The following is a 141,821-nucleotide window of genomic DNA, read 5'->3' on the forward strand; positions in this document are numbered from 1 at the left end:
CATCCCTGTGCTTTGCCCGTCACTGCTGTCATTCTGTGTAAGCTGCAGTGCAGTGTACGCAGTAACTTTATACCTGACAAAGGTACGATTAACAGAAACCCTCCCGTGCTCCATGCAAGCTGCACAGCTGGGCTCGGTGGGGGGTGGGGGAAGCTGTTTTTTGTTTTCTTTTTGCTAAATTGGGCTGTAAGAGTAATTGCTGAGTTATCTCAGGAACATGAAATTACAAGGTCTTTCTTTGGTACAATGTGCAATTACCATGGCAGTAAAGGGCAGATTGCATGGTATCAGCATTATATAATGTTATCAGATAGCTAATAGTCAGATTCGACTGTGGATGGTGCTTTTCAAGTTGGGAGAGCTAGGGAAATCAGTGTGGAACTGAGCACAGCACTGTCTCACCATCCGAAGTTTTATTATGAAATGCTTAGAGCTGCCACTGACTCTCTCACTTCCTGTTTTTCGAGAGATCCATGCTGCATTACTGCAGTCGAGACCAGCAGAGGTGTTTGAGCCGGCAGCTTTTGTGAGGGGTTCTAGTTTGGAACTCTCCCTCCACCCACAAGTCCACCAGGGCCCAGTTTTGTTACCCTTCCAAACACATTGTGAAGCCTATCTTTCCCCTTTTGGTTAAGGCTGTTGAGGAGGGTGGGTTGACGTGGCTAAATGTATGGGCACTCCTTGTTAAAGTTGTAATTTTGAAGTTGTGGGCTTGGTGCCCAGACCACTGGATGGCACCTATAGATGGATTTAATAATTTTAATAAATAAATACTCCTCTGAGCAGGGAATGGAGGAGATGAGTTCATGTCAGTAGCCTGCTTCCCTGGCATCGCCATTCTCACTCATGGCCTCACTGCACCTTCCTTGGGCTTCATGCAGACCTGATGTCATGTTTATTCCGCCCTTTAGTTCTTTTTCTAGGTGCTGACTTGCAGGGCAGCTATGAGCTGGCCCCATTTTCAGAACTGTGCCCATGGTTCAGATAGTTTTCCTGTTTCAGGATAAAACTGCAAAGAGCAAAAAGCTGCTCAGTGGGAGGGGCATTGTGTGTGGACTGTTTGACTTGTGCTGATGTGGAGATGGGTGAGCTGTGTCCCACGGGATGTACCAGTCCTGCAAGGTGAAATGCTCCTCTAGTGTTGCCCTGTGGACCTGGTACAGCCCTGCTTAGACAGTGATGTTCCACGGGCACAGGGTAAATCTGAGTCACTTAATTCTGTTGCTCTTCCTTTTACTTCTCTGACTTCCTGCCTCTCCTTTTGTTCTAGCGTGGTCCCCATGGGAACAGCAGCGAAGGAGGAGATGGCTCAATTTTGCGATAAAAACACCCAGTCAAACCGTCCCATGTCCCCTCATATCACCATCTACAAGTAAGAACTCCAGAGGCGTCTGCATCTCTGGGGGTTACATCCCAGAGTCTGGCAAAGAGCTTAACCCTCATCATCCTCCCCTTCATTGGAAAGAACTCTGTATGTTCCCTTTAGTCATCAGGGAACACTTGCCTTGTGGTTAAGGCAGAGAAGTGGGAGACCTGGATGTATTTCTAGCTCAGTCATAGACATTCTGAGACCTTGAGCAGCGGAGTGTTACTTTCCCACCTGTGACAGTTTCTTCATCTCTGCAATGGTAATAATGAAACTGCCCCACCTCAAGGGGTTGTGAGCCCTAGTTAATGTCTTCAGAACCCTCTGACGTCCTCGATGGAAGGCGCTAGACTGGGTCAAAGGATTATTCCCCCAAAAACCTTGAGTCCAAAGGGTGTTAGGGTGACCTGAGGCACAGGAAGGGGATCATGTGAGGCCACCAGAGCACACCTCCTCAGTGATCTGATTCTCTTGTGGTGAATTTCCTGTTGTGTTGGGATTTTTCTCACTTCTGTATATGTGTCTGGGAGCCTGAATCCTGGCCTGTCCCTCTGAATTGACGGCAGCCTTGCACTCTCCCCCCCCCCCCCCCCCCCCCCCCCCCCCATCCTCCCTCCCAGCAAACATGGGCTTTCTCCCTCCCAGGATTCCTGCCAGTGGGGTTTGTCATTCCTGAGCCACCCCTGCAAATTCCCCGCCCATTTTCCTTTCCTTCTGGCTAGATTCCTTGAATAATTCTGACTGCAGAAATACACAGCCAGCAGCACAGAGCTGTCTGGGAACAGATCGGTCATGCCTCTGCCTCTGCGCCCCTTCTCAACAGGTTTATGTGAGTTCCCAGTGCCCAGCCTGTCCTTCATCCTCACATTACCTCAAGCCTCTCTCTAGACAACCTCACCTCTAGCATGCTTCAGACACCCCAGATGTGCTGTTTGCATATCACCCACACTCGAGGAGTGGCTCATCTTTCTGACGAGGTCTATTGTTTTGCAGGTGGTCTCTGCCCATGTTGATGTCCATCGCCCACCGTGGCACTGGTGTTGCAATGAGTGCAGGTGTGTGATTCTCTGCCTCAGGTACCTTTGGGAGTAGACGGGCTGTGGTCAGCATCAGTATAGAGAGCTTTAATTCGCAGTCGCTAATTCTGATACAACTTGACTTTTATTCTGTTGATTACCTTCTCTCTCCTTGTCCTCAAGGCAAGGAGTTGGAGTGTCTCGGCTGTAGTTGCCATAGCTGGGATCTGTAATGGGCTGTACTGACTGCACAAATAAATACCCATTGCTCCTAATTTCATTCTTTTCCTTCTGCAAGCTTTGTCTTGCCACATACACTGGTAGAGCCCTGCGCGGATACACAATTTATATCCGCGGATATCTGCGGAGTTGCAGGGCTCTAGTGACGATGAGCGAGACCAGCAGGGCCTTGGCCAGGGACTGGGCCAGGAACCGCAGCGGCGAAAGCAGCAGCATGTTGAGCCACTGCTCCCAGAAGCCAGTATCCAGCCCGGGCAGATCCTCTGGTGTGGCTGTACCGCCCCCAGCCCTGATCATTAGGGTAAGCACAAGGCTCACCGGCAGCTGTCCCTGGTCATGCTAGTGTGTGCAAGTGGCTTGCACGCTCCTGTCCCTTCCACCAGCAGTGCGGGTCTCCTGTCTGGGAGCATGCGAGCCGCTTGCACACACTAGTGAGACGAGGGATAGCTGCCGGTGGGACCAGGGATAGCTGCTGGTGAGCCTGGTGCCTGCCCCAGTGGGCAGGGCTGGGGTGGTACAGCCTCCACCTCAGAGCTGCCCTGGCTTGTCGCTGGCTCCTGCAAGTAGCAGCCCGACATGCTGCTGCTTTCACCGCTGCAGTTCAGGGCCTGGTCACTGGCCATGGTCCTGCTGGTCTCGCTCGTTGTCGCTAGAGCCCTGCAGCTCCGCGGATATCCACTTTGTATCTGCGGATATAAATTGTGTATCCGTGCAGGGCCCTATACACCAGTGTCCAGACTCCTGTACGTTGTCAGACCCGGTGCCCTGCACATGTGTGCCATATGTAAGTAGAACCCTTCCTGGGAAAGTCAAGGAGGCAGCATTTTCTTTTGGTTAGAGCATGGGGGACTGGGAGTTGGAAAACCTGCATTCTGGTCTGAAATCTGCCACTCCCTTGCCTGAAAATCGCAGAGCAAGTGACTTACCCTCCCAGGGCCTCACTTTTTGTCTGTGGGGACTGACTCACTCTTGTGGCTCTCACATGGGGTGCAGTAGTTTAAATGCAAAGTGGTGTTCGCTTTCGCTTTGCCATGGCTTCCTGTTAAAGGGCCGCTGCCCCAAGCAAGAACCCCTGTCTGAGGAAGCCACTCATCAGGTATGAATTGAAAGAGCAAGTTCAGATTCAAATGGGTTTTCTAAGCTTTCTGCAGGTATTTATTATTTGTATTACTGTAGTGCCTTGGAGCCTTAGTCATGGATCAAGATCCCATTGGTGTAGATCCTATATAGACATAGCAGCTGCCTCCCAGTTAGGGCCCCCTACAGAAACCCTGATAATGCACACTGGGTGGGGGAATAGGTGGCACCAGGATTGGGGCCACTAAACGATGTCCAGACAGATAATTTGATCTTGTGCCATTTAACCAAAACACTAATGTTGAAACCTTAACCGTCTTTCTGACCCTCATTCTCCTAAGGCCTTTCCCTCTTTTTTTGTGACTCAGTACCAAATTTAACTCTGGTCTTTGTGGTGTGCTGCTGTGGGAGCAAAATGATCAGGAAGGAAAGGGAGAAAGTGAGGGGCTGATAAGGATAACTTCACTAGCCCTCCCCCTCTAACTTCTAAAGCTGGCCCTGGAACGTGGGGAATGTCTTTGGGGAGGCGCAACACCCCCACCCCCCCACCCCACACACACTTGATTTCCACAAGGTGGGTGGAATCTGAAATGAAATCCACAGCAAAGCTTGTGTCACAGGACCAGAAAACTCTGTTTTTGCCAGTGGGGGAGTTTAACTAAAGCTTATATAAAAATGGCACTAGAAACCTTGGTGCTGCTTCCAGATGGACTCATTAGACAGAGTTGCTTGTTTGAAGGGGGTCTAGTGTAAGTTGGGCCTCAAGGCTTGAACTGACCATATGTTCCCTGCCTCCCTCTTGGCTTTCACTGAGTTAAACCCCAGAATTGCTAATCTGTGCAGCTAGGCATTATTGTCTCACAGTAGAAAAGCTGAAGGTCCAGCCAGGTGCCAGATGTCAGCAGCATGAGCCGCAGAGTCTGAATTCAGTTACTGAAATGAGTTACAATGAGCACAGCAGTGTTTAATCTGATGTGAGTGCTTGCTGCAGATCACTCTGTTATATCAGCGCAATTTATCTCCTTGCTGGATCTTGTAAGCCCAGCGGGTTTATTCCCTAGTGCCCTTTGAGTTAGCCCATGTGCCCTTCTCTGTAATACTATACCAGGAGGAGTGACACCCACTGTGCCAGGCAGAGAGGTGGTTTGTCAACATGGCCCAAGCCTTGCGGTCCTGTTGGTCATCTTCCCCAGCCCAAAGCTACTGACTTCCCAGAGGGCTGGGAAATGCCTGCCCTTCTGTGTGGGGTGCTTGGCCAGCAGCCAGTGTGCTATCGGACCTGCTAGTTGTTGTTCAAGCTCTCAGAGTTGCCATTGCCTGTAAAAGAGGATTTATTACTCACTTGCAAAACGAGCCCTCCATTGACCTCTGCCATGGGAACAGCAAGAGGCCTTCTCCCCAGGCCTTTAGAATCCAAAGGGTAACCCCACACTGGCTGCACTGTCTCACCAGACAGATGTGCAGCCAACAAAATGGAACGGAGCAGGGAGCTCTGCTTTCACTGGCCAGGCCAGTAATTACATGAGCACTTGATTCCTGCACTTTCTCAAGGCAAACACAGAGGCCATTGAAACCACGAATGGCTGAGCTGGGAAGCAGCTAGTTGGCTTAGAGGCACTGGCACTGCTGCTGATAGAGCTGCTTAAGCCCGCGTACCAGAGGAGAGCAATCGGGCTCCACTGAATCACGGCTTGGCTAGCTCTTCTCTCTTTCATCACTCCCGTTCTTTTGGCAGCACCATCTGTAAAAAGCCTCTTGGCCTAGAAATGACAGAAGCTGCCACCACTTCTCCAGCTAGGATGCTCACTTACGTCAAGCCGTCTCTTTGTGTGCCAGCCTCTTCACTGATGTCTGCACATGCCATTGGGCAGCTGGGCCTGGCTCCTGCTAAACTGTCTGTTTGGTTAGTGATTGGCGAGTGCATATTTTTGTCCTATTTTGGACTCTAGAGGACTTTCTGGTGGAGCTCCTCTCTTACAGTTCAGACCTTGAGGGGATCCTCTGAAACTTGCATTCCCAGATAGTTTGGCTTATGCGCTAAGGCCCCGATTCTGCAAATGCTTGAGTGTGTCACTGTGCTCTGAGGAATAGTCACTGGGGGCCACTTGCATGAGTCTGGTTACTCCCATACTTCAGTGTTGGCAGGACTGGGGCCAACAGTAAGGTTCTTAATAGCCTTGTTGACTTCAGGGGGTAATACTGTGGTAACAAAGTGACCTCACACCTTGTATTCTGTTACTATTTATTTAGCAAAGCTGAGACTGTGACTGGAATTGTTCTTAAAGGCGTAAGTGTGTCAGAGCAAAAAGTGACCTCTCCTGCAATAATCACCTAAAAGTAACTCTCCTTCCATCTCCTCACTATGACATGCAGAATTGAAGGCCGCTCCCTGTGGGAGCTGTGCTGTACTGATACAGAGGAACCAGGAGAGTGGGAGAAGAAGCTGGCTCATTTTGTGGAGAGTTAGCACTGGCTTTTCAGGCCTCAGGAATAGAAGTCCCTGGCTCTCAGCTGGGGAGTGCTGATTCTCTTGCAGGGCTTTCTGTTTCCTGGCTTTCTCTTTCCTAACACTGGCAGCTGGTTTGACTTGTGGGTTCTTTCTTTTCCAGGGGTGTCTCTCTTTGGCCTGGCTGCCTTGATTCTCCCGGAACAGTTCCCCTATTACTTGGCATTTGTGAAGTCACTCAGTCTGGGGCCTGCTCTTATCTACTCTGCTAAGTTTGCCTTGGCTTTCCCCCTCACCTACCACACGTGGAACGGAATCCGACACCTTGTGAGTAGCCTTGATGGAGCTGCATGTATGTGTCTGTCTAAGGTGCAGGGGTTTGGGTGGGCATCTGGGGTAATACTTTCAGAAGTGCCTAAGTCCCATTTCCCAATGTGACTTAAGTCACTTTGGCACTCCTGAAAGTGTAACCTTTTGTTTAATATCCCCAGCTTGTAATGTCATTGTCCTGTGATGATGTGAGATCTTCCAAAATGACTGTTTTTCAGTGTCAATATCAGCTCACAATAGCCATGTTCTATTATATATTAATATTATATTACATCTGTCTGTGATCTATTTTAGTCCCTTTATAGAAACCAGCCCTTAATATTTGCCCTGGGCTGAAACTTGGAAAACTGTCTCAGTGAAGGAGAACTTTGCAGATTTAAAAAAACAGCTGAAGAGAATATTGGCTCCGCAATGTAGGAACAAGATGTGCTGCAGATAACGATTGTCTTGTGTTTCTGTAACTTCAAATATGTTTAGTTTTACAAAATCAAAATTGCAGAGGCAGCTGGCTCATAGTGTGACCTGATCCCTTCTGCTTTAGGGGAAGTGTGGCTCAGGGAGTGCTGCACTTCAAACATGGATTTGTGCTGCGCACGTTGGGTGCCCACTGTATTCTCATCTTGGTGGCATAAGTATTGATTCCCAGAGTTTGTATCTTGCTTCTGGTATTACCAGATGCTTATGATGAAAGAAACCCATCATGCACCAGGCAGAGCTGTCCCTGTAGTGATCAGTGGCACCCTGAGGAGTGAGGTGAGGGGGCTTTGTAAATCCCGCAGCTGGAGAGACTGGTTGACCCTGGTATGGCTGACACTGCTGCAAACATTGTTCATTTTGCAGCCTGCCAAGAATTCCAGATCAGATCTGCGAACATGAGGCCTGGCCCAGGGCTCCAGCATTGATCCAGCTGGCTGAGCCCCATTTGCTCATGGACTTGCTGTCAACCAAATAGAACAAGCCTTAACAATCATCTCATTAGGGCCTTTGAGTCAAATGTGGGTTGAAAGACTGTAACTGTGTATTTACATAAAAAAGGCAATGAAACTGCCTCCAAATCCATGTTAAAATAACCAGCAGTGCTGACAGCTGGCCAGGCTGATGGCTACATTGCACAAATGTGGGTCAGGGAACGGTTAATGCTTACATTGTTAGGTGTTGCATTTCCTTGAATAAACTGCAGTGCTGTGGGGGTGTGTGTGTGTGTGTGTGCGTGTGCATGCACTCCGGTCGCTCCACTGCTGGAGAGCTGGTTATTGTTGTACCTGGGCCTACATTCAGACCTGTTATCACAGCACTAGCAACATAAACCAAAAACGCTGCCAGCTTAGGGTGAAATTCCCAGCTCTCTCCACCCTTAACTTAGACTTTTAGTGCATTGGTACATATTCTGATCACCTGATAGCACCTGTATGTGATACGGAGCAGTCCTACATTGGCCAGGGCTAGCAGCAGACTGAATGACCAACTAGGTCCATGTCTGACACTGTGGTGATTGACTCAGACCCCATATACAGAGGCACAATCAGAGAGATATTAAGACAATGAGGAAAATGACTCCTGAATGCTGCGTTCCCTGTCTTTGCGGGGATGGGGCTGACTGCATGGGTGGCTGGGTTAGGTGCAGTGCTGCTCTCTGGTAAAATTCCCCACTGGAGAAGGGAGATGCCTCCTGTGACTGATTTTGGCTCTCCTGTGGAGCTCCTTGGCGTAATACTGAGTGGGGTCAGGAAGTTCCCATGTACAGAGGGACAGTTGAGGCACAGAGCGACTATTACATCCAGTGTTTTCTGGAGTGTGGACTAACTGTGGTTGCCCACTCTGAGACATCTGGGGCCTGATTTTTCCAGTGGTGTCTCCATTAGATTTTCGTTTAGAGCTGAGGCTACCTCACACCTTTGAAAACCAGGACATTCTTGGGTTGATCACCCAGCATCCGTGGATGCTTAGAAAGTTTATGCCTAAGTAACTAGCACAAAGTCATACAGGTAGTCAGTGGCAGAACTGGGAACAGACAAGATGGTCTGCCTTGTCTGTTGCTGCCTGCCACCTCAGTGCATTACTGATGGGTAAGGCTAAGTTTTAGTCAGGGGTATTTTAAAGTCATGGGCAGTAAACAAAAATTCACAGCCAGTGACTTTTACTAAAAATACCCGCGACTAAAATTTGGATGCGGAGGGGGCTTCCCAGCAGCCTAATGAGTGCTGGGGTAGTGCGGGTGGCGGTGCCCTGCATGCTGCCTCTGCTGCCCCTGCAGCTCCCATTGGCCGCGGTTCCCCACCAATGGGAACTCCGAAGCCAGTGCTCTGGGCAGAGGCCTCGCACAGAACTGCCTGGCCATACCTCTGCCTAGCAGCTGAGCGTGGGGCATGTCGCAGCTTCCGGGGAGCCCCCCAGGTAAGCGCCACCCAGAGCCTGTCACATGCCCCAACCCCCTGCCCCGTCCCACACCCAAACTCTTCTGGTGCTGCAGGGGTCAGTGGCCTGAGACTGCCCCAGCAGTGGCTGGTGCGGCTGGCGCAGGGGCTGTCTGAGCTGCCCCTGAGCCAGGTGCACCAGCCGCTGCAGAAGTCACAAAGGTCACGGAAAGTCACAGAATCCGTGACCTCTGTGACAAACTCGCAGACTTACTGATCACCAGTCAGAAACCAGCTGGAACCAGCTTCGCTGGGACAGGGTTTGTCATTTGTGTGATGAACAAGTCACTGTAGCTAACTCCACAGGGCATTATCAAAGGTTGCTCATTTCTGTTGGGTCATCTAGGCCATTCCCAGGATGATCCTGGGCAGCGGCATCTCTAGTGCTCTGTCCAGTCTAAGTGCCGGGGCTCGCACTGCCCCTGTGCGCAGCCTGCACCCTTCACCCTAGAGACTCCTACAGATCTTGTGATAGGCTCAACTGCCCCTTCCTCACTTGGGCAGTTCTGAGCACCCGACTGCAAATGGGAGGGAGTGCAGAGAACACACTACTCCAAGTGGGATCTCCACAGCTCCCTAGCCAGAGGGGCTGTTCCCTTCTCTGGCTTGTTCTTTGCATATTTTCTGCAATGCACTGATGGCCCTGGCTTTGGGGTTCGGTTGCAGACTGTATGAGTGCCCCCGTGTGATGCCCTGATTCTTTGCTGAGTGTGTCTCTGTTCTCTTTGTCTCTAGATGTGGGACATGGGAAAAGGATTTAAGATTCCCCAAATCTACCAGTCTGGAGTCCTGGTCCTGGTCTTGACCCTGCTTTCCTCTGCTGGACTCGCAGCCATGTGAAGGCGCCTCCCTCCTGAAGGCCCTCCCTTCTCCTACAAGGATTTGATTCATCTGGTGATCTGGTCCAGACAGAGCTCAGTGTGTATATGGGGGGAGGGCAGGAGGGACTAGAGACTCCTAGATAACTAAATTGTTGAGGCAAGATGGTGCTTTCCCTCTTTGTAAAGCATGTGAATGATCAGAGTTTGCTTATTACTAGCCCTGAGTGATGTGCTGTCTCCAGCTATCCTAGCCCAGCGAGATCTCAGAACACCCGTCCAGAATGCCCCCAGCAGGAGTCCCAGTCTAGGATGTTCAAGACTCTAGGTAGCCACAAGCAGCTGGTAACTGGCAGCTGATTCGCAGTTGATTCTTATCCACCTAGAGCATGCTCAGAGCTGCCTTTCTTAATTAATTGCTGTTCTTTCAAACTAACTCTGGTTCACTTGCTTTCTGCTCTGCCCTGAAGCTTGAGACAATACTGGCACTGTGTGCCCCCTCACTGGGCCTGAGGGGGGTTGGGGGAGGAGACGCGAGTGCCTCTAGCTTAGTGTATGTGTGTAGGCTCACATAGAAGACAACTCTCCCTATTGATGCTGGCGCTGGGTCTAGGGCAAGCACAGACTGAGCCGCCGACGCCAGCGCCCATGATGCTAGCAAGGGGAATAAGGAATTTGACGCTGTCCTGGGTAAAATGCCTAACTGCTGGAATCTGGCTTTCTGCTGCAGTCAGCATCCTGTGGGCTTTACAGTGGGGAGAGGGGTAGCCTGTAGTGGGCCCAGTGCTTGGGGGTTGGGCGTGTTGAGTTCAAAGCGCTCTCTGCAGCAGCTCACAACTCTTCCAGCAGATGAAGGATAAGCACCCGTATATTTTTGGAGTCTTCAATCAAATGTTTTTTTTTTTTTTCCTCTGAAAATAAATCTGTTCTTTGAACCTTTTGGATGACTGCCAGTGCCATGGTCTCCCCCTCACTGTGCACTGTCACTCCGGCACGTGTGTTTGTAACAGACCCACCCTTCCCGGTAAAGCAGGCTTGCTCTTTCACACCGCACGCTGGCAGCTGAGTTGTTGTTACAGATTTTCAAATGAGCTGCCACTTCGGCTTTTCAATAGACTCTCTAATGAAACATCTGAAATCTGAACAGACATATGGAGTATTTACCCTGAGAAGATGGAGAATGTTGTGTTCTCTTCAGAGAAGCAGCGCAGAGGTGTGTGATGTGACTTGGGAGTCAGGGCCCTTTAATTTCACGTTATGGAGCTCATAGTGACTGGCTGCCCCTTGGGTATGTAGTTGAGGAACCTGATACTGTGGGCCTGCACCCCATGGTCATTTACACTGATGTGAAATGCTCCTGGCTCAGTATGGTAGCATTTCAAACACAGTCCGTGCTCGCTTTGTGCTAGGGTAATGGCTGCCCCAGATGCAGGCTGCTGGAGAGTCCGCCCAGGGGGCTAGAGATTGCTGTTAAAACCCAACGTGCTCCAGTAGTTGTTTTTACACTGTTCTGCTCTTCCAAGTGACTGTAAAAACTTCCTATTCAGGGGCTCTGCCTCCTCTATGGAGCAGTTGGAGCTGTTGACTCTACTGTCTGTAGGAGAGGTTTTCCTCCCCCTCCTGTCGATGTGGTGGAGCCAGCATGGACTATCCTGAAACATGAATTCCTCTGTCTCCAGAGTGGCTCCAGGACCAGCAATAGCAGCACAAGGTTCCTCTCACACTGCCCCACACAATGCTTCAGCTCTGGGTGCTTTGGTGTCTAATGCCGAGTGAGGATTTGGCCTCGGAGAGTAACAGTGAGGTTATAACTCCCCTGACAGCTCTAGGCCCTAGTGTGGGTTGCCATTGGGTTAAGATGCATGTGGCTATAACCACTCTAGTCAGTGCTGGTGGCAGAGCAGTGTGGGGGGAGTGCCCTAAAACTGTCAGTGAAGGTGCAGACCCAGAGAGGCAGTGGTGCATGGGCACCTCTCCCGGAGGAGGCAGAGAGATGATCCCTCTTCCCGTCCAATGTCATGGAGCCAGCAAACAGCACTGCCTTTTGGTGGGTACCAGCTTTAGTCTTTCACTGGTAATTCCCCACCCCAAGTGAGCCAGGCGAGTAGTGACCAAGCAGAAGCATGGGCTGATCTGGAGGCCCCAGTGGTAAGGTCAGGGCCTGGTGCAAGTGGTGACTGGATAGAGGAGTGTCTGCTTAAAGTGCCCTGAAAAGCATTTATACAAGATGGGGTGTGGGCACCATGTCTGTGCTGGATCAGGGGGCCTAGCAGGGGATGAAAGGGTTTTTTTGCTTTTAGAAATATTAGCAGCCTCCAGTCTGCTTGTCCTGGTTTTTCTGGGGGATGTCTGTCCAGGAGTCTCAGGATGTCTATGAAGGAGCACTAAAAGCCCTAGTTAAAAGGGAAGGGGTGGAGTCTTGCAAAGGCTTCCTTTATCCAAAGGGTTAGTCACTCATGTTAGATTCATAAATTCCAAGGCCAGAAGGGACCACTGTGATCATCTTGTCTGACCCCTTGCATAACACAGGAGAGAAACGCCTCAAAATAAGTCGAAGAGCAGAGCTTTTAGAAAAACGTCCAAACTTGATCTAAAAATTGTCCGTGAGGGAGAATCCACCCTGACCCTTGGTAAATTGTTCCAATGGTTAATTACTCTCACCGTTAAAAATTGATACTTCTTTTCAGTCTGAACTTTTCTAGCTTCAACTTCCATCCACTGGATCGTGTTATACTTTTCTCTGATAGACTGAAGAGCTCATTATTAAATATTTGTTCCCCATTTAGATATTTAGAGACTTTGATCAAATCACCCCTTAACCATCTTTTTGTTAAGCTAAGTAGATTGGCCTCCTTGAATCTGTCACTGTAAGGCAGAAGTGGGCAAACTATGGCCCGCGGGCCCCTCCTGCCCAGCCCCTGAGCTCCTGGTCGGGGGAGGCTAGCCCCTGGCCCCCCTCCTGCTGCCGCCCCCCCCCCCGCAGCCTCAGCTCACTCTGCCGCCGGCGCAATGCTCTCGGCGGTGGGGCTGTGAGCTCCTGGGGCAGCACAGCTGCCGAGCCCGGCCAGACCTGGTGCTCTGTGCTGCGTGGTGGCGGCGTGGCACAGCTGTAGTGCCACCAGCCACCGGTGCTCCAGGCAGCGCAGTAAGGGGGCAGGGGGCAGGAGAGTTCGGGGTTGTGATCAGAGGGCAGGGGTGTGGATGGGGGTCGGGGCAGGAACAGGGGTTGAATGGGGGCAAGGGTCCTGGGGGGCAGTCAGGAAGGAGGAGGGGTTGGATGTGGTGGCAGGGGCAGTCAGGGGACAGGGAGGAGGGGTGGTTGGATGGGCCAGGGTCCTGGGGGGGGGATGTGTGTGGTGCGGATAGGATGTGGGGGCTGGGGCACAACCCCCTCTCCTAACCGGCCCTTCATACAATTTCTGAAACCCGATGCGGCCCTCATGCCAAAAAGTTTGCCTGCCCCTGCTTAAGGCATGTTTTCTAATCCTTTAATTGTTCTCATGGCTTTCTAAACGCTCCCCAATTTATCAACATCCTTCTTGAATTCTGGACTTCAGAACTGGACACAGTATTCCAGCAGTCCAGTGCAGAGGTAAAAAACGCCTCTACTTCTACTTGAGATTCCCGTTTATGCATCCAGAGATTCAGCTGATTATCCACCATGATCCTCCAATCTTTTCCAGTCAGTGCTTCCCAGGAGAGAGTCCCCTGTTGCGTAAGCATGACTGACATTCATTGTTCTTAGATGTATATATTTACATTTAGCCATGTTAAAATGCATATTATTTGCTTGCACCCAGTTTACCAGGTGACCTGTCCTCTTCATTACTTACCACTCCCCCGATTTTTGTATCATCTGCAAACTTTATCAGTGATGATTTTATGTTTTCTTCATGTTTATTGAAACAAATGTTAAATAGCATAGGGCGGAGAACCAGTCCCGGTGGGATCCTACTAGAAACACCTGCGTGATGATTCCCAGTTTACAATTACAAAATTGCAAAACATAAAACAGCAAAAGCAAACACAGGAGTGTAACAGTCTGAACAAACCCTTCCTCCTGCCAGGTGTTCAGCTTTCACTTCTGGCTCCTGCGATGTCAGCCTCACTGGTTCCTCATTCACCACAGAGGTCTCCAAGCCCAGAGAAGACCTGAATCTCCAAATTCAAAAATCAAATATCTTTTTTTTAAAAAAAAAAGAGCTCTAGCCCTCCCCTCCCCATCAGAAAGCGTGTGTGTGGGGACGATGGACACAAACTCAATCCCACGTCCTTTGTAGCTGTATTCTGCAGCCATCCACTGATGGCAGCTCAGCAGGAGTTACCTTCTCTCAGAGTGAAAATTGTATTTCAGCCCTTAAACCAATTTCATGTTGCAGTTGCTGAAATGACTTTTAATTGGAGTCCTCTTGATTTGAAATCAAGAGATTTGGCATATGCCAACTGTTATGTTTGGACTTTGCCATGCCTAATTACCTCTCACAAACGCTCCTGGTACCAAGTTGGCTTCAATGCAGACAGGGAGCTGAGAAGACATGCTCCGAGTTCTGGGGAATCAGGGCAGCCCAGGACCCTGGTAACTCTGGGGGAGAAGCAGCAGAGGCAGGCACTGGTTTTACAGTTGCAGAAATTGGGGCAGCCATGCTTTCATCATGCCCTTTCTGGTGCGTTGCCTACAATTTTTCTATCCATTTGAAACCTGCCTTGTAAAATCTGACCCTGGGCTTGCGTCCCACCCTAAGAGAGTGGGGTGGATGTCACTGGCCGACTGGTTAAATTCCTGGCGATTGTTCTGGGCTCGCTAGGAGGCACTGGGCAGGAGTGGGGTGTGGCTTTTATTTGATGGGAGGCATGCCAGGGTGGGTTTGGGAGGATCCAGTCCTGTGCGCCCTTGCCCACTCATGCTCCTCAGCTGCTGCTGATCAAACTGTTCTTCAGGCTGGGACTAGCAAAGGGAGGTGAGTCGGAGCGCGAGGGCAGATGGCAGGATGAGTATGGAGGAGCCTAATGCTGGACCCTGGTGGTGGCATTGTCTAGCTGAGAGGCTGGGAGTGTGAGTGCCATAGCCTAGCTCTAGGTGGTGGCCAGTCAGGATCGGGTGCACTGAAGGCCTTGGCCAGGTGATGCATTTTACAGCTGAGGCATGTTGTCCTCCAGCCTGATTCTTCTTAAATTATTTTTCTGTAATGAAAATTGATGCTAATAAAGGTGCTGCAGGGCCAGCTTCCCTTGGCCACAGGTCTTGCCCTGGAGAGCTCCACCCAGCCTCCATCTCCGTTCAAGCTGTGGCCTCTCTGGGGCTGCTGTTAGGGAGCTCGATGATGCCCGTTAGGAAGAGCAGAATGCCCCCTGCTCCCACAATCTGATAGCTGTTCTGTGCATTGCATCCCCTCTCACGCCAATCCTGGGCTGGGTTCAGACCAGCTGCTGAAAGGTGTTGGGTTTCCTAGCCCCTGTTAGCCCCCCCACCCCAGCCTGCCACTCATCACTGCATTTTAGACAAGCACAGGGGCCCTACAGTGCAGTGAAAGCACCCCCCGCAGGCTTCACAAAGGATGATTCTTCTGCCAGCGCTGAGTGCGTTAGGCCTGGCTCCCCCTCCCCCATGCTAGGCAGAGAAGAGCCAGGCTGAAAAGGTGAGGCTACAGGTGGTGCAATACTGAGGGACTGCAGCCTCTATTCCCTTGGGACAGAGTCAGAACATCACTGAGCCCCCCTGGGGACTGGCTTTGCGTTTTTTTTCCATGACTCTAGACTGCCCCACATTGGATGTTGTTCCAGGGGTGAGTGAAGCTCTTAGCTGTGCTAGTAGAAGAGCCAGCCCTGCAGGAAAGCACTCAACACCTCACACTTGGTGAGGCCGCTTGTGGCTGAAGGCTGCAAGGGCATCTCACCAGGAGCCCCAGGGCTGCACCTAATCAGCCTGAAATGGAGAAGATTGCAGCCCCCCCTGCAATTAGAACAAAGATGGGACCTGTGGAGAGCAAGAGGCCCAGCATACCGTGTTCTAGCATGGTCTGATGGTGCAGCATTGAGCATGCTGTCAGGAGCCATAGTGGATGGGTGGCAGTGGAGGGTGAGTGGCCCTGGGTGCTAACGTTTGGGGCAGTGGAGGCTGTGCGCCGGCCCGTGGCCCTGGGTGCTAATGCTTGTGGGAGTGGACGGTGAGTGCTAGCCCATGGCCCGCCACTGATGCTAATGCTGGTAAATGAAAACTGAGGGGAGAATTTTTTTAGTTTTTTTAGTTTTATTTTTGTGTTGATTACAATGAACACACACGCTGGCCACATGGTACTGTCGAATCATCAGCATCACTTGGGCTCCTTCAGAACCAATCACCCTCTTGCCAACCTGGGCATCAGCCCTGGCTGGTTTTGTTCCCACGCTCAGGTTGAAAAGCGATTTGTGCATATGGGTGAATGTCCTTGTGAGGCAGCGTCTTGGTCTGAGAGCCCCAACCTTGGGGCTCAACAGGCTGGGAAGTCGATTGTGTCACTGCTGGGTCAGTTGGGCTCACTCTTAGCTGGGGGGAAGCTCCTACTCGCAAAGAAACTAGCTCACAAACAAGATTAAAAGTTGAGATTTACAGCTAGATGGAGGGAAAGGAAACACCACCAGCCTGGGGATGGAGGTGACTAGAACTGAAGAAAGTAAAGGGCCAGAAGGCTTGAAATGCTGAGCAAGATGTTTGTCCTTGGTCTCATTAGCGTTCGTGTCTCGGACATAGAATTTGCTTTGACCTTCAGTTGAATGTTTGCTCAAATCTTTCTTCAGGGCAGGACTGGGGTCTCGCTGACCCTTCCATCTTGGGCGACAGGCTCCCGTTCCCCTCCGCTACCCTCCTTGACATCCTCTTCTGGGTCTCAGCTGCTTCGCTAGCCTTTGAACCAGGGCGGCCTGATGCCAAGGCCTCAGGTGAGATGGCTCCCCTGGGATTGGCCTCCATTGACCCAGAACAACATGAAGCCACAAGCTCAGGCGAGCTGACTCCTTTGGCTTTAGCCTCCATTGACCCAGGTCGACTTCCAGCTGGGACTTCGGCAGAGATGGCTCGCCTGGGATTAGCCTCCCTTGAAGGAGGTCGGTTGGAAGCTGGGACTTTGGGTGAAGAGATCTCTTTGATTCGAACATCCATGCAGCCAGGCTGGCGTGACAATGGGACTTCAGCTGACACACTTCCTCTATGCCAAGCCTCCTTTGAGCCTGGCTGGTGTGAACTTGAGATCTCTTGGGAGGTAGTTCCTTTGATTCGAACGTCCATGCAGCCAGGCTGGCGTGACAGTGGGACCTTGGGGGTGGTGGATCCTTTGCGATAAGCCTCCTCTTCAGGGGGCATTTTGGCTGAGGACCTGGGGCCCTGGGAGCCTCTGCCAGATGTCCGGCTGTTCTTATTGGAAAGCTCCTTTGTGGTCTGTGTGTGTGATTCAGGCTTTCGGGGCTGTTTGGGGAGGAAGAGGCACAATGGTGGTTTGAACCCTGCTGGGGTACTGCACAGAGGCCATCAGTGCCAGGGAAGAGCATGCGAAGCCAGAGGGGGAGAGGGATGTGAAGAGCAGAGCTGGCACTATAGGCAAGCTCTTTACTGCCAGTTGGGCTCTGCACCTGGGCCCCCATGCAGAGAGAGGGTTTGCTGCAGTTCTTTCCCTGCCTGGGTCTCCACGTTCCTAGTAGGTCCCTCCCCAGGCTGGGTGTAACTCCTTCCCTTCCGCAGTGCTGCTGCAGCGGGCTGTTTCCACTGACACCTGAGGATGAGCTGGTGCCGCTCAAGCACCGGCCAGGGACCATCTGCTCTCATCATTGACCCCAGCGGCATTGGAGACCTTACTGTCAGTGCTGCAAAGTTAACCCTTTAGAGATGGGCACTGGCCAGAATCCCATGAGTTCAAGAAGGGCTTCTGGCTGCTGGGAGAACTGGTCAGGTCTGACCTGCCTACCTCCTACCAGGATCCCCTTCTTCCTGCCCTGGGCAGCATGTCCAACATGACCTACCTTCACCCATAGGTCTATGGTTCCCAGCCCCTCCCTTGGGAGGGCAATGTGGACAGAGGTCCCCACCTGCTTGGGGCATGGGCTTCTGTGCAAGAGTGAGTTTGTCAGGTAAGCAAAGAGATACCACTCAGCACTACCAGGAGCAGCTGGGGCAGGGGCATTTCTGCATTCTGGGCAGCTGTGGTTTGTGAGCACCCCCTGCTGGCACAGCTGCAGGACTGCATGGGCACACGCCCCAAGCTGCCACGGCAGGGTGCACAACCAATGCTATACTGAACCCAGCAGCCCCGTCACACCGGCCGATGCAGCCCTAAAAGCCAGCGGAGAAAACCCCCTAGCACCTACCCAACGGGAAAGGGACCAATCCGGCGGGAGGAGAAGGTTCCGCTCCCCAAATACGAGGGGCTGTCAGTTTCCAGAGCCCATGGCCATCATGAGATGAGACCAGACCCTCAGCATTAGCCTCTGCTGTGCTAAGTACAGAGATTAGGGTTTTATTTGTGCGTGTGGGTTGCAGATTTGGGGGTGGCAGCCCTTCGAGGTGCCTTCGCCATGCAGCTGAGTCAGCCCCTCCCCAGCACGGCACAGGCTGCCACGTTCAGGAGATTAAATACGCTCTGAAACGATGGAGAAGAGGCTAGGAGAGTGTCCTTGAAATCTGCCCTCGGGACACACCCACCTGGCTTCATAAACCCCGGCCTTGGTATTTTGGGGCACAGCTACTATTTGATGACTCGCCCAGCCCAGAGACCCAGACACCCTCATGTCAGTCAGGGCAGGCACAGATTAATATCAACAGTTATATACACTTGCAATTTCCTAGTGCCCATTGAGGCCCACAAGCCGGCTCCCCCGCCGCCACAATTCTGCTCTGCAAGAGTTCAACCCAAACCTCAGCAAACAGGTGCCTGGTGCCGCCTGCTCCCTGTAGGAAGGTGCGGCCCCTGCACCCAGGACTCCCTACCTTGCCAGTGATCTGCGGGCGGAGGCCGTTGCAGGCGCTGGTCAGTGCGGTGGACTTGTGGATCCAGTTGGTGAGGCGCGAGGCTGCGGCAGCCGAGCGGGAGGTCAGGTTCAGTTTGGCTGGGGGAATCTTCAGTGGCATCTCCCAGGTTCCCATAAATGTTCCCCAGGGGGAAGCCTGCAAGGCAGGGGGGAGATGGCTTTGGTCTTGGGCAGCAGAGCCCTGGGAACTTCTTTGTGAGACAGAGCAGCCCTGTCTGCACTGGCATCAAAGGACTGCTACAGTCATGTTTGAAGGGGGCTGAACCCAGCCAGCTGGCAGTGAGACCCCATTACCCAAAGCTTCCTGCCCCCAGAGGAAAACCGAGCCAGCAACAAACAGGTTCACGCACAATTGTAGCTTCCCTAGCTCTGGTTCTGAGGGGGGCAGGAACAACCCAGGAATCCAGCTGCTGCCTCCAGCTCCTCCGCACCAGTTTCCTAGGGTGACTAAATACTGGCACTGGCTAGCTGCACCCTCTCTCAGGGAGGCACAGCCTGAGCTTTCACCTTACTAGGCAGAGCTAGTGCTCCCAGGAGAGGGCTCTGCACAGTGGGTTGGATGCCCCGGGAAAGATGGGCTCTGTATAAAGCCAGCTGGTTTCCCAGCTCATGATTAGAAAATACCTTCCCCACACAGAACTCCCTCAAACCGCGGCCAGGAAGGGCAAAATGCAGCAGCTTCTGCGGTGGGGGCTCATGGGCACATCCCCATCTGTTTGTGATCACACCTCTCCCTGGGCCAGCACCAGCACTGAGTGCTAATGGGCAGGGGCCTTCAGGGTTAACTACTCAATGTGATTCAACAACAGGACATGAAGAAGAGGAGTCGTCACCATCTGATCACCCAGGGCTTGAGCACTGCTGCTCAGTTTAGTTCCCTCTAGCCTTCACAGTGCAGGCCTGATGTACCTGGAAGGGCTTAGATACGATGGTGATGGGCACCAGAGACAAGGCAGATAGTTACTTGCCCACTCGCAGGGCTCCCAACTCCAAACCCTGAAAACTGCTTAGGAAACAGGAGCCAAACTAGCCCACTCACCTTTGAACGTGGCACTGCAGGGAGCAGGTGTCCTCGGTCATTGGCTACAAATTGGGTGTAGCCTTCCCGGGCAGAGGGGTGCTGAGGGCAGAAGGAAAACAACAGGGGTTAAAGTGTCCATGTATAGGTAGAACAGAAATGGACGGACACAGCCACTCTGGGGCTGGTCTATGAGGGAGTGCCTGGGAGGGCAGCGGGAGTCCATCAGCCTGGCTGTCAGCACTGGGCAAACAGGGTTTCCCAGCTGCATGTGATCCAAACGTATAGGTCCCCAAACTGGCTGCCTGGCCCACTCTAGTCTGATCCCAGCACAGAGGCAAGTGGGAGGCAGGGTCTGTCTCCAGATTACTCTGGCTCCATTGACACTATCTTATTGCCACACCACTCCATTGGGTTCCAATTCATGTTAGAGGAGCAGCCAGGAAGAACAGCAGAGGTGACCAGTGGGGCGCAGGCTCTGTTGTGAGATGGTGCAGCCACCCTTCCTGCACAGGTGAGGTACAGATGCAGCATAGCCAGGCCTGCAGAGAGCTCTGGAACCCGTCCCCAAGAAAGGGAAGCAGAGGCAATGCAGGGTGAGGGCAGAGGAGTCCTACCTCCTTGTAGAGCTTGGGCAGGGTCCAGTTTTGCAAATTTTGTGCAGTGAAGGCATCCTCATACTGCAAAAGAGAGAGGGGGCAGGCCATTAAACAGAGCCAGAGAGCTCCACTGCCCACTGCAGATACTCAGGGTATGCTTAAATAGCCTGGGATGGCTCATCCCCCAAACCTACCTCCTCCTCCCCTGCTAGAGGTCTCTCCAGCCCCTCCTGTTGCACTGACACCCTTGTGCTCTAAAGAGCAGGGGGCAGGTGGTGAGGAGGGCTCACAAAACCCTATTCCTGCTTGGGATGCATGTGAGCCACCCTTGGGCCCTGTGAAGCAACCCAGAAACACCAAGGTCGTGAGCTTCCAGTACAGCCCTGTGGCCAGGCAGCCTGGCCTGGGGGAAGGAGCCCCGGGTGGGAGCCAGTCACGCGTTAGCTCGGAGCCAGGGACCCTGGACACACCTGCACTGCGACCTTGGACAAGTTGCTTCCCACTGGGCCTCAGTTTCCTATGCTATAAAGGGGGTGAGCATGATTCCGAATTCCCGGCCATGGGTGGGTGGGGGGTAGGGCCAGGGAGAGCCCGCGAGGGGCCGGGGTCGGTGAGGACCCGCGGGGGGTGGGGGGGTGAGGTCGGGGTCGGGGGGGAGCCGGGGTCGGTGGCAGCCCGTGGGGGCTCGCAGGGGGAGTGGGGTCGGGGTCGGTGGGGACCCGCGGGGGGGTGGCGGGGTCGGTGGCGGCCCGCGGGGGCGGGGGGTGAGGTCGGGGTCGGTGGGGACCCGCGGGGGGAGCCGGGGTCGGTGGCGGCCCGCGGGGGGGGGGGGTGAGGTCGGGGTCGGTGGCGGCCCGCGGGGGCTCCCAGGGGGAGTGGGGTCGGAGTCGGTGGGGACCCGCGGGGGGGGGTGGGGCCGGGGTCGGTGGCGGCCCGCGGGGGGTTGGGGCAGGGGTCGGTGGGGACCCACGGGGGCTCGCAGGGGGGGCGGGGTCAGTGGGGGGTCCCAGGGGAGGTGCCCGCCCCCCGGCTCTCACCTGCCCCGCTTTGTAGTTCGTTGCCATGCCGCCTCCGGCAGCTTTCCGCTCTGTTTACACCTGTCTCCTAGCAACCACGCGGGGCAGACACCAACCAATGGGGAAACAGAGGCCTGGGCCCGCCCCCGAATCCCACTAAATCTCGCGTAACTATCTGAGAACTGAGCCGTCCCTGTCGCCCCGCCCCACGTGACCTGCTCCTCCCCCTCCCTCCCCCTCCTCGCTGGGCCCTCCCGCATTGGCTCCTCCTCCCAGCTCAGGGCCTCGCGACAAGCGCCCCACCCCCCCCGAGACCCCGCCCCCCGTCTGACGGGCTGACTCCGCCTCCCCGCGCTGACCTGTCACACGAGCTGTCTGGGCACCCGAAGCAGCAGCCGGCCCGGGGCTGAGTCTGCCCTGGCTCGGCCCTGCCGGGGAATTGCACAGCCGCTGCTGAGCCCTGCCGCCATCCCGCTGCCCAGGCTGGGTTGACAGCGAAGGTCCCTCTGGTCCTCTCCAGCATGACGCTGTGGCCCCCCAGGTGGGCAAAGCACAGGCTCAGGCCTGCCGGGTGGGGAATCTGCTGGGCTGTTACCAGGGGCGCACAGCACCGCCCCTGTGCTCGTTACACCAGGCTGCCACCTTGCCTGGCTGGTGTCATGGCCAGCTGGCAGTACCCATCGGAGAAGGGCTGGAATCCAGCCCTGCAACAGCTGGCCCCCAAGCCAGACAGCAGCAGGAGAGGGCAAGGGGCAGGACATACATCCAGTTGCTGCAGGAGAGCTGCATTTTCGGATGCAGAGCAACAGTGACGCCCTGTGGCTAATTGGGGCTAACCACAGCTGCGGGATTTCTGCCTCCCCGGCCCCAGCTGTCCAGTACTGCAGGGCATGTTCCAAAGGGCAGGGCTGGCTCCCAGGAGTTCTGATGTCTGAAGCTGAACTTCCCGATTATCACTTGGCTCAGTGCAGCCCATGTCCCTGCCGCTGCGTCATTACAGCTGGGCCCGGCCTCTGGCCTGCTGCCACATTCTCACAACAGGGCTCCAGGGATAGGGCCAACAAGCATACAGGTGCAGGTGTAAAACCAAGGACCTCTGGAGCTTAGTGCATGAGCCTCTACCTCATGAGCTAAAAGCCATCTGGCTGTTAGCTAAGGCTGTAGAGCAGACTCATTTTATATCTCTCTTTAAGTGGTCTCAGTGCCACTAGATGGGACAGAACACCACACACAGAAGGTGTGTGGGTTACATAGGTACTTCAGTTGTATGTATATGTTTGTTGCCCCATACGCCCTTGTAACGGTGCAAATCACTGCAGATCGTTTAGCAGGGAAACACCTACGCCGTATCCCTGCACAGCACTCCTTTCATCTGCTATTGGATCATTGCATTGTGGGTCTCAGCACAGCTTCCCAGAGCACAGACTCAAACACCCCATGAAGAGTTGGCAGATTCCTAAAGGTTCAACACTCCTACCATGAATGCTCCCAACGCACATTACTGGGTCCTCCAGCAAAACCAGGGAAGCTCGGATTTGAAATTCTGGGCTTTCCATGGTAAACACCAGACAGAGGCTGCCCTCTTCACCCCAACGGGTCTTCTTCAGGCACCAGAAAAAAGCAAAAAAGGGCACAAACCCACTTCTTTTTGCTTAGTTCAATAAGTAAAACAAACCCCAAACAGACAAGATTTGTGAGGAAATATTGCAAATACTGGTGGCATAGAATCTTTGCTATGGCCAAAATGCCGACAGGAGGATCTGGGCACCTGCCCCTGAATCCACTGGGGTATCCAGAGAAGTCCTGTTGGACTACGCAAAGGGATGGGATTTTCAGAAGTGCTCAGTGTTGGCTTTACTCTGCTCCAGTTGAAGTCAATGGAAGTTTTACTATTTCCATGGGAGCAGAGTTAGGTCAACCCTGAGGCCGAGATCTGTGAAGGTATTTAGGCTCCTAACTCCCATAGAAATATATGGGAGTTAGGTGCCTAAATGCCTTTGTGGATCTGGAGCTGAATGCTTTTGCAGATCTCATGCAAGGTGCCTACATGTATCTGGGAGGCAGGGAAGAATGAACCTCTGGGTAGGTGCTGAGCCCTGCTCAGGGATAGAGGAGAGATGGCCTGTGCTCTTGATGCTGCCAGGAGCCCATTTGGCCCCCAGCACAGATTAGAGCTGCACTACCAGATTTCCTAGCTTGTGACCTGGCTGCAAGAGCCCCCCTGGGATACCCTGACCACCACCTTCCTGCCCCCACCCTGGGGACACCAGTGGGGTGGGAGGGCTGCAGCGCTGCTATGTCAATTGCACTGGCTGAGGAAGCCCCCATTCTGCAGGTTTTCTTTGCATTTCCATCCACGCCAGCAGAAAGTGACCAGAGTGCACTGAGGAATCCCCTGCTAGCAGTGGGGACATGGCGGTCCTGGGCTGTTTGATAAATGCAGCCTCTGATACCTGTTCTCCTTCTCTTAAGGCTGCCAGTACGCTGGGTCTCTGAGAAGTCCTGAGTGCAATGAGTTTGTGGTTCTCAGTCCAGTCCCTAGTGGGCCCACTTGACCCAAACCACCCTGCGACTGGCTGCAGTTGGCTCCCTTGACTGGCAGTGTTAGCAGCCTGAAAGGATCAAAGAGGATGACCCTACTCGGGGGTGTAGCGTGTGTGTAGCGGGGCAGCTTGCCTTGTTGGTGCCCCTGCTGCCTCGTTCTGTGGCGAGAACTGTGTCGTTCAGGCTGTGGTGTCCAGGCGGTGTTGCTGTCCCCTCTATCCCACCATGGTCACAATGGGATCTTTCCAGTCCTAGTGGGTTGACTTTGTCCTTTCACCCTAAAGATGCGAACGCACTTAGAGGAGAGGAAAGTGATCAGGAACAGTCAGCATGGATTCACCAAGAGCAAGTCATGCCTGACCAACCTGATTGCCTTCTATGATGAGATAACTGGCTCTATGGATGAGGGGAATCATAGAATCATAGAATATCGGGGTGGGAAGGGACCTCAGGAGGTCATCTAGTCCAACCCCCTGCTCAAAGCAGGACCAATCCCCAACTAAATCATCCCAGCCAGGGCTTAGTCAAGCCTGACCTTAAAAACCTCTAAGGATGGAGATCCCACCACCTCCCTAGGTAATGCAGTGGATGTGTTATTCCTTGACTTTAGCAAAGCTTTTGATACAGTCTACCACAGTATTCTTGCCAGCAAGTTAAAGAAGTATGAGCTGGATGAATGGACTATAAGGTGGATAGAAAGCTGGCTAGATCATCGGGCTCAATGGGTAGTGATCAATGGCTCCATGTCTAGTTGGCAGCTGGTATCAAGGGGAGTGCCCGAAGGGTCGGTCCCGGGGCTGGTTTTGTTCAATATCTTCATTAATGATCTGGAGGATGGCATGGACTGCACCCTCAGCAAGTTTGCAGATGACACTAAACTGGGAGGATTGGTAGATACGCTAGTGGGTAGGGATAGGATACAGAGGGACCGAGACAAATCAGAGGATTGGGCCACAAGAAATCTGATGATGTTCAACAAAGACAGGTGCAGAGTCCTGCACTTAGGATGGAAGAATCCCATGCACCGCTACAGACTAGGGACTGAGTGGCTAGAGAGCAGTTCTGCAGAAAAGGACCTGGGGGTTACAGTGGATGAGAAGCTGGATATGAGTCCACAGTGTGCCCTTGTTGCCAAGAAGGCCAATGGCATTTTGGGATGTATAAGTAGGGGCATTGCCAGCAGATTGAGGGACGTGATCATTCCCCTCTATTCGGCATTGGTGAGGCCTCATCTGGAGTACTGTGTCCAGTTTTGGGCCCCACAATACAAGGATGTGGAAAAATTGGAAAGAGTCCAGCGGAGGGCAACGAAAATGATTAGGGGGCTGGAGCACATGACTTATGAGGAGAGGAGGGAACTGGGATTATTTAGTCTGCAGAAGAGAAGAGTGAGGGGGGAATTTGAGAGCGGCTTTCAACTACCTGAAAGGGGGTTCCAAAGAGGATGGATCTAGACTGTTCTCCGTGGTAGCAGATGACAGAACAAGGAGTAATGGTCTCAAGTTGCAGTGGGGGAGGTTTAGGTTGGATATTAGGAAAAACTCTTTCACTAGGAGGGTGGTGAAACACTGGAATGCGTTACCTAGGGAGGTGGTGGAATCTCCTTCCTTAGAGGTTTTTAAGGTCATGCTTGACAAAGCCCTGGCTGGGATGATTTAGTTGGGGATTGGTCCTGCTTTGAGCAGGGTGTTGGACTAGGTGACCTCCTGAGGCCCCTTCCAACCCTGATATTCTATGATTCTATGACATGACTGAGCCCAGTCTCCTCCAGCTCAGCTGGCAGCCATCCCCTTGCTTTAGGAGCCCTGTTTGACTTCACATAACTCAAATATCTGTGAGGGGGCATGAGTGTGTGTGTCTGTCTGCACAGAGGCGGGGTTTTCCTCCTCCAGGACTTCCTTCCTGGAGTCTGGCAACCCATACGGTGCAAGGCTGGGAGCATATGCTGCAGATGGTGCTGCCTCCCTGGAGCCTGCAAAGTAAGTGACAGGATTTCCTGGGGCCCTTCCCACCTCCCAGTCCAAGGGGGAGAGCTGGGATCAGATGAGGGGGGGCAGAATCTCCCCAAACTGCAGCTTTCTGAGTGTGAGGCGGAATAAAAATGAAAGTGAAAGTGAGGGGCTGGGCGGGAGGAGGCTCTGCAGGAGGGGCTGGGGATGGGGTGTCTGGCTTTTCCATTCCACCTGAGATCTTGGCAAGAGCTCAGCCGAGGAGCCTGTTCCCCAGAATGTGCCTGAGGGTTCTCCACAGGGGCCCAGACCTACAACCAGCCCCAGAACCCACTGGAGTCACCTGCTTGTGCCGGGGCAGACTTTGACCTCGTAACAGGAAGGCTGCAGTTTTTGCACAGCTGGTCCAATGACCCCTGTGAGTGATCAGCTCAGTTTTCACTGCCAGAGCCTGCTGCCTGTTGAGCCGGTTCATGTGCCCATGCGTGAAGCTGCTTTCTCGAAAGATAAGCCCTGCAGTTTGGGGCTGGTAGAGGCAGGGTCTCCTCTCTGCACACTGACCAAACCTCCCACCTGCTGTGCTCAGTGTCTCAGGTTTTGGCTGTGGTGCGGAGTTAATTCGAGCTATAACTCAAGTGCTGCCCCTAATCTGAGTCCAGTCCACACACACAAACCCTTCATTCAAGAGCAGTGGTGCTTTGAACTGGAGCTGGCTGGCCCGTCAGGTCATGGGGGGCCTGTGACCCGCCTGTTGGGGGAGGCTAGCCCTCGGCCCCTCCCCTTGTGCCCTCGGCCCCTCCCCTCCCTCTCCCTATCCCCTTCTGCCCCCCCTACCCTGCAGGAGCCTAGAGCACCCCGGTGTGCCAGGCAGCCAGCCCCGGAGCGCTGGGTGGCCGGGCGGCATGGCTGCAGCGGCCCCAGCCCTGAAGCGCCAGGCGGCCAGGCAGCAGGGTCTGAGCGTCAGGCAGGCAGCGCAGCCCCGTAGTGTTGCCAATTTAGCTACTTTGTCAGTAGATTTAGCGACTTTTTGGTTTCCCTAGCCAGAAAATAAGTGTCAAAGTGACCAGTGACAAATCTAGCGACTTTCGCAGCCAATTACAGTGACATTCAGAGAAAGAAGTCACCAATATGTATAGTTATAACATATTTCACAAGCAGCTTGATAGTGGTGATAAAATCCATTCCATGCTCTTCTTACTACATCTGCTGCACACCAAGTCAATGTCATTATGTCTCAATTGAGCATGTCCTCGGAAGGAATCGCATTCCAGGACTTCTTGGGCTGAGATCACTGTAATCTGCAGGCGAGGAAAAGAAGTTTGTGGAGGCTAACTGAATACTTTGCTAAAGCCAGGCGCACTTTGGAGAGAGCAGCACATTAGCCAGGGCTTGTTTTTACCCAAATGTTCTTTCTCGCTGCTCCGTAGTAGGTAGCACAGCCTGTGATGCAGGGAAAGATGGGTAATGAAGTGGGCTGGGCGGGCGAGGCAGGTTAGCCAGTGAGGAGAGCCGCATGGATGGAAGGTGGGGTGGGATGAGACAGGGCCCTGTGCCCAAGGGGATGGGGGTCACCGTGCCTCCAGGAACGAAGCCCTTATTACAGGATCAAAGGTGGAGCTAGCTTGATTTCAGTTCCCCTTTACTCCTTCCCCTGGCTTGGCCGGGGGTTAGCTGCCCAACTGTTTTCAGAAATGAAACCCTGGAAGTGGGCGGAAGGGGTCTGGCTAGTGGATTTTTGTTTTTAAATCTACTTTCTTGGCTCTCTGCAGTGCTGAGCTCAGGCTAGGCGAATGCCCTCTTCCTCCTGGCTCTGGGCTCTCCCTTTCACTAACCTGTTGGGTCAAATCCAGGGTGGCAAGAAAGAGTCGGCTGAAATTAAGCAACCCCAGCCAGCCTGGGCTGCAGTGTACAGAGAATCCTTCCCAATCAGCAGAGGGCTGCAGTTTCCTTCCCAATGAGCAGAGGGCGACCTCCTGATGGTGACAGTGTACTGGTGTAGTTGCTGCTGGTATGCAGCAGAATGTAGTAAGGAGAGCATGGAATGGATTTTATTAACACTACTGAGCTGCTTGTCAGTGATTTTAGAACATTGCAAGCTCTCCCAGGGGCTGGATCTCCAGCCCTGTCAGGCCACGCAGACTGCTAGTTTCATCGATATAAGAGATCTCAGGTTGCTGTGTTGACCTTTTGTTGATAGTCCTCCAGTTTGTCATGCACCTTCTGGTACAGCACAGAGCTGTGATTGTTTGTTTCTTAAAAAGAATTTTAATTGAAGAAAAAGTAAAAAGAATTACCTCTGTAAAATCAGGATGGTAAATACCTTACAGGGTAATCAGATTCAAAACAGAGAGAATCCCTCTAGGCAAAACCTAAAATTAGAAAAAGACACAAAAACAGGAATATCCATTCCATTCAGCACAGCTTATTTTATCAGCCATTTAAAGGAATCAGAATCAAACGCATCTCAAGCTAGATTACTGACTAAGTTCTCAGACTCCATTCCTGTTCTGTCCCCGGCAAAAGCATCCCACAGACCGAGAGAGAGAGGCTTTGTTTCTCCCTCCCCCCAGCTTTTGAAAGTATCATTGACCACATTGGTCATTGTGGTCAGGGGCCAGCGAGGTTACCCTAGCTTCTTAACCCTTTACAGGTGAAAAGGTTTTTCCTCTAGCAAGGAGGGATTTTAAAGGTGTTTACCCTTCCCTTTATATTTATGACACGCCCCCCCAAATCAGTTTGTTGTTGTCAAGGTTCCTTCCCCACTCTGAACTCTAGGGTACAGATGTGGGGACCTGCATGAAAGACCCCCAAGCTTATTCTTACCAGCTTAAGTTAAAAACTTCCTCAAGGTACAAACTTTCCCTTGTCCTTGAACAGTATGCTGCCACCACCAAATGTTTTAAACAAAGAACAGGGAAAGAGCCCACTTGGAGATGTCTTCCCCCAAAATATCCCCCCAAGCCCTACACCCCCTTTCCTGGGGAAGGCTTGATAATAATCCTCACCAATTGGTACAGGTGAACACAGACCCAAACCCTTGGATCTTAAGAACAATGAAAAATCAATCAGGTTCTTAAAAGAAGAATTTTAATTAAAGAAAAGGTAAAAGACTCACCTCTGTAAAATCAGGATGGTAAATACCTTACAGGGTAATCAGATTCAAAACATATAGAATCCCTCTAGGCAAAACCTTAAGTTACAAAAAGACTCAAAAACAGGAATATACATTCCCTCCAGCACAGCTTATTTTACCAGCTTAAAACAAAAGAAAATCTAACGCATTTTACTAGCTAGCTTACTTACTAACTCAACAGGAGTTGGAAGGCTTGCATTTCTGATCTGGTCCTGGCAAAAGCATCACACAGACAGAGAGAACCCTTTGTTCCCCACCCCCAAATTTGAAAGTATCTTGCCCCTCATTGGTCATTTTGGGTCAGGTGCCAGTGAAGTTACCTTAGCTTCTTAACCCTTTACAGGTGAAAGGGTTTTGCCTCTGACCAGGAGGGATTTTATAGCACTGTATACAAAAAGGTGGTTACCCTTCCCTTTATATTTATGACAGTCGTGTTCTCTCCCAAGGCCTGAAGCAGCTGGTCAATACCTGAGTACACAAGAAGGGAAGAATACTTTAGAAGAGCATGGAATGGTTTCTATTAACACTATTGAGCTGCTTGTGAATGATTTTGTGACTATACTCGCCTGGGGGTGTGTGTGTGTGTGTGTGTATATAACACTCTCTGTTGAATTCTCTGTAAACTTTGTTTGGTGACATTTTTTACTCCTTTTGAGTGCTTAAACAGCTACATCTAATGACTTTTCAGGGTTTGTTTGGTGACTTCCTGCTATGTGGAGTTGGCAACACTGACTTCCCCCCTTACCAAAACAAACCATTCCCGCAGCACGTTACACAAACACAATCCATCTAAATTCACATATGACGGAGAGGGTTCCCCAAGCTCCCCGCAGTTCTGAATGCCAGTCTCACAATTCCAACCATCACCAGCCCAGTCGGTGGAACACCTTCTTCCTCTCAGCATTTGTGAGGGCTCTGAGCTCAGAGACTCTATTTCTCCCTCTTGCTCACTGAGCATCAGGATCAGGAGACCTCTGGTCTCCTGGGTGGCCAGCTGCTATTTCTCCTGCAGCCAGTTGCTATTTCTCTTGGCAAGTCATCTGTAGTTCGCTTACTATGGCCTCCAGCCCCTCTGGGAGATCTCCAGTCCTCAGGATGGGAGCCATAAAACAGGCATCCCCTGTTTTATTCCCAAACTTCCCTTTAGCCTAGTAGTCACTAGAAGGGAAAGCAACTCACAGTTTCCCAGAGGGTTACACAACAGCGGTAGAACTCTCAGTCTAGGGACTCAGTCATAGATTCCAAGGCCAGAGGGGACCATTGTCATCTAGTCTGACCTCATGGATAACACAAGTCAGAGACCTGCCCCAAAATAATTCCTAGAGCTTTGAGAAAAACAGCCAATCTTGATTTAAAAATGGCCGGTGATGGAGAATCCACCACGACCTTGGGTAAATCGTTCCGGGGTTAATTACCCTCACTGTTAAAAATTTACACCTTATATCCAGTCTGAATTTGTCTAGCTTCAACTTCCAGCCATCAGATTGTGTTAGCCAGCGGGTCTCAAACTGTGGGTTAGGACCCCAAAGTGGGTCGCAATCCCATTTTAATGGGGTTGCCAGGGCTAGTGTTAGACTTGCTGGAACCTGCTGCCCGGGCCAAAGCCCGAGCCCTGCCACGTGGCACTGAGGCCTGAGACTGAAGGCTTCAGAAGGTGGCAGGACTCAGGTTACAGGTCCCCTGCCTGAGGCTGAAGCCCTTGGGCTTCGGCTTTGGCCCCTCTGCCTGGAGTAGTGGGGCTCAGGCTTTGGCTTTGGCCCACCTGCCCGGTGCAGCGTGGCTCGGGCAGGCTCAGGTTTAGGTCCCCCCATCCTGGGGTCATGTAGTAGTTTTTGTTGTCAGAAAGGGGTTGCAGTGCAATGAAGTTTGAGAACCCCTGTGTTAGACCTTTCTCTGCTAGACTGAAAAGTCCATTATTAAATATTTGTTCCCCATGTAGACACTTATCGACTGTGATCAAGTCTCCCGTAAACATTCTCTGTGTTATGCTAAATACAGTGAGCTCTTTGAGTCTATCACTGTAAGGCAGGTTTTCAAATCCTTTAATCATTCTTGTGACTTTTCTCTGAACCCTCTCCAATTTATCAACATCCTTCTTGAATTGTGGGCACCAGAACTGGATGATTTTGTGTTTTCTTTCAGGTCATTGATAAAAATATTAAATAGCCAAGTAGGGCCAAGAACTGATTCCTGCGGGACCCTACTGGAAACATACTGGCTCAATGACAATCCCCTATTTACTGTTACATTTTGAGACCTATCAGTTAGCCAGTTTTTAATCCATTTAATATGCCATGTTAATTTTATATTGTTCTAGTTTTTAATCAAAATGTTGTGCGATACCAAGTCAAACACCTTACAGAAGTCTATGTATATTACGTCAACATTATTACCATTATCAACCAAACTCATAATGTCATCAAAAAAAGATGTCAAGTTAGACAGTGTCAAGGCTGAATCCCAACTCTGTCACTCCGAGTGCAGAAGTGGGGCCCGCAAGGATTTTAAAAATTAATACTGGCCACTCCAGGCTTGTATTAAACTCCCAAGGTTACAGCTTTTCTCTGGCTTGGTAAATGCTGACACCACCCAAATGCAAAAAACCCAAACCCTTTGAACCCAGGAAGGAGGACTTGGGAATTTCTCCCTGTGGGGTACCCTCAAGTCCTTTCACCCCCCCTCCGGGGAAGAGCTGAGAAAGAAAACAAAGGAAATTAGCTGTGGCTATCAGCTAATCAAACAACATGCACAAACCTCTTGGGATACCAAAAATCCAATCCTGTTTTTAAAAAAGGTAAATTTTATTAAAAACAAAAAGAAAGAAAATACATTTGGAACATAGGCTTTTTTGGGGCTAGATTTTAAAAGAGCAATTCCAAAAATCAAGCACCCAAAATGGCTTTCTTGGGGGTTCAGCTTAAAGGTTACAAGCAAACAAAAGCATCTGGGGTTAGCACAGAGAAGTTCACAAGCCAATATGAAATAAAAGAAATAACCCTAATTGCGTCTAGCTAAACATTCTGATCTACTTACACATTTGGAGTTCAAATAAGTAGTTCTAGGCATGATCTGATGATTTATGATCATACCCGGCTTAAGCTGCTTATAGCATGGCTGCTCTTCCTCCAGCCCAGAGAACAACAGACAAAGGGAAAGTTTCTTTCCCAATTTTAAAAAGTTCTACCTTCCAATTGGCTCTTTTGGCCAGGTGCCCACTTTTTTTCTTTACCTGGGGGACTTTTTAACCCTTTTCAGGTAAAACAAGTAAAGAACAGCTACCAAGAGGGATTTTACAGCTAACTGGTTGGGTGGGTGTCCATCAAAGGGAGCTATCACCCGCTTTATTTATCACAGACAGAATCTACTTTCCATAAATCCATGTTGACTTGCATTAATTACATTAGCCTTTTAAAATTCTTTATTAATCGAGTCCCATATCACCTGCTCCATTATCTTGCTGTGGATTGATGTCATGCTGACAGGCCTATAATTACTAGGGCCATCCCATTTACCCTTTTTAAAAATTGGCACAACATTAGCTTTCTTCCAGTCTTCTGAAACTTCCCCAGTGCTCCAAGACTTATTGAAAATCAACATTAATGGTCCAGTAAGGACCTTAGCCAGCTGTTTTGAAACTCTTGGATGCAAGTTATCTGGACCTGCAGATTTAAAAATATCTAACTTTAGTATCTCTGTTTAACATCCTCCAGAGATACTAGTGGAATAGAAGGAGTGTTATCACCATGTGATGAGACTATATAATCTGTTTTTTCCCTAAGTACAGAACAGAAATATTTATTGAACACTTCTGCCTTTTCTGCATTATTATTGTTTCTAATATATTAAAAATACCATTGTCAGCATTCTTTTTGTTTCTAATATATTAAAAAAAATCCTTCTTATTGTCCTTAACTCTGCTGGCCAGAGATTTTTCTTTGAGTCCCTTATCACTTTTCTACAATTCCTAACTTCTGATTAATATTCATTACTGTCAACTTGCCTTTTTTCCCACTTGTTATATAGTATTTTTTTATTTTTATAGCTGCCTTCACTTCCCCTCTAAACCAAATCTTTGTTTAACCAGCCCAGCCTTCTTCCTCAGTTTTGGGATTGTGGCTTTTGGGGCAACTAGTAAGGTGTTCTTAAATAATTCCCAATGATCATTCACATTTTTCTGATTAAATTCTTCCTCCCAGCTGATCTTGTCCATAATTGTTTTCAGCGAAATTGGCCCTATTAAAGTATTTATATTACTGGTCTGGACTTCATTCTGCTTGCATATTACAAATGTGATCAAGTCATGATCACGAAGCTATCATTAATTTTAATTCTGAGATGGAAGTGTGGTTTAGTGGTTAAAGCAGGCAAAACTGGGGGTCAGGAAGCATAGGTTCTACTCCTTACGCTGAGAGGGGAGTATGACCCAGCAATCAGAACAACTGTGATAAACAGCATAGATCTGACAGATTCGTGCTAAGTGGATGAGGTTGGAATCCACCGTCTCAGAGACCAAGGTTCTATCCCCTGCTGTGCTAGGAATGACCTGGTCCAACCCCACGGTTTATTTGTAAAATGGGGCGGCTGACGCTTTTCTGCCTCTGCACCACTGTGATGAACATGGCGATGCTTGTTCTTGTTTGGGAGGGGTCAGGCAGGAAGGAGAAGATGGTCATTTAGAGCTGTCAGGGGACAAGGTCAGAACTATTGGAGCTCTGACGATGCTGGCTCGACCCCCTGCTGAGCCTACAGGATTGGCTTGGCCCGTGCCAAACTTGCCAACATTGCAGAAGCCTGGGGGAACCAGGTTGCGAATTCACTCAGATGTGGAAACTGGGGGGGTATCTGCGGAACATTGTTGGCCAAGTCACCGTGATGGCACAGTAGTACTTGGGGTAAGGCAGACATGCCTTCAGGTTGTCCATTTTAACATCCTTTTCTCTAATGCTTTGTCCCCTATGCTCAATACAAACACTTGGCTTTTAGGAGGCTGCTGGTCATTATCACTGGTCACAGGCTCCTGAAGGGAAGATCCACAGGTGCCCAGAATCCAATTTTGCCTGACGGGTGATAATGACTGGCACCTGGGGTAGCCTGACCTAGTCCTGGCCTAAGAGTGGAAGACTCCCGCAATTCCAACCTGTGATAGGCAAGTGGCCCAAGACCTGAGGTGAGTGCTCCCAGAGAGACCAGCAAGGGGACAGAGGTTGAGCTAGCCTTGTAGCCATGACAACCACTATTATGGTACAGTAGTAGAGGCTACGTACCATTTAGGTGTCTTAACTTTTTCATTTCCTTGTATTTGTGTCGGGACAGCATGTGTAGATTACACAGAACCAACAGAGTTTTCCCCAGGTTGTTGGATTAAGAAAAGCTCTCCAGCACAGCAACGGCTACTTCCAGGAAAAAGCAGATCTTTGTGAAAGCGCCCAGATGGCACCAGAGCTCCACATTCATCAGGGGCATTTCATGAAGATCTTATTCTTGTGGAAGTAGCCACTGTTCTTTCTAAGTCCTTCCTCTACAGTGCAACACAAATGTTAGTGGCCTAGAAAAATCCACTCCCGGGTTGGATGGAGGGCACACTGTCAAAGCTGGCTGTACCCATTTGTGACTCTCTACAGTCTGTAGTATTTAAGCTAGAGGAAATGAGATGATCAGGAGCTCAAACGTCTGAGGGTTTGTCTACATGGGGACATATACTTGCATAAGTTCGCCACTGTCGTTATACTGGTATAACTCCCATGTGGACACTCTTAGTCTGCGATAACTACAGAGGCCCTACTGCCTGTTTACATGCCTCTGGAAGCAAACTGTAATGTGTGCCCCATGTAAAGCCCTTTCACACAGCCAGAGTGATGTGCAGGGGCCTTAATGTGAAAGAAAACCAGCCTTATCTGCAAACTTTTAAAAAACTGAATAGAACTCAGAAACTAATTAACAGATTTCCTTGAAAGTCCTCAGACAATCCAAGCTTTATCCTGAGACTAGGGTCTGAAAAGCAGAAGTAGATACACATTTTCATACAAAACACAGAGGTAAAATTCCAGATGTAGATATGGCTGCTCCTCCCTCATGCTGAGCTATTAACCCGGAGATGGAAGTGACGTTCCTTGCCTCTGTGTGACGTACGTTTCCCTCTCCCTAGACTTCTCAGAGACATAAGAGCAGAAGTGAATAAAATGGCTTCCAACCAACGGGCTGCGGTGAGCGAAGGTGAGTGTGATCGATGGGCTCCTCTCATCATGAGCAAAGCAGCACTGCTCCTGCAGACAGTAAAACTCAGTGCCGTTCCTGACAGCGCCTCCTGGGAAAGGCTGGGACTAGAACAGTGCTGGCATTGTAACAGCCCTGCTCCTGAACCATTCCCTGCAGCGCCTCCTGCAGGGAGAGGCTGGCACTGCAGTTGCTGTGACCAGTGCTCCTATATGATTCCTTAAAATGCAACCTTCTGGTAGAGGCTGCATCTGGAGTAGCTGTGATGTCTCAGATAAGGGTGCTAGTTATCAGTGAGTGGATATGAGCCCACCCCAAGCTATAAGTGCCATACTGTCTAAGTGCTGGTCTTCTCCACAGATAATATTGTAGCCTTCAGAAATCACATGGATAATTATTCATCCGGGGAGCTGAAGAAGCTGAGCGACCACTTCCGCCCCGACTTGGTCTACGTCATTGAGAACGACATTCTCACTGTGCTGCAGGAACTCACCAGCAGAGGTGTCGTCACTGCTCAGCAGGCCCAGGTACGGCGCCGCTCACTGACCAGCAGGAAGCCAGGAAAGGCTCTAGGCATTCTAGGACCTTAGAGCTCTCCCCATGGAGACCTGGTCGCTTGTTGGTGACAGGAGAGAGGCTAATGCTGGTTATGAGGTCCAGGGAGATATAACAACAGATACCAGAAACTGTAAACCACAAGCAAAGGTAAATACAGTGTAGAAGTGAGCACCCAAGCTGAGTGACAGAGGTCTGCCCCCTAGTTCATCATTATTGTAATTCATGGTTAATTGTAATCACACACACACACACCCCCACACCCACTCCCTCATGCACAGACTTCACGTTTCCTTTTATGAGATCTCTTGTTCTGAACTGTTCCCTGGCTGGTGGGACACTGTGTTGTTCAGCCACTTTCCAGCTTTCAAATACCTCTAGGAGTGAGGGCTCTCAGCCTGTCCCTCCATTCTAAGCCCCTTGGCATCCACCCATCAGATGTCTCTACATCCAGGTGTGCAGAGAACAAAGATAACCCTTAATTACACTTCGAGCTGGCAAGGAGAAGGCATTGTAAGAATGATATTTGCCCCTGACCTCTTCTGGGAATGAAAATGCAGCGCAGCCCCCAATCTGCATTGATCTGAGGACTAAACGCAATGGGGAGTCAGAAATGAACCCAGATCTCTGCCACAACAACAAAACATCACCACTTTCACTTCCCCACCACTCTGCCCTGGCAGAGCCTTTCACTGCCCTTCTACCCAGGGGCCAGGTACTGTGTTGGTCACTTTTAAGAAGGAGCCCTTGGCCATGGGGCATTATGTCACGCTTCTGATTCCATTCTAGCTGCTACATTCCACCCTGCCATGGCAGGCAGCTTCTGACTCTTCCTCCTCTGGTGTCCCTCTGTGGTTTAGGATTACCATGACTGGGAGAGGAACCACGACTCAGCGAGCGCTGCAGAGAAGCTGGCAGATGACATTTTGGCTATGAACCAGGCCGCAGGGCTGGGTCTCTGGGAGTGTCTGTTTGCTCTGCAAAGCAGGTGGGCTCACCCCAATCTCCATGGGATGGTGGAGGAACTCATTCAGAATGGTAATGTACCCATTGCACAGAATGGGGGACACATGAAGTGGGGGGCATAGGCGGTGGGTATAATAGGCAGCTGGTACCGTGGTATGCTGGGTTGCAGGTTTTTGCTTATTATTATGCGCCATGCAGACTCTGGGGCGGCTGCGGAGGCAGTATCTGCTATTCAGCTTCCTGGGTTCATCAGTCATCTCCTTGGACTCCAGGAAGATGACTGATGAACGTGTGAAGCTGAGTAGCAGCTACCGCCTCCGCAGCCGCCCCAGAATCTGCATGGTGCACATAACAAGCTCAGCGTTCTTCCGCTGGGTGGCTGGGGGTCTCGGGACAGGAGGCACGCCGCATTTCTCATTCTCTGGCTGGCGCAGCTGGGGTGGTTGGGGATGGCCCAGGCCAGCTCAGGGCTGTTCAGGCTGGCTCAGGGCTGTGGCGGCTGGCCAGCATGACTTGGGCCAGCCCGGGCTGGCTTGGGGCGGCTGGGTTGGCCTGGGGCCAGGCCGGTGCTCGGGTCAGCCGGCCAGTGTGGCTTGGGTTACTCAGACTGGACCATCTGGGGCCGTCCCGGGGCTAGGGTGGCTGAGGCCAGGCTGGGGCTGGGGTGGCTGGGTCCAGCCCGGGGTTGGGCCAGTCGGCCGGCATGGCTGTGGCTGCTCGTGCTGGACCGGCTGGGGCTGGCCAGTGTCTCGGGTCAGACATCCGGTGCGGCTGGGGCTGGCCTGGGGCTTGGGTCGGCTGGCTGGTGTGGCTGGGGCTGGCCCAGGCTGGCCAGTGCTTCTCCGGTGGTGGGAAGGTGTGGGGCTTGGGGTTCCAGCCACTGGCGGGACCCTCGTATGGAAGGGGTGGGGCCGGGGGGGCTAGCCTCCCCGAAGGCTATGTGAGGGGGAATCCACAGGAATCATATGATCAAGTGACCAGAGAGCTGGGGAAAAGCGAGTGTGACCAGAGCTGGCCATAAGCAGAGAGAAAGAAGGATCTTTACAGAAGAGGGAACCCCTTTTGGATTGATAAGGAGCCTGTAGAGAGATTGCTGGGCAGAGAGCAGCTCCTACAGTGCAGTGATGAGCATGAAAAGAGAACAGCAAATAAATGGTCTGGAGACAGAGGACTGTGTCCTGATCTCAGACATGGCTTCATGTCTGCACAAGGGTGGGAGCTGGTTTTACCAGCCATGTGGAGATGAGCCCAGGGTACCTGCGGTCTCTCTCTCATAGTAGGGAAGAAACAAGATTCAGTTGTAATAAATATAAAAGGGACACTCGGTGTTGCATTGCTGATGTTAAATAAAGAGGTAAAACTAAGATCCCAGAACAGTGAAATGTGATGGTATTAAGGCCATATTTGTAACAGTAACCCATGTCGCACAACAGTGTAGTCTGCGCCTTCTCTCTCTCTCTCTCTCTCTTTCTAGGTCAAAATTTGTTACAGGAAAATCTCCTGAATGAAAATGGGCATGCTCTTGATGCCGAACTGAAAGGTACCGTGATGCAATTTCATCCCTGTTCATGCCAATAAAGGGCTCAGTCATGCCTTATAGGCACTGATCTGTACTGGGGTTGGGACAGAACTGCTCGACTCAGGGTCAGCTTCAGTGGGGCACAGCTCCACAGTGGTCCGAGGAAATACCCCTGTAGAGCATGCAGCTTACCCCCACTGTGAGCCCAGCCATCTCTGCTAGCCAGGGCACCCAGAACAGGGCCATGGCCCTGCCTCCTCCTCAGCCCCTGTAGGGGTCTCATGTGTCCCAGAAGGTGCTAGGAAGGTGCAGGCAGCAGGAGGAGGAAGCTGGATAATTGTGTCATTACAATTGTGTTCAGCTGCTGTAGAGGTAGGAAGGCTTCTTACACCCTTTCCCCCTTGTGAAAGCGCAGAGCAGCTGGGCTCAAATTGGCTTAGCATGGATTGGACTGCTGGGGCTTCTCTGCTCTCCTTCAGCTACACCTGCAGCAGCAGTTCCAGGGATCCTTATCTTACAGGCACACGGAACAAGCTGTGGTGAAAATTAGACCTATTGGAGTTGCTGGGTTTGCTGGCTTTGAATCACACAGGCTGGAATAGGAAACCTGATTCCATCCTGTTGGATCTCAGTGCAAGTTCCAGGGTAAACCAGAAAGTATCCACGATCTGACTCAGCAAAGGAAAGGGCAGAGGGAAGACAGAGATGTGAGATCAGAGCAGTTACTTATCTGTCGAGGCCTCAGCTTGGTATCTGATTAGAATATAAATTAGAAGAAAAGTGTCTCTATCAGGCCTCTGCTTGGTATCTCTCCAGGTGCACATGATCATGGGCAGTACGGGGGAGGTCCGAAATAGGAAAGACAGAGAGAAATATGACTGGGGAGTGTAAGAGAAAGGCTGTCTGGGTTTGTGCCATGTCTGTCTCAACACATTTCTTCATTCCAGTGTACCAAAAAAAGTACAAAGATAATCTCTGTGACCTGACATGGATGATGAAGGAAAACAGGAGCTCAGGGAAGTCATAGGGACCTCAGCCTCCCTCAATCTCTAGCCACTTCCATTTACTAACCCTCATAAAATAAACAGCTATGAGATGAGGGAGGGGGAAATAACTGTAATTCTCCTTTTCAGCTTGTCAAGTAGAGCACAAAGCCAAACTCTGTGATCTCACAGGGATGATGAAGGAAAACAAGATGCCAGGGCGATCTGAAGGGCAGATTTTCCCCATCTCTAACCGATACGTGGAGCTCAAGGTCATCTCAGACCGTCACTTCAAGAAGCAGACACACCAGGAGCACGAGGCCCTAGCAGCAGCTGGGGAGCTGAATGAATATCGCCTCCAGAGAAGAATAAAGAGTAAGCTGGAGCGCATCACCCCTGACCGACTCTTCCGCTGGTGCTTTCGAACCCACCATGTCCCCCTGTCTGTGATGGTGAGCGGAGTAGCTGGCGTAGGCAAGACAACCCTGGTGCAGAAATTCATCTTTGACTGGGCAACGGGGAAGCACTACCAGAAATTTGCCTTTGTTTTCTTCTTCAAGTTCCGGGACCTGAACACTATTACTGAGAAGAGAAGCCTAGAGTCTCTGATCTGTCAAACATATCCACACCTCCAGGACAAGCTCCCAAGAGTCCTGGAAGACCCTGAGAAGTTGCTCTTCATCTTTGATGGCTTGGATGAGAGCAAGACTGATTTGAAATTAAGCAGAGGTGGATCCCAGGAGCTGTGTATGAACCCGGGGGATGTGAAGCCAGTTACTGTGATTGTCGCCAGCCTGCTGAATCAGACTCTGCTGAAGGGATGTTCTGTGCTGCTGACCAGCCGCCCCAGCAAGTTGACCAGTTTGGAGGCTGGAATCTTCCATAGGGTGGCCAGTATCGTGGGCTTCCTCTCCAAGGAAAGGGAAAGATACTTTTCCATGTTCTTTGGAGATGAGCGAGTCTCCAGAGAGGCCTTTGCATATGTGAGGGACAGTCAGGTTCTGTACACACTGTGCTACAACCCGTCTTACTGCTGGATCACATGCATGGCCCTGAAACCCTGCTTCATTGCCAGGGCAGGGAGACCACAGCCTGCACCCAAAACAGTGACCCAGCTCTTTGTCAGCTACGTCACCCATATTATGGCCAATCACACCCAGGAGCGGCCGGAGCCTCAGAGGATGCGAGATACTTTGGTAAAGGTTGGGTGGTTGGCTGAATACGGCATCACAAACCACATTCTAGTCTTTGATCTGAAGTATTTACAGGATTTCAATGTGGAGTTTTCTCCCTTCCTCAGTGGCTTCTTGGTGGAGAACCCTCAAACTGATGACTCTGCCCAGGTGACCTACTCCTTCCTTCACCTCACCATCCAGGAGTTCTTTGCTGCCCTCGTGCATTACCTCGATTACAAGGAGGACAAGTTCAGAGACACAATGGATAAAGCCAGGTCCTGTAAGGAAGGTGATTATGAGATCTTCTCTCGCTTCCTGGCTGGGCTCTCCCATCCTGCAACCAAGATGCCCCTGGAGAAATATGTGGGGAAGTTCTCTGCAGAGGCAACTCGCAAGGTTATTGGGTGGCTCAGTGAGATGAACTATGAGGAGCTGCAAAGCCCAGAAGAGCCCAAGGGGAAGAGGAGGCTGATGAATGTATTAAATTTGTTTTTTGAATCCCAGAACAGCCAACTTGTGCATGATGTTGTGGGTAAAGCTGCCCATATGGACTTCTCCGACTTATACCTCATGCCGGTGGATTGCACGGTCCTTGCTTATGTGTTGAGTTGCTGTGAAGAAATACAGCGCCTAACCCTAGATTCCTGCTTCATCCAGAACGAGGGCCTGGAGCGACTCAGACCGGAGCTGCACAAAGTCAGAGAACTGAGGTAGGAAAAGAGGTCGTGTGTAAAGTTTAAAATATCAGGACTTGACGTGTCAGTGGCCTCAGCAGGGCTGTCAGGTAGATGGTAATTCCCAAGAGTGTTACAGATATGGACATTACACCATTTTGTAACATACAAGATCCAAGCCCATGTTATAGTCATCCTCTGTCTATTTCACTTGTGGCCCATTTTGCAAGAGAAAAGTCATTTCATGGACCAAACATCTCACCTCCTTAAGGCTTGCTTCCCAAATATTTAATTCTGCAGACCTCCAAGGAAGGGCTCCATGGATCACTGGTGGTCCAGAGACCCACAAGTGGAACAGTCTATCTATCTTAGGGTTTTATACTGGCACCCATCATCACAGTAGGTGAGCACCTTCAGCGTGAAATCTGTAGCAATAGTGAAGTCCTTAGTCTGGACGTGATGAAGCTCCAGCACTTCTCTATATTCAGAGTCAAAACTCTGCTTGGAGAAGGGTTTTTGTTTTTAGATTTTTTAAAAGCTTTTATTAAGTTTCTCTCTTTGGGGGGTTGGTAGAAGGTGTGTCCATGCCATGGCATCCTTAGGGCAGAAAAGCTACTGTGTAATTATTATCACTTAGTGGGAATGAGCGCTTCCTGAAAAAGACAAGTTTAGAAGAGTTCTTTGCCCTCACAGGGATCCCCATTCAACATGTCAGGATTCAGGGTAGGTGTTTCTCTCATACTCACCCTCCAGAGCAGTGGTGTGGCAGGAATTCCTCCTCACTCTTGGGAATTCCTGACTCTCCCCAGAACATCATCCCTGGGATAAAATTGCTCCACCACCAAGCAGAGCCAAATGTGAATCAGGTTGGAGTCCAGCTCAATGGAGGAAGCATTCATGTCTCCTCCAGCTCTTCTCCCTGAGGCTCTTGCTGTGCACAAAACAAACTACCTCCTGTACCTGCAAAGTAGCAGGAAGCCCTGGTGTCCTTCCCGCTGCGATCTCTGTGATCGTTGGGTTTTTTGGTTACAGCTGCAGCTTTTTGTAAAAATTCTAAAGGAAATGGAATTAAAACGTCCTCCCCAAGATGTTACCAGACTGTAACATTTAAAACTGGGAAAGCACAGGGAGGTTCTGTAGGACAGTGGCCTTCAGCTCTTGTTAGTGCTGCTCTCGGGGGGAGCTCAGCTTTTACAGCTGAGGTATTGGGGCAACAAAGTGAACAATAAGGTCTGAATTACTTGGGCCTCTTGGCACCATAGATTCAAATCCCAGTGGGATCCGCTTAGCAAAAAGATACACTGAGTTCCAGGGTGTTACAGTATGTGTGCTTGGAATCAAGGTCCATCAATAGCTATTAGCCAGGATGGGCAGGGATGCAAAACCATGCTCTGAGTGTCCCTAGCCTCCGTTTGCCAGAAGCTAGGAATGGGTGATAGGAGATGGATCACTTGATGATTGCCTGTTTTGTTCATTCCCTCTGAAGCATGTGGCATTGGCCACTGTCGGAAGACAGGATACTGGGCTAGATGGACCTTTAGTCTTACCCAGTATGGCCGTTCTTATGAATCAAACTTTAACAACCAAGGCTCTGAGGGGACAGTAAAGGCCCCTAGGCACTCTGGTTAAGAACAGGGTGTGATGGGATGCCTGGGGTGCAGCCTGGGACTGTGGGACTGCTGTGCCCCCTTAACTCTCCAGCCTGGGCTGTTTCTTACAATGCTTTGCTAGCGACAAGCAGCAAACCCCTCCTGGTGCTGTGATCACTCAGCACAACCCCATGTGGAGCCCCACACCCAGCTAGATTGCATGAATGCTCCCAGACCCACTCATGAATCACACAGAGAAAGGCACCGGCCAAATCCCCCCAGCCTTGTACCTCAGGAATATACCGTCTTTCACTGCTAAAGATGAGCAGTGCAAACTTATTAATTTGTTCACCACTTCATCAATGGAATGTGGATATACACCAGCCTTTACAATCCTATTAGACTGGGCAGCATCTAGATTAAGCAGTTTTTCTCACCTCACTGGATATTGCAGTCCTTAGTATACAGGTTTGTCTCTTAAATCTGGGCCAGTCTCTTCTGTTGGAGTCTTCAGTCTTCTGAGTGTCCGTGTTGCTTGTAGCATAGGTGGGGGCAGAAGAAAGGCCCAGCATGTGGCCCCTGTGTTCTTTTTTATACCCTTAGTCCATATGCTTGGAGAACACACAAGTCCAGACATGTCTGATGGGGATTGCTGAGTCCCCAGGCAAGGTTGAGCAATTCCCCTGGTGTGGCCTTATGCAGGTAAGTCATTGCATTGTAGCTCCCTTGCTAGACAATGGCTGTTGATGGTTGTTTGACACCCCACCTGGGCACTGGTAACTTTCCTTGCTGTTGTCTCTGGGGAGCTAATATCTGGCCGATTCCGCAATTTACAGCATGTTTTACTAACAACCATACAACACAATCTCATAACTTCATATGCATTAATGACATACATATTTAGATGAAACAGTGACTTTCAGCAGATTATAACGTTTCTCCTGATACCTTACAAGGTGTGCTTTATATGCAAGATCACAATTCTATATAAATGAGGAATATGGGGGTTACAGGGCGCTCCCCCAAGGTATAGAATGTCACATAGGGGTTTGCCCCAGTGTCCTGAGACAGACAAATTCCTCTTCCTCACCGAGGTGTAGTACGTTGTAGCTCCTGCCTGTCACCGCAGAGCAGGTTGCATGTCAGTGCTAGTCTGTGTCCATGGGACCCAATTCTGCTTGTCTTGTGCACCCAGCACTCCCACTGAATTCACAGGCATTTTGTGTGGGCAGGAAGGGCAGGATCAGGCCTTGCACTTTGGGAGTCTGCAGGATGAAAAGTCCCCTCATGCTAGCTGCGGTGCAAGCGAAGGTTAAGGTGCAGCTCCCCCTCTGCTGTGCTCTTGACAGGAAGGATGGGTTTGTGGTTAAAGCGCAAGTTTCTGCCTGGCTCTGCCGCCGACTCACTGTGTGATCCTAGGCAAGTCATTTTGCCTCTCTGAGCCTCAGTTTCCCCATCTCACAATAGCAACACTGTGGTAGCACATGGTGGGAGGGTTGGTGGCTGGGAGGTTTCACTGATCAGTGTCCATAGGGCATTTTAAGATCCTCAGGTGGCAGGAGCTGGTGAAATGCACAAAGCCGTTCGGCTGGACCTGGTTTCATTCTCTCCTAGCTGTCTCAGGATCTCTGAGCTGGCGATGGTCTTTAGAAGGCTTAAGCAAAGCTCCCCCAAAGCAAAGCAAGTCCTGGCAGAACGCAGGAGTCGTGAGTGCCTGCCTGAATCATGCTGCCCCCCGGGAATGAACAGAGAGCTCAGCCCAGGGGCGCAGCACTGAATGCAGCCCCGCACCAACTGGCCTGGAGGCTCCCAGGAGCCTTGGTCCTCAGCCGCCGCTTCATTCTCCCAATTAGGCACGTCACAGAGCGGTGGGGAGGCACTCTAGGCTGTGTCTCTATGGTTAGACCCCACCGTGGGAGGACTCTAACCAGAGACCCCGCGTACAGCACAGCTCCCAACTTGCCTGCAGCCATAGAGCTGTGGCTAGGGTGACACTGTGCCGGGTGTTGTAGGGTGTCGCTCTGGCTATTGCTGTGAGCGTGTTGGGGGCCCTGCTTTAGGCAGAGGTTGCTCAGGGTGGGGGACACTGGGTGTGGATGGGGGGACTTGAGCAGGCGCTAGGCACGGTGGGAGTCAGAGCAGGTTTCGGAGCACACCGAGGGTCTGTCTACACTGTGTTCAGAGGTGTGACTGCAGCCCGCGTCAACGTGCCTGAGTAACTTCGATCTAGCTTGAGTGACAGCCGCGGTGAAGCTGCAGCAGGGTGGGCTACGCGTGCACAGTCCATGCTGCCATGACTTTGCTGCTGTTATCTGAGCTAGCTGGATCACGTGCGCACATGCTGCAGTCACCCCACGGAGCGCAGCGTAGTGTGAGCGGGGGCAGGGCAGCCAGTGAGAGGAGAGTGGGGAGCCAGCCGGGAGGACTACGGGAAATGCCATTGGGGTGCCAGAGAGAGCCATGAGACAGGGAGGAAGCTCAAAGAGGGGATTCTGAGGCGCAGGGAGGATTTATGGATTGGAGAGGGAGGAGGAGCGAGCAATGGAAGGATTTGATGGGTCTGGAATTGATGTAAATGAGGTAATGCATATGGAACAAACATGCAAATCTTCTATTGCATAATTTGCATAGCGCATCCAGCTTTCCAAACCCGCAGTCTTTGCAGATTTGTCTCCTTATCCAGCCTGAAATGCTTTGTTCTTTCATTTCCCCCCAGTCTCCTGGATAATGATCTGAAGGATCCTACAATGAAGGATATTTGCAAGGCCCTAAAGCACCAGAACTGTAGGCTAGAGGCTCTGAGGTAACTGGGTGGTCGGTGTCTCATGAGTAATTCACTCATTTTCAAATGTATTTCATGTTCTGAAGCATCATGGGGCCTGCAGCCTGTGTACATGGGGATGGGAGATGAGGCATAATGATAAGCTTGGGGCTCTGCCATTTTTTCCGGGCCATTGTCTGTTCTTTTTGTTTTGTTCAGTACTTGGATGGCGGATGGGGGATGGCCAGGGAAAATCCAGGATGCGCAAGAGGTTGTGGTGGTGATTTGGAACACGGCTCTTTTCCTTTGGAGTTAGCACGGAACCAATGTCCCAGCAGCAGCCATGCTAGGGAGCTGTGAAATCCAGCTCCTCTTCAGTGCTTGTGGTCACTAATGATCCTTTGGCTGCTCACTCTGCCAGCTGTAACCCATCCCCCTTGAGATCCTTCTGGCTCAAAGGCCTGTCTGGGTCTCCTCCCTGCCAGGCTGGCTCCTCAGTTCAGTAGTGTGATTTGTGCTTTATCCCTCGCCACCTCCTGGGGCCAGGTGTACTGCTCCCACAGGGCTCGCAGATCCTGCAGGGCCAGGGAGTGACAGGGTGAGTCTGAGAATTAAACCTGGGTCTCCTACTTGGCCACCTGCAGCTCAGACCCTAGTTCACCAGGCCTGTCCCCCACTCCTCCTCCCTGGCTGTGGAGTTGACTCTGTGTTTGTGTTATAGTGCAATGTTACACTCTCCTGGGGCTGCGCATGATTGCATTTCAGCAGGTCACTCTGCTAGAGTCCCAGAATCACATCCCAGCATGCAAACTCTGCAGCTCCCAGTAGCAGTCTGTAGTGCTGCAGTGCAGAGTACGTGTTAAGCAAAAAGCTAACGTAACCGTCTGCTACTTCTTCCTCATTCTTCCCTGGGGCTCCTGCCCTCTCTGTGCATGTGGCCTCTGTATCCCATCCCCATCTGTGTGCCTTTGGTTCTGATGGGTCTTCTCCCTCTTGGCTGGCTGATTGTTCTTTGGGCCTCTCTCTCATTGTGTCTCTCACTTATTTCCTTCCTACCTCCATTCTCATTTGTCAGCTTCTTGTCTCTTTGTTCTGTTCTCCTGTTTCTTCTCATTAATCCTCCTCCTGGCTTTGACAGTTTCTCTCTTTCTCCTCTTTATCTTTTCCTGGTTTTCTCTCTCATTCATTTGGCTCCTTCTCTCCCTGCCTGCTCTCTAGCCTAGGGAAGAATGCGTTCACTGAACAGTGCTGTGAAGAACTGGCATCTGCCCTCGCGGGAAACCGGACCCTCCTGAGTCTTGACCTCAAGAAGAATAAACTGCGGACAGGGGGCCTTTCTTACCTATCAAGGGTGTTTGAGTCCCCAGAATGCAAGATTCAGAAATTAGGGTAAGTATAAGTCTGACAGTGATGCTTTGTCTGTCAAAGCCCTTCACCCATTTCCTGGCATAAGCATCATTTCAGATCCTGTCAGAGAAGGAGACACAGAAACAAAGTTTCACAAGGTACAAAGAATCTTGTCAGGTTCACAACACATGCTGGTCCCATCTCCTGTGGGGCAAACCGCCCAGGGGAAGGGGAGGTGAAACATTCCTCCGCTTAAGGTGACCAGCTGTCCCAATTTTATAGGGACACTCCCGATACTCGGGGCTTTTTCTTATGTAGGCGCCTATTACCCCCACCCCCGTCCCAATTTTTCACACTTGCTATCTGGTCACTCTACTCCCGCTCCATGTCCTTGGCAGGAATGGCCAGCCCTGCCTTGATCAGCCAGTTGCTGCCACAGGAGAGAGATCAATTAAATTTTCACCGCTCTGAAATCCCAGCCCAAAGGATCTCAAGATCCTGATCATGCCTGGGCTCCAGAAGCAAAATGCTTTCCAGAAAAGAGTGGTTGGGGCTGTTCTGATCTTGTGCTGGTGTGAGCACAGCAGGGAATGGAAATGGAGGGGTTTCTAGGTACTCAGATCACCGGTCAGCTATAGCACTAGGAGGAATTATTTCTGGGAAGTTCTATGGGCTATGTTGTGCAGGAGGTCAAACCAGATGATCCTAATGGTCCCTTCTGGTCTGAGAATCTATGCATCTAGTGGATTGCCGATTAGGAATTAGCATGGTGAAGAGTCCCTGCTAATATGGATGCAGCCCCTGTGCCAGCTTTAGATTTGTTAAACCTGTGTGATTCTGCCATACGTAGTGAGATTAGCAGAAAGAGGGAGTGAGGCAGAGGGAGGCAAAGTGACATGGAGGAGTAAAGTGAGGATGGTCGGGAGATGGACATAGACATTGGCAGCCAGACAATGCAGGAAGCCCTCTCAATTCTCTGCTTCAGCCTTTCTCTAAGGCAGGGGTTCTCAAACTGGGGGTTGGGACCCCTCAGGGGGTCATGAGGTTATTACATGGGGGGGTCGCGAGCTGTCAGCTTCCACCCCAAACCCCGCTTTGCCTGCAGCATTTATAATGGTGTTAAGGATATTAAAAAGTGTTTTTAATTTATAAGGGGGGGGTCGCAAGCAGTGCTGGGTGAAAGGGGTCACCAGTACAAAAGTTTGAGAACCACTGCTCTAAGGTATGTGTCCGATGCTCTGCTGCAGCCTCCAGGAAACTGGTTTGTCAGATGAATCCTGCGGGGCACTCTGCTCTGCTCTCTCCCAAAACTCCACCCTCCTGCATCTGAACCTGAGTGCGAATAATTTCACTGATCGGTGCGCTGAAGACATGCATCTCCTTATCCTGACGTGCCCCAGCCTCACCGAGATCAGGTAAGGCGACGAACCTGGCTTGTCCTGCAGGGCAGACATGGCAAATTTGTTTTCTTTTCTCCTCTCGTTATGCACGCCCCCTTTGCCTGTGCAAACCTGTTGTGTAATTTCTTTATTCTTGGTTGTGAAGAGGTTGATGGGGGAGAGATGCCTCAGGGGACTGGGAATGGATCCAATCCTGGTTGGTGGGGACCAAAGGTCACTGTGTCCCATGACTGGTTGGTGACCCATGTCACAAATTATGGTGCTTTTAACCACTCCCTAGTGGACAAGTATCACATCACAACAGTCAGTCCCCAAACTGGCATCACTTACCCTGGTCTACTGGCAATCTCAGAGACACCAAGGAAGACGTGGGCTGCGGAGCCGGGTAAGGAGTGAGGCACCGGCTAGTGCCAGTGCGCATGGCAGGGGCACGAGGGTTTCCTGTCCTGTGCTTATTCTGGGAATCTGCCAAGGAATCAGACTCCAGTGATGTCAGTTCAGCACTTGTCACTGCCCGAAAGTCCTCTGCCCCCCAAATAATGATTTAAAGAAACAACGATTGCCATTTGTGTTTTGTTTTTCCGAATGGAGGAGCTATTCAGAGCGGGCCTCGCCCGGCTGAGTTGGCCTTGCACGTCCGTGGGCAGAACCATGTAATGAACAATGCAGGGAGCTCTGTGGATAAAGGGTGATGGGAGTCTGTTGGTCAGGCTTTAGAGAGTTTTTAGGCTGTCTTGGTGGTCCAGTGCCGGAGACCAGTGACTCAGTGGCCAAACAGCTGTGAAGGCCTTGTGGGGGGAGTTTGGCAGCTTTACAGGGCTGTGTGGACATCGCATTCAAGAGACCTTTTCTGTCTCACAAAGATTGATCACAGGGACTTGAGCTGACGTCCTCCTGACTATACCACCCTCCAGCTTTCTGCCCTCCCTGCTTTCCAGCTACTCTGTCTCAGATTTTTATACCACACCCACCACTGTGGTGCCTTCCCAGTCCTGCCCTTCCCCAGTCTATTCAGAATGCAGCCAAAGTCACCTTGGCTCCCCACTATGCATCCTGGTCCCCGGCGCACGGGGTTGCCTCTAGCATGCAAAATCACTCCCAGCTATGTTTCATTAATGCTCTGCCAGCCACTGATGAATTGTATTGCAGAGCGACACCAGCAAATTCCCAGTCCCAGCCTTGTCCACCAGAAATGTGCATCTTGCACTGCCCAGCACTCTTCTGGACAATGCAAGCTCATAGAAAGTCCGTCATTGCATCAAAGGAAAATGATATGCATAGGCCCTGTTATCTCAAGTGAAGATTCCCGAACACTTCAATCCAAACATCCACTGGTTTAGATAAAGCCACAAAACAAGCTTATTCACTACAAAAGACAGCGTAAGTGATTACAAGAAATGAGGCATAAAAGTCAGAATTGGTTGCAAAGAAAATAAAAAGATTACATTGCGAGCTAATACCTAACTTAACTAGTTAAGTGAACTTAAAAAAGCAAAAAGGTTCTTTTTCTCACCAAAAGCTTATAGCAGTCTGTACTGGCTGAAAAGCCTCCCTGCCAGGACCCCTCTCCCAGTTCAATGATGCTTCTTTTGTCTTTGAAGCACTATAGCTGCCATGAGTAAGCTATAGGAGAAGAGAGGTGAATTGTGTTGTGTGTGTCCTGTATTCTTATACCATTCCCCTCTTTGAGGATTATCTCCAGCTAAGGTCCAGGCGACAGCCAGTCTCTTTAGACAGGACCTCCAGCTGTTTCATTGTCAATATATAAAGTTCTTGCTCACACCCTTCTTCCTGCCAAAGAATAGCTACTTAACTAGGTGATAGGGGGGCATGGATCAGCATTCACGTCACATTTCCCGTCAATACCTGGCCCGGACCAGGGAAGCTAATGATCCAACCAACGGACCATTTGGTGATGAATCCTGGTCACATGCCACCTGAGGCACGTTGCGCATATACTAAGAAGACTAGGCGATAGCCCATAGTAGGTCATCTGATTATGCTGATACTTGGCCGGGGCATCAGTGTGTCTTTTGTCTCTAAAAAACTTGTTTGGGCCTGCTTTTCTAATTCTGGAGCATGTTACAGAAATGCTATGCAGTAGAATTTTATAACTTTACATACAATGTTGAAACACATATTTTACCAGGATAATAATATTCCGCAGATTATGTGTTTTGAAAGGATATCTCACAAGGTATTCTTTGTACAAAATGTATCATAGTGTTGTAAAAGTGGTGAACATAATGGTATAGACTGGCACACTGGGTCTCTGTTTGTGTTTTCTATAATGCCAAGCATGCTGTCAGTGCTTAACAAATAACAATAAAACACGATTCTTGCAGTGAAACAGCTGTTCTTTTAGAGCAGCAACAATATGGGACTGTAGGGCGTCCAGCCGGGGTCGTCACTCTCCGGGGCGGCGGGGAACCAGACTGCCTCGATACTTCTGTCAGGTGTGTCAGGGAATTAGCCTGCCTGAGCAAAGAGTTCAATAGCAAGGCCCAGGCCGTGGGTCAGGGAGGGGCAACAAACAGTCAGTAGCTCAGGGCCCTCAGGCAGGCGCTGAGCAAAGAGTTCAATAGCAAAGCCCAGGCTCCTGGCTCCGAGCGGCCTGGGAGAGGGGGAGACTGCCACCCGTGAGATGGGTGGCAGGGGGGACGCAGGCCCACCCACTCCACTGCGTCCCAGCCGGGGGCCCTCGCAGTGGCAGAAGATCCGCTGCTGTGTCAGTGGGGTTCCTGGCTGCAACACACTGACATGGGCTCTGGCAGCGTTGCAGCCTGACTGGGGTTGGCTGCCCCCGGGCTACTTCCTACCTCCCCCTTCAGTACCTGGGTCCAGCCGGTGTCCTCTTAGGGGTCGCACACCATGGGCTCCTCGGGCTAACTGGCGCACGGTTGGCTTGGTGGCTCCTTGGGGTAACTGGCGAATGGCAAGCTTGGCAGTGTCTCTGGGCTTGGGCTACCATCAGGCATTGGCTGGTCTGGCCAGTCCTCGGGTCGCCCGCCGATCGCCGTGGTCTCCCGGCTGGGAGCTCCACCACATGCATCTGGTCTCTCTGGTGGCTGTGTTTCAACTGAGCTCTGGGGCTGGGCTTTTATACTTCCAGTCCTGCGCCTTGACCTCTGAGGGGCGGGCGCAGGGCTCACTGGCTCCACCCACTTTGGCATCCAGAGAGGCTCGTCCCTTTCTGGGGCGGCGGGGAACCAGACCGCCTCACTACAGGGACACAGAAAAGAACTGCTACATCTTGGAAATCAGAGATCATAGTGTTCTGTGTATAGAGACTAATCATGGAAGAAAGATATTCCATGTCTCTGTGGTTCTGGTAACCAGTGATATTCCTATAGCAACATGGTAGCGCTGCAGTCCAGGGTTGCTGGGTAACAAGTGGAAAGATTATGCAGTGGTTAGGATGCTGGCTTGGGGCTTGAGAGACCAGCATTCAGTTCCTTGCTCTGGCACAGAGTTTCTGTGGGCAAGTCACTTAGGATAAACTCTTCAAAAGCCTTTAAGTCCCATTTCCAAAACTAACTTTCAACGATACTTAGGTTTCGTTGACTTCCATGGAGACTTAGGCACCTGAGCCATGTTTGAAAATGGGATTTGGGATCCTAAGTTACTTGGATGCTTTTGCAAATTTTACCCTTAGGACTTGTCGAGAAGAACAGTGAATGCGCGGCATGCTGGGGTATATACCTACAGCGCCCCAGTGTGCCACACATTAAGTGACTGTGTGGACCCTACTACTGCATGCTAAGAGTTCCCTAGTGCACACTGACCAGCTCTGAAATGGGTGTAGGTCAAAGCGCACCAGGGAACTTTCAGCGTGCAATAGCAAGGTTCACACGGCTAGTGAGTGCACAGCGGGCTAGTGTGCTGTAGATCACACCCCCTCCTAGGGGTGCTGCATGGATAAATATGCTAAGACTGAGAATAGAGCCATATAAATACCTAACAGACAGAGCAATAGCAGAGTCCTGTTCATTTGTGATGAGACTTACCAGAGGGTAACCCTGGGTATTTTCTGTTTGTCTTCTAGGCTAGGCTTGAGTGACTTCTCTCCAGAGGTGGAAAAGCAGCTGAAGAGCCTGCAGAGAGAAGGGCTGGACATTCATTTTTAAAGACCAGAGCTCTGCTGTTCCCTGCTGTGAAAGCAGCACTGGACGCTACTGATGCACTGCCTGGTGCAGCGTCTACTGCCTGTGATTCATTGCGAGGGGTGATAGCAGCTGGAGAGTAAAGCACACTGCATAAGACATATAGGGCCACATTGCAAAGAAACTCGGGCCAATCTCCTATGATGGATCTGCTGAGCTGGGGACTACAACTCCCATCAGTCCCCTCTGCACATCCCCTTCCTCCTGGCCAGGTAAGTAAGTGGCTGCAGGAAAATGAAACAGCAGCTGCATGGCAAGCAGGGAGTTGGAGAGAAGCTGAATTCAGAGTGGAGTTCCCAGGAACCATATGTGCGGAACACAGCCATGTGTGGAACCGGCTGTGACTGTCCGACATGACAGCGGGTGCAGGTCTGTGTGGGACTTATGGGGGAGCAGCAGCGGCTGGGCAGGAACCCAGCACGGAGGGGTTCCAATGACAGACACCAACTGAGCCTGGCCTGGAAACCTACAAGTTCCTATTTGCTTAGAATAGAGACTGGACTGGACAGGGCACCCCAGCACAAGGCGGGATGAGCCCTGACTCTTGATTGGACTGCCCCAAGGGCCCAAACGTTTACTGCTATCGTTTCCTTTGAACTGTAATTGTTTAAGCCTCTGTACCTAGGGTATTTACAACTTTCCTTTGCTGCTGGCATTTCTAAAGCATTTCTGTTCTTAGTATGAAAATTATGGTTCCCTCTTTCTACTAACAACCCTATTCAGCTGCGGAAGGACCCTCACTTCCTGGCTACAAATCCAGCATTTTAAAAGTCTCCCAGGCCTCTTGCCCTTCCTCCAGGGTCAAGGCAAGTTCTGATTTGAGCATCTATTTTTCTTGGATTTTAGGGGTAGATTACATGTTAGATCGTGTTAGAGAGGATAATAAGGTGATAAGTAACGGTCAACTTGGATTTGTTAAGAAGAAATCATGTCAAATCCGTCTACTATCCTTCTTTGACACAGTAACAAGCCTTATGGATTGGGAGGGGAAGCTGCAGATGTGATATATCTCGACTTTAGTAAGGCTTTTGAGACTGTCTCACATGACCTTTTCATAAACAAAATAGGGAAATACAGCCTGCTGTAAGGTAGGTGCACAACTGGTTGGAAAACCGTACTCAGAGAGTACTTATCAGTGGTTCACTGTCAAGCTGGAAGGGCATAATGAGTGGGGTCCTGCAGGGATCTGTCTTGGATATGTTTCTATTCACGATCTTCATAAATGATTTGGATAATGGCATAGAGAGTAGACTTATAAAGACCGTGGACAATACTAAGCTGGGAGGGGTTGCAAGCGCTGTGGAGGACAGGAACACAGTTCAAAATGATCTTGTCAAACTGGAGAAGTGGTCTGAAATAAATAGGATGAAATTCAATAAGGACAAATGTAAAGTACTACCCTTAGGAAAGAGTAATCAGTTGCACAAATACAAAATGGGAAATGACTCCTGAGGCAGGAGTACTGTAGAAAAGGATCTGGGAGTTATAATGGATAACAAACTAAATAGGAATCAATAATACCGCAGAAAAGTGAAGGTCATTCTGGGATGTATGAGCAGGAGTGCTGTAAGAAAGACACAAGAAGTAATTATTCCACTGTACTCATCACTGATAAGGCCTCAACTGGAGTATTATGTCCAGCTCTGGGCATCACACTTCTGGAAAAATGTGGACAAATTGGAGAAAGTCCACAGGTGAGCAACAAAAATTATTAAAGGGCTAGAAAACATGATCTGTGAGGAAAGATTGAAAAAACTGGATTTGTTTAGTCTGGAGAAGAGAACACTGAGTGCGAGATATAACATTCGTCAAGTATGTTATAAAGAGGAGGGTGATAAATTGTTCTTCTTATCCACTGAGGCCAGGACAAGAAGTAATGGGCTTAAATTGCAACAAGGGAGGTTTAGATTAGATATTAGGAAAAGCTGCCTAACTGTAAGGATAGTTAAGCACTGGAACAAGTTACCTACGGAGGTTTTGGAATCTCCATCACTGGAGGTTTTTAAGAGCAGGTCAGACAAACATCTGTCAGGGATGGTCTAGATCAGGGGTGGGCAAACTACAGCGCGCAGGCCGCTTCCAGCCCGTGAGATGTTTTCACCTGGCCTTTGAGCTCCTGCCGGGAGTGGGGTCAGGGGCTTGCTGCGCTCCGCCCGGTGCGCCCGACTCAGTGATGAGCAGTTTGACTTTGAGCATCATCTTCCGTGACGATTGTTGTGGCACACAGAAGAGCCACATTGCGCAGATGCAGCTTCACCATCCCTACGCAGCATTGCGCCAGATCCCCTCTCGGTCTCCTATGGCCCCACCCTTGAGAGCCTTGAGTGGAGGGAAAGCGCACAGGGGCCGCAGCTGCACCCATCCTAGCTTGGGTGCCTCCGCATGTGGCATTGCTGCCTTGGCGTCACACTGCCCGCAAGGCCCCTAGGAGTCCCTGGTACTGCCCCGTAGAGCCCCCCATGTGCCACACCTCATGAGTCCTCTCGCCATACCTCAGTAACGTCCCTAACATCCCTTACAAACTTTCAATGAACACAACAGTGCAAACAGAACTCAAAATTACAACAGTAAGAACATTTTGTGTGGGAGGCTGGGGCATAAAGTTACAGGTGTGTTTACACCTGCCTCTGCCTCTTCTTGTCCACATGGGTTCTAGGATAGAGTGCCATGGCTCAAAATTGTCAGGGGCACTGACGCCCGACAAATCCAGGCTAGAGAGAGGGCCCAGTTTTTTCACAGTGCATGCCTTCTTGTAAAACAGCAGTTTGAAATAGGGGCAGCAGTTAGGATTTTCTTTTCCCTTTCAAAAACGAGTGCTGCAAAAAGTAAAAAAATAAAAGTGGACAGCGAGTGTTGGGTTTTCAACAAAGAATGGAATGCAAAATATTTTTTCACAAACATGAACTTGAAGGCTGTATGCCTGATTTGTCAGGAGAGCATTGTGGTGTTCAAGGAATACAATCTGAATCGCCATTTTTCAACAAAACATCCTAATTATGGCAGCAATTTAACAACCGGGGAAAGGGCAAGAAAAATTGAGAAACTCGCCATGAACTTAAAAACTCAGCAAAATATTTATGGGTGACAAGCTGCAGTTCAGGAAGACACTACAAAGGCAAGTTATGTTCTGGCATTTAAAATCGCTAACCAAAATAAGCCTTTTGCTGAAGGGGAGTTTGGGAAAGAATGCATGGTTGATGCTGCTGGCATGCTGTGCCCAGAATACTAAAACAAATTTGAGAACATTAGTTTGTCATGAAGAACTATTTCTCGCCATGTAGAAGTGATTGATGAACATTTGGCTTCTGAGTTGAGCAAGAAAGCACAGGGCTTTATGTTGTTTTCATTAGCTCTCGATGACCGCTCTGCCATTAAGGACACAGCACAGTTACTGATATTTTTCAGAGGAATTGACGACAAATTTGAAATCACAGAGGAATTTTTATCAATGGAATCAATGAAAGGCACAACTAAGGGATCGGATTTATATGAAAGGGTGTCTGGCTGCCTTGAACATCTGAAGCTGCTCTGGAGTAAACTGGCAAACGTAACTACAGATGGATCACCAAATTTAACTGGGAAAAATGTAGGACCTTAAAAAAGAATTCAGAAAAAAGTAAAAGAAGATGACCCTGATAAAGAGCCCGGCTAAGCAGCAGTTCTGCAGAAAAGGACCTGGGGATTACAGTGGATGAGAAGCTGGATATCAGTCAGCAGTGTGCCCTCATTGCCAAGTAGGCTAACGGCATATTGGGCTGTATTAGTAGGAGCATTGCCAGCAGATTGAGGGAAATGATTATTCCCCTCTATTCACACTGGTGAGGCCACACCTGGAGTATTGTGTCCAGTTTTGGTCTCCTCACTACAGAACGTTTGTGGACAAATTGGAGAGAGTCCAGTGGAGGGCAACAAAAATTATTAGGTGGTTGGGGCACATGACTTATGAAGAGAGGCTGAGGGAACTGGGGTTATTTAGTCTACAGAAGAGAAGAGTGAGGTGGGATTTGATAGCAGCCTTCAACTACCTGAAGGGGGGTTCCAAAGAGGACGGTGCTTGGCTGTTCTCAGTGGTGGCAGATGACAGAACAAGAAGCAGTGGTCTCAAGTTGCAGTGGGGAGGTCTAGGTTGGATATTAGGAAACACTATTTCACTAAGAGGTGGTGAAGCACTGGAATGGATTACCTAGGGAGGTGGTGGAATCTCCATCCTTAGAGGTTTTTAAGGCCCGGCTTGACAAAGCCCTGGCTGGGATGATTTAGTTGGTGTTGGTCCTGCTTTGAGCAGGGGATTGGACTAGATGACCTCTTGAGGTCTCTTCCAACACTAATCTTCTATGATAAGAACATAAGAAAGGCCATACTTAGTCAGACCAAAGGTCCATCTAGCCCAGTATCCTGTCTTCCAACAGCGGCCAATGCCAGGTGCTGAATTACAACAAATCTCGCTACAGATCCCAGATAACTGACCAGCATCTCAGCTCAGTATTGCAGATTTCCACAAGAATGACACTGGACTTTGATGCCATTGTAAAGAAGGGTGACCAGCTGCATTGTTCACATTAATCAAAGAGGGTGTGGGAAGGGGTTAAGTTTGGTTTAATTATTGTAATACATTATTATGATGGTATACTTATAATAGTAAGTAAGGTTTTATGTTTATTTCCACTAAAACGTATCTTTATTAAATAGAGTTTATTTGAATATCTCTGAATTGTACATTTTGTGAGCGTTCATGGCCCACCATACAATTTCCATACCCAGATGCGGCCCACAGTCCAAAAAGTTTGCCCACCCCTTAGGAGGCAATACTTTCCCTCTCACAAGCACAGAGTCTGAGTGTAGCAAAAACTTTTAATAAAAGGAGGGAAGTAACTCAGCATTAATTTGGGAAAACACCACAACTAGGGTTCATAAACATAAAACATGAGCAAAAGACCCACCCCTCAAGTAAGCTGGGCAGTGTCCTTTTCCCCTCAGGGTTCTTAAATCCAACAACCCAAAAGTCTCTTTAACACCCCCCATCCCTTCTTTGCACCCCACTCACAGTTGTTTTCCTTGGCCAGTGCAGCCCCAGAGTTCAGAGGTTCATCCACAGAGTTCACCTCCCACCCTGTGGAGGGGAGTGGGGGTAAGGAGGCACCTTACACGCTCCACTGCTCAGGCACTCACTCATCGCCCCAACAGCCGATTGCTGTGCCTCTCTGTAGGGCTCTGCTCTGACCCTCTCTGCCAGCCGCCCTGCTGTCCCCTTGCCATGCCTCTCCACCAGCCACCCTGCTGGCCGCACCTCTCTGCCAGCTGCCCGCTTTAAGATGTCTTCAGGCCCCACACTTAACACTTAACACAGCTCTTAGTGATTTCAGCTGTTATTGGGGGAGTCTCACTGCTAGTGCACACTAGGCACACTCGTGCAATAGAGACATTGTTCCAAAGTAGGTCTCCCCGCTCCGTCTTCGGCAGCTCGGCTCTCCCCGCTCCGTCTTCGGCAGCTCGGCTCTCCCCGCTCCGTCTTCGGCAGCTCGGCTCTCCCCGCTCCGTCTTCGGCAGCTCGGCTCTCCCCGCTCCGTCTTCGGCAGCACGCCGGCGGCAGCTCGGCTCTCCCCGCTCCGCCTTCGGCAGCTCGGCTCTCCCCGCTCCGTCTTCGGCAGCTCGGCTCTCCCCGCTCCGTCTTTGGCAGCACGCCGGCGGCAGCTCGGCTCTCCCCGCTCCGTCTTCGGCAGCTCGGCTCTCCCCGCTCCGTCTTCGGCAGCTCGGCTCTCCCCGCTCCGCCTTCGGCAGCTCGGCTCTCCCCGCTCCGTCTTTGGCAGCACGCCGGCGGCAGCTCGGCTCTCCCCGCTCCATCTTCGGCAGCTCGGCTCTCCCCGCTCCGTCTTCGGCAGCACGCCGGCGGCAGCTCGGCTCTCCCCGCTCCGTCTTCGGCGGCACGCCGGCGGCAGCTCGGCTCTCCCCGCTCCGTCTTCGGCGGCATGCCGGCGGCAGCTCGTCTCTCCCCGCTCCGTCTTCGGCAGCTCGTCTCTCCCCGCTCCGTCTTCGGCAGCTCGTCTCTCCCCGCTCCGTCTTCGGCAGCACGCCGGCGGCAGCTCGGCTCTCCCCGCTCCGTCTTCGGCAGCTCGGCTCTCCCCGCTCCGTCTTTGGCAGCACGCCGGCGGCAGCTCGGCTCTCCCCGCTCCGTCTTTGGCAGCACGCCGGCGGCAGCTCGGCTCTCCCCGCTCTGTCTTTGACGGCATGCCGGCGGCAGCTCGGCTCTCCCCGCTCCGCCTTCAGCTACACGCTAGTGGCAGCTCGTCTCTCCCCACTCCATCTTTGGCTGCATGCCGGCGGCAGCTCGGCTCTCCCCGCTCCGTCTTCGGCAGCTCGGCTCTCCCCGCTCCGTCTTCGGCAGCTCGGCTCTCCCCGCTCCGTCTTTTTGGCAGCTCGCTCTTCCTGCTCTATGTTCAGCTGCATGCCGGCGGCGGCTCGGCTCCCCCGGCTCCGTCTTCGGCTGCTCGGCTCTCCCCGCTCCATGTTTGGTGGCACGCCGGTGGAAACTCGGCTCTCTCTGCTCCGTCTTCGGCGGCATGCCAGCGGTGGCTCGCCTCTCTCTGCTCCGTCTTCGGCGGCACGCCGGCGGCAGCTTGGCTATCCTAGCTCTGTCTTTGGCAGCACACAGGCATCCACTCGGCTCTTCCCGCTCCGTCTTCAGTGGCATGCCGGCGGCAGCTCTTCTTCTTCTTCTTTTTTTTTTTTTTTTTGCTTCTCCAGAGCTGGCCCTGTGGGTGTGCATTCAAAAAGTTTGGAGACCCCTGGTCTAGTTTGCTGACATCTTTGCATTGGCAGGGTAATGTGGGTGAGGAGATGTAGGGCTATAATGAGGGCCTGTAATTCAGTCGTGGTTTGAATGGTTTTAATCAATTTTTACTACTCTCAGTTTGTCATGGGTGTTATGCGATTATTAAACTGTGCTCTTCTGGTCCCTGCTAGCAGATGCTCTGTCCAAGGTCTCTTGATTACAGGTCTCTCAGCCTTCCAGGGACACAGTTTTCACTCCCTGAATTCCCAGCAGCAACAGAGTACCTCTAGCCCTGCAGCCCTTTTTATGTGAGCCTCCTGGGCCATGATTGGCTGCTCCTTGCAGCCTCTCTCCTATTGACGGCTTCCCAGACAGCCTCCCTAGGGCTCTATTAACCCCTTTTATACCAGTGTGGGTAAACTCTCCTATTACCTTCAATCTAATAAGAGAGACTGGCTTAGCTGGCCAAGACTCTATTTTGCAACTCTGGTGTAAGTCTGTGACTAGAGAGACAACTAAAAGCACTGCCCTAAACAGCCTGATACTGGTACAAGTTTGGCAGATCTCAGGGTGGCTGACTGGACCATGGGCTGGGCCTGTGCTTCTCCAACAGTAAGTGTGCAAATGACAGTCAACTCCAGAGACAGACGCTGCCTTTTCTATCTTTGGTGTTCTCTTCTTTCCTTTTTTAGACTTCAGAACATAAGAACGGCCATATTGGGTCAGACCAAAGGTCCATCTAGCCCATTATCCTGTTCTGATGGGTTTGGTCAGAGAAACCCCCTCGGGACTGTCACCTGATGTGCTGAAATTACATCTGAGCCCATTTTCCCTGCCAGCTTGGGACTTCCAGAACCCTGTCTTTTTGAGCCAGACACACTAGCCTGCTGAAACACAGACCCAGGTCTGGCCCCGCCCCCAAAGCTGCAGACTTAACTGAAAACAGCTCAGCACGTTACCTATCTCCAGCACCGGACACCCAGTTCCCAATGGGATCCAAACCCCAAATAAACCTGTTTTACTCTGTATAACTCTTATACAGGGTAAACTCATAAATTGTCCGCCCTCTATAATTCTGATAGAAAGAGATGCATAGCTGTTTGCTCCCCCAGGTATTAATCACTTACTCTGAATTTATTAATAAACAAAAATGATTTTACTAAGTATAAAAGGTAGGATTTAAGTGGTTTCAAGTCATAACAGACAGAACAAAGTAAGCCACCAACCAAAATAAAACAAAACATGCAAGTCTAAGCCTAATACATTAAGAAACTGATTACAGGTAATATCTCACCTTCAGAGATGTTCCAATAAGCTTCTTTCACAGACTAGACTCCTCCCTAGTCTGAGCCCAATCCTTTCCCCTGGTACAGTCCTTGTTAGTTCCAGCAGACATTTCAGGTGGTAAGTGGGGTTTTCTCATGACTTGCAGCCCCTTTTATAGTTTTGGCACCAAGTGGGAATCTTTTGTCTCTCTGGGTCCCCACCCCTCCTACTAAATGGAAAAGTACCAGATTTAAGATGGATTTCATTATCAGGTGACATGGGGTCACATAAGACTCCTAGTCTCCATTCTTCCTGGGTTGGCCCACACATACACCGGAAGGCTTGCAGGTAAAGAAAGCATTTACAACAAATTGCCCTAGTCAATGGGAGCCATCAAGATTCTAAACCGCCATTAATGGCCCACACTTTGCATAATTACAATAGGACCTCAGAGATATACTTCATATTTCTAGCTTCAGATACAAGAATGATACATGCATCCAAATCGGAGGATCATATTCAGTACTTTATAACCTTCATTATGATACATTACAAGAGACCTTTTGCATAAAGCATATTCCAGTTACATCATATTCATAAGCATACTTCCATAAAGCATATGGAGTGCAACGTCACACCTGTCTTCCAGCAGTGGCCAATGCCAGGTTCCCCAGAAGGAATGAACAGAATAGGTACTTACTGAGTGTGTGTTTGTCTTGTTTTGTATTCTGAGAAATGGGATTAGACTGTAACAGCAGCAACACTGACAGCTGCAGCCCATCTCAACTCACTTCTCCTCATTTCCCCCCAAAGGACAGTAAATACAATTTTTCCTACTGTCTAAGAGACTGCCACATAGGGGGGTGGGTGGGAAGGGAAAGGAAGGGAGGGTTCCTTTTAAAGACTTTCCAAAGCTAAGGGATCAAGGGTTAGTGTTAAAATGACAACCTTATTTAATACTTTATTTCGTAAATGCTAATTGTTTTCCTTCTTGTTCTGTATCCTTAATAAAAGGTTATTAAGATTTTGAATGGTGGGTTTGCCAGGGGACTAAGCAGGCTGAGGTCTGTGTACTTGGAACCCTGAACCATGTTTAAAACTGTGAATAGTGTACAGTGACCCTTGAACCCAGGGAGCGGCATGCAGATAAGAAATGAGAAGCAGGGCTTCACTTCCGCACCGAGCTGCCTCTGACACACGCAGAACCAGAGGACACATCTGGGAGGGGGCTGCAGATGGTGCTTCTTCCCACAGCCTGCAAGGTAAGTGACAGGCTTTTCCTGGGCTCTTTCCACCTCCCTCCCCCACCGAGGAGAGCTGGAGGCCTGAGATTGGGGTGGGGTGGGGGCAGAATCTCCCCAAAGTGCAGCTTTCCGGGTGGGAGGCAGATTGAAAGTGAACGTGAGGGGCGGGGTGGGAGGAGGCAATGCAGTCTGTGACGCTGCAGCAGGGCTTTTCCATTCTCTGCCAAGGAGTCCGAGATAGTTAATATGAACTCAGTAAAGGACGTCAGAAAACAGGCTTAAGTCAGCCCCCTGAGGGCTCTTTGAAGGGGACAGGGGACCAGGACTACACCCAGCCCTGATGTACACACCTCGTATCCTTTGCAGATCAGCACAGCAGGGACTTGTCATACATACTCATCACTGGGTTACATGAGCCCAGGGAGCTGCATGGAGTGACACTTGGATAGATCTGACCATTGATTTAGAGCAAATGAAAGGGAATGACAGGGAACGGAAACATGTTCTATTTAGAATGGACCATTTAATATAAAGCATTCTCTAAACCACAGTTCTCCACTCAAATCCTGATGCAGTCAGAACCCACTTTGATTTAACAAAGTTATCTTGCCAGAAGGACACCTTATTTGCAAAGGTGGAACACTGGCCCCAGCAGGGACTGGTTGCCTCATTGCTCAAGCACTATGGAGCCTTTCCCCTGCAGGTTTCCAGTTCGATTCCTACCCAGCACAATTAGGATTAAAAGTTATTCCCATCTAATGGCTGTCTGGGCGCCTGGAGATGAGTTTGGTGGGTCCAAATTCCAGCTCCCACATCACTGTGCTTAGCACTGGATTGTGAAATGTACCTGCGCCAGCTTTGATCAAACTAGCATGCTAAAAACAGCAGTGTAGCTGCAGTGGCACTAGCTAGCTACCCAGGAACATCTCTACGGACTCAGACAGGATGTACTCAGATGGCCAGCCCATGTTACCCCCCCAGCTCACTGGCTGCCCTTCTGGTTTTAGTGCAATAGCTCACTCAGGGCTAGCACATGTAGCTCTACCCAAGCTGGACATTACACCTCCTGCTGCAGTGCAGACGTACCCTGTATCTTCCGATGTGTTTGTACAGTGCCCTGCACAATGGGGTCCCAATCGTGGGTAGGTCCTTTAACAAGAGCTCCTGCAGCAGCAGCTGAAAGCTAGTGCTGTATCCCGAATGGACTGTACGGGACCAGAATGCCCCCACTGGGGCGACCTCGCACGCAGGTCTGAGGTCACGCTCTTTGGAAAGTGCTATTTTGTTCCACAAAATGGCACCCTCCATGCAGTGTGACCTCGCATGTGTGTTGAGTGCAAGGACATGTTCTGTGGAGGATGCCATTGTGCGAGCAAAATGGCATCCTCCAGGCTGCAAAATTGCCGGAATACCATTCTGGAGTATTCTGGCTCCATCACCCCGGCGGCTGAAATGGCCCAATTGTGAGAGTTGCGTGCACTAGGTGTCACACCTGGTGGGGCTGGTGGGAGAAGGTCAGCAATTTGCAGACAGACCAACCCCATGATGTCATCATTTTTTAATTTCATCGTGTTTGAACTTTTGGCGTTAGCAATACTGCGGTTCGTAGAGCTTCGTAGAGCTTGCTGAGGTTTGTGAAGGCGAATCCCTGGATTGATGCTGAGTGTTATTAATTCCGAGACAGCAGCCCTTTATGGAGGGCATCAACTGTCTTCATAGATTTCTCCGAAGACGTAAAACCCTAAGAACAAAATGTGAGACTCTCTTAGCTGTAGAGCGAAATGATCTCCCTGCCTCTGTCTGATGAACATTTTCCTCTCCGTAAACTTTCCAGAGAGACAACGGCGCAGAGGGAATAAAATGGCTTCCAAACAAAGGTCTGCGGCAACCGAAGGTGAGTGTGACTGATGGGCATATCTCACTATTAATCAAGAATTAAAGGAAAGTAATATAATTAATATCAATCAACATGGATTTATGCAAAATAGATCCTGTCAACGTAGCTTGATATTTTTTTGATGAGTTTGGTTGATAAGGGTAAAAGTGGTGATGTAATATAATTAAGACTTCTGTAAGGCGTTTGACTTTCTACCTCATGATATTTTGATGAAAAAACTAGAAAGATATAAAATTAACATGGTGCACAGTAAGTGGCTTAAAAGCTGGCTAACTGATAGGTCTCAACATGTGATTGTAAGTGTGGAATCATCGAGCTGCTGTGTTTCTAAAGGGGTCCCGCAGGGATCAGTTCTCAGCCCTATGCTAACTGACAGTTTATCAATGACCTGGAAGAAAATATAAAATCATCATTGCCAAAATTTGCAAATGACACAAAAATTGGGGGGTGGTAAATAATGAAAAGGACAGGTCACTGACACAGAGCATGGTAAGCTTGACGCAAGCAAACAATATGCATTTTAACATGGCTAAATGTATACATATTGGAACAAAGAATGTAGGCTGTACTTACAGAATGAGGGACTAAGCCCTGGGAAGCAGTCACTCTGAAAAAGATTTGGGGGCTCCTGATGGATAATCAGCTGAACATGAGGTCCCAGTGGGATGGTGTGATAAAAAAGGCAATTGTGATCCTTAGATGCATAAACAGGAGAATCCTGAATAGGAGTACAGAGGTTATTTTGTCTCTATATTTGGCACTGGTATGACCAGTACTGGACTCCTGTGTCCAGCTCTGGTGTCCACAATTCAGGAAGGATGTTGATAAATTTGAGAGGATTCAGAGACGAGTCATAAGAATGATCAAAGGATTAGAAAACAGGTCTGATTGAGCTCTTTGAGTCTATCACTATCTATTTAGTTTAACAAAGAGAAGGTGAAGGGGTGACGATCACAGTCTATAAGTATCTACATGGGGAACAGATATTTAATAATGGGCTCTTCAGTAGAACAGAGAAAGGTCTAACATGATCCAATGGCTGGAAGTTGAAGCTAGAAAAATTCAGAATGGAAATAAGGCGTACATTTTAACAGTGAGAGTCATTAACCACCATGTGCTGTGGTGGATTCTCCGTCACTGACAGTTTGTAAATGAAGACTGGAGGTTTTTCTGCTCTAGGAATTATTTGGGGGAATTCTGTGGCCTGCATCGTACCGGAGGGCAGACTGGATCATCACAGTGGTCCCATTTGGCCTTGGAATCTGCGAATCATGAACAAAGCAGCACTGCTCCTACAATAGAGCTCAGCCCCACTGCCATAGCCCCTGCCCCATTCCTTACAGCGCTTCATAGAATCATAGAATCATAGAATATCAGGGTTGGAAGGGACCTCAGGAGGTCATCTAGTCCAACCCCCTGCTCAAAGCAGGACCAATCCCCAATTAAATCATCCCAGCCAGGGCTTTGTCAAGCCTGACCTTAAAAACTTCTAAGGAAGGAGATTCTACCACCTCCCTAGGTAACACATTCCAGTGTTTCACCACCCTCCTGGTGAAAAAGTTTTTCCTAATATCCAACCTAAACCTCCCCCACTGCAACTTGAGACCATTACTCCTTATCCTGTCCTCTTCTACCACTGAGAATAGTCTAGAACCATCCTCTCTGGAACCACCTCTCAGGGAGTTGAAAGTTGCTATCAAATCCCCCCTCATTCTTCTCTTCTGCAGACTAAACAATCCCAGTTCCCTCAGCCTCTCCTCATAAGTCATGTGTTCCAGACCCCTAATAATTTTTGTTGCCCTTCGCTGGACTCTCTCCAATTTATCCACATCCTTCTTGTAGTGTGGGGCCCAAAATTGGACACAGTACTCCAGATGAGGCCTCACCAATGTCAAATAGAGGGGAATGATCACGTCCCCCCCACGTCTGCTCGCTATGCCCCTACTTATACATCCCAAAATGCCATTGGCCTTCTTGGCAACAAGGGCACACTGCTGACTCATATCCAGTTTCTCGTCCACTGTCACCCCTAGGTCCTTTTCCGCAGAACTGCTGCCTAGCCATTCGGTCCCTAGTCTGTAGCGGTGCATTGGGTTCTTCCGTCCTAAGTGCAGGACCCTGCACTTATCCTTATTGAACCTCATCAGATTTCTTTTGGCCCAATCCTCCAATTTGTCTAGGTCCCTCTGTATCCTATCCCTGCCCTCCAGCGTATCTACCACTCCTCCTAGTTTAGTATCATCCGCAAATGTGCTGAGGGTGCAATCCACACCATCCTCCAGATCATTTATGAAGATATTGAACAAAACCGGCCCCAGGACCGACCCCTGGGGCACTCCACTTGACACTGGCTGCCAACTAGACATGGAGCCATTGATCACTACCCGTTGAGCCCGACAATCTAGCCAACTTTCTACCCACCTTATAGTGCATTCATCCAGCCCATACTTCTTTAACTTGCTGACAAGATTACTGTGGGAGACCGTGTCAAAAGCTTTGCTAAAGTCAAGAAACAATACATCCACTGCTTTCCCTTCATCCACAGAACCAGTAATCTCATCATAGAAGGCGATTAGATTAGTCAGGCATGACCTTCCCTTGGTGAATCCATGCTGACTGTTCCTGATCACTTTCCTCTCATGTAAGTGCTTTAGGATTGATTCTTTGAGGACCTGCTCCATGATTTTTCCGGGGACTGAGGTGAGGCTGACTGGCCTGTAGTTCCCAGGATCCTCCTTCTTCCCTTTTTTAAAGATTGGCACTACATTAGCCTTTTTCCAGTCATCCAGGACTCCCCCCGTTCGCCACGAGTTTTCAAAGATAATGGCCAATGGCTCTGCAATCACAGCCGCCAATTCCTTTAGCACTCTCGGATGCAACTCGTCCGGCCCCATGGACTTGTGCACGTCCAGCTTTTCTAAATAGTCCCTAACCACCTCTTTCTCCACTGAGGGCTGGCCATCTACACCCCATGCTGTGATGCCCAGCGCAGCAGTCTGGGAGCTGACCTTGTTCGTGAAGACAGAGGCAAAAAAAGCATTGAGTACATTAGCTTTTTCCACATCCTCTGTCACTAGGTTGCCTCCCTCATTCAGTAAGGGGCCCACACTTTCCTTGGCTTTCTTCTTGTTGCCAACATACCTGAAGAAACCCTTCTTGTTACTCTTGATATTTCTTGCTAGCTGCAGCTCCAGGTGCGATTTGGCCCTCCTGATTTCATTCCTACATGCCCGAGCAATATTTTTATACTCATCCCTGGTCATATATCCAACCTTCCACTTCTTGTAAGCTTCTTTTTTATGTTTAAGATCCGCTAGGATTCCACCGTTAAGCCAAGCTGGTCGCCTGCCATATTTACTATTCTTTCGACTCATCGGGATGGTTTGTCCCTGTAACCTCAACAGGGATTCCTTGAAATACAGCCAGCTCTCCTGGACTCCTTTCCCCTTCATGTTAGTCCCCCAGGGGATCCTACCCATCCGTTCCCTGAGGGAGTCGAAGTCTGCTTTCCTGAAGTCCAGGGTCCGTATCCTGCTGCTTACCTTTCTTCCCTGCGTCTGGATCCTGAACTCAACCAACTCATGGTCACTTCCCCCCAGATTCCCATCCACTTTTGCTTCCCCCACTAATTCTTCCCGGTTTGTGAGCAGCAGGTCAAGAAAAGCTCCCCCCATAGTTGGCTCCTCTAGCACTTGCACCAGGAAATTGTCCCCTACGCTTTCCAAAAACTTCCTGGATTGTCTATGCACCGCTGTATTGCTCTCCCAGCAGATATCAGGAAAATTAAAGTCACCCATGAGAACCAGAGCATGCGATCTAGTAGCTTCCTCCTAAGGGACTACGCCTAAGGGTGCAGAATGCAGCAGCCCACCTCTTAGGTGATGCTCCTTGGTGGCAGCATGTTTTACTCGTGCTCTAATCTGCTCTGGCTACTGATTGGTTTGTGGGTTGAATAATATAAGGTGCTGGATTTGATGTGTGAACTCCTAGGTGGGGTTGGGACCTTGCTGCTTGAGTGACCCCCTTTCTCCTTGTACCAGATTGGCACAGCTGTGATAAGCAGAGGCGCCTGAGTTAGTCCCCCTTGGTTTTAAGGAGAGGGGGCTGGCAGCTGAGCACTCCCTGTGAGGGGCCCTCCGCTCGGGAACAGCTTTCCCACCAGCCTGAAATAGACCAGGTCTATTGACCTTCCAACCATGCTGCAAGAAACATCTGTTTCCGTGGGGTGTGGAAATCCAGGGGGCAGAAGGGAGTTTGGTGCTCAGTGGGCAATCTCATGCTGTTTTCAGAATATCTGGTTGGGGCATGGATATTTTTAGTAAAAGTCATGGACAGATCTCGGGCAATAAAGAAGAATTCACGGAAGCTCGTGACCTGTCCATGACTTTTACTAAAAATATCCATGATAAAATGGGAAGGGACTGGGTAGCTGTGGGGTGGCTGGGGAGCTCTGGGGCCCCCACCACCCATGGGGGCTCAGACCTCCAAGGTCCCCTTGCCCCCATGGCAGAGGGGAGCTTCAGGGTCCCCCTGCCCCTTCCCCAGCAGTGGGGAACTGTGGGAATCCCCCTGCCTCCCCCACATTTGGGAGCTGTGGGGATCCCCCTGCCCGTTCCCCAGTGGTGGGGAGCTGCGGGAATCACCCTGCCGCCTCCACATTTGGGACCTGTGGGGATCCCCCTGCCCCACGGTGGCGGTGGGGAGCTGCTGGGATACCCCTGCCCCGCGGTGGGGAGCTGCCAGGATACTCCTGCTCCATGGCAGCAGCGGTGGGGAGCTGCAGGGATCCCCCGCCCCACGGCGGTAGTGGGGAGCTGCCAGGATCCCCATGCCCCGCGGTGGGGAGTTGCCAAGGTCTTCTGCCTCGCGGCGGCAGCGGGCAGCTGCTGGAGTCCCCCTGGCCCCACGGCAGTGGCCGGGGAGCTGCCGGGGTCCTCCTGCCCCGTGGCGGTGGCTGGGAGCTGCCAGGGTCCCCCTGCCGCCGCAGCTGGAGGGGAACTGCGGGGATCCCTCTGTCCCCCACAGTGGTTGGGAAATGCAGGGTACACCCCTGCCTGCAGTGGCGGGGAGCTGCAGGGTACCCCCCGCTGCCCAGGGCAGCTGGGAGCTTGTGGGCACTGCTGCCTCAGGCGGCGGGGGTACCTCACAGCTCCCTGCCACTGCAGGAGGCAGCTCCCTGCCACCAGGGCTGAGGTCACAGAGGTCTTTGGAAGTCACGGATTCTGTGACTTTTGCGACCTCCGTGACAAAACTGTAGCTGTATTTATGATCTGTATTACGGCCGCAGCTAGGAGCCCCAGTCATGGATCCCCAGCCCGTTGTGCTAGGTGCTGTACAAACTACAGCCTTAGCTACGAGCCACTTCTAAGTTTTTTTTACAATTGAATAGACTAATCTGGGCAAAGGCTGAGAGGAGAGTATCTGTGAGCTCCCCACAGCTCATGCTCCTGCCCAACTCCCTACTGCATCAACCGCTGTGACCACAGCGGAGTGTGGCTGACGGGCTCCTCTCAGTACGGACCAAGCAGCACTCTGCCTGCAGTACAGCTGAGCTCTGGGATTAGAGATCACAGAACGGGCACGAGTCCATGCCAGTCAGTAAGAGCCACGGTGTCTAAGTGCTGGTCCTCTCCACAGGTGATGTTAAAGCCTTCAGCAAACACATGGATAATTATAGCCCTTGGCAGCTGAGGAGGCTGAGCGAGCACTTCCGCCCTGACATGGTCTATGTCATAGAGAACGACATTCCCATGGTGCTGCAGGAACTCACCCACAGACGCGTCATCACTGCACAGCAGGCCCAGGTACAGCACCCTGCATACAACACTGGACTCCCGGCTAAAGCTGCCATTCCCATTTCCCTAGAGAAACCTTCTCCGTGGATATCAGGGCAGATAGGGTTTGTGCACACGGAGTTGTCTTTTTCCAGGGCAGGAGAGTGTCTAGGGCTGCTGCTGGCCATACATGCCATGACATGCAGAGATAACAACAGGCTCCAGGAACTTCTGCTGGTCTTGCACTGAGCATGCTCACGTGGACTAAGCATGCTCAGTAACACTGCTGAAGCCAGCTGCCCACACTCTGCTCCCTCTCTCTGCGTGCTGCACTGGCTGTGGCCGGCAGCCTGTACAGCAGGCTCCGATCGAACTGCCCAATAACCATAGACCCGTTAGAAGCGAAGGCAGCCGGCCAGGTTTATTGTCAACAAAGCACAGTATTAGTGCCCTATACTTGCTACAAGTACACGTACGACATGTATGCCTGTGACAATGGACGCAGGTCAGTCAGTGGCAGGACTTTCCACTGCCCCCGAGGCCAGCCGAAGACACTCCCTCTGAGGCCTGGTCTACACTGTGTGTGTGGTTTCAGAGTAACAGCCGTGTTAGTCTGTATTCGCAAAAAGAAAAGGAGGACTTGTGGCACCTTAGAGACTAACCAATTTATTTGAGCATGAGCTTTCGTGAGCTACAGCTCACTTCATCGGATGCATACTGTGGAAAGTGTAGAAGATCTTTTTATACACACAAAGCATGAAAAAATACCTCCCCCCACCAGCAGGGGAGCTCACGAAAGCTTATGCTCAAATAAATTGGTTAGTCTCTAAGGTGCCACAAGTCCTCCTTTTCTTATTGTGTGTGTGTGTGGATCTAAGTGACGCAACTTCAGCTATGTGAATAACATAGCTGAAGTCGACGTACTTAGATCTACTCAGCGCGGTGTCTTCACTGCGGTGAGTCGACTGCTGCCGCTCCCCCATCGACTCTGCCTGCACCTCGCACGCCGGTGCAGTACAGGAGTAAACGGGAGAGCGCTCGGGAGTCGATTTACTGCGTCTAGACAACCTGGCGGGTAGTATAGGCATACCCTGAGATACCTCTTTATACACCCATACAAACAAGCTACATATTGCCCCTCTGATGAAGTTAGTTACAGCCCCCTAAGGTGGTTTGTTACCACTCATTACCTTGTACTTGTTGGTTTGATCAAAACATCTCTATCCATCACACTGAGGGCAGGGTGACCAGATGTCCCAATTTTACAGGGACAGTCCTGATTTTTGGAGCTTTTTCTTATATAGGCTCCTATTACCCCCCACTCCCTGTCCCGATTTTTCACACTTGGTATCTGGTCACCCTAACTGGGGGTCAGAGTGTCCTTGTATCATCTTTGGGGAGTGTGTTTGTCCCATACTTGGTATCGGGATGTTCTGGTACCATCCTTCTGGAATGTGTTTGCATGAGTGTCCTGTGCCGAGCACTTCTCGGGGATGTGTGTGTTTTTGCTAAACCAGCCTTGGTCTTGCCAGATTCTGTGAGGCTGCACGCAGACAGAGCCTGACTTCTGCGCACAGCCTGCCTCTTGCTCACTTTGCTTTATATTAGGAAGGCTTGACCGCTACTTTAGTTCAGGCCTCAGGCCCCGTATTGGGCTCTGACACAAGGCTTTGTGTCTCAGGCTCCCTTTCAGCTACAGCAGGCATGGGTCGGCTCTGTCTCTGCATGCAAGAGTGTTTTCTGAAAGAGAAACAATCCATTCATTCCATTCCCTTAATTATAATTCCTGAGGAGGCCACTAGAGGGGTCTGTAAGAGTAGGACCCCCTACCCCACACCTCTTCTAGCAATGGAAATGCTTCAGTGTCCAAAATCTCGGTTGATTTGGGGAGTGAGAGCGGGGGGTGGTCTATCAGTGCCACATGCAGCCTTTACTCCATCACCAGGTCACTCTGTTATGGCAGAGCCTTTTGTTGCCCTTATAATCATGGACCAACTGCCAGATGGTCACTTTCAGGATGTAGCCCTTGGCCGTAGGATGTTATGGGCCACTGATAAGGCCTCAAGTGGAGTACTGGGTCCAGTTCTGGGTACCACACATTGGGAAAGATGTGGACAAATTAGAGACAGTCCAGAGAAGAGTAACAAAATTAATTAAAGGTCTAGAAACCATGACCTACTCTGAAAGATTTTTTTAAAAGGGTTTGTTAGGTCTGGAGAAGAGAAGACTGAAGGGGGACATGATAACAGTCTTCAAGTATGTAAAAGCTTGCTGTAAAGAGGAGGGTGATAAACTGTTCTCTTTAACCACTGAGGATAGGACAAGAAGCAATGGGCTTAAATTGCAGCAAGGGCAGTTTACGTTGGACGTTAGGAAAAATTTCCGAATGGTCAGAGTGGTTAAGCACTGGAACAAATTACCTAGGGAGGTTGTGGAATCCTCATCATTGGAGGTGGTTAAGAACAGGTTAGACAAACACCTGTCAGGGATGGTTTGGATAATACTGAGCCCTGCGTCAGTGGTAGAGACTGGACTAGATGATCTATCTAGGTCAGAGGTGCCCGCGGGACCGTCCTGCCCGGCCCCTGAGCTCCTTGCCCGGGAGGCTTGCCCCTGGCCCCTCCCCCGCTGTTCCTCCTCCCACGCAGCTAAGCCGCCGTGTGGGCAGCGGGGCTGTGAGCTCCTGCCACTCTGAGCGGCATGGTACAGGGGCAGCAGTGGGGGGGTTGGGTAGCAGGTCCCGAGTGGTAGTCAGGGCACAGGGGGCGGTTGGATGGGGTGGAGGTTCTGGGGAGATCAGGGGTCGGGGAACAGGGGGGGTTGGATAGAGCGTGGGAGTCCCGGGGGGCCTGTCAGGGGGTGGGGTTGTGGTTAGGTCGGGGAGTCAGGGTACAGGGAGCAGGGGGGGTTGGATAGGGGGTGTGATCCAGGGGGGCAGTTTGTGGCAGGGAGTCCCAGGAGGAGGCAGTCAGGGGACGGGAAGTGGGAGGGGGCGAATAGGGGGCAGGGGCCAGGCTGTTTGTGGGGCACAGCCTTCCCTACCAGGCCCTCCATACAGTTGCGCAACCTGATGTGGCCCTCAGGCCAAAAAGTTTGCCCACCCCTGATCTAGGTCCCTTTCTGTCCTCCATATCCATGATTCTATGTCACTCTTCTGATTACTATTATAGAAGCTCCCCGTCCCCTGCCCTGCCATTGCAGTCTGCTTCTGATTCTTCCGCCTCTTGTGTCCCTCTGTGTTTTAGGATTATAGTGGCTGGGAGAAGAACCATGACTCAACCAGCACCGCAGAGAAGCTAGTGGGTGATATTTTCGCTGTGAGGCTGGGTCTCTGGGAGTGTCTGTTTGCTCTGCAGAGCAGGTGGGCTCACCCCAATCTCCATGGGATGCTGGATGAAATAATTCAGAACGGTAACGTACCCATCGCACAGAGTGGGAAACAAGTCAACTGGGGGAATCCATGGGAACCTATGTTCTTCATTACAGACTTTTCCTTGTCAAGCCCTCAGATCAAGGCTGTTTTCTGTGGGGTTCATTAATTAATCATAAGCTATGTCTTCACTGCATGCTAAGCACAGGGTAATTTAACCTGTGGTAGCCTAACTCACCACAGTGTGACCACACTACGATGCTGTCATGCCCTGCGCCTGCACTGGTGCCATAGCGGGCTGTGACACAGCTATATGGGCATGTAAGCCAAGATCCATATGTGATGGTTCTTGGGGTACCCAGTAATGTAAGTCACCCCTCTGCCTCCACCGTGAGGGTGTCTTGCTTGTGCTTAACTGGGTGTCAGCTCCCTGACACCATGAGCCTATTACCACCTGAGCAATCTCCTCCAGGCTATGCCAGCCCTTACATTGCTTTGCAGGCTAACACTAGGTGCACCCCAGTCCCTGAGCCCCTTTGAAGTGTCCCCCTGGAGTGTCCAGCCTGTCCTCCACTGAACACTCTCAGTGATACCAGGTCTGCTGTCCCCAAGAGAACAATATAAAGTATATCTCAGTTATGTCATATTCATATCATAAGTGTATTTTCATAAAGAATATGGAATGACATGTCACAGGAAGTAATTGGGCAGTGTGATTACTAAGTGCAGGATAAAGGGGTGTCTTCCTTGCCTTCTTATATCTCCCGAAGTTTATTGTTTGTCACCAGAGTCATGACAACCCCCATAACTTATTCTTTGGTGAGCTGCCTCCCTGTTGACTTCATATGTAAATAGAGTTTCTATTGTCTTGGCTTACAATGTTTAATTTACATGTGGACAGGTGAATAAACATCTTTGACAGAAAACCTATTCGTCAACTCTGCCTTGACACAGACTTTAGGAACATATTTTCAGTATACCTCACAACTCATAGAACTAGAAGGGACCTCGAGAGATCTTCTAGTCCAGTCCCCTGCACTCAAGGCAGGACTAAGTATAATCTAGACCATCCCTGATGTGTACTTCTCTAACCTGATCTTAAAAATCTCCAGTGATGGAGATTCCATAACCTCCCTAGGTAATTTATTCCAGTGCTTAACCACCCTGACCGGAAGTTTTTCCTAATGTCCAACCTAAACCGCCCTTGCTGCAATTTAAGCCCATTGCTTCTTGACGTATCCTCAGAGGTTAAAGAGAATAATTTCTCTCTCTTCTCCTTGTAACCACCTTTTATGTACTTGAAAACTGTTATGTCCCCCCTCAGTCTTCTTTTCTCCAAACCCAATTTTTTCAATCTTTCCTCCTAGGTCATGTTTTCTAGACCTTTAATCATTTTTGTCACTCTTCTCTGGACTTTCTCCAATTTGTCCACATCCTTCCTAAAATGTGGCACCCAGAACTGGACACAGTACTCCAGTTGAGGCCTAATCATCACAGAGTAGAGCAGAAGAATTACTCCTTGTGTCTTGCTTACAACACTCCTGCCAATACAGCCCAGAACGATGTTTGGTTTTTTTGCAACAATGTTACACTTTTGACTCATATTAATCTTGTGATTTACTATGACCCCCAGATCCCTTTCCGCAATACACCTTCCTAGGCAGCCATTTCCCATTTTGTATGTGTGCAACTGATTGTTCCTTCCTAAGTGGAGTAGTTTGCATTTGTTCTTTTTGGATTTCATTCTATTTACTTCAGACCATTTCTCCAGTTTGTCCAGATCATTTTGAATTTTAATCCTATCCTATCCAAAGCACTCGCAACCCCTCCCAGCTTGGTATTGGCTGCAAACTTTATAAGTGTACTCTCTAGGCTATTATCTAAATCACTCATGAAGGATATTGAACAGAACTGGACCCAGAACTGATCCCTGCGGGACCCCACTTGTCATGTCCTTCCAGCATGACTGTGAACCGCTAACTACTCTCTAGGAACGGTTTTCCAACCAGTTATGCACCCTCCTTATAGTAGCACTGTCATAAATATAAAGGGAAGGGTAAACACTTTTAAAATCCCTCCTGGCCAGAGGAAAAATCCTTTCACCTGTAAAGGGTTAAGAAGCTAGGATAACCTCGCTGGCACCTGACCAAAATGACCAATGAGGAGACAAGATACTTTCAAAAGCTGGGAGGAGGGAGAAAAACAAAGGGTCTGTGTCTATCTGTGTGATGCTTTTGCCGGGGACAGAACAGGAATGGAGTCTTAGAACTTAGTAAGTAATCTAGCTAGATATGCGTTAGATTATGATTTCTTTAAATGGCTGAGAAATTAAGTTGTGCTGAATAGAATGAATATTCCTGTCTGTGTGTCTTTTTGTAACTTAAGGTTTTGCCTAGAGGGATTCTCTATGTTTTGAATCTAATTACCCTGTAAGGTATATACCATCCTGATTTTACAGAAGTGATTCTTTTTTACTTTTTACTTCTTCTATTAAAATCCTTCTTTTCAGAAACTGAATGCTTTTTCATTGTTCTTAAGATCCAAGGGGTTGGGTCTGTGGTCACCTATGCAAATTGGTGAGGATTTTTACCAAACCTTCCCCAGGAAGTGGGGTGTAAGGGTTGGGAGGATTTTGGGGGGAAAGACGTTTCCAAACAATGCTTTCCTAATAAAAATAAACCCAGATATGGTTTGGTGGTGGCAGTGGAAGTCCAAAGGCAAAGGGTAAAATAGTTTGTACCTTGGGGAAGTTTTAACCTAAGCTGGTAAAAGTAAGCTTAAGAGGTTTTCATGCAGGTCCCCACATCTGTACCCTAGAGTTTAGAGTGCGGAAGGAACCTTGACAAGCACCAACTAGGTTGTATTTCTCTAGTTTGTTTGTGGGGTCATGCAAGACAGTATCAAAAGCCTTAGTAATGTCAAAATATACCACATCCACCGCTTCCCCCCTATCCACAAGGCTTGTTACTCCCTTCCTCCCTGAGCACTCCCTTCCTGGACATTTTCTACTTTCTGGGCTAATCCAGCCCATTTCCTGTCTATCAATTATGCACAGCTTGCCCCCCAGGTTTAGTGTGGGGCGATTGAATTGGCGATCCAGTGATCAGAGTACTGGTCTACCTGCTGCTGCCCAGCACTCCATCACAGGGGCAAGGGAATGTGGGGAGCAGGAAGGAGATCGATGGGGGAATACAGGGGAATGTGAGGTACAGAATGGAGCAGCCAGTAGTAGGGGAGGGCAACACAATGGTTCTTTGGGTCTAATGTCACTGAGACCTCATTAGCCTGCAGGTCCTGAGATCCAAAACATGGAGCCCCACAGGTGGAATTCAGAGTTGGACTGGATCTATTGGAGCTGCTAACGTACAAGCATTGGGTACACTCTTCCATGCCGGCTAACAGCGCAGTCTGTATCTCTCTCTCTGTTTAGGTCACAATCTGTTACGGGAAATTCTCCTGAATGAATCAGGACACGCCCTTGACCCAGAACTGAAAGGTACCATGAGGGAACTGAACTGCACTTAACTCTGCCAACACTGTGTCTCTTGTCAAGCCAAGAAGGGCTCGATCACAGGCCTGCCCTGGGGGCAGTGTGGAGGCTGCTGGCCCCAGAGGGAGTGCTGAGAGGCATTGTGCTTCAATGGGGCACAGTTCCTCTTGGTGTTCCGCAGCCTGTGGGGGAGCATGTCTTCCGCTTCCCCCATCCAAGGGATGCAGCATATACCCGTGTGTCCAACCAGCTCTGGTGTGCAGTATAGAGGAAGGACAGGACTATAGCCTTGCATCCTGCCTGCTCTGCTGGGGGTTTGTATCCCAGGAAGCACTAGGAGGGAGCAAACCTGGTCACACTGTCTGAAGTGGCTCATGACTGTGAGTGCGCACCTCAGGGCAGACTGTCAGAAAACAGAGAAGAGACCCCACACTGGTGGTGTGTTCTGTGATTAGATTGCACCAAGCCAGTGACAAATTTGAACTCTTGGATCACTATCTCAGTCTTACCATAGAGTCACAGACAGTCCCCTTAGACTCTCTAGTCTATCTTGCCACCCAGACAAACTGGACTTTGTGATAAAAGGTCACTTAAACCAGAAATCACACCACATCAGGTTACTGCCAGTCCTAAGAAACCAGTCACTTACCCCAGATCAGTGGGTACTCTAGATCTTAGGCCAAAGACAACATTGGTAGCCAATTCTATAGTAAACTAAAGCTTTATTAGCTAAGAAAAGGAAATGCGAGTTATTGAGAGGTTAAAGCCAGTAAACTATGCACACAGGTGAGTCACAGTTTGTAATTCAAAATGGTGGCAGTGATGTAACAATCTGCCAGTTTCCCGAAAGTCTTTTCTGGGTATCCAAATTGTCTCTGGGGATCTCTGCTTTGCCTCTGTCCCTCTGCTCAAGTGCAGGGATTCTGGTAAGTTTCTGTTCCCTACTGGATTACATGAGCTGGACCAGGTAGTGCAGCGGTGTCCTGTCAGACTCAGGGCAAATTCCAGTAGAACTATTCATGATCAGGCCCAGCAGAGGAGAGAGGAGATGAAACAAGTGAGTCCAGAGCAACCATCCACCTAATCCCCTCACCATATTGTCTGATTAGAGTACAATTTAGAGGAGAAGTTTTTTTATCAAACTTCCATTTACTAACCCTCAAAAAACAAACAGTGATGAGGTGAGGGAGAGGGGAAATAACCATATTTCTCCTTTTCAGCTTGTCAAGTAGAGCACAAAGCCAAACTCTGTGATCTCACAGGGATGATGAAGGAAAACAAGATGCCAGGGCGATCTGAAGGGCAGATTTTCCCCATCTCTAACCGATACGTGGAGCTCAAGGTCATCTCAGACCGTCACTTCAAGAAGCAGACACACCAGGAGCACGAGGCCCTAGCAGCAGCTGGGGAGCTGAATGAATATCGCCTCCAGAGAAGAATAAAGAGTGAGCTGGAGCGCATCACCCCTGACCGGCTCTTCCGTTGGTGCTTTCGAACCCACCATGTCCCCCTGTCTGTGATGGTGAGCGGAGTAGCTGGTGTAGGCAAGACAACCCTGGTGCAGAAATTCATCTTTGACTGGGCAACGGGAAAGCACTACCAGAAATTTGCCTTTGTTTTCTTCGTCAAGTTCCGGGACCTGAACACTATTACTGAGAAGAGGAGCCTAGAATCTCTGATCTGTCAAACATATCCACACCTCCAGGACAAGCTCCCAAGAGTCCTGGAAGACCCTGAGAAGTTGCTCTTCATCTTTGATGGCTTGGATGAGAGCAAGACTGATTTGAAATTAAGCAGAAGTGGATCCCAGGAGCTGTGTATGAACCCGGGGGATGTGAAGCCAGTTACTGTGATTGTCGCCAGCCTGCTGAATCAGACTCTGCTGAAGGGATGTTCTGTGCTGCTGACAAGCCGCCCCAGCAAGTTGACCAGTTTGGAGGCTGGAGTCTTCCATAGGGTGGCCAGTATCGTGGGCTTCCTCTCCAAGGAAAGGGAAAGATACTTTTCCATGTTCTTTGGAGATGAGCGAGTCTCCAGAGAGGCCTTTGCATATGTGAGGGACAGTCAGGTTCTGTACACGCTGTCCTACAACCCGTCTTACTGCTGGATCACATGCATGGCCCTGAAACCCTGCTTCATTGCCAGGGCAGGGAGACCACAGCCTGCACCCAAAACAGTGACCCAGCTCTTTGTCAGCTACGTCACCCATATTATGGCCAATCACACCCAGGAGCGGCCTGAGCCTCAGAGGATGCGAGATACATTGGTAAATGTCGGACGGTTGGCTGAATACGGCCTCACATATCGCACACTTGTCTTTCAGCCGCACTACTTACAGGTTGCCAATGTGGAGTTTTCTCCCTTCCTCAGTGGCTTCTTGGTGGAGAACCCTCAAACTGATGACTCTGCCCAGGTGACCTACTCCTTCCTTCACCTCACCATCCAGGAGTTCTTTGCTGCCCTCGTGCATTACCTCGATTACAAGGAGGACAAGTTCAGAGACACAATGGATAAAGCCAGGTCCTGTAAGGAAGGTGATTATGAGATCTTCTCTCGCTTCCTGGCTGGGCTCTCCCATCCTGCAACCAAGATGCCCCTGGAGAAATATGTGGGGACGTTCTCTGCAGAGGCAACTCGCAAGGTTATTGAGTACCTCAGTGAGATGAACTATGAAGAGCTGCAAAGCAGAGAAGATCCTGAAGGGAAGAGAAGGCTGATGAATTTATTGAATTTGCTGTTTGAATCCCGGAACAGCCAACTTGTGCGTGATGTGTTGGGCAAAGATGCCCACATGGACTTCTCAGAGTTATACCTCATGCCAGTGGATTGCACAGTCCTTGCTTATGTGTTGAGTTGCTGTGAAGAAATACAGCGCCTAACCCTAGATTCCTGCTTCATCCAGAACGAGGGCCTGGAGCGACTCAGACCGGAGCTGCACAAAGTCAGAGAACTGAGGTAGGAAAAGAGGTTGTATATAAAGTTTAAAATATCAGGGACTTGACATGTCAGTGGCCTCAGCAGTGCTGTCAGGCAGACAACAGTGTTACTGATACAGAGGTTACACCATTCGGTAACATACAACCAAACCCATCCTATCATAATGAATATGTATACGGGGCTAATTAAGATTACACAGACAACCTTAAATACTGGCATGTCAGTGTTCCCTCCCCACTCTGAGCTCTAGGGTACAGATGTGGGGATCTGCATGAAAGACCCCGTAAGCTTATTTCTACCAGCTTAGGTTAAAAACTTCCCCAAGGCACAAATACCTCCTTGTCCTTGGAATGGTATCGCTGCCACCACCAAGTGAGTTAGACAAAGATTTAGGAAAGGGACCACTTGGAGTTCCTGTTTCCCCAAAATATCCCCCAAGCCCCTTCACCCCCTTTCCTGGGGAGGCTTGAGAGTAAACAAGGTGAGCATAGACCAGACCCTTGGGTTTTTAGGACACTAAAAACCCCAATCAGGTTCTTAAAAACAGAACTTTTATTATAAAGAAAAAAAAGTAAAAGAAACACCTCTGTAAAATCAGGATGGAAGATAATTTTACAGAGTAATGAGATTTAAAACAGAGGATTCCTCTCTAGGCAAAACTTTAAAGTTACGAAAAAACAGGAATAAACCTCCCTCTTAGCATAGGGAAAAGTTACAAGCTAAAACAAGATATACTCAAATGCATTTCCTTGCTATTACTGACTATTTCTGTAATTTTAGATGTATCATTCAGTAGGAGCTGGATTACTTGGTCTGTCTCTTTTTGTGTCTCCGGAGAGAACACACAAACACAAAACAAAAACCTTCCCCCACAGATTTCAAAGTATCTTCTCCCCTTATTGGTCCTTTTGGTCAGGTGCTAACCAGGTTATCTGAGTTTCTTAACCCTTTACAGGTAAAGGAGGGACTTTATGCTACCCTCAGCTGTATGTTTATGACATGGCATTTCCTAAATTTTGAGTGCTTCACTTTGCAACCTTAATAATGTTCTTTTAACTTAGACCTGTGTTTTGTGTGTGTGTAATTTCCTAGGTTTTAGAAAAAGCAAACAAACAAATCCCCCTCCCCAGAAATCCCATTGTGTTGCCTCTTATTGACAGCCACATAGGCTATTAGCAGGGTCTAGATCCATTGCACAGACCTCTACCACTTGACCTAACTGAGTAACTGGTAACAGTAGTAGGTTGTCACTCTCTGTGTCATCTCTAAGGATGAGACACCTTGCCACTGGATTTTACAGCTATTTGCTGACAGCGAGGAATGGTTAGACCCAGGAATCTTGGGGTCCATTCCAGACTTTGGAGGGGAGTGTGCTCTAGTGGGCACAGACTCTTCTGCTGTTTTCCTCCATCCTGTCACAGTCGGGTCAGGTCTCTTCTCTACCTGTGGTCCTTGTTCCAGTTCCATTCTCCTTGCCTACCCAGTCCCAGTCTCCACTACTCAGGCTTCACCTCCCAGTCTCAGTCACCTTGCCCAGCCCGTCCTAGTCAATCCCTCCAGGCTTGCTGTCCAAGTCCCACACTCCCAGTCTCTCCCTTTCCCTAGGCCCAGTCCCAGTCTCCTTGCCCAGCCAGTCCCAGTTCCCGATGCCTGGCTCCTTGTCTGAGCTGTCTCTCCCCTCTGCCGACACTGGTTTCCAGTTCCAGTTTCCATCTATGGGCTCCTCATTCAAACTCAGTTACTGCCCTGCCCCAGGCGTCCCCAGCTCCTTATCCAGTTTCTTTGCCCAGCAATCAGTCTCAATCTACCCTATCCGCCACCAGCTCCCAGTCTCCTTGCTCAGCCAGTCCCAGTCTCCCCTCAACTCCCAGTCCCAGTCTCTCTCCCCACTCCAGTCCCAGTCTCACCATACTCCTTGTCCCAGGCTACTCCTTTCCTTCACCCTGGTCTGGCTTTTGTCTTTTCTGCATTCAAATCAGGCATCCTCCTCCTCTGTGCAGCCTGGGCCCCAGCAGGAGAGATAATGTGGACATTGATGGGCTCGTTCCTTGCTCTGAGTTCTGGGTTTTGGTTCCACCCCAGCCCAGAGCAGCTGAAAGCATGCTCAGTTTAGCTCTGTGGGGATGGCGCATGAGCAGTCTGGGCAGCACTAGGAGTGGAGAGAGGCTGGAGCCTGCTCAGCGAGGATGGGATCTTGGGAGCTTTTAGCTGTTAAGCTCTACCAGTCCCTGCTGAGCATGTGCAAATTGTAATTTTTCATTTGTAACAGAGCTGGAGATGGATTCCAGAAGTCCTGCTTGTCAGGCTTGTGCCTTATCCACAGGTCCATGCTGTCCTAGTAAACAGTACTCCTCCAAGGGACTGAAGAGGAAACTCAGCCCAGGATTTCAGCTTTGAAGCTAACACAATGTGTCTGAGTCCAAGCCTGTAATTCTCTCTATTCATTTCCCCCCCCAGCCTCTCAGACAACGATTTGAAGGATGATTCAATGAAGAATATTTGCTCTGTACTAAAGCATCCAAACTGTAGACTAGAAGATCTGAGGTAACGTCATGCTTGTTTTCTGTCTGTGTTCTCAGAGTAATTCAGTGTTTTTGATTTCCAAATAAGTGATATGCCTGCAGTTGTACTGTCTTGTTCTGGGGTCTTGTCCTATCTTCAAAAAGCTAAGTGGCACTGGACCCGATGAGTGACTCACCAGGCAAAGCTGGCATGCTGCGTGAAGTGGGGATGATCACGTACTATGTGGCCTGGCACTCCTCCCTTTCAGTCACTGCTCAACCAATATCCCAGCAAGGGCTTTGCTACGGAGACACAAAACTTAGGTCCCTCCTGGGTGCTTGTGACCATTAAAGTTCCCGTGGCGGCCTTCACAAGATTAGAAGCATCAAATCTCATGACCTGGTCAAATTCTAATTGGATTCGTTGAACTCTGTTTCCCTAAATGCCCTCCGCTGTTTCTGTTTGTTAGAAAAGTCTTCACTAATTGCTCTAGCCTGTAAGTGATATTGCTGTATGCTGCTACGCAGCTTCTGGTCCCCACTGCAGAGGTGACGGCTTTTCAGTACGGGGTGAAATGATTCCTGTAAATAATACTATACTGTGTTAATTCTGAAAGTCCAAATTAGGGAATAGTTAAGATACAAACTCCTCTTGGCTTATAAAATATTGAGGGTCATCTCACTGGTCATTGGAGAAGCATAATTATTCATAGATTTGCAACAACATACTGGATTTTCCCTGTACCCTCAAAACTGGTTGAATACATTTCTATATGAAAGGAATGCAGCTGAGATAATGGCTCAGGATTTTAGTAAAGCATTTGATACAGTGTATCTCAACATCTCATTTGAAAAATTAATTTATATTGGTTTGGATATGTCAGTATATAGCATGAAAGTGGGCGGAAGGGTAATGATAAACGACCAATCGTAATGTTGTGAGGAGGCACTTTGTGGCTTACTCTGTGGACTGGAGTTAGGGCCCATTTTATTTAATATTTTAATAAATTGCTTGGAACAGGGAGTAAAGTCCATGTTAATTACATTCAGAGATCACAGTAAATTGGGAGGAGTTGCAAACAGCATTGAGAACAGAAACGATACAAAGGGCTTGTCTACACAAACTAACTGGAAAAACTGAATCAGTTTTAATAGCTACTAAAGTCAGACATTCTTAAATCACCGATAACTTGGATCTGAGAGTTTTAAAAGAGCAGGCTGAGCAGATCACTGGACTGTGAATGTTGAATTTCAATACATCCTGGAACACTAGGGAAGTTCCAAGGACTGGAAGAAAGCTAACGTTGTGCCAATTTTTAAAAAGAGGGATGACTCAGATAATTATAGGTTTGTCAGCCTAACTTTGTTTCTGGGCAAAATAATGGAATGGCTGATGGGGCAGAGAAGAGCCATGAGAATGCTTAAAGGATTGGAAAAGAAATTCATGGAGCTCAATCTGTTAGTTTAACAAAGAGAAGGTTAAGGGATGACTGATCACCATCTATAAGTACCTGCACAGAAAACAAGGTAAGTGAGGTAGAATCTTTTATTAGATCAACTTCTGTTGATGGAAGGCACAAGCTTTAGAGCTTCACAGAGCTCTTCTTCTGGTCTAGGGAAGGAAGTAGAGTGTCTGAGCTAAATACAAGTTGGGACAGATTGTTAAGCAGAAGGGGTAATGCGGTCCCTTCTGGCCTTAAAATATATGAATCTATGAATTCACATTAAATTATTTCAAAGCAAATCTGTGTGTGGATACTCTTATCTCAGAATAAAAAAAAAGTGTCCTATTTCAGTTTAGCCAAAGGCTTTTAGAAAACAAAGTAAGTTAAATCAAAATAGGATAATTTTATTTGGAAATATCAGTATTCACACAGACTTGTACCAAAATAACAAAGGATGTGAATTAAAATTAAAATGTGAATTATTTCAGTGCAAATCTGTTTGTAGTCAAGCCCAAAGGGGCTTAGAGAGATTAAAACCATGGGCAGGAAACAAGTTCAGGTTCAACTTGTACAAACAAAGCTAACACATCCAAGGATAAATCATTCAAAATACATATACCCGATAGGAAGGAGAAACCTAGCAAGCAGGAACAGCTGAAAAAGACTTTGCAACCCAGTATGGCCAAGACACTGGAGAATAGATGTTTGGGAACAATCCTATGCTAGCATCCTGGGCATGGACCAGATGCCCCATGTCTAACACTGGATCATAATTCAACGTTACTCTTCCTGAGACTGCCGTTTATTGCACTGTATTGATCCCTCTGCTAGAGTCCCAAAGACAGAATCACATCCCAACATGCAGCCAGCTTGGCTCTCAAAAACACTGTGGAGTCCTGGAGCGTCAAACATGTAGTAAGTGACAAGCTAACGTAACTTTTTCCTGTTTCTTCCTCATTCTGCTCCTATGGCTTCCATCCTTTCTCTGCATTGTGGCTCTTGCATTCCACCCTCATGTGGTTTTCGTTCATTCTGATTTGTCTGCTCCTTCACATCTGGGTGATTCATGGGGCCTCTCTCCTATTCTTTCTTTCATTCATTGTCCACGACTCCTTTCACCCACCCTCCTGCCTAACTGTCCATTATTCTGGGTACTTTCTCTTTTTGCTTTGTCCTCCTGTTTCTTCTACTGTTTTATTTTCACTCCATTTCCTGACTTGTCATTGTCTTGTTCCTCATCTCCTCTTTATCTTTTCCTCCCTCTCCCTTTCACTCTCTCTCTCTTTTCCTCTCTGCTCTCTAGCCTAGGGCAGAACATGTTCACAGAAGCAAGCTGTACAGCTCTGGCCTCTGCCCTCAAGGAGAACCAGACCCTCTTCAGTCTTGATCTGACCAGAAACAAAATGCGGAACTCTGGCTTTTCCACCCTGTTAGAGGTGCTTGAGACCCCACAATGCAAGATTCAGAAATTAGTGTAAGTATCAACCTGACGGTGACACTTCTGCCTGAGGGCACTAATGGCTTCTAGAGCATCAGCTTTTTGGTTAAAATGTCCCCCCCCCCCCAGTTCTGTGGAAGGTGTACACTTTTTTGCAAAATTTTTTCATAAAACCCAAATTTTTACTGAAAAACAGTTTTGACCAGTCCTGGCTGTACGCTAAGCAGAATGAAACCCTGATCAACATTTCTAGGTGTTCTCATAATATGAATATCAATAACAATATAGTGAAGATGGTGGGGAGATGCTCAGATGGGCACAAGCGATTAGATATGAACTGTCAATGTAGCCCAGAGGCTTTTCTCTAATGGCTTTGTCCAATGCTCTGACGCAGTGTCCAGGAAAATGGTTTATCAGATGACTCCTGTGGGAGACTCTGCTCTGCTCTCTCCAAAAACTCCACCCTCCGGCATCTGAACCTGAGTGCGAATGTTTACACTGATGGGTGCGCAGAAGACATGCATCTCCTTATCCTGACCAGCCGCAGCCTCACCGACATCAGGTAAAATGGTGAGCTGGAGCCGGTTCGCACCAGTGCGCGCGAACGGGTTGTTAAATTTTGAAGCAGTTTTAGAACCGGTTGTTAACCCGCTTCCCTGCAGGGGGCGCTGAGGCTTTGATGGGCTCCGGCCGGGAAGTGATGAAATTCCTCCTCCGGCCGCCGGGGGCGCTGCACTGCGGGAGCCATGTGGGCTGCTGCCTGGCCCTGGGCACAAGCCCTGTTGCTGCTGCTCCCCCGACCCCTGGTCCTGGGGCTCCCGATGCTGCCTGGTGGGTCCCCGACTGCTCTGCTGGGCCTGGGCTGTGTCCTGCTGCTCGGGCTGCTCCAAGCCACTCTCCCCGTGAGCACCCACCGCCCTGCCCACAGCCAGCCCTGTACCCCCTGCCCGCAGCCAGCCCTGCCGCACCCCCTGCCCTGCCCGCAGCCAGCCCCTGCCGCACCCCCTACCCTGCCCTGCCCGCAGCCAGCCTCTGCCGCACCCCCTACCCTGCCCTGCCCGCAGCCAGCCCCTGCCGCACCCCCTGCCCTGCCCGCAGCCAGCCCCTGCCGCACCCCTTGCCCTGCCCTGCCCGCAGCCAGCCCCTGCCGCACCCCCTGCCCTGCCCTGCCCGCAGCCAGCCCCTGCCGCACCCCCTGCCCTGCCCTGCCCGCAGCCAGCCCCTGCCGCACCCCCTGCCCTGCCCTGCCCGCAGCCAGCCCCTGCCGTACCCCCTGCCCTGCCCTGCCCGCAGCCAGCCCCTGCCGTACCCCCTGCCCTGCCCGCAGCCAGCCCCTGCCGCACCCCCTGCCCTGCCCGCAGCCAGCCCCTGCCGCACCCCCTGCCCTGCCCGCAGCCAGCCCCTGCCGCACCCCCTGCCCTGCCCGCAGCCAGCCCTGCCGCACCCCCTGCCCTGCCCGCAGCCAGCCCTGCCGCACCCCCTGCCCTGCCCGCAGCCAGCCCTGCCGCACCCCCTGCCCTGTATTCAGCCAATCCCTGCCACACACCCTCCCTGCCCGCAGCCAGCCCGTCTCCAGCCCCAGCCGCACCCCCTGCCCTGCCCACAGCCAGCCCATCTCCAGCCACCCGCGCACCCTCTGCCCGCAGCCAGCCCCTGCCGCACCCCCTGCCCTGCCCGCAGCCAGCCCGTACCTCCAGCCAGCCCCTTTCCTGTCTCCAGCCAGCCCCACACCCCATTGCCTCCAGCCAGCCCCACACCCCATTGCCTCCAGCCAGCCCCACACCCTCCTGTCTCCAGCCAGCTCCGCACCCCCTGCCCTGCCCATAGCCAGCCCTGCACCCCCTGCCTCCAGCTAGCCCTGCCCCACGCCCCTGTCTGCAGCTGGCCCCACGTCCACTGGTGCCCTGCAGTTTCCAGGGCAGTAACCCTGCACACCAGCCTCAATGATGGGGGCAGGGAGCAGCTGGGACCCACACATGTGCACACCCTAGGGTGACCAGACAGCAAGTGTGAAAAATCAGGACAGGGGTGGGGGGTAATAGGAGCCTATATAAGAAAAAGACCCCAAAATCGGGACTGTCCCTATAAAATCGGGGCATCTGGTCACCCTAGCACACCCCCAGGGAGTGGCGGGGACCCACACATGCGAAACGGAGCTCATTTCTAGTTCAGGCCCATCTTTTTAAAAAAGAACTTTAGGCAGGGTTAATACACACCTGTATTTTCCCAGACAGGTCAGGCTTTTTGGTTCTTAAATCGCCGTCCGGGAGGAATTTTTAAATTTTTAAAATTTAAAAATTCCTCCCGGGAAAATATGGATGTATGGTAACCCTGTTGGTACAAAACATACATACTGGGCACATCCCTTAAACCAGAACTTTGTATAGGGAACCGGTTGTTAAGATTTTGGCAGCTCATCACTGCCTTCTACTGTCATAACTCCTGTTCCCTCCATACCCCTCTTCAGTGGATTTATGAAAGAGAGTAATAGTTGTCAGTGGAATTCTTTGCTGATCAGAGAATGATCTGGGAAGGAGATGTTCAGGGTTGGCCCAACCCATCTGACTTGCTATTGGATTCCTGTGTGCATACTCATTTGATTGACAATACAGGAACTCTGTGGATATAGGGGAGAGATGAGCAGTAGTAATAGGAGTCTGGTGGTTGGGATTTAGAAAGTTTTTAGGCTGTCTTGGTGGCTCAGTGCAGGAGACCAATGATGTCAATGGCCAACCATAGCGAAGAATTTGGCTCGGATTTTGACTATATAATAGGGCCACATGGGCACCCCATTGAAGAGATCTCTTCTGCATCCACAAAGATTGATCAGAGGGACAAGAGTTGACCGCTTGACTACTCTAGTCTCTTCCTTTCAAGGCTCCTTTTCCCCCCAGCAAATGTATCTAGATTTTTATACCAGGCCCACTGGTGTGGTTTCTTTTTAGCATCTTCCCCACCTTGCTTCCCTCCAATCCACTCACAATGCAGCAGCCAAAATCACCTTCCTTGCTTATGTTTTGGACCCTACCACTCCTGTATTCAGCTCTCTCCACTGACTCCTCTGACCTATAGCATCAAATCACTTTCAGATTACGATCCTCACTTTCAAGGCTTTATGGCCAACATCCCTGATCTTGTAGCTTATCAGATCCCACCTCATCCCTTTCACTTCACCAGCAGTTGCAGCCCCACTGTTCTTTGGGTGCTTTCTTCCACTGTTGTGTTTATGCCTCCTTTCAGGCCATCTGCTATGATCTCTCCCAGTGTGCCAGACTCCCATCTTCTTCTCATTTTAATCCCACTGCTTCTGCAAAGCCCACTGATATAAATCCACCACAATATCAAGCCAGCACTGCCTCCTTCTATCACAAATATTAAAAAGTTCTTTATGTCCGATTGCTGGCTGTTTTTTTAAATTGCAAAGGTCATTGGGATAGGGACTTGGTCTCTTTAATCTCTTGTACAACTCCAAGCACCCTGTTAGGAGGAGAGGCGGAGGGAACTGGGTTATTTAGTCTGCAGAAGAGAAGAGTGAGGGGGGATTTGATAGCAGCCTTCAACTACCTGAAGGGGGTTCCAAAGAGGTTGGAGCTCGGCTGTTCTCAGTGGTGGCAAATGACAGAACAAGAAGCAATGGTTTCAAGTTGCAGTGGGGGACGTCTAGGTTGGATATCAGGAAACACTATTTCACTAGGAGGGTGGTGAAGCACTGGAATGGGTTACCTAGGGAGGTGGTGGAATCTCCTTCCTTAGAGGTTTTTAAGGCCTGGCTTGACAAAGCCCTGGCTGGGATGATTTAGTTGGTGTTGGTGCTGGTGCTGCTTTGAGTAGGGGTTGGACTAGATGACCTCCTGAGGTCTCTTCCAACCCTAATATTCTATGATTTAGTGCTTAACAAATAAAGATAATATTGAATGAGTCCTGCAGTAAGACACTAGCTTCTGTCATGGAGTTGTTTTTGCAGAAAAATGTAAGGTGTGATATAGAAGTTAACTGCAACCTCTCAGAAAGACAGAGAGCATAGAGTCCTATAAACAGACTGATCCTGGAAGACAGATATTCCAGGTCTCTGGTAACATGTCCAATTCCTATAGGAATAGGACAGGACTACTGGCCAAAGTTTGCTTTGTAACAGTACTAGAGTTATACCCGTTTGGGTTGTGGGTTCTCAGACAATAACCCTGCGTGTTTTCCCGATTTGTTCCTAGATTGAGTTTGAACGACTTCTCTCCAGCGGTGGAAAGGCAGCTGAGGAGCCTTCAGAGAGAAGGTCTGAAGATTCATATTTAAAGGACTCTTTATTCTGACAGTGCTGCTATGCTCTTCCATCCTGTGAAAACAGCACTTGACTCTGGGAATTGCACCTCTCTGAATGCACTGCCTGGTTTAACCACCACTGGGATGATTTATTGTGGGAGTAAGAAAGTTGGGGAAGGGGTGGCGGGGGGAATCTGATACATATTGTGCTACATGTAAAACACCTGGAAATAACTTCCTGGAAACCCTGCCAAAACTTCCATCCCCAGCACTGGTGCAATGGGCTGCTCTTCTTATTCATTTCTTACTGCCATTAGTCGACCTGTTTGTTGGATTGAGATTCACTTACTCAGCAGATAGGTCTAACCAGTCTTTATCACGGGAAAACATTCAGTAAGCAGTGATCATTTACAAGTGGGAAGCTCATCAGGATGATCCCATCGCAGTCACTTCCAGCGCTGGACAAAACACCTTCAACCTCCCTTTGTTACAGACTTATTTATGACTTTTTGTATGCTTTTCTTATGCTTATGTATTAGTCTCATTTCCATGTTAACTCTCCTCCTCTGTCAGTACAGGTTTAGTATTAGTTCAAGACGGGGTTTTCTAGCTTTTTAGTTACTTTATCTGTTCTTTTTCTCACAAATATGAGTACTCTTCAATTTCTTACACGTATACAAACTAAACATGATTACACTGCAGTTTCTTACACATGTACAGTTTTACTTATGCATACATTGTAAAATATTATCAGAAAAGACTCTTAAAATTTAAAGCAGGCTTCAATCAGGTCTAAATATGCTGTCATTCCCAACATAGTTTATTTCTTTTTGAATTCATTCCAAACCCACTGTTGTCATGGAAACTTCAGATTTGTATTGTTGTGTGACATAGCAACTACAGCAAAAAGAATTGCCATAAACTGAGTGTGATGCTGTGTATAAAGAAAGGTGGCCATTTCTATCACCATTGTTACCAGTGTCACACAATTTCCATAAATCTTGTACAAAGTATGTCATGTAAGGGATCAGTAAAAAGAGTTATGAATTGCTAAGTATGATTATCCTGTTTATATGCATGTATAATATTTGTATCTGAAGTTATGAATATTGGCTATGCACTTGTATCTTAAATGTGTTGTATTTCTGGGTGACAGCCTCCAGATATAGATTTCCATCATCTCCAGCCAGGCCGTAGGAGAAACTCATCCCACTCAGACAGCTTTGCCTCTGGATGCCTCAGACAGCGAGGAGCCAATGGCCGCCCCCCGTGATTCAGCAAAACATGTAGGGGCATGGGATATGCTCATGTGACCTTGGACCCGGCACAGGGGCTGTGGGCTTCGTTTGGGACAGTAACTTTCCATGCACATGGCAGAGGATATAAAAGGCACCTGAGACATCTTGACATCAGTCTTTTTCCTGCTCCAATTCTCTGGACTGTGGATTTACAATTAAAAAAAAAAAAGTATTTTGAACTATGGACTGAGGATCTTCCAATCTTTTGGACGTTACCAGAGAGACTTTTGCAAGCCAGCTGTCTGTAACATCACTGCTACAATCCTGATCTAAGGACCTTGGAATCATTTATATGTATAAATCTATTAACCATTTTAGCTCTGTTCTTTTCTTAATAAATCTTTAGTTAGTTTACTGAGGATTGGCTGACAGTGTGATATTGAGGTAAGATCTGAGATACATATTGATCTGAAGGCAAGTGTCTGATCCTTTGGGATTAATAAGAACCACGCATATGGTGAATTAGGTTTTCAATCACCCCTCACTATATTAGACCTCTTTGTCTGGATGGGAGCCAAGGGCTGGAGTGCCTAAAGGGGACTGTGTTTGGCTTCTGGTTAAGCAGTGTCATACTGCAGAGGCTCTTTTGCTACTGGCTCGGTGAATCTAATTTTAGAATACACCAGTTCTGGGGATTGCCTGCCCTATTTCTTGCACTCCGCCCTGACTATAGCATTCTCAGGGTGGTTCATCCCAGGCATCTGGTCACACTGAGTGCCATTCTGCCCTTTAGAAGCCTGCACTGGGGATGGCTCTGCTTTTACAGAGAGGACATCACAGCTCCTACACGGCTCTGGCTATGACATTGTACTGAGATGCTGTTTCCTAGCTATGAGAGGCCTGCAGTTTGCATGTGTTCCTGTAACTCTTTCTGTAAAGAAGGGTGACACTGGGGAAATTTAGGAAGTTGTGTTTGGGGACGTCTACAGATGTGTGGCAGGTGGGTTTTGGGTTGGTCCTGGTTAGCAGAATTAGGAAGTGCAGTGTAAATTAAAGAAGCAACATTTGCCAACAGTTTTCTTTCAAGGGTTTCTGAGACATAGAATCATAGTATATTAGGGTTGGAAGAGATGTCAGGAGGTCATCTAATCCTGTCCCTTACTCAAAGCAGGACTAACACTCACTAAATCATCCCAGCTAGTGCTTTGTCAAGCTGGGCCTTAAAAACCTCTAAAGGATGGAGATTCCACCACCTCCCTAGGTAACCCATTTCAGTGCTTCACCACCCTCCTAGTGAAATAGTGTTTCCTAATATCCAACCTAGACCTCCCCCACTGCAACTTGAGACCATCGCTTCTTGTTCTGTCATCTGCCACCACTGGCATGAGCCCTCCACTGGACTCTCTCCAATTTGTCCACATCCCTTCTGTAGTGGGGGGACCACATCTGGATGTAATACTCCAGGTGTGGCCTCACCAGTGCCGAGTAGAGGGGAATGCTTATTTCCCGTTCTGTTCATACAAGTGTCTAATTTAGATGTTAAGTGGTTTTTATTCTATTCCTGGTTTGTGTTTGTATAATTTAGATTGCAATTGGTGGCCTATTACTGTTTAATAACAATGAAAATTACTAATAGCATTGCAGCCTGGGGTACCCCAAGCTCCAGTGCTCATAGAACCCCCTGCACCAGGCCCAGCTACTTGGACTTAGTGCAGGAGGGATTTGGGCTACCAGCTGTCTGCCATCACATTTCTCTTTTTCTTTGTTAACTCTCAGTGTCCTGTGTCTGACTAGGTTGTTAGCCTCTCAGGGTACAGACCATGCATGAATCAAAACCTTTCAGGTCAGAATTGGAAATTGGGAGAAACCTTTGTTCAGGTGTCTAAATGGGAGTTGAGCTCATTTTGGAAATATAAGCATTAATCTCCCCACCAGCTTTAAACTCTGAGGCAGGGACTGTGAGATTGTCCAATACCTAAAATGATGGCCCAGTGGTCAGGGCACTAGCTTAGGGCTTGAGAAACCCAGGGGCGATTCCCTCCTGTACCACAGGGACTTTGGGCCTGTTGCTCAGCCTCTCCATGCCTCAGTTCCTCATCTGTACAAGGAGGAGAACAGCACTTCCCTGCCTCCTGGGGTGGGGTGAGGTCCTATGGTGCCGAGGGCCATGTAAGTACCATGGGTCAAGTGGGACCCTGATTTCAGAGCGGGACTGTAGGTGCTAGTGAAATAAAAATTAACCATAATAAATTAAAAACAGAGCTGCTCTGGAGAGAGACAAGGTAGGTAAGGTAATTTCTCTGTGATTACAAACAGAGATTCCTGGATCTATTTTTTGCCTTGATCGCGTGGTTAATGATCTAGGTACAGAACATGCTGTAGCTTACCGGCAAGGTGTGTTTTAAGCCTTGCCTATTGTGTTATCTGTCCATAAATTCTAATATAATTTGTAATGTTTGCAGCACCAAATGCTGTAAATAAGGTTGCAACCTCACTACAACAAGAAATCCTTGTTTTCACTCATAGAACATTGTCAACAATGCTCTCTTTCTCCAGCACATTTACTGTCTGAAGAGAGTCCCATTGCTGGGTCTTGTGGTTCTAGCTCAAAACTCAGCAGGATCTCCCAAAGCTATCATGTTTTAAGGGCTGTTTCCCAATTCAATATCAGCAGGTGGCATTTGACGGCCCTGCAGCCTTCTTATACCTTCAAATGTCAATTGCTTTTTCTCCTAGACACAGGAGACGTAGTGTGAGATTAAAGAGGTGTACCACAATTCAGCAGCAAGCACTGCAGGTGCTTCTGCAGCTTGGCCTTGTAGGTGCTAACCCTGGTGGGTCCCAGTTACCACTTATCACATGGCTAAGGGAAAGGGTATTGTACTAGGGCTCATAGGAAAGGGAAAGGTTGCAAATCCTCTAGATACAAAGGCTTAGAGTTTGAATTCAAAGGGAGCAAGAACATTGCTTGTTTAGGTCCCTAGGGAAGTCCTATTGAGAATCAGGGATTTCAGCCCTCGTGCCTTGGGTCCAGTCTCTATTTAAGCAAACAGGAGCTTGTGGATTTCCAAGACAGGCTCAGTTAGTGTCTCTCATTGGGGCCCATCTGCATCAGATCCCTGCACAGCCACTGTTGCTTCCCCACAAGGACATTGTGATAAGGCCTTCAGTGGCTGGGCAGCCTAGTGGCTGGATTGTTGGTCAGGGGGGTTGTCGGAGGATCTGACCCTCCCTCTCCACCAGGTCCTGGCCTAGGAGTCCTGTGTCACTCAACCCCCTACAACAGGGGAGATGGATCTTTCTCCCAGCCAGGATATGTGTTCAGGACCTGTTTTCCTGGGCTGCTGCCTATGAAAGTTCTTTAGTTCAGGGTGTGGCCGCGCTGGTCCTGTTACCTTGCAGTTAGGGCATACCTGCAGGCTCCCCTTAGCAGGGGAAGGGTTACTTTTGTCCAGTAGCTGGCAGGTTGCCGGTCTGGTCCGTGCCTTCAGGCAGGCAAACCAAGAGCTTCTGCCTTTTCACCAGTCAGCCCCTAACTGAGCCAGGCACCCTTCTTTTCTCCCCCTCCAGGCCTGGCCTTGGCTGCAGGTATAATGGGGCAGGGCTAGCTGAACCCACAGGTTTTCTTTAACTCTGACTGTGCCAGGCAGCACAGACATACACTCCCTTGTGAACAACCATCAGTTACAGCCTGTTCCACAGCGGGCTCTGCCTGCATGTGATTCCTGGGAAATCTTTCAGCCGCCATTGTCTTTGCATGAATGTGAAGTTAAAAGGAGTTTTCCAGACTCTAAGAACACTGCAGAGCTCAGAAGGGACTTGACAGTCTGGAGTAGGGCCAGTGTTAAAAAGGGTAAGTGTTAAAAGGGAATGTGGATGATTATATATATTTTAAAAGAGAAAACTATAAGTTCAGTAAGAAAGTGAGTAGCACAGCAGCTAACACTGTCTTTTAGAAGAATATTTTAAGTGTAGCAGCAGAAGTATTGATCTCTAAGTTGGTGGATATTCAGAAAAGAATAAAGAAATCAAAGCAGCTGTAAAACAGAACTTTGCTAAAATACAGCTGTTCACAGAGCCCTGGCCAAAACAAAAAAGTTCTCACCTGTGAAAAATGAATTCAAAGCTGAAATACAAAAATAAAATGTCAGTTTAGAAACATGAGTTGCTTAATTTAGAGGAGACCCACTGAAAAATGAAGAGGGTATTTTGATAGCCAGAGTGCTCGCGCAGAATGTCTCAGGGCTGGTCTCCTTGTAAACTGCTGCAGCAGCACGACTGGTGCTTCAGGGAATACCCTACGTGCTCCAACAGAGGGGTTCTCCCGTTGCAACAGGCAATCCACTTCTCTGAAAAACAGTAGCTGGGGGGGAGGTGGGGGAGAGAATTCTTCTGGAGACCTAGCACTTTCTGCTTTCTATTTTCCACCCCTGTGAGCGATGTAATTATACCAACCTAATTTCCTAGTGTAGAGCAGGCCTTAGATAAAAGCCTTTTCCAACAGCCAGTTGGAAGGATCCCTACCATGTAAGGACAAGCTAGTCTATCAGTATATCTGATTCAGGTAAAGCATGAACAAGGGGTGGTGAATCAATGGTTGCACCCTCTGCAGCTGAAAGCATACAGAGGGAGGCACAGAAGTGAATCTACTGGTGGAACAATAGGGAAGTGGGAATATTTCTCTTCCAGGTATTTGGGACACAGTGGTGACAGTGCACATGGGGAAGAATGCCACCCTGGCCTTATGATTTCCAGGTACTCATGCAGGAAAGCCTATGGTGTTCTGGTACAGACTGGACTGCAGCCAAGGTGGAGGAACCTGTAGCATAAGGAACCTGCAGAGTCTTGGCCTGGGGGACCTAGAAGGGATGCTGTGTTTAAATGGGATCGTAAAGTCTAACCTAACCATGCATAATGCACAGTTAACACATGCAGGAAATATTACAGTTACTTTAGCAGATCATCGAATTGCTGCCCATGATCCAGCCCACCATGCCAAGAAAGTGCCTGAGACTTTGACCTTCTCTTTGAATGTGATTAAGGATTGGCAGAGCACCATGCACTATCCCTCCTGAGAACACTGGAGAAACTGGATGCCTCCTACTCCAGAATTGAAGCAAGATGATGAACCAGGCCCAGAAACAGAAGCAGGACCTGACAATGGACTAATGATAAATTATAAACATCAGATTACATACAGTACTGTACAGTACCAAATGATACCTGTAGTATTGAATAACCAGTTTTCCATTACCACAGCAGCTCTGGCATGCAAAATACATGCACTTCTGTATGCAAATTTTTGCAAAAATAGTGCAAAATTTCAGACAGACAATCAATGGATTGGATGGAATGAAGGAAAATTTGGTGGCCTGAGAAGAGAGTCAGGGTAAGGGAGATAAAAGACACAGGACCAGTACTAGGAGATCGGGGGTTGGGAGCATCAGCATGGACTCATATGGATATCACAGTATTGTGGGAGGTAAATCAGAAAATGAGAGTTCACTTACAAAACCTATTAACAAAGTTAAATAAATAAACAGAATGAGGATGCAGGGGAGGATGAAAAGGATGTTCAGGATGCTAGGATAACAGGACAGCTGTTTAAGGAAGTGAAAAAGAGCAATAAATGAAATAGGAAAAGTCATGAACCAGCCTGATGTATCAACCTAACTCACTACAGCAGTTTCCTACTGTAGGAGCTACAGGGAATTCCAGGTGAGGAAGTGCCTGGGTTCATAACAGATACGATGCTAGAACAATGGAATTAATAGAAGGAGTAGGGTTTGGTGCTACCCAAGGGTCTATTATGCTGAGAAAAGATGCAAGCTTGATTAAACATGGATCCTTCTGTATTTCCTTGGGGTTTAGAGAGCACAGCCCCTTTAAAATCTCATCCTGAGGCAGAGGAAGTGCTGGTTATTCCAGGGGGAGGAGGATGGAGAGAGGGAGAGGACAGAGTGTGTGTGTGTGTGTGTGTGTCTGGAGCTCCAGACAAGAAGGCTGCAGGCCCTCATGTAGTGGAGCAGCCAAGAACCACCTTTAAGCCTGGGAGGGTCAGAGCATCTGACTGGGGATGTCCCACGACAAGAGCCAGGAGGAAAGCAGACTCCCATCATTCACTTGTGGCTAAGACTCCCATCTCTCTCAGTCTACCTAAGGAAACCCCCTGCCAGGCGACCGACAGGAATAACTGTCCCTTTTCCCATGCAGAGTGCCCTGTGTCTCCTCTGTGTGAACCAAGGGCCAGGTAGGAGGATGGAAGCTGTAGCCAACTGACTGGGAGACCCAGAAAACTGAAGGTCAAATAGAGCAAGCTGACTGATACCCCACAAAATCCAAAGCACCTGGCCTTCACCCCCACAACTGTACCTTTGTTTGCCTGATTTATCAGATGTTCAGCTCTGTGTGAATAATCTGTCTTGTTCCTCCACGGTAATGTCTCTTGTCTATGATAAGTCCTGGAAGATGTGATGTGGAAGGTATTAGATACAATCAAAGAATGTCTGGCCCGTGTCCATTGATTTAGAGGACTATAAGAGGTTGTTTCCTTTCTAAATGGTTGTTGCACTTAGAAGTGACAGCTATTGTATAGCACAAGAAAAAAGAAAGGAATGTTAAAAGATAGAAGCCTATAAAAGTGTGGAGCCCAGTCCATAGTCCAGGCTAATACTGAAATTAATTCATTCCATGGATTGTATTAAACCTTCTGACTAACAGAAGCAAAGAAATTTGCCAATGGAAGCAGCAGGAAAACTAAGAGCGGATGTCCAAGTGCCAATGGAAATAAGAGATTGCTACCTCTGATGGACCTAAAACAGGGGATATAACCCATGGACACCTCAGAGCTTTGCTGACCCTTGATGTAGGAAACACTCTCCCTCTGGTAGGGTCACAGGATGAAGCAAAATTGACTGAACCCACCAATAAGTTGCAGAATCCACAAGTGCAACTGATGCCGGGACCAGCCAAGTGGAAAGTGCTCTCCCCAATGCCAGGGTTACTGGGTTAAGGAAAGTGGTGAAATTTTATTTTAAAGACTGTATTTTTCCTTCTGTTCTTTAATGTAAATAACTGAAGGTTCGCCGTTGAGTGTACACTCAGAGAAACCTCAAGTATCTGTGCTTTGGATTTTAACTAATTAGTACCATATGAAGGCCCTGTGATGAAAGCCCAAACAAAATGGTCTAGGAGATATTTAAAACAATAACTTTTGGCTCCTGTGTGGGCAGTGCTTTAGCATGAGCTTCTGGGGGAGCAGTTTAGGATGACATCCTGGGAAGAGCTATTTAGGGTGAGGACTATGGAGAATGGTTTAGGATGAGCACCCAAGTGAGATTGGCTTTGGGTGAGTGACAGAGGGGAAGAAGTTTAGAGCAACACGTTGGGGTGGGTGGTTTAAGGTGAGCGTCTGAGCTGGAGAGACTTAGGTACAACACCTGAGGGACTGTTTTGGAGTGGGAACCTGGAGGGGACCTGGGTCAGTATGAGCTCCTGGCAGGAGCAGTTTTGGGTGAGCTGTAATGGAGGAGCTGTTTAGAGGCACACTTAGGTGGGTAGGGCTGGATCATAATAAGAACACCTAGCTCTTATCTAGCATGTTTCTTCCATAGATCTCAAAGCATTTATGAAGGAGGCAAGTATCATTATCACCATGTTGCAGATGGGGAATCTGAGGCACACAGCAGGGAAGAGACTTGCCCAAGGTCCCCCAGCCAGCCAGTAGCAGAGTGAGAAATAGAATGCAGGCCTCCTGAGTCCCACTCCAGTGCTCTATCCACTTGCTCCACAGGTGCACATTCTGGACTCCCATAATGGTGAGTAAATCGCAACATTCATTTAAAACAAGTTACCTGATCTGAATGAGACCTGAGTGTGACCACTGCCACTACATCTGCCCGAGTCTGCCGAGAGCCTGAGATGAGAGCTCAAGCCTACTGCTCTGGGGGTCCCCTGCCAAAACCACCACAGCAGAGGCTCCACATCAGACAGCACTTATGTGGGTGGGCCACTGTCACTACCAACCCAAACAGGATGGGGTGATGTCTCGAGGGTAGGACATACAGCAAAGCCATAAGGCATCCTGGCCTCAGTAGAGGTGAATGTGTTTAGGGTCTTGGATTGCTTTACTCTGATCTTGTAGCCAAACCCCAGAATTTGTTACTCATGTTCACATCAGATTTGCTGCTGTTCTCAGCCCTGCCTTGGAGTCACCAGGTATATCTGGGGTTTGCTCAAAACCTGATTATAAGTAGAGTGACCCTAATAAAGGTTAAAAAAAAGGGAAAAGAAATGGATGAGATAAGAGATTGATAACATCACCAGAAGTCCCTCCTAGCCTCACTGTCAGTGGAAATGATGATGCACCAGAAATGACGGTGTTCCAGATCCTAGCATTATGACCTAAACCCTTACCCTTCTGGGGACTGCTCTAACCTCTTACACATCCTGATTCCCAGCTGGAAGACCTACCTTGCCTAATGAGGGAAACCAGTGGGATTTGGTGGATGGCCCAGATCCCTGTTGCACCACCCCTCAACATGATAAAGAGCTTCAGCTGAAAGCTTTAGGTTATATCCCCTAAAATATGTGGAAAGGGGCTTGTTAATTGAAAATGAATGTAAAGCTAATTGTTAACTGAAATTACAGTACCATGTTTCTGCATATGTGTAACTGCAGAGAAAATTGTACAAGGCCTACTTTTTTATAAAATAGCTTTTTATGTATTTTGTATTCTACATTGTTGAATTAAAAGGGAAGGGGCATATGCAAAAGGTAAGGGAATCATAGACTGGAAGGGATCTTGAGAGGTCTAGTCCAGTCCCCTGCATCATGGCAGAACTAAGTATTATCTAGACCATTCCTGACAGGTGTTTGTCTAACCTGCTCTTAAAAATCTCCAATGATGGAGATTCCACAACCTCCCTAGGCAATTTATTCCAGTGCTTAACCACCCTGACAGTTAGGAAGTTTTTCCTAATGTCCAACCTAAACCACTTTTGGTGCAATTTAAGCCCATTGCTTCTTGTCCTATCCTCAGAGATTAAGAACAACCATTCTTCTCCCTCAACCTTGTAACAACCTTTTATCATGTTGAAACTGTTATGTCCCCTCTCAATCTTCCCTTTTCCAGACTAAACAAACCCAATTTTTTCAATCTTCCCTCATAGATCATGTTTTCTAGATCTTTAATCACTTTTTGTTGCTCTTCTCTGGAATTTCTCCAATGTGTCCACATCTTTCCTAAAATGTGGCACCCAGAACTGGACACAATACTCCAGTTGAGACCTAATCAGCATGGAGTAGAGCGGAAAAATTACTTCGTGTCTTGCTTACAACACTCCTGCTAATACATCCCAGAATGATGGTCACTTTCTTTGCAACAGTGTTACACTGTTGACTCATATTTAGCTTGTCATCCACTATGACCCCCCAGATCTCTTTCCGCAGTACTCCTTCCGCAGCAGGAATTTCCCATTTTGTATGAGTGCAACTGATTGTTCCTTCCTAAGTGGAGTTCTTTGCATTCGTCCTTATTGAATTTCATTCTCTTTATTTCAGACCATTTTTCCAGTTTGTCCAGATCATTTTGACTTTTAATCCTATCCTCCAAAGCACTTGCAACCCCTCCCAGCTTGGTATTGTCCAAACTTTATAAGTGTACTCTCTATGCCATTATCTAAATCATTGATGAAGATATTGAACAGAACCAGACCCAGAACTGATCCCTTCGCAACCCCACTCGTTATGCCCTTCCAGCATGACTGTGAACCACCAATAGCTACTCTCTGGGAAGGGTTTTCCAACCAGTTTTGCACCCACCTTATAGTAGCTCCATCTAAGTTGTATTTCCCTAGTTTGTTTATGAGAAGGTCATGCGAGACAGTATCAAAAACTTTACTAAAAATCAAGATATATCATGTCTGCCACTTTGCCCCTATCCACAAGGCTTGTTACCCTGTCAAAGAAAGCTACCAGGTTGGTTTGACATTTTGTTCTTAACAAATCCATGCTGACTGTTACTTATTATCTTCTAGATGTTTGCAAATTGATTGCTTAATTTGCTCCATTATCTTTCCGGGGACAGAAATTAAACTGATTTGTCTATATTTCCCTTTTTATAGATTGGAACTATATTCTCCCTTTTCCAGTCTTGTGGAATCTCTCCCATCTTCCATGACTTTTCAAAGATAATTGCTAATGGCTCAGATATCTCCTCAGTCAGCTCCTTGAGTATTCTAGGACATATTTCATCAGGCCCTGGTGACTTGAAGACATCTAATTTGTCTAAGTAATTTTTAACTTGATCTATCCCTATTTTAGCCTCTGATCCTGCCTCATTTTCACTGGCATTCATTATGTTAGACGTCCAAACACCACCAACCTTCTTGGTGAAAGCCAAAACAAAGAAGTCATTGAGCACCTCTGCATTTCCGCATTTCCACATTTCCCTGCCTCAGTAATGGGTCTACCCTGTCTTTGGTCTTCCTCTGGCTTCTAATGTATTTGTAGAATGTTCTATTTTTACTGTGACGGGGTCAAGACTCACCACCGCTGGCGCCTCCTGCTGGTTGTTCCAGGAATTAGCTCTGTCCGCTGCAGGGCATCCTCAGCACATGGTTTCTTGCCCGTTGTCCATTCTGCTGCCCTAGGACCCACATTGCTCCCCGCTTGGCAGCATCCGCTTCAGGACACTGCCCTTTGGCAGTGCCCACTACTCCAGACTCACCTGCTTCTGGGGGGGGGGCAAGGCAGGGAGGGGGTTAACAGCAGTCTTTGGGACTCGCAACTGCATAAGTGGCCAACCACAACTCAAAGTCTATCTCCTTAGTTCAGGGGCAAGTTGCAGTCTGTATTGGCCACAATCTTCTGTGGCCAGGTGCAGTGTAAGGGAGGGGGGGAACCCAGGCCCACCTACTACTCTAGGTCCCAACCCAGGGACCCTCTAGCGGCAGCCTCTTTCTGCCCTCCTTAGTTCCCCTATTCTCCCTGGGCCACTTCCCCTGTGGCCCTGTGCACCTTCTCAGCCCTTTGTAGCGGGGCCGGGGCCGGGGCCGGGGCCGGGGCCGGGGCCGGGGCCGGGGCCGGGGCCGGGGCCGGGGCCGGGGCCGGGGCCGGGGCCGGGGCCGGGGCCGGGGCCGGGGCCGGGGCCGGCCTTCTCCCTTGCTAGTCAGGGAGAGACTGACCTCTTCCTAGCTAGGCAGCCCTTTATATAGGGCCTAGCCCAGCCCTGATTGGCTGCCTCTTCCTCTGCCCTGATTGGCTCCCCAAAGGCCTTTGCCAATTGGCTGCTGGTCTGCGCAACCTCTCTGGCCTGTTCCAGCCCTTTTTCTCATGGGGTGGGACAGCCACCCCACCACAGTTACCCTTTATGTCTCTAGCTAGTTTGATTTCATTTTGTGCCTTGGCATTTCTAATTTTGTCCCTACATACTTGTGTTATTTGTTTATAGTCATCCTTTGTAATTTGACCTAGTTTCCACTTTTTGTAGGACTCTTTTTTGATTTTTAGATAACTGAAGATCTCCTGGTTAAGCCAGGGTGGTCTCCTGCCATACTTTCTATCTTTCCTATGCAGTGGGATAGTTTGCGCTTGTGCCTTAAATAATGAATGCAGCAGAGCTGAGGCATGGTAAGTTCTGAGACCCAGCATGCTGATTTGGTGAAAGGTCTAGTTTACCGTGTCCTTTAACAGCTGAATTGTTCCTCTATGACAGGTGATGAGTCACTACATTTACCTTATGTCTGTTAGAGGGTGAATGTTTTCTCAAAGACAAAGGGCAAGCCAGGTGTCAAAAAAAATGGATGGACCATCACCTATCAAGTGGCCATTCTTGGCAAGAAGTGGGGGGGGGGGGGGAGGGACAAAGAGATCTATATCTTAGCAAAGAAACAGCACGAGGTCTCCTTCCTCCACCAGACCTGAAGGAGCAGAAACATGCCCATGTTCCCTTGGTGCACTCATTTCTGCCATAGATCCTGTTTCTCAATGAACACAGTCACTTTGTTTGACAATTTGACAAGAGCTGACCGGTGCCCTTGCCTGCTAATATTAGTTGATTCAGGTGATCAAAGATATCAAAGCAAGCCAAGCCAGCCAGTTCTCCTCTGAGAATCTATCTGTAGATTTGTACATTTGCTCGTCCAAAAATACTTTCAGAGACTCACAAAGCTCAAAAATGCAATTCAAAACCTTTCCCTTGGAAAGGCGTCTGGCCTCAGTGTGTAGGAGAAGGTTGTGATGCAATTTACCCATTTCTGCACACATTGCTGAAAAAAATACATCCATTCAATCGGTGCGCTTTGATAAAGTTAACAACTTTTATTGTCTCGTCAAGTACATCTTTCAGGTCATCTGGCATCATTCTCATGATGAGGTTCTCCCTGTGAGGCATGCAATGCGTTACTTTTGCAAATGGTGCAACATCTGTAATTTTTTTTGCAACCCCATTATGCCTCGCCATTATTGCAACTGCACCTTCTGTGCACACACCATAACACTGCCCCTCGTCTAGGTCGTTGCTTGTCATGAAATTATCCGGATACTTAAAAACCTCATCGCTTGTTGTTTTTGTTGGTAGTGATCTGCAAAACAGCAGATCTTCTGTTTTCCCATCACAGATGTATCACACATAAACCAACAGCTGAACCTCACCAGACACATCCCAAGATTCATCCAGTTGTAAGCTTTATTTCCCACATACTTGAATCCTGTGTAACAACTGGTGTTTCATGTCAGCTGCCACATCTGTAATTCACCTTTTAATGGTGTCGTTCGATGCTGGCGTATTCTTCAATTTATTAGCAGCTTCATCCCCTAACATTTCATAGCACATATCAATTGCAGCTGGCATCATTAAAGTTTCAGCAATTGCATGTGACTTTCTGTTTTTAGCGATGCTAATTGCAACATTGTAGGATGCTTTGAGAGCCTTCTCTTGTACAGTTGACACAGTGTATATTGTCTTTTTTGGTTTTAGTAAGAAATTTCCCCTTCTTTCAAAATATTCCACTGGCTTGTCAGTGGTTTCCACATGCAAAGACCTCAGATGTCTTGTAAGTTTTACCAGCTTAAGTGCTTCTTTAGAAAGATCTTCTCCACAAATTCTACACTAGGGTCTTGATTCTCCATCAACACATACATACACACATAAAACCAAGTACCCTCACTTTTTGTTTTTTTGAAGGGGGTTCAATTTTGCTTCTTTCTTTCTGTTCTGTCTTATTTGAGATGTTTTCTCCTTAATGAACTGCCAAACTAGACTGTCGTTTTATGAATAACAAACTTATCCACTATACAAATTAAACCAATTAATTATATTTCACAGTTGCAGCTGAAATGATCATTAGCAGAGGCGACATGTAACTATTGAGAATTGGGGGGACACCATTTAAAGGTTCTGGAGGTGCACGTGACCATCGCATGTGTCGCCTCTGGATCTAACAGAGGTTTTCAAGCTGTAGGGCTTATGTTTGTTTTTTCTGTATTTCTATTGTAAAAAATAAATTAAAAAGGTTTAAATGAACCGTTTTGCTAAACATTTTGATGAAAATAAATATTTGTATCAATACTGTTGGCCAAAAAATGTTGCACAGCTCCACACAGCAGCGCTGAAGTCAATGGACCGTTATCAATGCGCACTGTGTTACAGCCTGAACTCTTTGCAGTGTAGTCAACCCAGTTATTCAAAAATCATGAGTCAGGCTCTGAAAATTGTGAGATTTGATTGAAATTCACCATTTTCTAGTTTTAGTGCGCTAGCTCAGTCCGAGCTGCAAATTACAACTCCAGCTCCAATGCAGATGTACCCACAGGCTCTCTTTGCCCTGTAGTACTATTTATGAAGCCAAGGTGTGACTGTCTCATGGTATTTCCATGATCTGAGAACTTGAAGATGTGTGAGCGAGCACTGGCTCCCTGTGCAGGAGTGTAGGTTTACACACTTGCCCAGATTCACAGAGGTATTTAGGTGCCATGCTCACAATGATTTCAACAGGAGTTAGGTGCTTAAGGAGCTCTGCGAATCTGGGCCACAGTGGTTGGTAAATAAGGAATGGACCAGAAAGGAAGCCAGAAGGCTGGTATTATGATGCAGGATGACTTTAATGTCAAAAAGAAGAGGAGTACACCTCAAGAGACAGAAAGAATGCAAAATAGAAATAATATATTTCAGGAGTTTCAAGAAAGTCTACAATGAATCAATAACTCAAAGATGATGCATTTCACACCAGACGTTTTTCTATCTTCATCACTGTAGAGTTTGACAATCAAGTCCTGTTTGCAACCATTTAAAGATATTTGTTTAATCACAGTCAGAATCAAACCAGACAAAATACAAGTTCAGCCAAAAAGGAAGCTGCTTCTCCAATATACAACATTTATAGTCCTGTCGAAAACAACGGTACATATTCATGAAACAAATGGTACATATTCATGAAAAGGCTCTAACACATAGGGCTAGATTCTCATTGACACTAAGACCCCTTTTACATGGCTCTTTAATGAACATTAAAATGAGTGTTCATTGTTTTGACCCACCAATTAGGCCCCTGCTTCATTTACCGTGTCAGAGGGGCCTAAAGGGGCCTTCATGGACTTGAGATTCATGCCTAAACAGATTATTCTAGAAGAAGCAGAGCGTATGGAAGGCAGTGGAGGAAACAATCATCAGGTGTAATCTGGGAAATATTAATATGGGGCAGATTTACTGAGATGCTGAGCACTCACAGCTCCCATGGGAGTCGAGGTCGCTCTGCATTTTTGAAAGCCATTGTCCATAAGCTCATCTGGGAATCTGTATCCTGTGTTCCGTTTCCTGGTCCTTCCACATTCTGGGTCTATTCCTCCTGGGCGAAACATGGCCAACCCTTTCCATAGCCGTACCCCCTGCCCCAATAGCAAGGATAAGGGTAGCAACAACCTTTGGGATAGCCCCAACAACACTTGTACGGCCTTGGGTAACACAATGACCTACAGTAGCCGTAACCTCTGGAACCACCCCAGCCCCCATAATAGTAGGGCTTATAATACAATTCATCACTAAAGTTTTCGTCAAAAGTCATCTTTCTGTGTTGGAGGTAAACCTGAAACACACAGAAGAGAAAAGAGTCAATACAGTAGAACCTTAAAGATACGAACACCAGAGTTACAGACTAACCGGTCAACTGGACACCATGGGGAACCGGAAGTAAGCTATCAGGCAGCAACAAAGCCAAAAACAAGCAAACAAACAAAGAAACCAGCAAATACTGTACGGTGCCTGTATTGCATCTTAAAGTTAGGCACATCTGAGCTGCCTATCCTAGCCCACTCCATACTTGCCACGGTGCAGGGCAACCACTTACAGGTAGGAGGTGGTGAATGCTGTTTTCCCCTCTCCCTGCCTCCAGCTGGGAGGGGAACAAGCTTGCAAGTTCAGAACACAGGAAAGAAATTTCCCGAGGTGCTACTGAAACTTGGCCTGGAGTGGAAGCTGCTGGAGTCGGAGCCGAGCTCCTGCTTGCATGCGACGCTCTGGTGCCCCAGGGTGCCTCATTCACCACGCTTGCTAGGCGGCTAGAACCAGCTGCCTGCTCTATCCCCACTCACCAGGCCACTACTGCAGAGCTGTGAGCCCCCACTCTGAGCAGTCTGCCCTCAGGAGCATCCCATAATGGCTTGTTCAGAATTACGAACATTTCAGAGTTATGAAAGACCTCCATTCCCGTAACTGTGAGGTTCTACTGTATAATGCATGGGAGTTGGTGGAATAAATGGGTCAAAGCTCAGTGGAGAAAGAGTGAGAGAGCAGGGAAATGATGACGTAGACCCTCAGTTGCTGGCTACGTGTTGCCTCCCATTTCATCCTCCTAATCCTCTTCTTCCACGCACTCTTAACCTCCTTCTCAATCAAACCCTTTGATCCCCTCTCAATCCTTTCTCTGAAAAATACTGTCCGTAGATTACACATATGTAATAGGCCATTTTTACCTTGCATGAATGAGATATTTATTCCCTTTTACAAAATGTTTATACAAAGTATGTCAAGGACAAAGTTCATAATGTTAGTTTCCTAGTGCGGATTTTGCCTCAGCAGTCGGACCACTTCTCTTCGTAAGCAGACTGTGGTGTTTTCGTTTGTCAAACTTGCGAGACAGCAATGCTTGCGACTGAATGAATGGCAAATGAATATTCTTTTTTCTGTACAAAATACTAAGGACCAGATTATGAGCTGGATTAAATCGGCTCAGTTACACTGACATCAGTGGAGCTATGGTAATTTACCCCACTCTAAGATCTGCATCTAAAATTGCTACCTGCACACAGAAGAACATAGGAACTGTCAGACTGGAGCAGACCGGTGATCTATTGAATCCGTTGTCCTGTCTGAAACAGTATTGAGTACGAGCCATTTCCGACTGAAGTAGAACACTGAAATGGCCCCTTATGGAAGAAAGTGTGGTAGTTTCTTCCCAAAATGACTCAATGAAAGCTGCACTGTGAGATTATTCAGAGCTACCAAAGGGATTCCAATTTCCTGTCTCTGGTGAGGAGTCATAGGAACTCGGTGTTGGAAACACATATGTGGCTCTGCAAATCCCACCCTTCACTTCTAAAGCATGAATCTGCTAATGCCTGCAACTTAACTACATAAAGTTATGAAAAAACTCCTCACAAGTGCTGAGAATCACAGAGACAACAGAGAAGATTCAGGCCTGAATTGAAAACATTACTAATGTGACACCTCAACAGTTAACAAGAGATTGATTGAAATCAGACTTACCCAGGTCACCGAGGAGAGTAAGTGAAGAGAAGAGGTTAGAAGATCCCTGTGTGGCAGGAGCTTTTATACAGTTTCTGAAACTGCCTGGAGGATCAAAGACAACATTTGTGCAGGAGGTCCTTATTAGTTACAAAACACATTTTGTTGGACTCTTTGTTGTGACTCTTTCAATTTATTTAATTGTTTCCTCAGTGTTTATGTTCATTAGTGTAATCTCAACCTCTCAGGCAAAGTACAACGTGCAGGTTTCTTTTATATGAACATTTTCATGGGCAGACTACATTCCTGGTATCATTCTCGTGACTTCCTTGGAGTTACAGTGGGAATGTATCTGAAGCAAATTCGGAGCTGGAACTGAGCCTCATTAGCATGTACAAGAATCCAGTCTGGTCTTTCAAAGCCATGCTGGTCTTTGTTTGGGATATTCTGGCATTAACCCCTGCAACGTCAGGGAGCCTGTATTCTGCATGCTCTGCACATCTGCCATAAAGCATCTGATTCAATTCACACTGTAATGAATGGTATTTCTCCATTGACTTCAGTGAGTTGTTCATGAGGCCCTGTGATTTGGCATTCACTCTTGTGGAGGGCACTACAAGGCCTATAAACCTCTGAGGACCCTGGGGGGAAGTTCATTTGAATATATAGAACTTTAATGACTGTTTGTGAAGTACTTTGGTATCCTGAGTTCTAAGGACACCACTTAACATCTGACACAAGTTTTTGTTTCCTTATTTTCTATGCAAATAAAAAGAGGCACATTTCGCAGAAGGTCACAGAAGGAGTCAGTTGCAGAGACAGAAATAAAACCATGTGGTCAGATTTATCATGCCACATGCTACTTACTGGGTTGAACATTATTAGGCTGCATTAAAAGACAACATCAGTTCAGTATCTTGTGAGTTTTTTTAGCTTCTTTATACGCAACTTATATGCAGGGTGCAATTTGTAATGAAAGAGGTGCCATACCTGACCTGTCAGGCCGACAGGTGGGCTTTGAATGATTCCTTAAAATGGATGTTAATTATTTATGGTAAACAATCTGTTCCACCTTCTATTTAGCTGTGACATTTGAATACATTTCTCAGACTTGAAGAAGAGCTCTCTGTAAGCTCAAAACCTTGTCTCTCTCCCCATCAGAAGCTGATCCCATCAACAATATATTGCCTCACCCATCTTTTCTCTCTAAAATCCTGGGACCAAGAGGGTTACAATAACATCTTTTCCTAGTGAGCTGTTTGGAAGCCAAGAATGTGAAGGGTCCAAGAGGGTTCAGGATCAATGGTAAATATGGGGTACATATTGTCAAGACAACTGGGGTTTTATTTGGGACTCTGCAACTTGTCCCTCTCTGACCTTCAACAAAGTATGTGCTCTGGTTTGCTGCATAAAAAAGAGGGATCATCACATCCGGAGGATGTTCTACTTCCTCAGGACACTGGGCATCCAGGACACTGCCAAAAGCGCATCACAAACACTCATTAAGGTTGTTCATATCCAAAGCAGTAGATTTTTATGATATTAATAGTTTGATATTGGAAGACTCACATTAAAAGAATTGCATGTCAAGGTGACCTGTTTCCGAGTGGTAGCCATGTTACTGTGTATCAGCAAAAAGAACGAGGAGTACTTGTGGCACCTTAGAGACTAACAAATTTATTTGGGTATAAGCTTTCATGGGCTAAAACCCACTTCAATGTATACCTTCAAGTCAGCGGCACTGCGATGGGTACCCGCATGGTCCCACAGTGTGCCAGCATTTTTATGGCTGACTTAGAACAACGGTTCCTCAGCTCTCGTCCCCTAACGCCCCTACTCTACTTGCATTACATTGATGACATCTTCATCATCTGGATCCATGGAAAAGAAGCCCTTGAAGAATTCCACCATGATTTCAACAATTTCCATCCCACCGTCACCCTCAGCCTGGACCAGTCCACACAAGAGATCCACTTCCTGGATACTAAAGTGCTAATAAGCGATGGTCACATAAACACCACCCTATACCGGAAACCTACTGACTGCTATACTTACCTACATGCCTCCAGCTTTCATCCAGACCACACCACACGATCCATTGTCTACAGCCAAGCTCTAAGATACAACCGCATTTGCTGCAATTCCTCAGACAGAGACAAAAACCTACAAGATCTCTATCAAGTGTTCTTAAAACTACAATACTGACCTGCAGAAGTGAAGAAACAGATTGACAGAGCCAGCAGAGTACCCAGAAGTCACCTACTCCAGGACAGGCCCAACAAAGAAAGTAACAGAACGCCACTAGCCATCACCTTCAGCCCCCAACTGAAACCTCTCCAGCGCATCATCAAGGATCTACAACCTATCCTGAAGGACGATCCCTCACTCTCACAGATCTTGGGAGACAGGCCAGTCCTCGCTTACAGACAGCCCCCAACCGGAAGCAAATACTCACCAGCAAGCATACACCACACAACAGAAACACTAACCCAAGAACCTATCCTTGCAACAAAGCCCGTTGCCAACTCTGTCCACATATCTTTTCAAGGGACACCATCATAGGACCTAATCACATCAGCCACACTATCAGAGGCTCGTTCACCTGCACATCTACCAATGTGATATATGCCATCATGTGCCAGCAATGCCCCTCTGCCATGTACATTGGCCAAACCAAACAGTCTCTTCGCAAAAGAAGAAATGGACACAAATCAGACGTCAAGAATCATAACATTCAAAAACCAGTCGGAGAACACTTCAACCTCCCTGGACACTCAATTTCGGACCTAAAAGTCACAATTCTTCAACAAAAAACCTTCAGAAACAGACTCCAATGAGAAACTGCAGAACTGGAATGAATTTGCAAACTGGACACCGTTCAATTGGGCTTGAATAAAGACTGGGAGTGGATGGGTCATGACACAAAGTAAAAACTATTTCCCCATGCTAATTTTTCCCCGACTGTTACTCACACCTTCTTGTCAACTGTTTGAAATGGGCTATCCTGATTATCACTACAAAAGTTTTTTTTCTCCTGCTGATAATAGCCCACCTTAATTGATTTGTCTCATTAGAGTTGGTATGACAACCCCCCTGTTTTATGTTCTCTGCATATATATTATTATCATACACATTGCAAGGAGAGTGATCATTTTAGATAAGCTATTACCAACAGGAGAGTGGGTTTGTGTGTGTGTGTGGGGGGGGAGGTGGGGGGTGGGGAGAAAACCTGGATTTGTGCTGGAAATGGCCCACCTTGATTATCATACACATTGTAAGGAGAGTGATCACTTTAGATAAGCTATTACCAGCAGGAGAGTAGGGTGGGGGGAGAGAAAACCTTTTGTAGTGATAAACACCCATTTTTTCATGGTTTGTGTGTATAAAAACATCTTCTGTATTTTCCACAGTATGCATCCGATGAAGTGAGCTGTAGCTCACGAAAGCTTATGCTCATATAAATTGGTTAGTCTCTAAGGTGCCACAAGTACTCCTTTTCTTTTTGCGAATACAGACTAACACGGCTGTTACTCTGAAACCTGCATATATATAACTTCCTACTGTATTTCCCACTGCATGGATCTGATGAAGTGGGTTTAGCCCATGAAAGTTTATACCCAGATACATTTGATAGTCTCTAAGGTGCCACAAGGACTCCTCTTTTTTTTTCTGATACAGACTAACACGGCTGCCCCGCTGAACCCTGTCACCATGGATCGTAGAGTGTACTTTGGAGCAGTTCTCTGAAGCTATCTCGGGACACCTTTTCCTGAGAGCATACTCCCCACTGGGGAAGTGTCCAGCTATTGCTGACCTGCTGCTAATTACTATTAGATACCTTCTCAGATTTTTGGTAATTGTCTGGGATGTTCTAAAGCTATTGCTTATGTGTGTGTGTGTGCTTAAATCTAATAAATATTTAGTTTTAAATAAGAGCATACTTGCTCCATCAGTCTTTCATCAGCTGGAAACTCACTAGGGGGGAGGGATAGCTCAGTGGTTTGAGCCTTGGCCTGCTAAACCCAGGGTTGTGAGGTCAATCCTTGAGGGGCCCATTTAGGGATCTGGGGCAAAAATTGGGGATTGGTCCTGCTTTGAGCAGGGGGTTGAACTAGATGATCTTCCCGAGGTCCCTTCCAACCCTGATATTCTATGATTCTAGTCTAAAGAAGTGTGTTTCCCTGTATGAAGCCCCAGGGCGGGAGCACATGTAACAAGAAACCTAAAGCCATTATCTCCAGATCTAGCTTTGGATCCTGTAAAAGAAAGGGGACACAAAGTTCCTGTGCCTGCTCAGGCTAACCTTCCAGAGCTGGAGGGAGATCACCCCCTAGTACAGGCTGTTCTGCTTCTCGTGTCCTCTCGCTTGCTCAGTTTCCTCTTGCTGTTTGACTAGTCCCTATGGTGGAGCAGGGAGTCCTCTTCATTGCACCCAGGCTGTTCTATTTGGGAGCGTCAGGCTGACCCCTTAGAGGGGTCGTACACTCCTTCTCATACCTCCCTCTTTGAGTGGACCTATCGTTGCACTCATTGAATGTTCACACCTTCATCTGTTCTCCAGGGAAGCGGACCGGCTGTAATGCTAATTACCATTGGGTGAGGCAGGCATTTCAGTCCTGCATTGTCTGGAGCCAGCGCAGAGCTGCATTATCGGGGAGCAGGACAAATGGTGTCACGAACAGGGAGTCCATCACGGCCCAGTGTCTGGGCAAAGATTCTTTTTTGAGGGCCATGAATTATGTCTCCTTCTCCAGGAACTGTGTATTAGTAGATAAGATGGAATCAGTGGGGCAGAACTATGACCAGAGACGACGTGTGGGGGGACGATGAGGGGGTCAAGTGCCCCCCCCCCCAGATTGGCCTGGTGGGGGCAGGGAGGGAGAGGGGGCTCTGTCCTTCTCTCCCTGCGCCTCCCCAACTCGGCACGTTCAGCCGCTCTCCCTGGCAGCCACGTGGGAAAGGCAATGGAGCCCTTTCTGCCTGTGAGAGCCTGGCTGGGAGGCCGTGGTGGATGCCTGGGCTCGGCTGTCAGGGGACGGGGAGGGGAGGCTCCGGATCACTTGTCCCCTGACCCCGTAGAAGGGCTTGGGCAGGGGCTTCTCGCTGCCAGCTCAGCTGCCGGGCACAGGGGAAAAATGAGCCAGAAACATGCTGGGGGCAGTGGGGGCTCCTGCTTGTTCAGCCCCTGTCTCCGGCAGCTGGGACAGCAGCGGTCCTCCCTCTATCCTGGACCCCCACCCCTTCCAGCAACCGAGCCCAGGCAGGGAGTGGTTTGCTGTCGCCTCCCACACAGTCTCTCTCAGGCAGAAGCAGCTCTGTCCCTCTCCCCGCGTAGTTGCCAGGGAGAGCGGCTGAACGTGCCGAGGGGGGGAGGTGCAGGGAGAGAAGGACAGAGCCCCCCTGCCGTACATAACCTGGGCTGGCAGCCCTGGGCTGGGTGCACAGAGAAGGCGAGACACAAGGTGTGGTCATGTGTCCTCCCCTTTAGATTGGGCGCCTGTAGTTTAGGGATGCACCAGTCATCTAAGGTGTGGCTCATCTGTCACATGTCCCCCCAGATTTCTGTCAGGATGGGAGTTGGGCTGAAGGGACGTGCCTGGGAAAGGCACCAACAGGAAGCACTCCTGCTGTACCCCACGAGGTGGCGCCCAGAGCTCAGGGAGTTGGGGGAATTGTGGAGGGAGGCATTGGGGTCTGGTGGTACTGGGGTGTGGGGGAGGAAATGGGGGCTGGGAGTGATGGGTAGGACAGGGGAGGCAGCGGGAGCCAAAGATAATGTGGGGGATGGGGCTGGGAATGATGGGTGAGGTGATGGAGGAGGCAGAGGGGGCCAGGGGTGATCAGTGGGGGACAGTGGAGGCAGCGGCAGGCAGGGGCAATGTGGCGGGTGGGGAGAGCTGCAGGAGTAAGGATGCCAAAATACAAGTTCACTCAGGGTGCCATATTCCCTCAGGACGACTCTGGGAGGGCTGGCCTTAAGTGTGGTCAACATGGTCGGGGGGACCCATGCTCAAGAGGCTGATGCTGGAGGATGCTTTGTTGGTAACCAGGAAGTAAATGTAGCTGTGGTAGTGGTGGTGGGGCCCCCCAGTGTCCTCCCCCCACCCCCAACTATCTGCAGTTACCAGTCACCTATGATCCTGCATGTGAATATGGCAGATTTGGAGTGCCAACTTCTCCCCATTGACCCTGGGGACCTGACAGTTTCAGGATCCCGACTCGGCTCCTCTTTGGCCCTTCAGCTTCCACCTGGTGTTCAGAGAGCACCAATCAACCCCCCACTAAGTGTCAATAGGGGCCAACAGCCCCCTCACATTATTACATGCTGTCCTTCCCTGGGGCTTCACTAAGGGAGAGACACTTCTTTGGACTAGTTTGTTTAGTCTTTGCAGTACCCTGTCTGCCTGCGTCTGTCCTCTGCGGGCTGCAGTGGGGAGGTTCTTGGGCCACCCACAGATGACCCACGGTCCGGGACTTTGAGACCCCTGATCTATATGTTCTGAAGAAGAAAAAGAGCCAACACCCTATTTGGTTTAGGTCGTACAAAGAGGGAAAGCACTGGGGTAATGCCTCTCTTACAATTTTCTGAATTTTGCCAGACCTGGTTCTCTTCTCACTACAGGGCTCAAGTGGGACTTAAGTAGTGCACAGGCCCTGGCGCCTTGGAGCGAATGTTTACACACAGGCCAGAGTCACAAAGATATTTAGGCCATGTCTACACTACTTCGACCAAAGAATAGAGGTGTACACATTGCAATGCTCCTCCCCCTACTTCAGCTTGCCTGCTACGCCAACATAATAAAACCACCTTGATAAGAGGTGTAGATCTAAGGGCGATGTCGTTAGATCGAAGTAGTGTCAGTGTAGACACTGTGTTGCTTACATCACCCAAGTGGCCTCCAGGAGGTATCCCACAATGCCCACCATGACCACTCTGGACACCATTTTGAACTTTGCTGTCCTGCAGCCAGGTACACAGGCGTGTGCCCCTCCCCTGTTAAAGTCCCGGGAAATTTTGAACTTGCTCTTCCCGTTTGCTCGGTGTGGAGAGCTCACATAGCTACTGCCCAGCTGAGCATGGGGGCTCCAGGCAGCAAACACGTTCCCGCCTGGCGTACACGGGAGATGGTGGGTCTCCTGGGTGTGTGGGGAGAGGAGGCGGAGCAGGCACAGCTCCGCTCCAGCCACAGAAAGTTACTCCGGGCGTGGAGGAGAAGGGCCGTGACGGCGAAACGCAGCAATGCAGAGTAAGAATAAAACAGCTGCGGCAGGCACAGCAGGCAGAGCAGGAGGCCAAGAGTTGGTTTTGGTGCAGCTCCACAGACATGCCGCCTCTATCAGGTGGGAGAGGAGTTCAGAGAAGTGGTGTCTAGCCCCCCACCCTCCGCATTGTGCTCCTCTCATACCATTGTGTTCATTACCCACAGGACGATACTGCAGAGCCGTGCAGGACCCATGCTTTCTGACACGGATGGATGGCTCGAAGGTTACCAGGGCAGTTGAAAAGCAGCTGGAAACTAGTAGGATGCCTATGGAATGATGCGATTGAGAAACCTGCATCATGTGACACTGAGCCGACCTTAATGAGGCATTGCAAGCCCTTCCCGAAACACCCTGGGGCCGCTTGCACCGTGGGATAGCCACCCACTGTGCGCTGTTGTCTGTGCCAATGCAAGATTTGCTACTGTATCGATGCTCTGCCGACACAAGGAGCAGAGTGTGGAAATGCAACAGCACTATATTCATAGCGGTGGTCGTGTGTCGACTTAACTTTGTAGTGCAGACATGGCCTTAGGTGCCACGCTCACAGTGATTTCAGGAGGCGTTAGGCATCTAAGGAGCTCTGTGAACTTGGGCCACAGTGCTTGGTACATAAGGCATGGAGCAGAAAGGAAAAGCAGAAGGCTGGTATTATGATTCAGAATGACTTTAATGTGAGTAAGAAGAGGAGTACACAGCATGAGACAAAAAGAATGCAAAGTAGAGAGGATATATTTCAAGAGTTTCAAGAAGGTCTGCAATCCATCACTGGCTCCAAGGTGATGCATTTCACACCAGATGTTTTTGGTTCTTCATTACAGCTGTAAAGTTTGACAATCAAGTCCTATTTGCAACCATTTTAAGGTGCTAGGTTCATCCCAGTCAGAATCAAATGAGGCAAAGTTCAACTTATGCCACGGATGAAACTACTTCTCCACTATACAACTGATATAGCAAAGTTGAAAACAAAAGAATGGTATGTATGCATGAAAGGACTAGAACACGGAGGGCTTCATTCTCATTGACACTAAGACCCTTTCAAACTGCTTTGTAAGAAGACTTCAAGTGAGTGTCAATGTTTTCTTCACCCTCACTTAAGGGCTCTGTTTAATTTACTGTGTCAGAGGGACCTAAAGGGGCCTTCATGGAATTTTTGTTTGTCAAACTTGTGAGGCAGCAATACTTGCTAATGAATGAACGGCAAATAAATATTATTTTTTCAGGATAAAATACTAAGGACCAGTTGTGAGCTGGGTTAAATTGGCTCAGTTACACTGACTTCAGTGGAGCTATGATAACTTACCCCAATTTCAGATCTGCATCTAAAATTGCTACTTCCAGAATAAGAACATAGGAACTCTCAGACTAGGTCAGACTAGGTCTATTGAATTCATTATTGTGTTTCACACAGTAACGAGTACCAGCCGCTTCCGAATGAAGTAGAGCACTGAAACGGCCCTTTACAGGAGAAAGTGGAGGAGTTTCTTCCCAAAATGCCTCAATGAAAGCGGCACTATGAGATTATTCACATATTTCAAAGGATTAAATTTCCTGTCTTCAGTTAGGAATCATAGGATCTCGGTGTCGGAAACACATATGTTGCTCTGTAAATCGCACCCTTAATTAAGTGTTCTAGCTACAAGACTAAAATTGTTACATCCACTCCAAACAGAGCTTCCTCTAACCATGGAAAGGGAAGAGCATTTCTTCGATTTTCAGATGTCCTTGTAGTCAACAGAGCAGTAACAATTTACAGCAGCTCAGGATCTGGCCCATAATCTATAAAATGGAATTTTATACACAAGCGAACCACGGACCAGCTATTTAATAAAAATCAAAAAGCGACAAATTCTGAGGCTAGATATCAGGACCTGATTATGACCTACAAATGAGAGAAATTGAAATACATATTTAAAGTGACCCTATTACTTAAAACATAGACATCTTCTGTGAACAAGCTATTACTATTGTAATCATATGACATTTGCATATATAGAACTTTAATGACTGTTTGTGAAGTGCTTTGGTATCCTGAGTTCTAAGGATACCACTTAACATCAGACAAGAGTGTTAGTCTCTTTATTTTCTATGCAAATAAACAGAGGTCCATTGTGCTGAAGGTTACACAAGGAGTCAAGGGCAGAGATAGAGCTAAAACCACATAGTCCAATTTCTCATGACACATGCTACTCTCTCAGTTGAACATTCTTCGACTGAATTACAAGACAACATTAGTCAAGACGGGTTGGATCACAGCAAACCCCTTAGGAACTGCCAGCTGATGTGCTGAGACTACCCCAAGCCTGTTACCCCTGGCAGCCTGGGACTTCAGCGCCCTGCCTGGTTTGAGCCAGAGACGCTAGCCTGCTGCCAACCCAGACCCAGGTCTGAACCACGTCCCCTAACAACTGCAGGCTTAACTGAAAACGGCCTAAGAAGTGTTCCTGTTTCTAACGCTCAGATGTGCAGCTCCCAAGGGGTCCAAACCCCAAATAAATCCACTTTACCCTCTATAAAATCCATATAAATCCATTTTACCCCTGTGGGACTGCCTACCCCGTCCCTTTCCCCGCCCATGGAAAATCCATATATTCCATTGTAATCAATTGATTGAAAGTGTCTCTGAGCCTAATAAGCGAGGTGACACTCCGTCAGCTCTGTACGTAATAAACTCCTATGCTTGACCTCTACACGTGTGGATTTATGTCCTTCACAATCCCAAAGTTTGTTGCTACCCTTCCCCTTGCCATGGGGGCTGGGGATACGGCTATGGAAAGGGTTGGCCATGTTTCGCCCATGAGGAATAGACCCGGAACATGGAAAGACCAGGAAATGGAAAACAAGATACAGATTCATGGTTGATCTGATGGGCAATGGCTTTCAGAAATGCAGAGCGACCTCAGCTCCCATGGGAGCTGTGAGTGCTCAGCGCCTCAGTAAATCTGCCCCATATCTCTATTTCCCAGCTTACACTTGTTGACTGTTTCCTCTGCTGCCTTCCATACTCTCTGCTTCGTCTAGAATAACCTGTTTGGGCATGAATCTAAATTCCATGAAGGCCCCTTTACATCACTCTGACACAAACAATTAAACAGAGGCCTTAAGTTTGGGTGAAAAAACATTTACATTCACTTGAAGGCTCCTGACAAAGCTGTGTAAATGTGTCTTGGTGTCAAAGAGAATCAAGCTCTACGTGTTCTAGTCCTTTCCTGCATGTCTGCCATTTGTTTTTGTTTTCAAATTTGCTGTATAAATTGTTTACTGGAGAAGTAGTGTCTTCCGTGGAATAAGTCGTGCTTTGCCTCATTTGATTCTGACTGGGATCCACCTAATACCTTAAAATGGTTGCAAAGAGGACTTGATTGTCAAACTTTACAGCTGTAATGAAGAACAAAGAACATCTGGTGTGGAATGCATCACCTTGGAGCCAGTGATTCATTGTAGACCTTCTTGAACCCTTGGAAATATCATTTTAATTCTGAATTCTTTCTGTCACTTTTTGTGTACTTGGCTTCCTAGACGCATTGAAATGATTCTGTCATATCATAATATCATCCTTCTGGTTTTGCTTTCTGCTCCATTTCTCACTGACCAGCCAACTGAGACTAAAAGAAAATAAGTGGATGGAGAGCTTGAGTTTGGGTGACATTTAGATAGAAGCTTATTATGGCTAAGAATGTTAGGAAAGTTTTGGTGATAGGCAATGGATTGAAGTTAGGAGAAGTGATGACCCAGTAGGGGTCACTAGGAGCTATAGGTTTTGTAAAAATTGGTTATAAAAAGACTAGATAATAGAGTGTACTTTGGAACTGTTCTGTGAAGCTATCCTGCAAGACTTTTTCCCTGACATCATATTCCCCAGTGGAGAAGTGTCCAGCCATTGCTGATCTTCTGCTAATTACTCGATATCGTCTCAGATTTGAGGTAATTATCTGGGATGTTCTAAACCTATTGCTTATGTCTGTGTGTGCTTAAATCTAATAAATGTTAGTTTTAGAGAAGAGCACGCTTACTAGTATCAAGTTTTCATCAGCTGGAAGTGCTATGTTCCCACTGATTTATTCCTGTCACTGCCTGGAGTGAAACAGTTAAGTTACTACTGCTTTGGGTTCTGACAACCCTGGGTAACACCTAGCCACCAAGGAAAGCAATACATATATGAAAAGATGGGAGTTGCCTTGCCAAGTGGGGGTCAGTGCTAACGAGGCCAATTCAATAAAGGTGGACGTGGCCTATTCCACTGTGATATATATACCAATGTCATATATGCCATCATGTGCCAGCAATGCCCCTCTTCCATGTACATTGGTCAAACCGGACAGTCTCTATGCAAAAGAATAAATGGACACAAATCAGACATCATGAATTGTAACATTCAAAAACCGGTAGGAGAGCACGTCAGTCTCTCTGGACACTCAATAACAGACTTAAAAGTGGCAATTCTTCAACAAAAAAACTTCAGAAACAGACTTCAACAAGAAACTGCAGAACTGGAATTAATTTGCAAACTGGACACCATCAAATTAGGCCTGAATAAAGACTGGAAGCGGATGGGTCACTACAAAAAGTAATTTTCCCTCTGCTGACACTCACACCTTCTTGTGAATGGTTGGTAATGGGCAACGTCCACCTTCATTGCATTGGCCTCGTTAGCACTACAAAAGTAATCAACTGTAGAGAATAGGCCACTTCCACCTTAATTGAATTGGCCTCGTTAGCATTGACCCCCCACTTGGTAAGGCAACTCCTATCTTTTCAAATATATACTGCTTACTGTGTTTTTCACTCCATGCATCTGATGAAGTGGGTTTTAGCCCACGAAAGCTTATGCCCAAATAAATTTGTTAGTCTCTAAGGTGCCACAAGGACTCCTCGTTGTTTCAAAGAAGTGTGTTTCTCTTAATGAAGCCCCAGGACAGGAGCACGTGTAACAAGAAACCTAAGGTCATTACCTCCAGATCCAGCTTTGGCTCCCGCAAAATAAAGTGCAAAGTTCCTGTGCCTGCTCAGGCTAACCTTCCAGAGCTGGAGGGAGATCACCCCCTAAAACAGGCTGTTCTGCTTGTAGTCGCCTCCCCCTCCTCAGTTTCCTCTTGTTGTTTGAATGGTCACTAGGCTGGAGCAGGGAGTCCTCTTCATTGCACCCAGGCTGTTCTATTTGGGATCTTCAGGCTTACCCCTTAGAGGGGTCATACACTCCTTCTCATACCTCCCACTTTGAGCGGCCCTATGACTGCACTCATTGAATGTTCACGTCTTCATCTGTTCTCCAGGGAAGCGGACCGGCTGTAATGCAAAGTACCATTGGGTGAGGCAGGCATTTCAGTCTTGCATTGTCTGGAGCCAGCACAGAGCTGCATTATCAGGGAGCAGCACAAATGGTGTCGCAAACAGGGAGTCCATCACTTGCCAGTGTCTGGGCAAAGATTCTTTTTTGAGGGCCATGAATTATGTCTCCTTCTCCAGGAACTGTGTATGGGTAGATAAGATGGAATCAGCGGGGCAGAACTATGACCGGAGACGATGTGTGGGAGGAGGGATGAGGGGGCCAAGTGCCCCCCCAGATTGGCCTGGCGGGGGCAGGGAGGGAGAGGGGCTCTGTCCTTCTCTCCCTGCGCTTCCCCCACTCGGCACATTCAGCCGCTCTCCCTGGCAGCCAGGCGGGAAGAGCGATGGAGCTGCTGTAGCCTGTGAGAGCCTGGCTGGAGGCAGTGGTGGCCGGTTCCCTCCCTGGGCTCAGCTTCCGCGGGGCAGGAGGGAGGCTCTTGGCCCCTGTCCCCACAGCAGAGCATGGGCAGGGGCTACCTGCTGGCGTCCCAGCTGCAGGGCACAGGGGATGAGTGAGCCAGAAACATGCCGGAGGGGAGAGGGGGCTCCTGCTCTTTCGGCCCCTGTCTCCGGCAGTTGGGACAGCAGTGGTCCTCCCCATGCCTGGGCCCTGGGAAAAGGGTCAAGGGAGCAGGAGCTCCCCTCCCCTTCCTGCACCTGTGTCTAGGCAGGGTGTGGGCCGCAGCTGCTTCCCAGCCAGGCTCTCTCAGGCAGAAGCAGCTCTGTCCCTCTCCCCACGCAGCTGCCAGGGAGAGCGGTGCAATGTGCTGGGGGCGGGGGGAGACACATATGGAGAGAAGGAGAGAACCCCCCTTTACCCATTCCATAGGTATCCTGGGGTGGGGAGAGTGCAGTGGCCCTGGGCTGGGTGCAGGGGTGCAGCACTGGGCATGGGAGACGTTACCTGAGGGGGGGACCTCTGTCCTACTCCCGCTGTGCTGGAGACTTCTGAAGAGCAGGGCTCTCCAGAACCGCAGTGGCGGAAGGAGCAGAATGTGGGGCCGCTTGGTGGCCCCATGCCAGCCGTTCTGGCGTGGCTTTACCGACCCCAGCCCCACCCCCAGCCCTGTCCTCTGGCCAGACTGCTGTACAGACCCCAGTCAGGAGACTCAGGTGTGTGGAAGGGCTTGGGGCGGTACAGCCACACTGGAGAAGCTGCCGACGTGGGGCTGTTCTGTGTCTTTGCAGTACAGCGTACTGGCTAGAATAAATAGCTTACTGGTACGGAATACCGGACTTACCGCCGCACTTGCACCACTAGGAGAGACACTAATTTGGACTACAGTAACTCCTCACTGAACGTTGTAGTTCTGTTCCTGAAAAATGCGACTTTAAGTGAAACGATGTTAAGCGAATCCAATTTCCCCATAAGAATTAATGTAAATAGGGAGGGGTCCCTGCAAAATGCTCTCTCCCTCCTACGAATTGCAGGGAGAACTGTGCAATGCCACCAACACCTGCCCACATGGCTTACCAGGACCAAAGTGGAGACCTCCATCTAATGGCAGACCTTGCACCTGTTACAGCTCTGACAATCTTTTACATCCATTCACATTGTAACTCCTGCGGAGGAATGAATGTGTCCCATAAAACTTTTCAGATGAAAGAAACCTATAGGCTGTCTGGTGCATGTCAGACCATGTGAGGTTGAAAACACATGGTAATAATCCTGAAAACAAATTCTATCAATTGAAGGAGTGACTCGCACAGCATAATATGTTTTCTAACTAATTAAGACCTTAAGCAAAAGGGTGTCTCGTATTCCCCAGGCTGTCTAAGAAATTGTATAAAAGCGCTCGCAACTCCAGGCTCCTTAACAACTTCTCTTGTCTTATCCTCTTCAGCGACCGGGGTAAGTCCCATTTGTTTCATTCTCTCGAGAGCTATTGCGATGTCCCGTTAGTCACGGTTTAATTTAGGACTGAATCTTGCGCATGACTTTGTGATTATTGGCACGGTAAAGGGGTTTTGCCAATAACACAGTAGTTGTTAAGTTGCAGGCACTGATGCATTCATGGTTTAGAAGCAAATGCTTCAATTTTCAGAGGTGCCTAGGCATTTGGGAGAGGAGTTCATCTTTACTATCACTAGGAATTAGGTGTTGGAATCCCATCAGTAGCTTTCAATAATTCCATATTCAGCTTTAAAGTTAGGGGAGTTAGGATGAAACTTCCCCAGTTTTTTTCAGAATAGGTCACTGTGTTGTTCCTTATTCTGTAGCGGAAGGTACTCGGCCAGATTTCAGACAGAATAATGAATGAGAAGGAGCTCTGGTCTGATCCAGTATGGAAATTTCTATTTTCCTACCTGCTCTAGTAGCAATGTTAGATGCAGATCCAAAGCTAGGTAAATTAGCCTAGACCCTTGAACTCAGTTGAACAGTGCCCTTATCTACCCACTCAGGACTTGGCCCCTAATGTTTTGTTTTGAAAAAAGTATTTTAGAACATAAGAACGGCCATACTGGGTGAGATCAATGATCCAACTAGCCCAGTATCCTGTCTTCCAACAGTATCGAATGCCAGGTGCTTGAGAGGGAATGAACAGAACAGGTAATCCTGAAGTGATCCATCCCGTCACCCATTTCCAGCATGTGGCAAACAGAGACTAGGGACATTTCAGAGCACGGTTTTCCCTTCGTTTATTAGCAAGTATTGTTGGCTCAGAAACTTTAGAAGCCAAACTGCCAGTCTGTTATTCAGAAGAAAAGGGGTTTTCATGCTGAGGTTCAATCCTCTCAAGGAAATTAAGCTTAGCAAACTGGTCCCTGCCATCCTTTGTTTAAACCATTTGTAAAAGGGAGTAAAAATCCCAAGTGTACATGATAGAAATAGTCTATAGCAGATATTTATTTTGCTGTCAGAGGAAGGATTGAGAGGGACTCAAAAGGGCTGGTTAAGAGGGAGGTTAGGAGTGAGTGGAAGAAGGCGTCTAGGAGGAGGAACTAAGAGGCAACATGTATCCAGAAACTGAGGGTGTGGGTCATCATTTCCCTGAGCATTGAACCTTTTACTCTACGACCCTAGTGCATTATGTTGACTCTTTTCCCTGTTGTGTGTTTCAGGTTGACCTCCGACACAGAAAGATGACTTTTGACGAAAACTTTAGTGATGAATTGTATTACAAGCCCTACTATTATGGGGGCTGGGGTGGTTCCAGAGGCTACGGCTACTGTAAGCCATGGTGTTACCGAAAGCAGTACAAGTGTTGTTGGGGCTATCCCAAAGGTTGTTGGTACCCTTATCCTTGCCATTGGGGCTGCGGGTACGGCTATGGAAAGGGTTGGCCATGTTTCGCCGAGGAGGAATAGACCCAGAACGTGGAAAGACCAGGAAACATTAAGCAAGATTCACAGATGAGTTTATGGGCAATAGGTTTGAGAAATGCAGAGTGCCCTCAACTCCCATGGGAGCTGTGTGTGCTCAGCATCTCAGTAAATCTGCCCCATATCTCTATTTCCTCGGTTACACTGGTTGACTGTTTCCTCTACTGCCTTCCAGACTCTCTGCTTCTTCTAGAATAATGTGTTTGGGCGTGAATCTAAATTCCATGAAGGCTCCTTTAGGTCACGCTGACACAGTAAATGAAGCAGGCTCCTTACAAAGTCCTGCAAAGGGGTCTTAGTGTCAATGAGAATCAAGCCCTACGTGTTCTAGTCCTTCTGTGCATTTGTGCCATTTGTTTCTGCTTTCAACTTTGCTTTATATGTTGTTTACTGGAGAAGTAGTTTCGTCCTTGGTTTTAGTTGTGCTTTGTCTCATTTGATTCTGACTGTGATGAAACTAATACCTTAAAATGGTTGCAAAGAGAACTTGACTGTAAAAATCTACAGCTGTGATGAAGAATGAAGAACATCTGGTTTGAAATGCATCACCTTGGAGCCAGTGATTCACTGTAGCCCTTCTTGATACCTTGGAGATATTATTTTAATTCTGAATTCTCTGTTTCGCTTTCTGTGTACTTGTATTCCGATTCCCATTAAAATGCTTCTGAATCATAATATCATCCTTCTGAGTTTCCTTTCTGCTCCCTTCCTTATTGACCAGCCACTCTGTCCCAGATTCACACAGGTAATTTGGTGCCTAAGGTTACTCTGGAATTGAGGGGTATGTTACCCCAGAATTTCATCAAGCTAATTGTGGTCCTATTGTATGCATTCCGCCACCATGAACTGCTCAAATAGAACATCATGTAGTTTAGGGTTAGTTTGGACAAGGGCTTTTGGAGGCGAGGTTGAATACTGGCTGCACGTTTGTAGTTTCTGCTAACCAGAATGGGAAGTGGGGAGAAAAGAATCAACAAATTGAGAGGTTTCAGAGTAACAGCCGTGTTAGTCTGCATTCGCAAAAAGAAAAGGAGTACTTGTGGCACCTTAGAGACTAACCAATTTATTCGAGCATGAGCTTTCGTGCTCTCTAAGTCTCTAAGGTGCCACAAGTACTCCTTTTCTTTTAACAAATTGAGACTGAAGGAAAATAAGTGGATGGAGACCTTGAGTTTGGGTGACTGAGATAGAAGCTTATTATGGCGAAGGTTGTTAGGAAAGTTTTGTTGATAGGCAATTGATTAAAGTTAGGAGAAGTGATGACCCAGTAGGGGTCACTATGAACTACAGGTTTTGTAAAAATTAGTTCTAAAAAGACGAGATAATAGAGTGTACTTTGGAGCAGTTCTCCGAAGTTATCCTGAGAGTCAGCATACTCTCCAGTGGGGAAGTGTTCAGCCATTGCTGACCTGCTGCTAATTACTAGATACCATCTCAGATTTTAGGTAATTATTTGGGATGTTCTAAAGCTATTGCTTACGTGCGTGTGTGCTTAAATCTAAAAAATATTAGTTTTAGATAAGAGCACGCTTGCTGTATCATCCAGGAACTAACTAGTCTAAAGAAGTGTGTTTCCCTGAATGAAGCCCCAGGGCAGGCGCCCATGGAACAATCCTAAGGCCATTACCTCCAGATCCAGGTTTGGATCCTGCAAAACAAAGGGGACACAAAGTTCCTGCACCTGCTCAGGCTAACCTTCCAGAGCTGGAGGGAGATCCCCCTTTCTTACGGGCTGTTCCGCTTCTAGTCTCCTCCTCCTTGCTCAGTTTCCTCTTGCTGTTTGACGAGTCCCTGTGGCGGAGCAGGGAGTCGTCTTCATTGCACCCAGGCTGTTCTATTTGGGAGCGCCAGGCTGACCCCTTAGAGGGGTCGTACACTCCTTCTCATACCTCCCTCTTTGAGTGGACCTATCAGTGCACTCATTGAATGTTCACGTCTTCACCTGTTCTACCCAGAACCGGACCGGCTGTAATGCCAAGTACCAGTGGGTGAGGAAGGCATTTCAGTCCTACATTGTCAGGAGCCAGCTCAGAGCTGCATTATCGGTGAGCAGGACAATTGGTGTCGCAAACAGGGAGTCCATCACGGCCCAGTGTCAGGGCAAACATTCTTTTTTGAGGGCTGTCAGGGTCCCTCCCTACTGTGAACTCTGGGGTACAGATGTGGGGATCCGCATGAAAGACCCCCTAAGCTTATATTTTACCAGCTTAGGTTAAAACTTCTCTATGGCACTAATTCCTTCGACTGATATTGCTGCCATCACCAAGGGATTTACACAAAATATTCAGGGAAGGGTGATTTAGAACCCCTATCCCCCCCAAAATATCTCCCCAAACCCCTTCAGCCCCTTTCCTGGGGAGGCTTGAGAATAAACTACCAACCAGTTGCCTTAGCAATGTGAGCGCAGACCAGACCCTTTGTCTTCAGGACACTGAAATCAATCAGGTTCTTAAAAGAAGACCTTTATTTTAAAAGAAAAAAGTAAAAGAATCACACCTGCAAAATCAGGATGGAAGGTAATTTTACAGGGTAATAAAAAGATGGAAAACACAGAGGATTCCCCTCTGGGCTCAGCTTCACAGTTACAAAAACAGGAGTAAAACTACCTCTGTAGCATAGGAAAATTCACAAGCCAAAACAAAAGATAACCTAATGCATTTCCTTGCCCTACTCACAGTTTCTGTGGTTTTAGATGAATTATTCCAGGTATATTTTCAGGACATATTCTACCTGCTTGGCTTTTCCCTCCATCCGGAGAGGATACAAGAAAAGAGAACAACAAATAAATCCTTCCCTCCCAGATTTGAAAGTATCTTCTTTTCTCATTGGTCTTTGTGGTCAGGTGCCAGCTAGGTTATTTGAACTACTTAGTCCCTTTACAGGTAAGGCAATCCAGTACCGCTGCCAAGCATACATAAAGGTTACTACCCTTCCCCCTATATTCATGACAAGGGTCCTGGACAATGTCTCCATCTCCAGGAACTGTTTACTGGTAGACAAGATGGAATCAGTGGGGTAGAAGTATGACCGGAGACGAGGTATGCGGGGGAGGATGAGGGGGTCAAGTGCCCTCCCAGATTGGCCTGTCGGGGTCACGGAGGGAGAGGGGCTCTATCCTTCTCTCCCTGTTTCCCTCCCTCCCGCCGCCATGTTCAGCCACTCTCCCTGGCAAGCAGGCGGAAAGGGCGACAGAGCCGCTTGTTCCTGTGAGAACCTGGCTGGGAGGCCGTGGTGGATGTCGGGGGATGGGGAGGGGAGGCTCCGGATCACTTGGCCCCTGACCCCACATCAGGGCTTGGGCAGGGGCTTCTCGCTGTTGCCCCAACTGCGGGGCACAGGGGACAAGTGAGCCAGAAACATGCTGGGGGTAGTGGGGGCTCCTGCTTGTTGAGCCCCTGTCTCCGGCAGCTGGGACTGCAGCGGTCCTCCCTCTGTCCTGGACCTGCTACGGGGACAGGGGCCGAGTGAGCCAGGGTCCCCTCCACACCCAGCAACCGAGCCCAGGCAGGGAGTGGTTTGCTGTCACCTCCCACACAGGCTCTCTCTGAGGCACGAGCAGTTGCCAGGGAGAGCGGCTGAACGTGCCAAGGGAGGGAGGCACAGGGAGAGAAGGACAGAGCCCCCACCCCGAAGATACCCTGTGGTGGGGAAACCTGCAGTGGCCCTGGGCTGGGTGCAGGGCTGGGGTGTGGGGACTGGGACAGATGGTGTGGTCATGTGTCCTCCCCTTTAGATAGTACCCCTGTAATTTAAGGGGGCACCGGTTGTCTAAGGGGTGACATGTAGGTCATATGACCCCCCAGATTTCTGCCAGGGTGGGAGTTGGGCTGAGGGGACGTGCCTGGGAAAGGCACCAGCCGGAGGCACTCCTGGTGTACCCCACGAGGTGGCGCCCAGAGCAGAGGAGCGAGACCGTGCTGGCAGCACGGCTCTTTGCCAGAGGGGGCGCGGGAAAGCCTGCTGAGTCTGTCCCTCTTTGCCAGCAGCCACATGGCCCCAGGGAGAATAACTCCTCTTCACTGCAGACACCGGCATGGTGACATGAGTGTTAAACCAGAAAGGAAAGTTATTTACCTGTTTGTGTACGTGTCTAGACTAGCCTGCCAGGGGTGGGCAAAAGGGAGCTCAGGGAGTCGGGGCAGTGGTGGGGGGAGGCAGTGGGGCCTGGTGGTGCTGGAGGTGGGGTGAGGGTGTGGGGGAGTCAGCGGGAGCCAGGGGCGATGTCGGGGGTGGGGGGTTGGGGGAGCCACAGGGGTAAGGATGCCAAAATTCATAGGCAGGAGTTGTAGACCAAGCTGGATGAGCAAGCATCTCAGAGAGGTGATTAAGAAAAAGCAGAAAGCATACAGGGAGTGGAAAGATGGCAGGGATCAGCAAGGAAAGCTACCTTATTGAGGTCAGAACATGTAGAGATAAAGTGAGAAAGGCTAAAAGCCATGCAGAGTTGGACTTTGCAAAGGGAATTAAAACCAATAGTAAAAGGTTCTATAGCCATATAAATAAGAAGAAAACAAAGAAAGAAGTGGGACCGCTAAACACTGAGGATGGAGTGGAGGTTAAGGCTAACCTAGGCATGGCCCAATATCTAAACAAATACTTTGCCTCAGTCTTTAATAAGGCTAATGAGGATCTTAGGGATAATGGTAGCATGACAAATGGGAATGAGGATATGTAGGTAGATATTACCATATCTGAGGTAGAAGCAAACAACTTAATGGGACTAAATCGGGGGGCCCAGATAATCTTCATCCAAGAATATTAAAGGAATTGGCAGATGAAATTGCAAGCCCATTAGCAAGAATTTTTAATGAATCTGTAAACTCGGGTTGTACCGTATGATTGGAGAATTGCTAACATAGTTCCTATTTTTAAGAAAGGGAAAAAAGGTGATCCGGGTAACTACAGGCCTGTTACTTTGACATCTGTAGTATGCAAGGTCTTGGAAAAAAATTTGAAGGAGAAAGTAGTTAAGGACATTGAGGTCAATGGTAAGTGGCACAAAATACAACATGGTTTTACAAAAGGTAGATGGTGCCAAACCCACCTGATCTCCTTCTTTGAGAAAGTAACAGATTTTTTAGACAAAGGAAACGCAGTGGATCTAATTTACCTAGATTTCAGTAAGGTGTTTGATGCAGTGCCACATGGGGAATTATTACTTAAATTGGAAAAGACGAGGCTCAATATGAAAATTGAAAGGTGGATAAGGAATTGGTTAACAGGGAGACTACAGCGGGTCATACTGAAAGGTGAACTGTCAGGCTGGAGGGAGGTTACCAGTGGAGTTCCTCAGGGATCGGTTTTGGGACCAATCTTATTTAATCTTTTTATTACTGACCTCGGCACAAAAAGTGGGAGTGTCCTAATAAAGTTTGCGGATGATATAAAGCTGGGAGGTATTGCCAATTTGGAGAGAGACCGGGATATCATACAGGAAGATCTGGATGACCTTGTAAACTGGAGTAATAGTAATAGGATGAAATTTAATAGTGAGAAGTGTAAGGTCATGCATTTAGGGATTAATAACAAGAATTTTAGTTATAAGCTGGGGGCGCATCAGTTAGAAATAACAGAGGAGGAGAAGGACCTTGGAATATTGGTTGAGCACAGGATGACTATGAGCCGCCAATGTGATGTGGCCGTGAAAAAAGCTAAAGCGGTCTTGGGATGCATTAGGCAAGGTATTTCCAGTAGAGATAAGGAGGTTTTAGCACCGGTGAGACCTCACCTGGAATACTGTGTGCAGTTCTGGTCTCCCGTGTTTAAGAAGGATGAATTCAAACTGGAACAGATACAGAGAAGGGCTACTAGGATGATCCGAGGATGGAAAACCTGTCTTATGAAAGGAGACTCAAGGGGCCTGGCTTGTTTAGCCTAATCAAAAGAAGGTTGAGGGGAGATATGATTGCTCTCTATAAATAGATGAGAGGGATAAATACCGGAGAGGGAGAGGAATTATTTCAGCTCAGTACCAATGTGGACACAAGAACAAATGGATATAAACTGGTCATTGGGCAGTTTAGACTTGAAATTAGACAAAGGTTTCTAACCATCAGAGGAGTGAAGTTTTGGAATAGCCTTCCAAGGGAAGCAGTGGGGGTAAAAGACCTATCTGGCTTTAAGATTAAACTCGATAAATTTATGGAGGAGATGGTATGATGGGATAACATGATTTTGGCAATTAATTGATCTTTCAATATTCATGGTAAATAGGCCCAATGGCCTGTGATGGGATGTTAGATGGGGTGGGATCTGAGTTATTACAGGGAATTCTTTCCTGGGTATCTTGCCCATATCCTCAGGGTTCAGGTGATGGCCATATTTGGGGTCGGGAAGGAATTTTCCTTCATGGCAGATTGGAAGAGGCCCTGCAGGTTTTTTGCCTTCCTCTGCAGCATGGGGCACTGGTCACTTGCTGGAGGATTCTCTGCTCCTTGAAGTCTTTAAACCAGGATTTGAGGACTTCAATAGCTCAGACATAGGTGAGACGTTTATCGCAGGGTGAGATTCTGTGGCCTGCATTGTGCAGGAGGTCAGACTAGATGATCATAATGGTCCCTTCTATGAATCTATGAAACTACAAGTTCACCCAGGGTGCCATATTCCCTATTGATGATTCTGGGAGGTCTGGCCTTAAGCATGGGCAACATGGTTAGGGGGAGCAATGCTCAAGAGGCTGATGCTGGAGGGTGCCTTTGCAGCCACCGGGAAGTTGAACGTAGCTGTGGTGTGGTGGGGAGGGCCTGCCAGTGTGCTCCCCCGCCCCACTATCTGCAGTTACCAGTTGCCTATGGGAGCCTGCATGTGAATTTGGCAGACCTGGAGTGCCAACTTCTCCCCATTCACTCTGGGGACCTGTCAGTCTCAGGACGCCGACTCGGCTCCTCTTTGGCCCTTCCCCTTCCCCTTCCCCCTTCCAACCCCCCACTAAGTGTCAAGGGGGTGCCAACAGCCCCCGGACATTAGTGCATGCTCTCCTTCCCTGGGGCTTCAGTAAGGGAGAGACACTTCTTTGGACTAGTGGCAAAGAGTCCTGTGGCACCTTATAGACTAACAGACATATTGGAGCATGTAGTGGAAATTTCCAGAGGCAGGTATAAATATGCAAGCCAGAATCAGGCTAGAGATAATGAGGTTAGTTCAATCAGGGAGGATGAGGCCCTCTTCTAGCAGGTGAGGTGTGAACACCAAGGGAGGAGAAAGTGCTTTTGTCGTTGGCGAGCCATTCACAGTCTGTGTTTAATCCTGAGCTGAAGGTGTCCAATCTGCAAATGAACTGAAGCTCAGCAGTTTCTCTTTGAAGTCTGGTCCTGACGTTTGTTTGCTGCAGGATGGCTACCTTTACATCTGCTATTGTGTGTCCAGTGAGGTTGAAGTGTTCTCCTACAGGTTTTTGTATATTGCCATTCCTAATATCTGATTTGTGTCCATTTATCCTTTTGCGTAGGGACTGTCCGGTTTGGCCGATGTACATAGCAGAGGGGCATTGCTGGCACATGATGGCATATATTACATTGGTGGACGTGCAGGTGAATGAACCGGTGATGGTGTGGCTGATCTGGTTAGGTCCTGTGATGGTGTGGCTGGTGTAGATATGTGGGCAGAGTTGGCATCGAGGTTTGTTGCATGGATTGGTTCCTGATTTAGAGTTACTATGGTGCGGTGTGTAGTTGCTGGTGAGAATATGCTTCAGGTTGGTGGGTTGTCCGTGGGCGAGGACTGGCCTGCCTCCCAAGGCCTGTGAAAGTGAGGGATCGTTGTCCAGGATAGATTGTAGGTCACTGATGATGCGATGGAGAGGTTTCAGCTGAGGACTGTATGTGATGGCCAGTGGAGTTCTGTTGGTTTCTTTCTTGGGCTCGTCTTGCAGCAGGAGGCTTCTGGGTAAACATCTTACCTCCTGCTTCAAGACAAGCCCAAGAAAGAAACCAACAGATGTCTAGTTGGCATCCGGTATCAAGCGGAGTGCCCCATTGGTTCTGGGTCTGGTTTTGTTCAACATCTTTATCAGTGATCTGGATGATGAGATGGATTGCACCCTCAGCAAGTTCGCAGATGACACTAAGCTGCGGGGAGAGGTGGATACCCTGGAGGGTAGAGAAATCTGATGAGATTCAACAAGGACAAGAGCATAGTCCTGCACTTAGGAAGTAAGAATCCCATGCACTGCTACAGGCTGGGGACCGACTGGCTAAGCGGCAGTTCTGGAGAAAAGGATTTGGGGATTACAGTGCATGAGAAGCTGGATATGAGTCAGCAGTGTGCCCTCATTGCCAAGAAGGCCAAAGGTAGATTGGGTTGTATTAGCAGGAGCCTTGCCAGCAGATCAAGGGAAGTGATTATTCCCCTCTATTCAGCACTGGTGAGGCCACACCTGGAGTATTGCATCCAGTTTTGGTCCCCCACACTACAGAAGCGATGTGGACAAATTGGAGAGAGTCCAGAGGAGGGCAACGAAAATCGTTAGGGGGCTGGGGCACATGACTTATGAGGAGAGGCTGTGGGAACTGGGGTTATTTAGTCTGCAGAAGAGAAGAGTGAGGGGGGATTTGATAGCCGCCTTCAACTACCTGAAGGGGGGTTCCAAAGAGGATGGAGCTCGGCTGTTCTGTGTGGTGGCAAATGGCAGAACAAGAAGCAAGGGTTTCAAGTTGCAGTGGGGGAGGTCTAGGTTGGATATTAGGAAACACTATTTCACTAGGGGTGTGGTTGAAGCACTGAAATGGGTTACCTAGGGAGATGGTGGAATCTGCATCCTTAGAGGATTTTAAGGCCCGGCTTGACAAAGCCTTGCCTGGGATGATTTAGTTGGTGTTGATCCTGTTTTGAGCAGGGGATTGGACTAGATGACCTCTTGAGGTCTTTTCCAACCCTAATCTTCTATGATAAGAACGCCGATACTGGGTCAGACCAAAGGTCCATCTAGCCCAGTATCCTGTCTTCCAACAGCGGCCAATGCCAGGTGCCCAGAGAGAATGAACAGAACAGGTAATCATCAAGTGATCCATCCCCTGTCACCCATTCCCAGCTTCTGGCAAACAGAGGCTAGGGACACCATCCATGCCCTCCTGGCTAATAGCACTGTTCTCTGTTTCGATGCAAGAGCTGCTGCGGTGGATATGCTCTGCTGACACAAGAGGCATAGTGTGGACATGAAACAGCGGTATAATTACAGCGGTGGCTGTAGGTGAACGTAACCTAAGTTCACTTGACTTTGTAGCGTAGACATAGCTCACAGAGGACTTAGGCGCCTAAGGAGCTCTGTGAATTCTGGCCATAGTGATTGGTAAATAAGGAATGGAGCAGAAAGGAAAACCAAAAGGCTGGTATTATGGGGCAGAATGAATTGAATGTGAAAAAGAAGAGCAGTACACAGCAAGTGACAGAAAGAATGCAAAGCAGAGAGGATATATTTCAAGGGTTTCACGAAGGCCTACAATGAATCACTGGCTCCAAGGTGATGTACTTCACACCAGATGTTCTTCGCTCTTCAACACAGCCATAGAGTTTGATAATTAAGTCCGGTTTGCAACTATTTTATGGTACTTGTTTCATCACAGTCAGCATCAAATAAAACAAAGCACAGCTTTTGCCAAAAAGTAATGCTTCTCCAGAATACAACATTTATAGCACTGTTGAACTCAGAAAGAAATGGTACATATTCATGAAAAGGCTAGAGCCCATCGGCCTTGATTCTCACTTACACAAAGAGCTCTTTAAATGGATCTTTAAACATCCTTCAGATTTTACTTGGCTCTTTAACGAACCTTAAAATGAGTGTAAATGTTTTTGACACACCCATTAAGCTCCAGCTTCATTTACTGTGTCAGAGTTCCCTAAAAGGGCTTTCATGGAATTGAGAGTCGTACATAAACAGATTATTCTAGAAGTAGAGAGTATGGAGAGCACTAGAGGAAACAGTCAACAACTGTAAAATAGGAAATATAAATATGGGGCAGATTTACTGAGCTACTGAGCACTCACAGCTCCCATGGGAGTTGAGGGCGCTCTGTATTTATGAAAACCATTGCCCATAAACTCAGACATGAATCTGTATTTTGCTTTAGGTTTCCTGGTCATTCCATGTTCCGGGTCTATTCGTCCTGGGAGAAACGTGGCCAGCCCTTTCCATAGCCGTACGCCCAGCCCCAGTGGCAAGGATAAGGGTACCAACAACCTTTGGAATAGCCCCAACAACACTTGTATGGCCTTTGGTAGCAGCATGGCTTATGGTAGCCGTAACATCTGGAACCACCCCAGCCCCTAGAATAGTAGGGCTTATAATACAATTCATCACTAAAATTTTCATCGAAAGTCATCTTTCTGTGTTGGAGGTAAACCTGAAACACACAACAAGGGAAAGAGTCAACACAATGCACAGGGGCTGGTGGAATAAAAGAGTCAAACTCAGTTATTAGTGTATTGGAGGCCATGGAGAGAGAGAGAGAGAGAGAGCGAGCGAGCGAACAGGGAAATGATGACCTAGACCCTCAGTTCCTGGCTACGTGTCGTCTCCCACTTCCTACTTCGAGACCTAAGGACCAGATTGTGAGCTGGGTTATATCGGCTCAGTTACACTGACTTCAATGAAGCTATGATACCTTACCCCAACCTGATCTGAAATTGCTACTTGCGTACATAAGAACATAAGAACATAGGAATTGTCATAGTAGATCAGACCAGCGGTCCACTGAATCCCTAGTCCAGTCTCAAACAATAGTGAGTACCAGCCACTTCCGAATGAAGGAGAACACTGCATGGCCCTTTGTGGAAGAAAGTGGAGGAGTTTCTTCCCCAAATGCCTCAATGAAAGCTGCGCTCTAAGATTATTCAGGGATACCAAACGGATTCCAATTTCCTATCTTCGGTTGGCAGTGGTGAGAACTCAGTGTCAGAAACACATATGTGGCTCTGCAAATCCCACCCTTAACTTCTAAACCCAGGCCCACCCACTACTCTAGGTCCCAACCCAGGGACCCTCTAGCGGCAGCCTCTTTCTGCCCTTCTTAGTTCCCCTGTTCTCCAGCTATTCTTCCTGGGCCACTTCCCCTATGGCCCTGTGCACCTTCTCAGCCCTTTGTAGCAGAGTCTGCAGCCTGGCAGTTAATGGAGCTGGAGCCATCACCTGCTCCCCCGAGCCGAGCCGAGCCTAGCCTGCCCTGCCCTGCCCTGCCCTGCCCTGCCCTGCCCTGCCAGCTCCTTGCTTCAGAAGCCTGTCCTTCTCCCTTACTAGTCAGGGAGAGACTGACCTCTCCCTAGCTAGGCAGCCCTTTATATAGGGCCTAGCCCAGCCCTGATTGGCTGCCTCTTCCTCTGCCCTGATTGGCTCCCCAAAGGCCTTTGCCAATTGGCTGCTGGTCTGCGCAGCCTCTCTGGCCTGGTCCAGCCCTTTTTCTCATGGGGTGGGACAGCCCTTTACCCTTTATGTCTCTAGCTAGTTTGATTTCATTTTGTGCCTTGGCATTTCTAATTTTGTCCCTACATACTTGTGTTATTTGTTTATAGTCATCCTTTGTAATTTGACCTAGTTTCCACTTTTTGTAGGACTCTTTTTTGATTTTTAGATAATTGAAGATCTCCTGGTTAAGCCAGGGTGGTCTCCTGCCATACTTTCTATCTTTCCTATGCAGTGGGATAGTTTGTGCTTGTGCCTTAAATAATGAATGCAGCAGAGCTGAGGCATGGTAAGTTCTGAGACCCAGCATGCTGATTTGGTGAAAGGTCTAGTTTACCATGTCCTTAAACAGCTGAATTTTCCTCTATGATAGGTGATGAGTCACTACATTTACCTTATATCTGTTAGAGGGTGAATGTTTTCTCAAAGACAAAGGGCAAGCCAGGTGTCAAAAAAAATGGATGGACCATCACCTATCAAGTGGCCATTCTTGGCAAGAAGTGGGGGGAGAAGGGACAAAGAGATCTATATCTTAGCAAAGAAACAGCACGAGGTCTCCTTCCTCCACCAGACCTGAAGGAGCAGAAACATGCCCATGTTCCCTTGGTGCACTCATTTCTGCCATAGATCCTGTTTCTCAATGAACACAGTCACTTTGTTTGACAATTTGACAAGAGCTGACTGGTGCCCTTGCCTGCTAATATTAGTTGATTCAGGTGATCAAAGATATCAGCAAGATAAGCAAGCCAAGCCAGCCAGTTCTCCTCTGAGAATCTATCTGTAGATTTGTACATTTGGTCGTCCAAAAATACTTTCAGAGACTCACAAAGCTCAAAAATGCAATTCAAACCCTTTCCCTTGGAAAGGCGTCTGGCCTCAGTGTGTAGGAGAAGGTTGTGATGCAATTTACCCATTTCTGCACACATTGCTGAAAAAAATACATCCATTCAATCGGTGTGCTTTGATAAAGTTAACAACTTTTATTGTCTCGTCAAGTACATCTTTCAGGTCATCTGGCATCATTCTCATGATGAGGTTCTCCCTGTGAGGCATGCAATGCGTTACTTTTGCAAATGGTGCAACATCTGTAATTTTTTTTGCAACCCCATTATGCCTCGCCATTATTGCAACTGCACCTTCTGTGCACACACCATAACACTGCCCCTCGTCTAGGTCGTTGCTTGTCATGAAATTATCCGGATACTTAAAAACCTCATCGCTCGTTGTTTTTGTTGGTGGTGATCTGCAACACAGCAGATCTTCTGTTTTCCCATCACAGATGTATCACACATAAACCAACAGCTGAACCTCACCAGACACATCCCAAGATTCATCCAGTTGTAAGCTTTATTTCCCACATACTTGAATCCTGTGTAACAACTGGTGTTTCATGTCAGCTGCCACATCTGTAATTCACCTTTTAATGGTGTCGTTTGATGCTGGCGCATTCTTCAATTTATTAGCAGCTTCATCCCCTAACATTTCATAGCACATATCAATTGCAGCTGGCATCATTAAAGTTTCAGCAATTGCATGTGACTTTCTGTTGTTAGCGATGCTAATTGCAACATTGTAGGATGCTTTGAGAGCCTTCTCTTGTACAGTTGACACAGTGTATATTGTCTTTTTTGGTTTTAGTAAGAAATTTCCCCTTCTTTCAAAATATTCCGCTGGCTTGTCAGTGGTTTCCACATGCAAAGACCTCAGATGTCTTGTAAGTTTTACCAGCTTAAATGCTTCTTTAGAAAGATCTTCTCCACAAATTCTACACTAGGGTCTTGATTCTCCATCAACACATACATACACACATAAAACCAAGTACCCTCACTTTTTGTTTTTTTGAAGGGGGTTCAATTTTGCTTCTTTCTTTCTGTTCTGTCTTATTTGAGATGTTTTCTGCTTAATGAATTGCCAGACTAGACTGTCGTTTTATGAATAACAAACTTATCCACTATAGAAATTAAACCAATTAATTATATTTCACAGTTGCAGCTGAAATGATCATTAGCAGAGGCGACATGTAACTATTGAGAATTGGGGGGACACAATCTAAAGGTTCTGGGGGTGCACGTGACCATCGCATGCGTCGCCTCTGGATCTAACAGAGGTTTTCAAGCTGTAGGGCTTATGTTTGTTTTTTCTGTATTTCTATTGTAAAAAATTAATTAAAAAGGTTTAAATGAACTGTTTTGCAAAACATTTTGATGAAAATAAATATTTGTATCAAAACTGTTGGCCAAAAAATGTTGCACAGCTCCACACAGCAGTGTTGAAGTCAATGGAGCGTTATCAATGCGCACTGTGTTACAGCCTGAACTCTTTGCAGTGTAGTCAACCCAGTTATTCAAAAATCATGAGTCAGGCTCTGAAAATTGTGAGATTTGATTGAAAATCACCATTTTCTAGTTTTAGTGCGCTAGCTCAGTCCGAGCTGCAAATTACAACTCCAGCTCCAATGCAGACGTACCCACAGGCTCTCTTTGCCCTGTCGTACTATTTATGAAGCCAAGGTGTGACTGTCTCATGGTATTTCCATGATCTGAGAACTTGAAGATGTGTGAGCGAGCACTGGCTCCCTGTGCAGGAGTGTAGGTTTACACACTTGCCCAGATTCACAGAGGTAGTTAGGTGCCATGCTCACAATGATTTCAACAGGAGTTAGGTGCTTAAGGAGCTCTGCGAATCTGGGCCACAGTGGTTGGTAAATAAGGAATGGACCAGAAAGGAAGCCAGAAGGCTGGTATTATGATGCAGGATGACTTTAATGTCAAAAAGAAGAGGAGTACACCTCAAGAGACAGAAAGAATGCAAAATAGAAATAATATATTTCAGGAGTTTCAAGAAAGTCTACAATGAATCAATAACTCAAAGATGATGCATTTCACACCAGACGTTTTTCTATCTTCATCACTGTAGAGTTTGACAATCAAGTCCTGTTTGCAACCATTTAAAGATATTTGTTTAATCACAGTCAGAATCAAACCAGACAAAACACAAGTTCAGCCAAAAAGGAAGCTGCTTCTCCAATATACAACATTTATAGTCCTGTCGAAAACAACGGTACATATTCATGAAACAAATGGTACATATTCATGAAAAGGCTCTAACACATAGGGCTAGATTCTCATTGACACTAAGACCCCTTTTACATGGCTCTTTAATGAACATTAAAATGAGTGTTCATTGTTTTGACCCACCAATTAGGCCCCTGCTTCATTTACCGTGTCAGAGGGGCCTAAAGGGGCCTTCATGGACTTGAGATTCATGCCTAAACAGATTATTCTAGAAGAAGCAGAGCGTATGGAAGGCAGTGGAGGAAACAATCATCAGGTGTAACCTGGGAAATATTAATATGGGGCAGATTTACTGAGATGCTGAGCGCTCACAGATCCCATGGGAGTCAAGGTCGCTCTGCATTTTTGAAAGCCATTGTCCATAAGCTCATCTGGGAATCTGTATCCTGTGTTCCGTTTCCTGGTCTTTCCACGTTCTGGGTCTATTCCTCCTGGGCGAAACATGGCCAACCCTTTCCATAGCCATACCCCCTGCCCCAATAGCAAGGATAAGGGTAGCAACAACCTTTGGGATAGCCCCAACAACACTTGTACGGCCTTGGGTAACACAATGACCTACAGTAGCCGTAACCTCTGGAACCACCCCAGCCCCCATAATAGTAGGGCTTATAATACAATTCATCACTAAAGTTTTCGTCAAAAGTCATCTTTCTGTGTTGGAGGTAAACCTGAAACACACAGAAGAGAAAAGAGTCAATACAGTAGAACCTTAAAGATACGAACACCAGAGTTACAGACTAACCGGTCAACTGGACACCATGGGGAACCAGAAGTAAGCTATCAGGCAGCAACAAAGCCAAAAACAAACAAACAAAGAAACCAGCAAATACTGTACGGTGCCTGTATTGCATCTTAAAGTTAGGCACATCTGAGCTGCCTATCCTAGCCCACTCCATACTTGCCACGGTGCAGGGCAACCACTTACAGGTAGGAGGTGGTGAATGCTGTTTTCCCCTCTCCCTGCCTCCGGCTGGGAGGGGAACAAGCTTGCAAGTTCAGAACACAGGAAAGAAATTTCCCGAGGTGCTACTGAAACTTGGCCTGGAGTGGAAGCTGCTGGAGTCGGAGCCGAGCTCCTGCTTGCATGCGACGCTCTGGTGCCCCAGGGTGCCTCATTCACATGCTTGCTAGGCGGCTAGAACCAGCTGCCTGCTCTATCCCCACTCACCAGGCCACTACTGCAGAGCTGCGAGCCCCTACTCCGAGCAGTCTGCTCTCAGGAGCATCCCATAATGGCTTGTTCAGAATTACGAACATTTCAGAGTTATGAAAGACCTCCATTCCCGTAACTGTGAGGTTCTACTGTATAATGCATGGGAGTTGGTGGAATAAATGGGTCAAAGCTCAGTGGAGAAAGAGTGAGAGAGCAGGGAAATGATGACGTAGACCCTCAGTTGCTGGCTACGTGTTGCCTCCCATTTCATCCTCCTAATCCTCTTCTTCCACACACTCTTAACCTCCTTCTCAATCAACTCCTTTGATCCCCTCTCAATCCTTTCTCTGAAAAATACTGTCCGTAGATTACACATATGTAATAGGCCATTTTTACCTTGCATGAATGAGATATTTATTCCCTTTTACAAAATGTTTATACAAAGTATGTCAAGGACAAAGTTCATAATGTTAGTTTCCTAGTGCGGATTTTGCCTCAGCAGTCGGACCACTTCTCTCCGTAAGCAGACTGTGGTGTTTTCGTTTGTCAAACTTGCGAGACAGCAATGCTTGCGACTGAATGAATGGCAAATGAATATTCTTTTTTCTGTACAAAATACTAAGGACCAGATTATGAGCTGGATTAAATCGGCTCAGCTACACTGACATCAGTGGATCTATGTTAATTTACCCCAGTCTAAGATCTGCATCTAAAATTGCTACCTGCACACAGAAGAACATAGGAACTGTCAGACTGGAGCAGACCGGTGATCTATTGAATCCGTTGTCCTGTCTGAAACAGTATTGAGTACAAACCATTTCCGACTGAAGTAGAACACTGAAATGGCCCCTTATGGAAGAAAGTGTGGTAGTTTCTTCCCAAAATGACTCAATGAAAGCTGCACTGTGAGATTATTCAGAGCTACCAAAGGGATTCCAATTTCCTGTCTCTGGTGAGGAGTCATAGGAACTCGGTGTTGGAAACACATATGTGGCTCTGCAAATCCCACCCTTCACTTCTAAAGCAGGAATCTGCTAATGCCTGCAACTTAACTACATAAAGTTATGAAAAAACTCCTCACAAGTGCTGAGAATCACAGAGACAACAGAGAAGATTCAGGCCTGAATTGAAAACATTACTAATGTGACACCTCAACAGTTAACAAGAGATTGATTGAAATCAGACTTACCCAGGTCACCGAGGAGAGTAAGTGAAGAGAAGAGGTTAGAAGATCCCTGTGTGGCAGGAGCTTTTATACAGTTTCTGAAACTGCCTGGAGGATCGAAGACACCATGTGTGCAGGAGGTCCTTATTCGTTACAAAACACATTTTGTTTGACACTTTGTTGTGACTCTTTCAATTTATTTAATTGTTTCCTCAGTGTTTATGTTCATTAGTGTAATCTCAACCTCTCAGGCAAAGTACAATGTGCAGGTTTCTTTTATATGAACATTTTCATGGGCAGACTACATTCCTGGTATCATTCTCGTGACTTCCTTGGAGTTACAGTGGGAATGTATCTGAAGCAAATTCGGAGCTGGAACTGAGCATCATTAGCATGTACAAGAATCCAGTCTGGTCTTTCAAAGCCATGCTGGTCTTTGTTTGGGATATTCTGGCATTAACCCCTGCAACGTCAGGGAGCCTGTATTCTGCATGCTCTGCACATCTGCCATAAAGCATCTGATTCAATTCACACTGTAATGAATGGTATTTCTCCATTGACTTCAGTGAGTTGTTCATGAGGCCCTGTGATTTGGCATTCACTCTTGCGGAGGGCACTACAAGGCCTATAAACCTCTGAGGACCCTGGGGGGAAGTTCATTTGAATATATAGAACTTTAATGACTGTTTGTGAAGTACTTTGGTATCCTGAGTTCTAAGGACACCACTTAACATCTGACACAAGTTTTTGTTTCCTTATTTTCTATGCAAATAAAAAGAGGCACATTACGCAGAAGGTCACAGAAGGAGTCAGTTGCAGAGACAGAAATAAAACCATGTGGTCAGATTTATCATGCCACATGCTACTTACTGGGTTGAACATTATTAGACCGCATTAAAAGACAACATCAGTTCAGTATCTTGTGAGTTTTTTTAGCTTCTTTATACGCAACTTATATGCAGGGTGCAATTTATAATGAAAGAGGTGCCATACCTGACCTGTCAGGCCGACAGGTGGGCTTTCAATGATTTCTTAAAATGGATGTTAATTATTTATGGTGAACAATCTGTTCCACCTTCTATTTAGCTGTGACATTTGAATACAATTCTCAGACTTGAAGAAGAGCTCTCTGTAAGCTCAAAACCTTGTCTCTCTCCCCATCAGAAGCTGATCCCATCAACAATATATTGCCTCACCCATCTTTTCTCTCTAAAATCCTGGGACCAAGAGGGTTACAATAACATCTTTTCCTAGTGAGCTGTTTGGAAGCCAAGAACGTGAAGGGTCCAAGAGGGTTCAGGATCAATGGTAAATATGGGGTACATATTGTCAAGACAACTGGGGTTTTATTTGGGACTCTGCAACTTGTCCCTCTCTGACCTTCAACAAAGTATGTGCTCTGGTTTGCTGCATAAAAAAGAGGGATCATCACATCCGGAGGATGTTCTACTTCCTCAGGACACTGGGTATCCAGGACACTGCCAAAAGCGCATCACAAACACTCATTAAGGTTGTTCATATCCAAAGCGGTAGATTTTTATGATATTAATCGTTTGATATTGGAAGACTCACATTAAAAGAATTGCATGTCAAGGTGACCTGTTTCCGAGTGGTAGCCATGTTACTGTGTATCAGCAAAAAGAACGAGGAGTACTTGTGGCACCTTAGAGACTAACAAATTTATTTGGGTATAAGCTTTCATGGGCTAAAACCCACTTCAATGTATACCTTCAAGTCAGCGGCACTGCGATGGGTACCCTCATGGTCCCACAGTATGCCAGCATTTTTATGGCTGACTTAGAACAACGGTTCCTCAGCTCTCGTCCCCTAACGCCCCTACTCTACTTGCATTACATTGATGACATCTTCATCATCTGGATCCATGGAAAAGAAGCCCTTGAAGAATTCCACCATGATTTCAACAATTTCCATCCCACCGTCACCCTCAGCCTGGACCAGTCCACACAAGAGATCCACTTCCTGGATACTACAGTGCTAATAAGCGATGGTCACATAAACACCACCCTATACCGGAAACCTACTGACTGCTATACTTACCTACATGCCTCCAGCTTTCATCCAGACCACACCACACAATCCATTATCTACAGCCAAGCTCTAAGATACAACTGCATTTGCTGCAATTCCTCAGACAGAGACACAAACCTACAAGATCTCTATCAAGTGTTCTTAAAACTACAATACTGACCTGCAGAAGTGAAGAAACAGATTGACAGAGCCAGAAGAGTACCCAGAAGTCACCTACTCCAGGACAGGCCCAACAAAGAAAGTAACAGAACGCCACTAGCCATCACCTTCAGCCCCCAATTGAAACCTCTCCAGCGCATCATCAAGGATCTACAACCTATCCTGAAGGACGATCCCTCACTCTCACAGATCTTGGGAGACAGGCCAGTCCTCTCTTACAGACAGCCCCCAACCGGAAGCAA

At 48.6% G+C, this 141,821-nt stretch overlaps 4 protein-coding genes across 12 annotated transcripts in view; 3 read left to right on the top strand and 1 right to left on the bottom strand.

The window, feature by feature from the left end:
* The window catches only part of SDHC (succinate dehydrogenase complex subunit C), a 19,135-nt gene extending 8,488 nt beyond the window's left edge, over positions 1 to 10,647 (top strand). For all 3 annotated transcript variants that reach the window (XM_037882954.2, XM_043535079.1, XM_037882955.2), the window contains 4 exons: positions 1,271 to 1,372; positions 2,360 to 2,421; positions 6,309 to 6,472; positions 9,625 to 10,647. In XM_037882954.2, coding sequence (XP_037738882.1) covers positions 1,271 to 1,372; positions 2,360 to 2,421; positions 6,309 to 6,472; positions 9,625 to 9,729 — 433 coding nt within the window. In that variant the 3' untranslated portion in view covers positions 9,730 to 10,647. The remainder of the gene's footprint in view (positions 1 to 1,270; positions 1,373 to 2,359; positions 2,422 to 6,308; positions 6,473 to 9,624) is intronic.
* Positions 10,648 to 13,599: 2,952 nt separating this feature from the next.
* On the bottom strand, positions 13,600 to 21,832 carry CFAP126 (cilia and flagella associated protein 126). Of its 4 annotated transcripts, XR_006287306.1 has the most exons (6): positions 21,356 to 21,493; positions 20,337 to 20,399; positions 19,741 to 19,821; positions 18,661 to 18,837; positions 14,184 to 14,289; positions 13,612 to 13,865 (listed from the first exon to the last, which is right to left on the bottom strand). XR_006287306.1 is itself a non-coding variant. In XM_043535078.1 (5 exons), the coding sequence occupies exons 1-5, from the start codon at positions 21,380 to 21,382 to the stop codon at positions 14,263 to 14,265; spliced, it is 375 nt and encodes a 124-aa protein (XP_043391013.1). In that variant the 5' UTR covers positions 21,383 to 21,493; the 3' UTR covers positions 13,600 to 14,262. The 4 variants fall into 4 exon arrangements, 3 of the variants coding, with proteins under 3 accessions (XP_043391013.1, XP_037739363.1, XP_037739362.1); XM_043535078.1 differs by having other exon boundaries at positions 13,600 to 14,289; XM_037883435.2 differs by lacking the exons at positions 13,612 to 13,865; positions 14,184 to 14,289; positions 21,356 to 21,493 and adding exons at positions 15,935 to 17,145; positions 21,694 to 21,832.
* Positions 21,784 to 57,006, top strand: LOC102929653 (NACHT, LRR and PYD domains-containing protein 3). Of its 4 annotated transcripts, XM_037883016.2 has the most exons (11): positions 25,771 to 25,857; positions 33,944 to 34,127; positions 35,106 to 35,173; positions 35,534 to 35,700; positions 36,589 to 36,766; positions 38,169 to 38,234; positions 39,347 to 41,081; positions 45,351 to 45,437; positions 46,614 to 46,784; positions 47,990 to 48,157; positions 52,188 to 57,006. In XM_037883016.2, exons 3-11 carry the CDS (start codon positions 35,140 to 35,142, stop codon positions 52,267 to 52,269), a joined length of 2,688 nt encoding a protein of 895 aa, XP_037738944.1. In that variant the 5' UTR covers positions 25,771 to 25,857; positions 33,944 to 34,127; positions 35,106 to 35,139; the 3' UTR covers positions 52,270 to 57,006. The 4 variants fall into 4 exon arrangements, with proteins under 4 accessions (XP_043391011.1, XP_037738943.1, XP_037738944.1 ...); XM_043535076.1 differs by lacking the exons at positions 25,771 to 25,857; positions 33,944 to 34,127 and adding an exon at positions 21,784 to 21,875; XM_037883015.2 differs by lacking the exon at positions 33,944 to 34,127 and having other exon boundaries at positions 25,751 to 25,857.
* Positions 57,007 to 60,380: 3,374 nt separating this feature from the next.
* On the top strand, positions 60,381 to 90,389 carry LOC102929432 (NACHT, LRR and PYD domains-containing protein 12). The gene is made up of 10 exons (XM_007052800.4): positions 60,381 to 61,602; positions 63,419 to 63,478; positions 69,119 to 69,285; positions 72,501 to 72,666; positions 76,056 to 76,121; positions 77,336 to 79,070; positions 81,510 to 81,596; positions 84,302 to 84,472; positions 84,831 to 84,998; positions 88,645 to 90,389. Exons 1-10 carry the CDS (start codon positions 61,494 to 61,496, stop codon positions 88,724 to 88,726), a joined length of 2,811 nt encoding a protein of 936 aa, XP_007052862.2. The 5' UTR covers positions 60,381 to 61,493; the 3' UTR covers positions 88,727 to 90,389.
* The last annotated feature ends 51,432 nt before the right edge of the window (positions 90,390 to 141,821 follow it).

Source organism: Chelonia mydas, chromosome 24 (assembly GCF_015237465.2).
Source record: "Chelonia mydas isolate rCheMyd1 chromosome 24, rCheMyd1.pri.v2, whole genome shotgun sequence".
Taxonomy (NCBI): domain Eukaryota; kingdom Metazoa; phylum Chordata; order Testudines; family Cheloniidae; genus Chelonia; species Chelonia mydas.

Coding starts and splice junctions, on each gene's coding strand:
- CFAP126 (XM_037883434.2), bottom strand. CDS start 21,382: ATGGCAACGAACTACAAAGCGGGGCAG. Junction 18,838..19,740: donor CTGCAGTGCCACGTTCAAAG/GTGAGTGGGCTA, acceptor CCTGCCTTGCAG/GCTTCCCCCTGGGGAACATT. Junction 17,146..18,660: donor GCCCGCAGATCACTGGCAAG/GTAGGGAGTCCT, acceptor CTCCCCAAACAG/CCCCGAAAGCCTGAATCACA.
- LOC102929653 (XM_043535076.1), top strand. CDS start 21,856: ATGACGCTGTGGCCCCCCAG. Junction 38,235..39,346: donor TCTTGATGCCGAACTGAAAG/GTACCGTGATGC, acceptor TCTCCTTTTCAG/CTTGTCAAGTAGAGCACAAA. Junction 45,438..46,613: donor TGTAGGCTAGAGGCTCTGAG/GTAACTGGGTGG, acceptor CCTGCTCTCTAG/CCTAGGGAAGAATGCGTTCA.
- LOC102929432 (XM_007052800.4), top strand. CDS start 61,494: ATGAGAAGCAGGGCTTCACTTCCGCACCGAGCTGCCTCTGACACACGC. Junction 69,286..72,500: donor TCACTGCACAGCAGGCCCAG/GTACAGCACCCT, acceptor TCTGTGTTTTAG/GATTATAGTGGCTGGGAGAA. Junction 76,122..77,335: donor CCTTGACCCAGAACTGAAAG/GTACCATGAGGG, acceptor TCTCCTTTTCAG/CTTGTCAAGTAGAGCACAAA.